Below are 121,362 nucleotides of genomic sequence, written 5' to 3' on the forward strand. Positions count from 1 at the left end.
AAGAGTGAATAGTAACAAATTATACTTTTAAGAAATGACAAGTCATTCATTACCACTTACCAGCAAATAATTGTTAACTAAACCTGTAATTAATACAGTAAAATTTTTCTCTTAAATCATCACACTTTCTCAATTTCATCTAATAGACTGTTGGTAGGGCTTGAAAGAGCTGGGCTGATAGTTTCCCCTGTTCTTTAACGGATGGTACAGCAAACCCAAGAGCATGTTTATGTCTTGTTTTTTTGCCCCGGACTGAAGTCGGGTAAATCACTATAGCTGTGTTTTTTGATTCTTCCACAAAAGTATAATAAAATCAAAGAAACATGGTTTTGCCTGTGATATACTTTAATGTGCATATTATAAGTACAGAGTGAGCAGTAGGCTTATGTACGTTTCAGCTTAGTAATGAGTAAGTATTAAGTTGTCATATTTGATCTTCAGTGATGGCCTCCATTCTTCTTTGGCGGAAACAGTGTATATTCAATACCAAGAGCTATGACAAAAGCTGCAAATCCCCACTTGAGTCCCCTAGTAAAGACTTCTGTTAAGGTGACAGGTTTTGCAAAGCCACCCATGTATCTCCAGGCTTCATTACTAGAAGAAAAATGAAACCGAAAGAATAAAACAAGATCAGTGGAGCCACTGTGATAAACTTTAACAGGAATATCTTTGTTTGGAAAAAAAGATTAAGGTATTTCAACTAGATATATATTGAAACTGTAATATTTTTATCATTTAATTATCATTTAAGTAACAGGAGTTGCCACAAGTAAAGTTCATGATATTAACTCTAAGCCTTTATGCATATAATTTGAGATACAAGTAACACCATCAAACAACATAATTCTAATAACAGAATCACCTCCCCAGATTTGTTATTTATTTGTTGTCTTCTGTTTTCACTCTGGAACAAAATCAGAACCCACCAGCACATGCATGGATGGAGTAACTACAAAGGCTAGTCACTGTGCTGGATGGTATCTAGCATAGTTAAATCTTTCCAGCCGTAGAAAACTCATCCTAGTGTGGAGGCACGTTCTGTTTTACAATATGACACTGAACTATATTAGGGTCAGAAAAGCCTACTAAAACTGATTAAAAAAAAAAAAAAGCTGAAAAGATTGTGTTTTGCTAAAAAGCTACAGAATATTTACAAACCTCACACTGTCTTGCCTTACTGTTTTAAACCTACATTGTTACCGAAACGTTAGTCACTACTGTAACTGACTACAAGTATTTATGTGTAGCACAACCAGTGTAATCTATAGAAGAGACAAACTGTGCCCATCTCTAAGGTCTCAAAGGCCTTAAGAAAGGGAAAAACACATTTGCACAGAAACAAGCAATAAAATCAGAACCATCATTTCAGGAGAAGAGACAGGTTTTTTTAAACAAGGGGGTCAAGTATCTATGTTCATAGATAATCTGCTTGTGCACATGGTTTCTGTGAGTCGGGATGAAGGCACATTGGCATGGAAGAGTATCTTCTATAGTCTACGATACTAACTGATAAAGACTTAGGTTTCCAAATAGGACATTTTTCACACAGCTTATTCTGTATTGAATATGTACATTAATGTGCATTTGCTACAAAGGTGGAAAGCTGATCTCCTGTTAAAAGAAACTTAATCTACGAAAGAGGGAAGCCCTAGAGAGGGTTACTTCTTCAAGACATCTAGTGCAAGATAATAATGCAATCTTTCTCCAGATTACTGAAGCAAATAACTTGATACTTTAATTTCTCCTTTGTTAAGGAAGATTGGCATGATACTTGTACCTGTCCTATGGAGCTGAAATATTACCTTACATAAAATTTGAAAAGTTCAGGAGGAATCATCTCATACTTTAAGAGTTTGACTTTGTTCCCTATTTTGACTCCTCACATAATTGGCTCAATTCCCTTCTTTTATCATAGAAACTTTTTTTTTTTTTAATGTAGGAGGGGCAACAAATACTACACAAGCTCTTTTCCAGTTTGCTGTTTTGCGGCACTTCCTGAACAGTGTACTTTGAAGTGTATGCACTAAAAGTCAGGTTAATTTACACTAAATTTATGATATTAAACTGTGTCCATTTTTTAATGGGAATAAGCTTATTGCTTGCTGAAAACAATTTTGTCTGAAGCAAAGGAAAAAAAAGCTAACACTGCTTGCACTCCACAGAAAGGGGCAATGTAAATGTGACACAGACCTGGAAAGTTCATTAGTAACCGATAATCCTAAGGACTCAAATGATACTTATCATGACCAAAACTTTGTTTTACTCTATGCTTACAGCCTTAAGCTGTTTCAAAGGAAGGAAAAAAGTCCTGTCAATGCCAAACCCCTCCAGATGTTATAGCATGTAACAACTTTTTAACAGATGACCTGTTTGCTCTTACATTTTTTCTTGTAGTGATTTGAAGTAAAGCCTTTTCTATGAAGGCTCCTGGAATAGTTTGCTCAGGCAGCTTTTCCCTTACAGAAGAACTAGACTACACAGCACAAGACATTTAGCGTTTTTATTCCCCAAGATTAAAGAGTAAGTGAGCAAAGTAGTACGTAATTCATGATGTGGGAGAAATATGTTAAGCCCTGTTTTAACAGCTGCCTAAATGATCTACAATTGCTCTAGCTAAAAAAGAGGAGGTATTCATTGTAGAGTGGGACAACTTAAGAGGTAAAAATCTGATCTTCCATTACGTTATTCACTGCTTAGCAAAATGAAATGCACAGTTGAATCTAATTCCACATTGTATACTAGTATATTTCTTATTTTCAAATAAAGGCCTCCTGTTGTATATGGGGAATGCTATTCCTACTCAGAATGTCAATGTAAGTTCCATCAACTTCAGCAAGATCTGAGCACACAATATATTTGCTGAAAAGGAATAGACTTACTTATGTATGCAAGACCTAATATTACTTAAGTGTTTTGGTGGATGAGATATTGGCCATTGTGCCTGATCTGTATCATCATGAAACATCACGAAGTGCAAGGGTGCCTTGCAAAATGTGAAGACTAATCTGTGAAGACTGGTCAAGGTGATGCAAGGTGCAACCTCCACGCAAAAAAGTAAATAAAGACTTAACTGAAATTCTGACTAATACATTCTAGATGCATTTTCACTATTTTTACTGAAGAAGAATCTGCAATGACAAGGTCCAGTTGATGTTACAAGACAACATATCAAGACTATTTTTAAGGCTCTTGCACTTACCGAGCCCACGGATCCCTAAGACCCCGTTTAGCTAGCCTTTCCTGGACTTTCTCTAGTGGAGTACCCTCTATCTTCCATTGCCTGTAGTCAGGGAGTTCCATTTTGCCATGGCCATGACCATGTTCATTTCCGTGCCCCATACCTACAAAAAAAAAAAAAAAAAAAGTTTTTTATTTCTCAGAGAGTATCAGCTTATTTTCACACGCTTGCAAAGAACAATAGCCTGTACAGGAAAAACAGGGAGGTTACAAGAAGTATTCCAAAGCACAAAACACTGCACATGAAGCATCTTCTGCACTGTACACAGTACACTGTAGAACAAAGAGCTAAGAGACTTTATGTGGCATTTCAGAAGCTAGTGATTAAGCACAATAAGGCAAACTGTGCAGACTTAAGTGTTACTGCGTTGTAAGTCACCACCACCATTATATTCATGAAGCAGCTATGTAAATCTTCTGTGTCAGAAAAACAATTATTTCCAATGCCTAAAAATGCACTTTAGCAACACCAGGGCCCACCAACTTGCAGGCTTTCCAGAGTACGTCAAAAAGCTCAAAGTTCAGTTTGGAAATTTCTAATTTAGGTATGGCAGAGCTATGATCACCAAGCTCTGAAGAAAAACATGACTTGGTTCCTCAGCTCCTTTCAAGTTGCCTCCAATTCAGTCAAATGTAACTGTGGCGATAAACAGGTACAGGATAGATGAATGGACTAGGAGATACACCTTACTAGTAGTTTCATGAGGCTGGGAAATATATGCGTTATTTAGATACACCTTTGAGAGAACCATGAAAATATTAAGGTTCTCATTAAAAACAGTGACCAAGGCAGATGGGAAGGTGAACATTTTCAGTGAGATCATGAAGGACTGGAAGAAAATAACAATGGCTTTGAAGTCTCTATTTTCAGAAAACACCTTCTTTGAGCCATGATTTCCCATTTAACGCACATCTGGTAGCAAAGAACAGATTTAACATCCTTAATTTTTAGGAGAATTAACTGGAACGCAATGCTGCCACGAACACAGCTTTGAAGCCTGTAACTCTTGAAGAACCCAAGCCGTGGCAAGCAAAGAGGATTCTCTTGCAGAAGAAAACCTGAAGAAGAGCTCTAATGCTGTCATTACCCGAAAAGCTCCCCCCAAATTAAACCCCAGTCTACACCCTTGCCATAAAAACCCAAGACCTCTCTCCTACCAGTATTTACCTTTCTACAAGAAAGGGATTTATGCGCACGTGCAGACTAGCGCCCACACGCCGCGGCCAGCGGGCTGCACTGCAGCACCTGCCGGGCGCTCTCCGCCAGCAAAACCGGCAAAAGCAGGGCCCAAAGGGCTCCCCGAGACGAGGGAGGGAGGGCCCGCACAGCAGCAGTGCCGAGGCCCGCTAGCCCGGGCAGGGCGGGTGTCCGTCTAACGGCGCGCGGAGAAGGACCACAGCGGCTGCGCGAGGCCGCTCCAGCTCAGGGGCACAACCCGGAGCAGCAGACACTCCCTCCCCCCCCCAGCCCCACAGACAGACAGACGTTCCCGGGGTGGAGAGCGACACAGGCAGGTCCCAGAGAGCGGCCGGGCCCACCCCACCTACGCCTCCCGCCGACGGGCCGTCGGTACCTGCCCGCTCCGTGACCCTCCTTCAGGACGGAGCTGCTACCCGGAAGCGGAAATCGGCGCAAGGACCGGCCGCTACAGGAAGCGCAGCCAGCCACGAGGGTTCCGGGCAGCTTCCGTTCCGGTTGCTCCCACTGTCTTGGCGAAGGCAGCAAGGCCGCTGCCCAGGCCTCTGCTGCTCGCAGCACTCCCGTCGCGGTTTAACGAGGCAGGTCCCACACACGAAGCAGCGCCGCCGACTCTGGCGGAGGAGCGCGGGAGGGAAGGGGAGGGGAGAGGGGAGGGAGACACGGAGGAGAAAGCGGCCAATCAGTGCGGGGCTTGTTGGGGGCGGGAGTGGCCCAATGGGTGGGTGCGTTGTTGAGCTGCGGGGTTGGCAGTGGCTGGAGGTGGCAGTGGAGAAGAGGGTGAGAGGGCGGTGGCAATAGTAGTCGGTACCGGAGGCGTTGGGTGGTGGTGGTGGTGACGGCGACGGCCGTGACGACGACAACGACGGCGGCGGCGGCGGCGGGCGGGGCCTGGGCCGACACCAGGACCGGGCCGGCAGCAAGGATCCCTCCCCTCTCTTCGCTGGTTGGCCGTTGCCCGCCGGTCGTTGCCGGGTGCGCGAGCAGGGACGGAAGCCCGCAGGGTCTGTGCGTGCGGGGGCGCGAGCCGTTGTTCCCCCCCTCCTGCCATCGCTGCTCGCTGGGGTGCGGGGCGCCGCGCTCGGCCCCTCTTTTCCCGCTCCTTCTCCCCGCAGACGGCGACTCCCCAGGCACCGCAGAGGGCGGGCGGGGGGGGGGAGCATCCCCGTATCAGCGGTTATGTAAGCCCCGGGCCCGCGCACCTCCGGCCCTGACCGCGGAGAGCGGCGGAGCGGCTGCGGGGCCCGGGGCAGTGCCCTCTCGCTGCCTGCCCTCGGGGTTCACCTCGTCAGGGGAAGAAGTTGTGGGGGAAATCGGAGGTGTTCACAAGCCCGGCTGGCGCGAGGAGCAGACTTTTGGTTTTCAGTAGATATATCTTAAAAGAACATCGCTGTTTGTTTCCGTAGGAGAAGTGGGGAGACATCCTGAAATCCTGGAACTGCACTGAAAGGTAAGTGAAAGTTAAGAATTCCCTTGACAGCTGCTTCTTGAGTGAGATGGTTGCTTGGTTCCATTGAGTGCCTATCTCTGGGGAGCTCGGTGTTTTGCATGCCATGGCTATGTAATTATGAAGTGTCGATTGCATTAGTATCTGAAAAATTATTTTTTTATGTTCCTCAAGGTTGAGCACATAGTCCCCTTTATCCGAAAAGAAACTGGTAAAAGTTAATGGCTCAGTCAGTGAGTTATAAAGGCTTAAGTCATTCCTTAATTGTAGATGATACATTAATGCTGTTTTTTTGTAGCAGGATACAAACTCTGTTATATTAATTTCTGATGCTCTTATGACAATGAGAATAAACACTGGTTTATAGCATCATGCTGGTAGAATTTTAGGACAGACTAATGCCTTTTTTTTTTTTTTAATATCCTGATGTAAAGCTGCTTCTGGGTTTCAGGTTTTTTTAATAGGGAGATTGGGAGTGCATGAGAAGAGTTCCAGGAGGAATGCCATTATCATGTTATTAACAGCGAAACTGTTCTAAATAGAGTGCCATCTGTTTAATCCAGACTGCCTCTGTCTGGTTTCAGCATTGAATGTTTTTCACAGTGAGATAAAGTCTGGAGGATTCAGAGCAGTCTCTTCTGCTCTGTGGATGCAGTCTCAGGGTGAGAGGAGACACATTTGTTTTTCTGTAATGTATGTGGGGTGGAATAGCAGGAGGACTTTTTATTTATAAAGTACCTAAATCTCTGTCTTATAGAGAGTGAAGTTCTGTCAGATACCTGTGAAGTATTTCTTATTGTAGCTAAAAGTTAATAGGTATGTGTTCAAAGTCCGGCGTTGCTGAGGAATGTTGATATTTTCCTCAGAAAAAAATTTTCAATGACCCGTAGACGTGGTAGATACCAGACACCTTGGTTTTATTTTTTGAAGGAAAAATACAAAGTTCTGGTTTTTTTTTTGTTTGTTTGTTTATTTTGTTTTGTTTTCTCCATGGTGCTTGGAAGTATGACTTGATTATTTATGCATGAAACCATACTTTACTGGTATCGCTGAGTCTGTCAACATGAATGTTCAGTTTTGATCACAGAATATTGACTTTATGTGACCTATTGCGGTCAAACAGAATTGTAGCAGAGGACTGCACTCGGCAAGATTTGTCTTCAAATACACTGTTGCTTTACAAGGTTTTGGGTAACTGTTTCCCCCCCCACCCAAGTACATAAAAACTCTTGATGGAAAAAAATTGTGTGCAGTTAATAGATTCGCTCTACCATGAGGTTGCTTAATGTTTTGCTTCCTAAATTTCCTTTTCTTTCAGCATTGACCATACTTTTTCTTTTAAAAATAAGACTGCAAATATGAGGGATGTGATGTTTTGGGAATATAGGAAGCTTTTTGAAGCTATGTCTTCACCAAATAAATGAGTCTGCATAATTTCAAAGGGGGCTTACAGTCTTGCTACAACCTGCTTTTGAGAAGGAAACTTCACCACAATTACAGTGTCAGTCTGAAGAAATGAATAGTATGCACAAGGAACTAACAAAAAGAAAAGAAATTTTAATCTTGTGTAAAAAATGCTGGACGTCCTTTAGGAAGGGAAGGTCATTGGGACTCCATGTACAAATAATCAGTACTTCCTGTGGTTTATTCAGTTGCGCTTTTTTTGTACTATTCATGGTGGTGATAATTACTGAAAAGATTAAGTGTTCTAGGATACAGTTATGTTAGCATCTATCCAGCTATGCTAGTTATGATTTGCTGGGATTCCTGCTTATGTTGCTAGGTTAGAGGAAGGTGGCAGGGTTTTCTTGAATAGCTTTCAAAAGCCCAGGTTTCCAGAAATTTGTGTTGATATGTGTCCTGGATTAACAGATTGTGAGATGCATTAGGAGTACTGCTCTTCTCTGCCTGTGCATGTAATATTCTTTCTAGCACTGAGTTTAGTGGTATGCTCTTCACGGTGGTTTTCGGGAGTAGAGAGCTGTGTGACTGACAGTGACTTGAAGTATTTTCAGTTCTGAGATGACAAAAAAGGGTTGTGGGGTTGTTTTGGTTTCTGGGTGGTTCCCCCCCCCCCCCCCCCCCCAATATCTTAATACATATTTGAACTACTTAAAACTAAATACTGCATCTTTTTTTCCTGAAATTGCATGTTACTTTCTCTGGCTTTGTATTAGTAGTCATTTATAAGTCATTGGAAGCCTTTTGTCATTTGAATAAAGTGGTCAATCCTGCTTTAATTACAATAATGATAGAAAAGATCTTTCTTTAGTCCACCTTGGTTTCTTTGGATGTTTTTTAAAAAAGGCTATGAAATGTGGGGAAGCAAATTATCTTGTCAGGCAGCATTAGAAAGCTAAATATTTTATAGAAGGTATCACAATCTCAAACCACTGTTTCACTACTCTTTTGGAGAAGTGATGTGCTGGAGCAATAGTCTTAGTTTCTTTCTGGGTGGTTTTTTTGGTTGGTTTGGGTTTTTTCGGTTTTTTTTTTGTTTGGTTGGTTGGTTGGTTGGTTTGGTTTGGTTTTATTTGGCAACCCAAAGACCATTCTTCACAGGAACAGCCATACTGGCCTAATCTGCTATTCTGTCTTGAACCCTAAAACTCTGGGATCCTGGTATGTGACGGGACTATTGTTTCAAGTCCTGCTTGTTTCCCACAGCTAAGCAGTATTTGACAGTGGGTGTTTTATTCTTACACTCTTTTCTAGGCAAACATATAGGGTTACTCCTTAGGTCAGCTCTCCCAGTCTCTCGGGGGGGATGATGTTTTCTATGGATTTTTATTCCATGGATATACTCAATTTTTAAAAACTTTTGAGCCCATGTATGGTGTTTGCATCTACGATGTTTTCTGGTAATAAGCACCATACTTCATGTGTTCTGTGAATAAGTCATTCCTCTGTTCTGTTTTGAACCTGTTATCTGAGAATTTCATGTGATACTCTTGTCTTCTGTACGAGGAGGGGCAGAACTGCTTGATTCTTTCCCAAGCAGTTTGATATGAGTTTAGAATCTTTAAGGATCAGGGTAGTGTGTTCACTCAAACGCTTGTCTGGACAGGAAAATAATTTTATATTCCATTCATTTTCTTTATGCTTGTTCCCTTATATTAAGATATGAAGTGAAGCTGCAGGCTTTCCCAGCTGACTCCTGGTGAAGGACACCTCTGCCATAGGAATGATCATTTAAGAAGAAGTCCTGTGACACTTTTCAGGAGAAATTGATCTGAGTAGAGACAGTCATCAATAGTACAGTCTGACTTGCTACTTCGGTCAATTATTTTCATTTCCAAATAGAATAGTTATTAGAAGTAATTCTTGACTTATTAATGCTGTTTTCCACAGTGTTTCCTTTGCAATTATTTGCTTGTAGTAGGTAACGTTTCATGCAGAGTTGTGTTCAAGGAAACATTAACTTCTGAGTTGTGTAAATTGTTCAGACATTTCATGTAGGCTGTAAAAGTAACTGTAAAATAGAGATGATGACTTTTAAGAAAGATCTACCGGTGTCAGGTATTATCCGAATGATCTGGTGTTTCTTCCTGAACCGTTCTTTTGTTGTCGTCTTTGGCAGAAGTAGAGATTCTTAAAAAACAGAATTGCAGGATGGTTGAGGTTGAAAGTGACCTCTGGTGATGGTGTAGTTCAACCCCTTTGCTCAAAGCAGGGCCAACTAGGGCAGGTTGCTCAGGACCTTGTCTAGTTGGATTTTGAATATCTCCGAAGACAGAGACTCCACAACCTCTCTTGGTAACTTGTTCCAGTGTTTAAAAACCGTCATGCTAAAGAAGTTTTTTCTTATGTGTAAGTGGAATTTCTTATATTTCAATATGCGTCCAGATAGATGCAAAGTTTTTTTTGAGCGTAAGTAAGTATTCTGTTTGTGCTTGTATGACTAACTGTAGATAAAATAGCAAGTTGATTGAATTTTTCTCTCTGCACCTTTGTTTGGATAATTCATGCATCTAATAAGAAGACAATTTAAAATGTCTTTTTTTTTTTTTTTACTTCAATCACAGGACAGATTTATGGGAGTGACTCAGTTCTCCTTTTTCGTATAGAATTCTGACTTCGGTCTCTAAACTTGAAATATAAGGTCAAGAGGTAGAGGGGCACTTCTGATGAAATAAAATATAGTTAGTAAAACCCTACTGTAAAACAAAATTCTCTATTGCCAGCATACCACAAAGAAGAGAACATGTAAACCTTGATCAGGGGCTGGGTAAAATAATACACAGTTTGTAACTGTTCCAACACATGCTGCAGGTTATCAATAATAGTAAAAGTTTTGTATTGTAAGGAAAATTGCTGCATGGCCATTAGTCATTCTTCTGTTGGCATTACATTTTTCTGTCAAATATAATGAATTTGGGCACAGGCTTTTTTATATTCTGTTTTCCTTAGAGCCAAAGAAGATAGAAATGGTGTGGTACAGATGTTTCTTGTATGACATTTATGTTCATTTATAGTGTTTTAAGAACAATAAATTATGTGGTCATGGAACATATTTGTCTAACAAACCATGGAGATACTTTTAAATTAATCTGCATCTTTTTGATTTATTGCTGCTATAGAGAAATTTGGATCTCAGGTACCCTGATGAAGGATTAGGCTGAACTCCTCAGGAGCGTTACTCTGTCACCATGAGATATGCTTTTCTTCTGAAATCCCGTGTTTCTCATACTATGGATTCTGTTTGAAAATGTTCATGGGAATAAAAGTCACTTACGGTTATCTACTTCAATAGATACTTTATTAGTAATCACAATTCAGGCGATTTGTAAAAGACAGAACTATCATTGGCAAGTCACCTTTTCGGTCTTTCCTTGATTGTTTTTTGTTCTTCTGCAGGCAGTTCAGCTTGCCCCTGCTGCCCACTGCCTATGTCAGATCTGCCTCCTTGACCTCCTCCTGGTGTGATTCTGTAGAGCAATATGGATTTTATGGTTCAAATTTATTAACTTCCTTTTGTATGCCAGAGACATTTGGAAGGAGATCCCACTAGGGTAGTGAAAGAAAATGTCAGGTGAATAACTAGTGCAAAGTGGTAAACTATTTATCTGTCTGTCTGTCTCTCAGTACTGAATATCATTACTTGGAAAATGCGAAGTTCCCTGGCTGCGTAATACTGTTCAGCACAGGACCTGATGGAGATGGTTGGAACAGTTCAAACCTGTTAAAATACTCTTCCAGGAATTTGGTCTTTCTGCATATTCTGGGGTTTTTTTCTACAGGACAGACTACTTAATGACATCTCATTTTATATTGTCTAAGTTATATGTGTGTTTGATTAACAGTGAATTTTGCAGTCCAGAAATACAAAGTCTATGTTCTTGTGTATAATCTCCATAGTTCAGCTAATCTTACTATGTTTTTGTTTTACTTACTGTGATTCTTCAGAAAACTGAACTGGTTAGGTCTTCTGTATTGGTGTCTGCATTATGTATGGTTCATGAGTTCTTTAAATAGTTATACATTACTGTTCCTCTGAATTATATTTAAGTGAAATGTATGACATGGACATTTGTGCAGGCTGCATGACTGTAGTTTGCTGATTCATACAGGGCAATGTTGATACTTCTGGGATTTTTTTCTATTTCCATTCCTTATGTTTAATAGTTTATGAACTTTAAAATATAATTGTATTTTGGGTCTTCCTCCCCTCTTCTGCCCTGCGTTGACCCATATTTGGGCTGGGGGAATTAGTCTACATCTATCTGGAAAGACAGTAAGAAAGTTCAAAAGAATGATCTTGGGTTTTATGGCCATTCAGCTGAGAAGATACTGGGTTGGAAGATAATGAGGTGAAATATGTGTAAAATTTGCTTCTTTTTTTTTCCTTCCTGGCTTCATTTATTTCCTTTTTATTCAAATGTTGGTTATTTCTGAGAGTTCTGGTGGCTGTTTCTTCTTTCCAGCTCTTCAACTTACCTTCTGTTTTGTCCTTTCTGTCTCCTTTAGGTTTGAGAATATCTTGAGCTTTAGGAGAGGGTGGAGAGCAGCCCCCCTGCATGCCTGTCTCTGTTCTGATTTGAAATAGGGCCACAAGGTAGAAAACTTGATTTAGAAAAAATTCTGAAGAAGCTCATAGTCATTCAAGCAACTTTCCTAAATATTCTAAGCACAAGATTTTGGAGACACATGGGCATGAGTGTAGCAGATTTTGTTTTAGAAATAGCTTAAGTTAGCTTGTCTCTGTAAATTTAAATATTTTCTGCATGTGAAAACAAATTAGCTAGAAATTACTATTTTTTTAGAATTTTTTTTGAACATGAACTTTGTGAAGATCTGACATCTTATGACCAGTGTGCCCCATTACCAGTGTGAGCTACATTGGTAATTCCACCATCTGCTTTAGACAATGTGGTAGCAACATCATGATTGCTAAGGGTCAATAACCTTCTAGCCAAGACATGTTTTATAAAGTAGGAGGCTTTTATGTAAATGTAGTTATGGAGGGGGTGGAGCGAGCAATTTATCAAGCATCCTAGTGCATGCCATCAGAGTAGGGCAATGAAGAAAACTTTAAATGTTCAACTTCGAGTTTTGGTATCTCTTTATTACTCCAGGTTAGGGGTATAGCTTTTTGAAAAAATACTTGATGCTTCTGCGTATGACTGCTGTCCGTCATGCTTTATGGTTGGAAACACACATGTAGTTAAAAACAGTAATTAAAAAAAGCTCCTTACTTAAAGCAGGTGTACTGGTCTTTAGTATCTGCACATAACGAAAGATGTCAAATCACTTGATAAGTGTGGATGCCCGCTATCCAAATTTTGCAGATGAAAATTATTCATGCTTCTGGCACAGCTAAGATTTATATTTACTTTGCAAAATTAAGGTTGGAGCCTGGATTTCCAGGCTTCTGTTGTAACCGTGTTGCTGTGCTAAAACATGTAAAACTGAACTTCAGTAAACAAAACTAATGCATATGTTAGTAGTTAGAACACAGTTTTGATAGTACAAGTCTCTCTCTGCGCAACAGTGATAGTATAAGAGTAAGAGGGGGTGTTAATATATTTTCAAACTCTTAGTATTTTAATAACAGCAGTAGGACAGACAGATGATTGGTTAAAGTCCATTTAGCTTAGTGAAATTACACAAGAAGTGATTGAGGAGTTTTAAATAATAATAATGTGTCCTTTCACATAGGAATGTAAGGCATGCTAATGAAGGATTTATCCTAGCAAAACCTCATATTTCTCTGTGTGTAACAGTGGAGAACTTTCCATTGCTTTTATTTTTTTTTAAGATGTTCAGTTGAGCCGGAACAGCATAGATATGTGAGCTAAATATGGACACAGAGCAGAGTGAGGTGGGGTTAAATGTGGAATGGAAAAAAGACTAGTTCCTTATGTGCATGTGTTTGTTTTTTTTTTTTAACCTGCTTGTTTCTTGTTCTTAGCATAGAACAGGCCTTAGACAAAATTGCTGAGCTTCCAAAGCTGCTTCTAGATTGTTAATTTTGTGTCCATTCTATTTGATAATTATGTAACTGACAAACCATGATACCTGATGGTTTCTCTTCAATGTTGCATCTGTGCAATAGTTTCAAATAGTAACATCCTTAAGTTTCTGGAAGTTATTAAACCATATTTGTGGTATTTTCTTAGGAAGATCGCAGAATGAGGTGCTGTTTTTGTCAGACTTCATGTGAGCCACCCTAATAGCTTAATTCATGTTAATGAACTGCAGCAGATTGCAGGGCAAATCTTGCCATGTCGGAGTAGCAAGAGCTTAATGAAAATCTCTTAAACAGTTAAATGTTACCTATGGAAATACAAGTAGAGATGGGGATCCTGGGCTGGAGGCTAAATTGAATGAAAGTAGAAAAGAAAAACCTAAAATAGTGAACTAACTTAAGCTAAGCATTCATAAGCTGCATTCCTGTGCCTTTTATTTTCATAGATGTTCTGTGACAGCAACCCTTCCTTTAAATCATAACTGTTGCATGCATTTCACGATTCTCCAGTGAACAGGATGGCTAGTAGCAGGCTACTACCTTTTCTGTTTGCTTAGGTCTGTGTGCCTGCCAAGGCTTGTTTCATGTGCTGTGATTCTTCCAGTTTGTCTTCACCTAGGTTACTGTAAACACCAGGTGAGTTTGAGAAGTCTCTGTTTATCCGTGGAATAAGAGAACTTTCTAGCTTTCTTTTTGTTTGTTTGGGGGAGAAGGAGAGAAAAAGATTTTCTTTCTCCTCACCATAATCAGTGTTAGAACTTGAGACAGCAAATAAAAATTTTAAAATAATTTGCCCTGGGTATTTGCCCAATCTGTCCAGCTGATTGCTGGAATGTGAACAGTTTAGGCATGGCTTGCCATGGGTCTCCAAAGGACCAACTGCAAAAATAACTGAGATGCCCTTTTGCTTGTGCAGGTGTTGAGTGGACTTGGAATATGCATTGTGGTCCTTTAAAAGGTATAGTAGTAGTCCTTTAAGATGTGTAGTGAGAATCAACAGTGAAAATACGTATGCAGTCATTCTTTGTACATACAGAAATGAAACTTTGATGGATTGTTACAGTTACTTCAGCCATAGAAAAGAGAAAATGTTTTTGAGGCATCTGGGTGTTTAAATCATTCAAATGGCAGCTGCATTATACACACATACCTTGTGTTCCAGGAATCACTGCACTAAACTCTTTGAAAGGGTGCATGCTTTGCTTTTTTCCTCTCTATATAGGTTAAATCCTTTAACTTAGCTACAGGTATGCTGTGGTTTTTAGCAGTTAATTTTTACAGTTTACCTGGCAAAAGTAAAACTAGTGCACTATTTTTAGTTTTCAATTGAAAGAAAAATGTTAACATTTTATGTCTAGTTTTTAACTTGCCAAGTTATCTCAAACTTAAACTCTGGAATTCTTAGGAAAATAGTTGGAGATACTTCAATAAATTCCTTAATAATGTATAAACAATTAACTTTGTAATTTTACGCTTTTTTCTTTCTAGCTACTTCAATATTTAAATTGAGTAAAAATCATGATGTTAAGGCAGAAAAATAAATGCACAACTGTGGGATTTCTCATTTGTTGTGCACAAAGTCCTAATCAGGTTAAGGTCTGTGGATGGATTCCAGACTGAATTAGGGGGTCAGTGGCCAATACTAATTGGCACTGATGCTGCTGAAATTGTGTAACAAATTATTGTGCTGATTGTCACAGGGTGTTTTGTGTGTGTGTTCCCTCTTACTTTATTTGGTGATGTATAGTTAACCAAATGTTCAAAGGCTGTTTTTTATTTCCTCTGTGCCCTTTTTCTCAGACTTGCAGGTATTAGTCTGTGCTAGAGGCAGAACACTGGGCTCGATGTAAAAAAAAAAAAAAAAAAGTAGAAGGAAGATACTTACATAAAGAGGAGGGTGCCTCTAAATGTTAATTTAATCCAATAAGTTAAGATTTGATGTATGCTGCAGAAAGCTTTAAAATGATCTCTTGGTCAGTGGTGGAGTGGGGGTGCTATGCGTTTTTGTGGGGGTTTTTTGCCAGCTGCTAGGAGAGAGCTTCTTCAGCACAGCTGCTTGTCATTTTGCTGATATGTTTTGTTAGGAACTTACCACATTTGGCTGGTGGAGATGTGCATGGGTGTGACAGTCAACTGCTCTTCTCTGCTGATGATGCTCCCATGATTGTAACCTACCAGAGACTGTATTTGATAGCTTATTTTGATAATAAATTTTTAGTCTTGTGAGAAAGAGGAGGGAACAGATCTTAAATGGACATTATCATGCTAATTAGGAAACCTTAATCACCATTTAAAGAGTTTTCAGCTCTATTAAGTTTTGAGGTATTTCAAATTCATATTCCAGTGGGTAGATTTTGATAAACAAAATATTTTTCCTGCATGTACTGGCTTTATGCAAAATCCCAGTAATAGTTATTTTATTGCTATTTCTATGAACTATTGGAGCATTCTGCTTTAGTAATATGTGTTGACTTTGAATAGATTGTGATTATTATCTTTGTGTCTCTATGAATGCAGACTTTATAGCTTTCTGAAATGCGTAACGTTGCTATAAGTAAATTCTGCGTGTTTATGCGTATGTGTTGCACCTATGGAAAATAAAAAAGGTTTTTATTAACATTTATTTTTTTATTGCAGGAGAATGTTTGAAGTTACAATCTTATTTCTTGGTTTTAATTATTCAAATGCAACAGATAGAACCAACTAGGAAACAAAATTGTTAAAATACAGTTACAAAAGTCTTTCCAATATGCCAATTAGATAACTGGCAGATAAGGCAAAAAGCAGAAGGATTCACGCTCCACCCCCCCCCCCCCAGTATGAAACTCCTGCTGCTCACTAATAAGAAATAATTATTGCATAATCATCTTAACTTGCAAATCTGCACATAATTGCAAGTACCAGAGTGTTAGGTCTGGATTGGGATTTTGTTCACAACAGTTTTCTCGCATACTGAAGTAGTCACGTGTGAACTGTGTGGTTTTGGTTGGTTTGTTTTTTTTGTTGTGGTGGTGGTTTTGGGTTTTATTCGGGTTTGGTTTTATACCTGATCAACCCTACTTTTCAAGAAGTTACTCAATGCTCTGCAGGTCTGCTGTCTTCATGCCAATGACCTCAGTATTCCTAAACCTTTTGTCTTAAGTTGCCCTTGAAAGACTGCATGTGCCTTATGAAGCATGCTGTATGAAGGGTGTTAGGTGAGTACATTCCTTACACCAAAAACATATAATCTAACAATTTCAGGTGGCTAGTGCTTGAACTTTGGTAAATGCTGCTCATTCCTATCAGCAAAATTGCATAGGGAAACAGAAGAGTCACAGTTTTAACAGGCTGTTTAATTAAACTCGTGCTTTGATTAAAAATTTTTGATGAAATGTTTGAAGAGAATGAACTGAATTTGCTGCATTGCCAATATAATTAATAAAAAAAGTATAAGATCATAAACATTACCCAGATGGGCGGTGTGATTTACCTGTAAAAGAACAAAGAAACTATTTATGTTTAGTGTCGTTCATGTGGATGTGTTTCGATTTCAAGTAGATGTAATATATAAAATTTACTGAAGAAGATTAATGTTGCAAAAAGTGGTAGTATAACTCTTTGACATGTTTGTGTGTAAGGCCATCTCTGGTCTTTTTCCAAAGGTAAATTTACTCAGGAGACTTGAGGGGAGGAAAAACACTGTTCTACCAACTGCTTTTGAAGTTTGTTTTTAACAGGAGAACTATTTAGTATTGCAAACAAACCCCTGGAGTTTCTCTGTGTATGGGTGAGGTTATGTAAAAATGGTTGAAGTTTAGAACATTGAGTCCTCAGTGAGAATTTCTGCTGTTGTTTTTTTGAGTGCAAGAAAATATCTTGGAAAACCTAGAACACTGTAAAATTGACCATGTATAAATAAATTCCATTCCTCCCGCCACACCAAACAAACTGGAGGAAGGGTACCTGTGAAGATAGCTGCATGGATTTTCAATGCTGCCTGTTAAATCTGTAATTTTTCGTAATCTTGAAAGACTTTACTTTCTCAATGTACATTAGGGCAGTATTTGACAAAAAACTTTTTGATTTTCTTCAGGCTGTGAGTAGAAAACATGCGTGAAAATTGTGGTATGCGTTTAATATCTTGTGCTTGCTCATGTTTGCGCAATGTCTGATTGGGGGGAATAGGGCTGTGCATTTCAACTGCAAGTCATCAAGGCTATACCTGTGGAAGGCTGGGGTGGGGTTTTTTGGTGTTTTTTTTGTTTGGTTGGTTGATTCTGTGGTTTTTTTTTTTTTTTCTTTTTTCTTTCTATACTGATCTGTAGCTTAGATAAATGAAAAGCATTGTGGAAAGACTTGCCTAACAGGGTGCATAAAAGATCTGGCTGATTTAAATTATTTGTGTTGGGTTTACATTATGTTCCTAAAGAGATTGTATGCAAAGCTTTGTCCCAGAAAAAAATACTTTAAATTTCAAATTAAAAAAAACCCAAAACACAAAAAAACAACCAAACACCTTCCCCCTCAATAAACACCCCCACGTTAGTAACAGTGCTCCTCACTATTTTTAAAATATATAACAAATCAACCACTTCACACTAAAATATTAAGTAGTCCTTCCTTACAACTGGTCAGTCTCTAATTATGTTCTAATATTAGTTTAATAGTAGAATAGTAACAACTGTGTAAACAGTATGCATTGTGTTTAACTATTCAACAGTGAAGATTAATAATTAAACTCATACCAAGACAAAAGGGGAAACTGGTGTAGTTGTTGCACTAGTTTATATTTACTGATATTTTAATTCTCATACAGTTATTTCACCAAGAAATAGTGTATACTTCCATGTGATAGGCCACAGAATGCCAATTATAGTAAGCTGAGTTTCAGAATTTCACGAGAGCTTCTAATAAGGTGATTAAAAAGCATTGTGCTTTCTTTAGAGGCACTGTTCTTTGCTTGTTTTTTGTGAAGGAGAGAGTCCAACAAAGGCCACATAATTTCTTGCTCTGGAGAAATCCTAGAGAAATTAGTAGGGTTGGTGATGAGCATCAATTTTTATAGCACAGTCGCACAGTCACCTTTATCAGTTGCATCAAGTACGTGGATAGTTGATGTTAAGGTAGCTCTTAATGGATTGTGTTGTGCAGAATTAAGATGGTCAGGAACTTCTGTTCCTGTGTATTACTTCCTATGTGTGGAAATTCTGACTTGTATGGTCTGTTTAATCTCAATATAAAATAACAGTGTTTTTCTTCTTATTTTGTGAGATTGTTCTTTGCAGTTCTTAAAATCCCTTTCTAACTTTAAGAAAACAAGTGTGAGATTGAAAATTATTGACACTGAAATAATGCTGTGACGTATGACATGGAAGAAGACAATTTGTTTCCTGTAGAGAAACAATTGGAAGTAGTAAAGGCAGCTATGGTCTGAGCAGTTTTGACTCTGAAAGCTGAAGCAGATCTTACGTTTCTGGATTCTTGATGCTGCTCTGCTTTACCTGTGAACAGCAAGCAGCCTCTGTGTGTGCCTTAAGTCCTCTTCATGTTTAATGTGCAGAGCCCTATTGCCTCGTATATTATCAGGTCAAGCGGAAGAGATCTGTGCTGTTCTGAAGTTGTGTCGTCTTGATGAGTAGTGGTGAGACCAGCGATGTTTCATGTAACTATATTTGTTGTTCAGTTTGCTTTTTAAAGTCTGGGAACTTGTATTGGAAAAGCAAGACCAGAATATCAATCAGAATTAATTTTACTCTTGAAAACCAAACATCTTAAATGTGAATAATGCATCTGAGTCACACGTATGAAATTTATGGCATCATGCAATAAAGGAATACATCCTAATGTTCACGGACCTTTAGCTCTGGCATTTTGAAAGTTTAGGTTGGAACTTTTTTTAAAATTATACAGTAAGACTACAATCAGTAATATGACATAATTTTAGCTATAATTGAAGTAAATTCAAATAAATGTGAAGATTCCATTAATTTAAGAGTTTGTGGATGTGTAAGTGTATGGGGGGGGGCGGGGGGGGAATCCGTCACCTCAGCTTCATTTACTTACACTCTACTTCCCAGAGCTGAAGGCTTTACCATCTGGAAGTTGGAAAGAGGGATTTCATTACTTTCAGCAGAGGATTCTTTAGGTTAGATCTCTTTGGGAATACTTAGGGTAGAAGAAAGGAGGTTAGATAAATTAATTAATGAATATGTAACCTGAATTCCAGTTCGTGTGAATTACAGTTGGTAGCAGATACTACAGTGAGAAATATATATTGATATTTTGGCTGGAATTAATAGAGGACTTCTTTTTTATGGCTGTTTTCTTATTATAGCAGATATTTATTTCTATCAATTGAGGATGTTAGAGCTCAAAAATGGGAAGCTGCTTAGAATCTGCAGTTCATATTTATAGAACTGTTTCTGCATGCATTTCTTTCCTTTGCAGGCAAGATAGGGATCTTTCTCAGCATAAGGTCTGCAGTCCTATTCCAATGTGTGTGTTGAGGGTTTTTTGGTGGTGTGGTTTTTTTGTTGATTTTTTGTTTGTTTGTTTGTGTTGGTTTTGTTCCCACAGAAATTCTGTTTCAAGATTTCTCCTAGCTCATTCCTGTTCATTTTTAGTACTTAGCAGTGAGTGTCCTTTAACTGTGGTTTTGCAAGTGTTAGTTTGCTGTTAGGGTTTTTGTTTTTCTTTTTTTTGGCTTCATTTTTACTATGCATTTGCTATCTTTAGTAAAGTCTTTCTAGATTTAATTTACTTCATAAACCAAAATTGTGAACCAAGAAGGTGTTTGGGAGAGGTAGGGTTACATGGAAAGTAATTTGCATGGAAATGTTTTTGTAAGTAAAGAAATTAATGAGTTGCAGACAAACTAGCATAGGAAGAGTTATTGCATATGAACTGATGCAAAGAGAGGATGAGGATGTATTGCTTAGCGTAGGATAGGTTGTCACACACGATTCTGAGAGGAGAATGTTTTAGGTTTAGTGTAGGATGACTACATGAAGTTGTTTCTAAGGAAACTGGTGCTGAGAGAATAAGGTAACATTTCTATGGCTAACCTGTGTGTGTGTGTATATATATTTTTAAATGCATCGATTCTTTATAGTAGAATAATTAACATGTGTTCTGCTGTATTTAAGGCTGCAGGATAATTTCATTATTATATTATTGCTTCCCAAATCCTGTAAGTAAAGTAGAGAAGTACTTTCTTCATGTACAGAAGAAAAATGTCTCCTTCCACTTTCTCAATCATCTTAACTCTTTTCTGCTTCATTCATTGCATGAACTCCTAAGAGAGGGATTTATCTGCAAGTGTACAATAGTGTTTTACGCAGGTTCTTAGATTCTGTGAGGCAAACAGGACTTAAATTTTTCTGTAGAGTCACCTGACTTCCGTAGCTTTCAATAACTACTCTGTGCATTGCAACGAAAACATCAGCTTTAAAATAATTTTTTAAACTCTGTTATAAAGTGTCTATTTTCAATGTTGTATTTTCATTCACACTGCCCTAATTGTTAGTCTTCAGCAATTTTGTATATGCAAAGCACAGTTTCACTGTAGTAATTGTAGAAAGATAGAAGGTTTGGCAGCTGAGCTTTCTGGTGCTTGAAAAGGTGCAGAAGATAATTCAGGGCTTAAAGTTACTTAGAGGAGGCTTTTTGGAACAGATGGGCTGTGTCTTTTCTTTACCCCTTTTTTGGCAGCAGCTGAAATTGATGTGACCTTTTTGATAAGAAACGGAGCTCACTGTGCAAGTAGGATACCGTGAAAATTTACAGGAGTATTGTCAATTGTCTTTGACTTCACTGTGGTAAGGCTTTCTCCCATCATTTTCCCATAACTTTCTTTGTTGCTGGTATCCAAAAAGAAAGTTTTTTAGCCTGGTTATTACTCCTGAGTCAGAGTGGGCAGGGAAGAAATGTCTTATCCAAGTTGTTTTGCATGACTAAGGCTTGTCTAATAAGGCTGGCAACCTAAATCCCACATATAGAATATGTCTGCATTTATATTTTAAAATTGGAATGCATGTCTGTCTGCTTAAGCCTGCAATTAAATTACCTGAGAACTGGAGTTGGAAGAGGGCTCTCTTTCTATTAAAGAGAATGCTTGAGCTGATGATTTAAATTAATAACTGTCCAGAGAATGTTTTGTTTCTTTCTGCCTTTGTCAGTTTTGTACCTTGTAGAAGTTTCTGGTGTTCTGTGCTGTGGAGCTGTATGGCTGAGAGAGTTCTGGCAGAATGCTTGTACCTGTTTCTAAAGCCAAGTTACAGTTGTAGTTCTGATTTGTTGAGGACAACAGTTTTTAAAATTATTTTTTATGTCTTTACCAAAATAGCAGCTTATATATGTGTGTTTATTAAATATGATTGTGATAGAGTAATATATTTATGTAGATGGATAGAAGGGAATCACAATGGTATTTGTGCTATGTTTATTATAAGAAACATATATTATAATACATGTACTTTTAAATAAGTATAACAAGTAATCTACCAAAATCGAACATTCCCAAGGCTGGTCTTATTTTCTCTTGGGATCAGATTAGCCTAAGAGTCAATCCTTTTTCCAGTGTGGAAATCAGACCATACTGTGGCTGTTTAATATGGTCTAGCATATAACTTGACAGTAGCTGGATGAAGCTGTATACTGAGCAATTAAGGAAGGAGATGCTCCTAGGAGAAATTTTTTTGTAAAGCATACAAATTAAGTGCTAGCTTACACCATTAAGTTTTCTGCTTTACTCTTCTTGTTCTACAAAAGAAGTAATTATGTAAAACAGGTATTAGAGTATTTATCTAAAACCTCTTCTTATTGCCCTCATGATCTTTTATGATAATGAGTCCTACTCTTACAGTATGAGAAATGGTATATTGTTAGCAGTCTAACATTTCTACCTTGTTACATTTTAATGTTTTATTTTCTATTACTCTGCTACAAAAAATCCATTCTACCTTCTCTACCACTTAATTCCATGTGCTTCTAAGACACGGAGTTCTTTTTTCTTTGAATTTTTAAAATTATTCCCATATCCAGGTTAGAAGTTATTTTTCACAATCTTTGTCATTAACTGCCTCTTAATGATTTTTCTGCCATATACATACTTCTTTTTAGGTTGCTTGAATCAAATGTAGGACAGCATTTCAAATAAGAACATATCAATTTTGTATGCTCTACTTGCATGTTTTCAGGTTTACTTTGTACCATTTCTGTGTGGTCAAACATCTTGATTTCTTTTGTGGTTGCTGATACATTCCTGAGCAGATGTTTTCATTAAGTTGTTGAATGTATTACTCAGTCTTTTTCCATTTGGTCTTTTAAACCTCTGCATTCAGGAATAACTCATCATGAGAAGTTCAAATTGTTTTTTTGTTATCTGCGTTTGTCAGCATGTTGCACAGTTTCCTTTCTCCAGAGTTCACCATTCTTGTTAAAGTGTGTGGTGGTGCTGTGCATGTTTCCTATGTAGTTCTGACTACCTTGTCTCATGTTGTCTTTTATCTATTCTGCTTACCAGAGTGTTAATTATATTAAATGAAGGTGCTCTTGTTACAGAGCTATGAACATTCTGGAGCAAAGGAATTGAATGTAGATTTAGTTCAGAGTAAGGATGCATTCTTGATGCTTTCCATGTTACTTTTTTACAGAAGTAGCATGGAGAAATGTTTGTTTAAATACACTTCTTTCCATGTTCAGTAATGAATTACAGATATGAGAGGAGGGTATATGTAGCTTGGAAGAACAAGCTGTATTGATAATTTAGTTTTCTGTTCTTTTAGACCTACTGTCAGCTAATAATGTTCTCTTGGATGAGTGGCACTGGAAAGAGATCATGCAGCTCGAAGCTTTGTTCTTTTTGTTGAGACAGTCCAGGTTTTAATTGCAAAATATTCTTGCCATAGCCTTTGAGGTAAAAATACATAATATTATTGTTCATCACTCAGCTAGGATTCAATTACATTATATACATTGTGACATCTAGTATATAATGGCAAAAAAAAAAAAAGGACTCATTCTTGAAGTGCATGCCCCATTTAGGTAACCTCCCCCATGTATTTTGAAGCCAGTATAAAATCCTGGCTTCTTTAAAACAAACAAAACCCCCAAATAAAATACAAACCAACAACAAAAAACCTTTGTATACTTGAATAGTCCTGTCTTCTTAAATGCCAACAATTATTAATATCTAATTGGTAGCGTTTCTTTTTCTTTTTAATCCTCAGTGTAATAGTTGGTATATCTGTATAGTGAGTGCTGTTGGCTCTGATTATTTGGGTAATCATTTTGCAGTTGTAAATTGATCCTGGTTTGTGGTTTAGATGCAGACTGGTTAATAATAATGTATTTAGTCAGTATGTTTTTACTCTAAGTGAAAAATGTGCTCTCTGATGAGAGAAGTTGGTTAATCCTTTTTTCATGTCTATTACTGTAGAAGTTAAAAGTCCTTGGGCAGTTATCCGAGTTTTATGTTTCTTTGTTTTGATAGCATATTACTGTAATAAGTTTTATTTCAGACTTTAATATTTTCAAAGACAATAATATAGAGAATGGGGAATTATATGAAAGGTGTCTTTAAAATGGGAATATATTTCTAGGTTAGCAAATAAAAGGATTGTAATTTAAACATAATCTTATGGTATTTCAGTCTGTTGGTAACTTCATTTTCATTGTCTCTTGGTTTATACATATTTTATAACTAGTCTAATCCTCCCCAACCTGTCATCACAAGTATACCTAGAAAGTCAAAGATGTGAAGTGCTATCTCATATATCCCAATGAAAGTTAAGTTCTTAAAAGTTTAGGCAGCTCATGTGTTAACATCAAGAATTAACCCATGGTTTCATACTTTTTTATTTGTGTGCATAGCATGAGCTAGGAGAGTGCTTTTGCTTGGTAAAATTCTGTTTAGATCTCAACTGTAATTTGCAGATGTACAATGCAAGACTGTGACTTCCTTTGAGAACAGAATATTGTAGCTTTAATGTTCAAGTGTAAAGGTTCCAGGTGTAATGATTTAACAGCCTTATGTCTCATATTCTGCCACTTTATGCCAAATGAGTAAGTTTAAGAGAAAACTTTTTTTTTATTTTGGGGAAGCTTTTCAGTAGTTAATTTTTATATTTGGTTTTAACATTGAGTCACTGTGTTCCCAACTATAAGTTTTCTGTTCCATGCTTTAGTGTGAATTTAAACTTGCTTGCTTGTTCTTTATTTAAGGAATCTTAACAATCAGTCAATATGTAAAAATATTTTAGTATATCTAATTATTACTGTTACTAATAACTTAATTTCTGCTTAGTTATTATCCTTCCTGCATATTATAAGAGCCTTTGAGCCATAGTGGGAAAAAAAATCTAGTCTTTTTAAAATAAACATGAGAAATCTCTTATATTGCCTGTATTTTGTTTGCTTTGGGAGAGACGTGAACACTCTGGAAATGAAATTCAGTACTCTTAGTTCAGGTTGCTTCAACTCCGAATAAAAATGCACAGGATTTAATGCAGTTGAACCAGTTTATTTTAGAGATGCATCCACGTGGTGCTTGATATATCGCCCCCCCAGCCCCAAGATACAGCAAACTGGGGAGTGAATGTAAGCACCAGTTGTGCTTTGCAGATGCTCTTGTGAAAATCCCAAACAACAGTGTGCATGTCAGGCTGAGACAGCCACACAGCTGTTGTGCTTGTGTTCCTCTCTAGCAAAAGTGGCAAAGTGAGTCAGGCGCAGCCTGGCTGGTGTGCTCCCTGCTCTGATGGGGCAGCTTGGAGGGTGGGCACAGTGGGAGGCACAGCCACTAGGCACTGAGCTAAGATGCTTACTGTGCTCTTGTTAAGTTTTCTTGCAGGGAGTCAGTGCAGAGTTACTGTACTGTAAATCCATGACCTGATTATCTTGCCTGTTTGTACAAGTCCTTAAAAATGTTTTTAATATCCAGGCAGATAATTTGAAAGGGAGAGATGATTTGTCCTAAAACCAAACTAGCAGAGTAATCCTAGCTGGAATAGGTGTGGGCTACTTTTGTATTGATACAGCAGAGCTATATGTGTATATCCTTTTTAAGTTACGTGAGCAAAGCAAGCTTTAACACCTGAAAAAGTCTTCCAGGAAGGATGCAAATGTAGCATTGCAGAAATGAATAGTTTGTGTTTATATTTTTCTATAAACGTGGTGCAAGACTGACACATAGATAAGGTGCTTTTCCTCCTAGGATATAGTTCATATTATTGGTCTTTAATGTACACCCTGTCAAAAATGTACTGAAACTGGAAGGACAACCAGCTGTATTTACATAAGCAACTACACAAAGCTGCATGTGGAATTTTCATTGAGTGAAAATGGATAGATCATACAGTAGAGGTGGCCCAAAATGATCTATTTTGTAAAGCTTTCTTTCCCCCCATTCTCCTAACAAATACACAAAAAGCGCTATACAGTGTCCTTTTCTTTAGGGATGAATAAGCAAAAGATTCCTGTGGTAGATGCCCCATATTCTAATCTTTTGCGTACTTGGGAGATCATCACATACAACCTTAGCAAAAATTATTCTGCTTTTTCAAAGTAGAACTGTTAAAATCTTACTGTACCACATGTAGGAAAACACTGTGCCCTGGATTCTGTTTCTAGCATTGTTCTTAAACGGCATAGCATAAGCTCCGTGCTTCAGCAGTTGTTCTCAAGATGGCTGCTTTCCTATGCAGCAGGTATGGCTTTGGTTCTGAAGCTGACTTACACTGAAACAAGTCCCCAAAGAGGGCTTGCTTGAAGGTCGATGCACACCACAAACATTGGGAGAGAAGTATGTTAGATTCTGGAGGGGAAGGTCAACTTTCCCTTTTTCATGGTAGCTAGCCACTAAATGGGCTTAACTATAATATCAAACTGCACCCAAATTTTGACAGTAGCACAGGTTCAGTTTTTAACTTTACATGAGTTGACTTGTTTGACAAACAGCTATATGTGTACTTTCTGTAAGGCTTAATACCCTTCTGTAAGAGGAGTTAATTTCTTAGGTAGGTTAGGTGTTAAGCCATTATGATACTTGACATTTTTGACTTACTGTAGTAGGAACATTGGAATTGCTATAGCGTTCGCAGTAAGGCATTTGAATCATTCTTGTGGCTCTTGGTGGTTTTGTAATTCCTTTAGATATGCCAGGCTAAATCTTGACTCGGGAGAATTGCTAATTCTTCAATTAATTGATCTCACTTATTTTGTAGTAGTCTTCTCTTAACTCCACACTACTACATTTTTACTGGCCTGATGTGTTTCTTGATAGCCTTGTACCGTTTCCTTACTTGTGCAACAGTTAGCTTGCTTAGTGTTCTCCTTGCTCTGAATTGTAGTGCTATAGGACAAAGAACACTTGTGGGTACTTAAAATATACAGTAGTATTTGGTGCTCAGTGTAGCTTTATCAAATACAAGTTTTGCTTTTCTGTTGGAGCTGTGCTGTAGTTTCATACGTATTACTGTTCACTGGAGTGTAAAGAGAAGGGGGATTTGTGTTTTGGCATGGGTTTGTTTTTTGGTTTTTGTTTTTTTTTGTTGTTGTTGTTGTTTTTGTTTTGTTTTGGGTTTTTTTGTTTTTAAGCATAATCTTAATTCCCCCTTGCAAGGTTTCTCCAAGGAAATAGTCAACTTCATACAGAGTCAATGTAGTCTCTTGGAGTTGATGCAGTGCTGGAGGAGAGCAGCTACTTGCCTCCAGATTTTAAGAGATTTTAACTTCAAAGCTGAAGTAATCATTTGGGGAGAGGGGAATTTTTGGCCATGAGTTAGAGCTGATGTTTGCCTCTGATTTAAGAACAGTTATTTATTGTTTTCTATGTGTAAAACAGTTTGAACCCCCACATCCCATTTGCGACGCTATTTTTTAATTATCTTCTACTTAAATTTAATTCTAGAAAACCTGCAGATTTTGTTTGTAAGCAAACTGAAAAGTGAATGAAAAATTTTGAATTGTTACAGCCTGATTCTCCCACCAGGTCTGTGCACATCTGCTTGTGCTTAGTCCTTTTGTGGGGAAAACTGTACATAAATAGAAGTTCCCTTGCTGGTATATTTGCTGGTATATAACTGTGGTTCTTGCTTTGGGGCTAAAATAACTCAAGTTCCTATCCAGAAAAAAATTATGTCTAACTTTAATGCAGCTCTGGAAAGGCCCGCCTCGTGAACTTCCAGGATCTGTGTCTTTGGTTTTGACGCTAGAGATAGCTGGTTAGGTACAATTGAACCTCTAGGTAGCAAGCGTAATAATTTAGAGCTATTTGGGACCCCATGGCATTTCTAGAGAGTAGTGTATATCAGATATGTCTGGATGTAAAGGTTGTTTCTAGGATGATGTAAAACGGGAAACTTCTAGAAGTCCTCAATCAACTCTTGCAGACCTGATACGCTGTCTTGAAGATGCGTGCCTGATAATTAAAAGAAGCAACTGATAATAAGTTAAATGCATACATATATTTGTCTTTCAAGTCTCCTGTACATGTTTGAAAATCTGTATGTAGTCAGCCATAGTGTGCCTATAGGGTAGAATTTTTTTTTTCCAAACCCCTCATAAATATTGTCAGGGAAAGAAGAAGAACATTTGAATTTCATTCATTCAGAAGTGTATTAATTAAGATTTCTGCAAGGAATTGCATTTAAAAAAAAAAAAACCAGTTGATTTTAGAAAATTCATAGAGGACATTGGTTTGTGTATACCATCTTGTGATAAAAGCTTTCACTTGCAGTGTAGCCTGGAGAGGGTGGTACCTCCTTTCAGCCTATCTCTAATTAGCACGCAGGAGGGGAAAAAAAAGACCTTTTAATAATTCAGTAATTTGGAAAAGTAATTAATTGAATAAGCAGTATGGAATGGAATACCCCCATTGTTCATATACTTCAATTTCCTATTAGAGGTCTCTAGATACTGAAATCCTCCAGTTTACTTTGAGTGGGCTCATTTGCGCGTTGTTTACCTCATGCTCAGCATGAAGGGATCCTGCCGTGAAAGGTGAACTTTAGTGTAATGCATGATTTTTGCAATGACATTGAAATTTTGGCTCTGTAAGGAATATATACTAAGAACAATGATACTAAGGAATAGTTTTTAATATATTCCATTTAAAAGTATATGTTCCTCAAAGTCAGGGTATTGATTCAGCTTACATTTTATAAAAGTATTACTCTTTTCTTTCCTCTTGCATCTTTCTTGCACTGTTCTTTGTAAGAAATAGTGCTTCAGTTTTCCTTTTTAGTGTGCTTGTAGTACTGTCCACCACTAATACGTAAGGGTTTTCCACATAGGTGACAAAGCCTTTTTGGATGAAGGCAATCCCTCCCTTCTTCCTCCTGCTAAAATGCTGAGCCTTTTTTTTTTTTTTCTTTTAATGGCAAATTGCATTGTTACAGAAGGACCCAGATAGGCGTTAGTGGATTGATAAACTTTAATTTGTAAGGTCAAAAAATATATACATTACTGTTTACTTTACTGTATTTCTCCTTGTTTTGTGATCATCAGAGTTTCTTTTCACCTTTCAGAAAACGGGGCAGTACTTGAAGGCTTGACAAATGCATCCCAGGTTGAAAAACTGCTGCATTCCTCTTCCTCTTCCTCCTTTAGAAAATTGACTTCTTTAAAGAGGTAAAGTTGAATGTTGCATTTCCTGTAGAAAATGGGGTTTTTTCCAGGCAAAGGCAATTAAATCTCAACTTCTGTAGCGTGTCCTGTGGTGTTTTAAATGAACTTATATCCATGTCTCATTCTGAGGACTGATATCTGGTGCCCTATCTATTGAAAAGGATGTCTTTGGAAATCTTTGTTTGCAGAGATCTATTTAGTTTGTTGTGTTATTTTATAGAATTATTTGTCAGCGCCTCTGCTGAAGTCAGTCACCCAAGTGTTACTTGAATTTAAATTACTCTAATGTTATTTCTGAATAGGATATTTAAACATGCTTTAGAAATCTGAGGCAGTTCCTTATCCAGAGGAGCTTGTATTCTCTCAATGACTTGATGCAAAGGGCCATGCTAAATGCTGTATGTAGTCCTGTTCATACAAAGTTGCTAACATTGAACTTATAGCTTCCCAACACGATTTTTATGTCTTATTTCACTTCATTTTCCATTTAACAAATACTGATCTGTTCTTAAATACAAATCTTCTTTCAGAGATCAAAACATGTATGTTCTGAGACCAGAATAGGTGATTCCAGTCATCTAGTCTGGCTGTTTAAAGGCCATTTATCATAAGACTTCCATGATGTAAATTGTATGTCAAACCCATAACTTTTGGTTGAGACTAAATAATTTTCAAAACACATCTGAAAGAAAATTATAAAAAGTAAATAATTCACTTCATGATTACCTGCCTTTTTCTTATAAATTTTACAATAAGTTTTGCAAATAGTAGCACTTAATATATTCTTGACACTACTTGTATGAAGTTGATGAGCATAAGTGTTTATGGGATTAAATATGATTGTAGCAGTCTTCATCTTGTTACCGTCTGGTTGTGGAAGTGGTCCCCCCCCATCCCAGGCTGAAAGAACTTCAGAAGAAGTTGCAAAAATACTAATTTAAAAAAAAAAAAAAAGGCTTTGAAGCTGGTGGGTATTTGTAGTTTTTAGGAAAAATGTGGTAAAGATATATGAGAGTGTGTGACAGCTTTGTTGCATATAATTGTTACATAGCAATATCAACTTTAAAAAAAAAAAAAGGACTGACCAAAGTATCTCTTAAAATACAGTGTCCCTTTACAGATTTTTCTGTTCTTGTTTCTGTTCAAGCAGCTGTTAACCTGCAGGTGCTGTCAAAAATAAACTTTTGATGAAACCTTAACTAAGAATCACTGTCTTCCTATGTCTAGTATGACTTCAAACAGCTCTTATATTTTACTGTCTCCTCAATTTATGCCTTTTCAGGTCACTATTCTTATGCTTTAGCCTCTAGTATTAGGCTACAGCTTCATTTCACTTCATCAGATTAAAATTTTCTGCGACCTAAATGACTTCCAGGTATTGTCAACCTGTACTGAGATCACGCAGAAAGACAAAATGACCCTTGTTGCTTAGACCTATTTAAACATCAAGCAAAGGTGTCTAATGATGCATTGTGTTTTAAACATTCTTGCTATTGCCTTGAGAATTAAACTTATGAGAATTCAAAAGATGTTAGAATATGACTGTTGTACATAAAATGGAAAATAATAACAACAGTTGTCCTTGCAAGTTTTCTTTTCTTTTGTTTCTAAAAATGCCAACATACTTTTAGAAGAGCTAAATCTTGCAGTTTGAATAAGAAGCCTCAAAATTCTTTAAAAACAAGCTTTAAGGAGTGAAGTTCTGCTATTTGGATTTCTAATAACTGTTTTTATGAAACTGCTTTACTTCGAGCTGTATCCAGAACTGTCATTACAATGTCTCACATGATTTGTTCCATGATGCTCTTTACTTTGCTCCACTTGTCTTTTCTTTGTACTATATTTGGTAAGGGAGCAAGAATGGGATGATGTGTTTGTCTTAAATAATGTACATTTTGGCCTGAGGCACTGAATCCTTCATTTTCCTCCTCCTCCCCCATTAATGTGAAGGACTTTTAGTCCTAGTCCTTTTAGTCTAAAAGTCTGAAGAGAATAGTTTAATCATTGTTAGAAAATGGGACCAGTTGCCCAAAATGCAACTTTTCCTATTGTTTGATATTGTATAATTCTATTGGAAATATGTTAACAGCTTTTCATTGGGGTAGGATTTTACAAAACTAAGTTTTGCTGTTGGAACTCTTATTTAATTTCTTTTTTCCTTTCTCTTCTAAAGGTAAGAGAGAAGCAAAAGTAGTAAGAAAATGCTGGGATCAGAACGAGGTGTCGTGGAAGAATGGCTGTCAGAATTCAAGGTGAGCTGAGAAGATGAATTATAGCTATACCATTGGCTTTATGCCACAGAACATTGTTGTTCGGGGGTTTTTTTATATGCAATAATTAACACTTTAAATATCTATTACTTGATCTTTCAACTTATAATGCATAAAGCATGCAAAGGTCTATGTAAATGAGTCAGGTAGTACATAATATGCAATGCGTTGTTCTAATAGTAGTTTATTTTTATTGTTTATTATTGTAGAGCAGAACACTGCTATAGCAATGTGGGTTTTTTTAAAGCATATATCGCTGTGTAGATCAAGCTGATAGAATTTAACTACCAGCTGGAAAACACTGTCCAAATTTCTAATTAAGCAACTCTCCTACTAATTTTTTAAAAATGTTTGGAGTTACATAAAATAGTAAAGAAAAATATTTGGCTGTTTTTTTTCCCTATGGTATGCATAAAATGAATTGTTTTGTCATGAAGAATCTGAAGTATTTTTAAGTTATTTTGCATGCTGATAATTATGCTGAGTGAAATACAAGATAATGCATAAACAAGAAAACTGGACTTCATGACTGATATGAAATTAATCTGTTCTTAAGATTAAGAATTAGTAATTCCTCGCATCATTGGTGGTACACAATAAGTCATTACGTACTGTTGTTGGAAATTTGTTGAGGAGCCAAGAACGCAAAATCCACAGACCTGGTTGCTTGGTGGAACTTGAGGCTGTCCGTGCTCATTCTAGATTATCTATGCCTCTTAAATAATTCAAGTTGATTTGATAAAGACTTTGAAAAGTGCTTTTTAAATACAGAATATCAAGAAAGACAGTCCTCATATCAAGCTGGAGCAAATGATTTTTATGAAAGATAAATCTGAAACTGCTTTTGGATTTAACCCTGAAAGTTGGTATGTGCCCCTAAATGCTATTCATATGGAGAAGAACTGATGCTGAATGAACTAGGTTACAAGTCTGAAAATTTACTGAACTTCAGGAGTTTTTCTTGATGTTGGGATGAGACTGAATCGTTTTGTGGAGATCTTTAATACCTGGAAGCATTGATCTGTCAGGGTAACACTTTTTTTTTTTTTCTTTAGGCATTACCTGAAACACAAATTTCTAGCTATGCAGCTACATTGCACCGAAAAAAACCACTGGTACCAGCTCTTTATAAGGTCATTCAAGACCCAAATAATGAGGTAGGAGACTTCAAAAAAAGATTTTTGTTCATATTAGATCTACCACGTCTACAACTAAAGCTAGTGTAATTAAGAAGTGAAAATGGAGAGGAAGATTCTACAATTCTTCTTTCTAATGTAGTCTAACATGGGTTTGGCATGAAGTTTGTTCTTTTTCCCCAGAAACCACCTTTCAGTCATAATAGATAAAGTAGGCCCTACAGTGAAGCTTAGTAAGACCAATGTGCTTCTCACCTGGTGGCTTATTACAGTGGAAGATGGAATCAGTTTATTAAATCCTATTAAAATAACCAGATCTTCTTTTGCTTATAGTAGTATCATGTTTGTGTAATTTGGTTTACACTGCTGTAAACAAGAGCAGAACCAGGGCCCCAAAATATAAATATACAGAATGAAAAGTTAGCTTACCCTTGTATGTAATTCATTTTGCAAATGACGTTAAACTGAGCTTCCTATTCCATTGGCTTCTGCTATGAGCATTTCTGGGAAAGCGTGTGAAATATAACTTCTGAATAAATTGTGCAAGCATACCATTCTCTGCTGTGTAAACTACTTCAGATAAAATGCTTCAAAATATTTGATTTATCATCTGTGATCTCTTGTATATTTAAAAATTAAATGGCAAGCATACACAGCAAGGAAGTTCTTTATTTTCCTAAGTACAGCTCAGCTGCTTTTGGAAGCTGAATGCTTGATTGAGCTTAAGGAGATTGTGTAATGCTCATGCAATAAAAAAAATGCTTCATAGCTGTCGACTTAATTTCAGTGTTACAAATAACTTGCATTGTGACCTTTTTCTTTGTACTGAAGCTACTGTTACTCTCTCTCCAACCTCAAGCCACCATTGCTGCTGTTGTCTTTTAGTATATATGTATTTATGTGTGTGTATACTTCTGAAAATGTAAAAGCTTTCCTTTGCTTCGAGAAAAAGAATTTGATATATTTTTTTTTTTAATGATGCAAAGAACCAGATTTGCAAAAGGAGTATCTTCTTAAGGGTGTGACAGTAATCTTATGTTGTTGCACACTGATGTTTGTCAAATATTACTCTCTGGAACTGCTGTTGCTGTTTGGGCCTGATTCTGATATCAGGTATAAGATAAGCAATCAAACTCAAAGATGATTAACTTCAGGTTCAGCTTGTTAAGGCAGTATGTATTTTCTGGTTGCATTTCTTGCAAACTTATTTGTGCCTGAGGAGTATAACCATAGTAAATTCATTAGTTCGCATAATTCTGTGGTAATTTTTAGCTCTAAGTGAGGTGGTTTTTAAAATATGTTTTATAGGGCATTATTTGGTAGAAGGATAACTGATTGCTTATGAAGATAAAGCTTATGTGGTAGACTATTATAAAAATGTACTTGCTGGATTCTTAAACTTGATGGACAAGTAATATTTTTAGTACAACTTAATCATAGAGTTGACCTATTTTTAAAACTTCCTGAAAGGGGCAAATTGTTAGGGCAAATATACATTTTTCTAGAATCACATAATTCTATTTTGATAAGACTAGGATTATTAATTTAATATGGAATCAGCATGTTTAGGAACCAAAACAAACAACCAAGGTGTTTTTTGCCAGCCATCTACCAATTTGAGAGCTATCAAATGAAGGCAAGCGTACTGTCAAATTAAACACAACTGTTACTGTTTACCTTTTAGGAAATTCCCTTACTTTTTTTAATACGGAGAAGATAATGACTAGAACAGAAAGTTACATAAAGAGTAGAGAGTGATCGTGCTCATAAACAGCTTATTTAACTGAGTAATATAGTGATTTTTGCATACTATTTGAATTCTAAAGTAAAGTGCTTTTGAAGTACTGGGTTTTTTTGGATAGTTTTATAATTTTTGGAGTTGGTTTATAGTTGTAGACATAAATGCTCTGTGGATTTTAAGCTAATGCTGTAATGAAATCTAAACATTGAATATTCATGTGGGGCTGTTTAGGTTTAACTTGGAAAGCTCAGCCTTGAAACAAAACGAGATCACCTTTGCAATGCGACGCAATTCCCAGATCCAGTACTCGTCAAATAATAACTGATTTCACCCATTATGTTATAGTTAAGCCTAAAAGCAGCACATTGTTTTCTACCACAATTGAATTCTTCGAAAGGCAAGCACTTTGAATCTTTGTCATGCATTTTATAATACATTATATTTAACGTCAAGATATGGCCCTTAAGATTTCGCAAGCTTGTAAAATAAGCCAAACTAAAGCTATTCCTCAGCTTCCTTAAAACATGACTAGTCTGCATCTCTGTGATGTGTAAGAATGAAGTCTGCAAATTATATCATTGTCACTTCCTATATTGAAGCCAGTAAAAATTTAATTTGTAATTGTTTGTTATGCTAATTGCTGTTCATGCTAATAGGAAAGCTCTTTTAATATAAATTTTTAGTTTGACAGAAAAGAGATACGGTTATAAGATACTTTTTACTTTGGATCTTTTGGCTGGCTGCTGTGCTACTCAGTTTCCTTTGACTTTGGACTTTGGAAGATCTTTGGAATTAAAAAAGTGTGTGCCAGTTCATGTATACTGCCACTACTGGTGACAAAAGCTCCATTTCCTCTGTTTATCCAGTGTCTTCTCAATATTTCTATTCAGAGAGTTAACTGGAAGAGGCTGGTTCTCTGAAAAGCCAGATAACTAGGATGCAAGGAAAACATTTGTTCTTTCTTACAGTGTCAAGTTTTGTGTTTCCAGGTGAGAGACAATCATACTGTACTTTGATAGTAAAAGCTTGGGTGTTCATATTTTGTAGCATCTTTGTGATGGCAACTTTTTCTTGTGGACGTGAAGCTCTGAACGCAGCAGAAGTGCTATAGTAGTTGCTACGAACAACTTTCAGGTTTTCACCCAAGTAATTTGCAGTTGTTAAACCTTCTGCACAATTAATATGACAACTAGTAGAAATCAGGAGTATTTACATGCTTGCAGCACCAGTGACTGGGTACTACTTGTATCTTTCTAGGGGGTATGGTTTCACTTAAAAGAATAATTTTTAAAATTTTCATTTGAAAGAAAGTAGAATAAACTCAATAACTGCTCTGGTTGTGTTTCATCTGACTTTAGCTAAAGTAAATGATTCTTTTCCACAGTTTTTAATAGGACTTGAATTAGACTGGCTAATTTCAAATAGGAAACAGCTTTGGGCTGTCGTCATCTCTAATATAACAGAAGTGCTATTTATGGCAATCCTGCTGTATATATCTGTTTTCTGATAATACTTGTTCAGCTTTTCTTGCACCTGTTATCTCCTTGCAGATATGCTTGTATTTATTGTTTCTACAGATTTCTTCTTTTTCTTTACGCTAGCTTCTAACTCATACTTTCTTGTAAAGAAAACGTACAAATTTATTCAGTGATGTCTGAATTATTTATTAACCACTTTTTTTATTTGAACATCTGAAATGTGCTAGGCCTTTCATAAAACAAGGATCTCGTTCTCTCTGGGGATTTGAACATTTACCGTAACAGATGGCTTTAGTAATTAGTGTAACTTTTAGATAGGAGTTTCTACTAAGTAAATATTAATTAAGAAAGGATATATTTATGAATCTTTTGAACATAAAGTGCTATATATGTATGAAATACTGGAATAAATATACTAGATGAAATAATATATGCTCAACTTGATAGAGAAAGCCCTGGCATTGTTTTATTAAAATGATTGCAGTAAAAGCTTTACGGGCTTCTAATTTCATTTAGATCCCAAAACAAAAATCAAGTGTTGAGGTATTTTATGTATATGGCTTGTAAAAACCTGTGTGCTCAAAATTACTGGACTTCTCTCATTCTGTATCAATGTTGTCAGTATCAGCTTTCGTCCCTCCCTCTCTTGTGGAGTGTCTCTTTGCTTCTGTTGTAAAAACAGGCTTTAGCTTAGAGTAACTAGGCTGTCCATCAGAAGCCTTGTTACACAAAGTACTTATACCAGAGCCTTGTGTAAGAAGAGATTTGTCTGATAGAAAAGTTTTATTTTACATAGGTACAATTTTATGGCTTATGTAAACAGTGGTTTAAAAATGGTATGCTTCATTGACCAGAATACTGTGTGTTAGAAATGACACTAATGTGTTCACCCTTTCTTGGGTGATGCTCTCTTAAGGCAGCTATCTTGATAGAAAATTCTGTCAAATCTATGTTTAGTGTTTGTGATACACTATAGTAAAATAGCTAAGTCCTAAATATGTGGATGTGAAGTTGTACAGATTGATGGCATTGCACATTTATAAAACATTCAAACTTATCACTTGTAGAAATGTCTGTCCCTCTGCTGATAGCAAGGGACTTCTTCAAAGTTTTTTAAGAGGATGGATGGTTCACAACAAACCACAGAAGTATATCTTCGTACAGCATAGCAAAAGAGTGACAGTGAATTCTACAAGAAATTCTGGGTACTAAGATTGTGATAAATACACAAATTAATAAAAGAAGAATGCATCAAAGTCTATGAAACATACTGCTAATGCTCTGAAAGTCCTAAGGTGTATATACCTGGGAGTGAGAGTGTGTACTAGAAGAGGAGTCATACATGCCTTCTCTGATATTCTGCTCTGCACTGGGTATTTCCTATTCATGCATTTTTGTCTCACCAGTACAGCTGCTATTGTGTTGGTCAAATGTTAGGGTTTTATTGCTCTAAAAAAGGTTATGTATAATTTAATGTTTAATATTATCATGTATGTATATGAGAGCTGTATAAAGCATGTATGTTTAGAAAGCATGTACTGTTTTCTGACTCTGTAATTCTTATGAATATAGATGCTTGACATTACGTGAATGCCTCTGTCTTTCTGGGCGTTGAATCCTATGAGTGTTTTCCTTAGGTCGAATCATCCCATTTCTTAGAATGTAGTACTATATACTGGTCACAGACCTTATAAAAATTCCTCTCTGAATTATTTTTTTTGGTAGTTTTTGACTTTGTTATTAAAAATTTGATTAGTCATGGGAAAGGGGGAGACAATTTGACATGGTTCTTTTTCTCTTTTTTTTTTTTTTTTCTCCTGCTCATTAACAGTTCTGTGGATGCAACTTAACTATTGGTTTGGCATTGTAGACTCTTAAAATGGCAGGGTTTTTCTCATGCTTATATCACACTGACTTGATAAAGGCCTTTTGTGATTCTTGTATGAAATGCAAAGGGCAGCTCAAGATGGAAAAATCAGTTTGCATTGTAATGAACAAATGTACACTTGTTGGGTTTGAGACTAAAAAGCTGTAGGTAAGAAATTAATTCATATTTCTGTCAATAGACTTGTCATTAGCAGCTGTAATTAGCAGCTAATCTTTAACCTTTGTACTTTTATAAAGCTTACAACTGCGCAATTAAAGTTTTGTGGTGCACATAGTTCAAGCCACGTGTCTGTCACATGCCTTGAGTTAGTACCTGTATGCAAAATAAACCTTATACTGACAGCCCTCGAGAATAATGTTCTCAAAACACAAGATGGTGATGGCTGTAGTAAGGCCACATTTCCTAATACTGTATACCAGTGCCCCTCAGGTCTGTCCTTATAGATCTCCTTAAAAGGAATGTAGATACCATTTTGGTTCAGTCACTTACTTGCCACCAAGGAATGTAATTTTTACTGGCTGCAGTTGGCTATATGATATAGCTCCTATATTTGCTATTTCATTCTCCCTTATTAGAGAAGCCTAACTGTAATTCATTAGCCTTTTTGCCTTTCCACAGCTCCTGGAGCCTGTTTGCCACCAGCTGTTTGAACTTTATCGTAGTTCTGAAGTTCGGCTCAAGAGATTCACACTGCAATTTTTGCCAGAGTTGATCTGGGTATATCTGCGTCTTACTGCCAGCAGGGATAGGCAGAGTAATGGTTGCATTGAAGCATTGCTGCTTGGCATTTACAACTTGGTAAGTGAGATGAGTGGGAATGACTGAGGAAAGCTTTGATCTGAGGTTTTGCATCACTGACCACTAGGAATAAAGTAAATTATTGGAACAACGTATTTAAAATTATAATATACTTACATGAAAGCGTATTTAATCTGGAGCAAAGCATAATGTAATAAAGGTTTAGTAAGAAAGTGTTTGCCAAAATATTTTTTTATAGTAATCTTTTTGGGACAAACATTTTAACTAAAAAGGATCATGTCAGGGGCTTTCTTGAACTGTTATATACTTGTATTTGTAAGAAAATTAAGAAGCCCTCCTTAATGTTGAAAAATACAACTTTCTATGGAGATGACTGTCAGGCCAATATGCTTGGTCAATCTTCATGAGTCACTTCCCCCCACCCCCCCACTTACTCTGAAAATGTCTTTTTAAGGGTAATTTGAAGTTGAAACCACTCTGCATGCTAGCACTTAGATACATGCATGTGTACTTTTGAGGCAGACAGTTGTCTTGAGTGGAATTGTGATTTTAAGCATAAGTAAAAGTAACTGTAGATGATTAAGTTTAGTTTTAATATCCTTACCTTAGCCTCGAAATGTTTACTCTTGTAATGTTATGAGGCAGTTTGATAAATTTAGCAATACTGCCACGATAGGCAGTCTCTAATGGGAATTTCTGTGTTATAGGACTTTAAAACATATTATACTGAAACATTGCCCTTTTCTCTACTATCATAGTAAACCCCTCCTTTAAAGTGTATATTATGTTTCGACAATGATGAGACACAGAACAGTCAAATTGGGATTCTTAAAAAATAAAAAATTCTTGTTATGTGTCTGTAGATCAGTTCTAACAACTGGAAGATACAGTTATTTTAGATTTATTCTGATAGAAAAAACATTGGAAACTGCTTGCTAATTTTTGGTACTGTTCTCTGGGTTGCAGTAGCATGTTTATCTTTGTCAACTGTTCTCTCATAAAGGTCCTTTTGCAGTTCCTTCGAAAGTCATGTTGGTAATTCATATTTTTTAAGGACAATGATTTCTTCATTCTGTCCAGGTTCAGGAAGAAAGAGGCCTCAAAATGGACAGTGGCTCCCACTTTTTTTTTTCCTTTGGTTAAGTTGTTGATATTTTTCTGCACATATACTGAGACTGAAGGAGTTTCTTAGGAAGTGAAAGACAAGGATAAATCTTTCGCGTTCTGCTAAATTCTATCAACTGTCCTCCCACTGTGATCCTTAAAGCCTACTACAAGTATTGTGCTCCCTTGGACTAAGTTTTCACATAAACTGGAATGACCAGAGCTCGTTGTCTGGAAATTTGCTGTACAAAGTGAAAACACAGGATTTTAGACTCCTTTTTGACTCCTTTTTGGTATAGTCTTGTGTAATAGCTCTTAGTATATTTGCTTTAAAAACTGCTGGATTTGCTTATTTAGTAGCCTAGCAACTATAAAATCGGACCAGTTTGAAAGCCTTTTGAGAAAACATTCTGTGTATTTCTTGCTGATAGCATGCCTGAAGAAACTTTGCCCGTCTCCTTGATTTCACTTGTTATCTGTGGTGCATTTATTATGGAGTACTGCCCATTGTCAGCAAGTGACTCATCAGCCCTCATATGTCTACATCTTTTGGGCTTAAAGTTTAGCCTTGCTCCACTATGCAATTCTATTATTAATAAATGTTATAATGTAAAGGTGGGCTAGAAAAGCTTTTTGTTCTTTTTTATTCTTGATGAAGTCACAGTGATCAAGGAGCCAATGCTGTGTTTTTTAAGTGTTGCAGACTGATTCTGCAAAACAGTCTGTGATAGAGGTCTTTCCCAGTTTTTAAATATGTATGTAAATTTGATGATATTCTGCAAACCCACAGAGACCTTAGGGTGTTAATAGTTTTATCAGATCAGGACATCGAACTTCTTATTTGTTAAATGCCTTCTAAGATTTGAAAATTATTCTCAAGTTCTATCTCTTTACTTCAGTTTTGGTTTTGGTTTTTAATGCAGGAAATTGCTGACAAAGATGGAAACAACAAAGTTTTATCTTTCACCATCCCTTCGTTGTCTAAACCCTCAATATATCATGAGGTAAGAGAGCTGCTGTGGTAAATTAGAATTGGATCTATTAGAGGAATGAAAACTGGATCCATTTGATGCAACAGGCCATTTTAGATGCATCTTGTTGCAGTAAGTTTTCAATGTCAGTAGTTTGCAATTAGCGTAATCGAATTCAATAGCATTAGTAGATAGAAAGGGATGTAAATGTTGAAAAATCTTTGCTGACAGTGCTCATTTTGAACAGAGATTAGTTGTGTTGTAGTTGCAACTGTGGTTTTTTGGCTCTTACGTGTTAGTATAAAAGTAGTCTTCCTTCTTCTAACTCCTCTTTAATACAGTTTGAACTTGGAATCATGTTTTTCTTTCTCTGCTGTTACTGTACAAAAGGTCTATGGAATTAGGATAAACTTACTGTAAATGGATATGTAAGAATCAAAGTTGGAAATTGCTCACACCTGCTCTACTGCGTGTAAGTGTGGAAACTTTATAATAATGAAATTAGGTAATTCTTTTAGATTTACTGTATTCTGGAATAATCTCCATTTATACAGATCACAAGACAAGCATGTCTTTTGGCTTGGGTGGATAAGAGTTTTAATGCTTTTGGAGACCTTTTACTTAGGGCTTGATTTCTCCCCCCTTTCCTTCCTCCTCCCACCACCTACTTCTAGCCCTCTACTATTGGATCCATGGCTTTAACTGAAGGAGCTCTATGTCAGCATGATCTCATCAGGGTTGTTTACAGTGATCTTCATCCTCAAAGAGAAACCTTCACAGCGCAGAACCGGTAGGTGGATGTATTCTAACATTAGAGGTGGTGCTTCTCTAGGCAGACAAGTCCTTAAACATTAAGACCAAATATATCATGTGTTCAGTCCTTTCTCATCATTAAGTGCTTGGAAATAAATCTAGAGAACAGTCTTGGTAATCTTGAGGTATAGTATTTTTGTTGTTTGTTCCAACTTTTTATGTTCTACTAGTCAATTTAAAAGAGAGTAACTTCTCTGTCATTTCTGTGTCTATCAGGAATATCTCTGGGTTTATGTCTGTCAGCTCAAATTTTCCTGGAAGTGTAACAAAATTCAGCTTTGGCTGTGAGGCTGTGACTGCTTTTTCCACAGGAAAAGATGAATGGAGCTGAGTGGATAGACAGAACTAGGGATGAGAGAAATGGCCCTGCTGGTATAGTGACTGCCAGCTTTACCTGTGTCTAAAGCCAGCTCTGGGAAAACTGATAAAATAATTTTGAATGCATTGCAGAATTGTCCAGTTCTATAACTTTGTCCAAATATTATGCCATATGCCATTTCCTCCATAGTTCCTGCATATGCTAATGGTTTTCAGTAATAATAATTTTCAGAGTTTAATACTGAACCTTTAATAGCCTGTTTCAAGTTAGTGAATTATAATGAAAGAGGATTTCAGGATTTGTATGTTTACTTCTGACGCTTTTTTCTGTGGGGTATTTTTTGAGACCGAGTTGTAGAATTCTTGTGTTAAATTCTGATGGAATGTTAAGAATTTAAACCATACAAGGTTTTGCTCTTGTCTCTTCAGGTTTGAGGTGCTGAGCTTTCTTATGCTGTGCTACAATTCTGCTATTGTCTATATGCCTGCCTCTTCTTACCAATCACTTTGTAGGATGGGTTCCAGGTGAGACACTTGCCTTTAAAATAGTCTTGCAGGGTGCATCTAGACTTATAAATATTCATCCAGCAAAGAAAGAATGAATTTACCTGTTGTGTTTAATAACTTAAAATATGTAACTCTTGGTCAGTCCTGCAACTTAATTGGAAATTTGAAGCTGTGCTTGCATACAGATAAAACACATTGATTATCTTACTACTGCATGTGCTTTTGTTCTAGTTATGTAACTTTCTGTTATTTGGAAAGAAAAAAAAGCAATTTTGGGGAAAACTAGTTGAAGCTACTCAGACTGATTTGCATTTTTTGGATTTATGTATCTTTCAGACATTTTTCAGTATGGTCAGCTTAAAAATCCTCTGAGGAATACCACCAGTTTCCTCTACTTACAAATATTAATGTCTTGCTTCTGAGGATGGTTTATATGAAGTGCTTGCACAGTGTTCTGGGTTTTAGTGGTTTCTTTGGGTTTTTCTTTGTTTTGGTGTTTTTTTTTCTTTTTTCCTTCCTTTCTTTTTTTTTCCCCTGATAATAACATCCCACTTTCTGGAGAATTCACTACTGTGATTTCTCAAACTCTTATACATGCCCTTTATATAACCTTCTACTTGAATAGTCTTATAAGCATCTGGTTGGCAAAGATCCCTGCTTTTTGTTCTGAAAAATCTGAAGTATATCTGATATTCCCATATGCCTGTTTTTACCAGCATTTTTGTCTTAAATGAGATAAATTCTCTCTCCTGCTACCCCCAAACAGAGGAACCTCTTTAAATGTTTTTTGATTTAGCTTGTTTGCTTCAGCATAATACTGCCATGAAAGAAAAGCATTACATGCAATTCAGTTATGTAGCACGGAAGGATCAGACTAGCTTCCAACAACACGTATTCTGTAGTAACACACATACAGTTAAGATTATAGCCTATTTTCTTTCCCGTGATTTCTGATGGGAATGGGTTTGTATGCTTCCATCATCTTCACTTGAGTTGTGGCTATGCTAAATTTGCCAAATATGTTGAATTTTTATGCATTTAAAAATTAGATCCATTCTTTGGGTAGAGAAGAGAGACACCATTTTATAGGTTAGGGTTTTTTTTTTTTTTTTTTTTTTATTTTAAAAAACCAGGGCAGCAGTTATTCTGTATTAGAGGCCATGTGTTGCTTCCATGATGAAGATTCAGATATTTAAGTTATGAATAAATTAGTCTTTTTTTTTTTTACAGAGACTCATTGCTATGCAGTATATGGGAAGGCAGACCCTTTTTCAAGGGTCAGAAATTTTTTTTTAGAAGGCAGCTGAGAGAAATTCTCAAGAATACAGTATCTGTGTTATCCAACTTTAGGTAAAAGATGATTGCATGCTGTCATCATACATTAGATGGGAGATGACATACTTATCTTCTATACCACTGAAATGTTTCCTTTAAAGAAAGTTGGTTTTGGTTACTGAATTTTGGGGAAAGTCTCCTACTTGGTGGCTGGCAGTAAAGAACATCTTGCCACCCTTAGAAGCTGGTTATGATTTGAAGAAAACCGATGGAGTTAATGGCTGTATGGGAATAACACTGGATTATCAGCAAGCTGCATCTCAAGGCACTGTTATAAAACTGCTTTAATGGTTGGGAGAGCAACATAAGAATGTTCTATGTTGTGTACTTATATTTTGAAAAACAAATTTTGAAAAGAAACTAAAATCTCTGTGATGTAAAGACATTTGTAGTCTTTGTGGGGTTAGCATTTGGTTACAATGGTGGGTTTTTTTTCAGGCTGTGTGTGAGTGGATTTCCACGGCAGCATGAGAAACGCTGGAAAGAACACTGTGGTAGAGTGGTGTTAGACCCTGACTTCATGGTGCAGCTGCTCACAGGTGTCTATTACGCCATGTACGTGGATGGATTTTTTTTTTATCAAGAGAAATGTCTGGTTTTACATGAATTAAAATATAAAATGCTAGTTGATTTATGATTGAAAAAAATAGTTACATTCATAACACAAGTTTATAACTCGATTATCATATTTCCCATTACTTGCTCACTCAGTCGTAATAATTTGAAAATACTTTTGTCAGCATTGAATTAGGTGATGAAGGGCCAGCAGTAGGTGCGGAAGAGAGTTAGGCTTCTGGCTTCATCTTTTCCCAAGTTTCCACTACCACCAGATACCTTCTGTTCACAAGCATAATGATCTTGGATGCCAAGATAACCTGATGAAATGCAGACCTCTTGAATGTCAGTAGCTTCTGAGGTAGCAAAAATCCATTCAGTTCTGCTAAATAGTGTTAACCTTTACATCTTGACTCTGTTTTTTTAATTGTTTAAGTTTTGTTGATTATGGCGTCAACTTTGTCTTGCTTGGAGGTGACAAGGAGCAGCTTTTTTTATACCAAGATTAATAATAAAATGCTTTGTCTATATTTTTAAAAGAAGTGAAGGGGCTGGGGTGTACATACAGTTGATGAACTTGATACATAAGCAAAGAAGTGAAGAGAGCTGCATTTGGGCAGAAAAAAGACAAGATTGAGTTCGTAAGATATGAGAGATAAATATCTTTCTTTACTTTTTAGATATAATGGTCAGTGGGATCTTGGCCAGGAGGTATTGGAGGACATAATTTACAGAGCACAGCTTGAACTCTACTCACAGCCTCTGCTGGTAAGAAACAATCCATTGCAATTTATGGATTTACTTAAAAGGAGTATGGATGTGTTTCTGAAGTGGACTGGTAATGAAAGCATTTGTGGACATTTACAGCACTCCCCACAGCAAGTGGTTGTTAACAGCTGGTGTTTTCAACCTAGCTGTTTATACCATGCTTTTTCTGCTTGAGTATTAAGCTAGGGTGTTGGGATCTCCTAGGACTCATTGATGCTGAAAGCTAGGATTTTCTAATGTATTCGAGTTGGATCAAAATGTTTATGTTGTTTTGGCATAAGCTACCAGTGAGTGATTCAAAGAAGCTTAACCAAATGGTTATATGTCATAAGACATTGGTTGCAAACAAGGAGTTTTCTTTGCTTCTAGACCTTCCGCAGGGCTTAGAGTACGCTGTGTAGTTTAACTGATAACACACTAGAAAAAGCAACAACAGGATAGAGGTGAAAGTGAAAAGGAGCTTCATCTCCAGAGTCAATGTCAGATTTTGATTGATCAAAGTCATAGAGGTCTTAATCTTTACCTTCTTTAGAGGAGCAGCAATAGAATGGAGTTTTTCTGATTGTTTGTCTTTTTCAATTTCCACTATACTTGCTGTTCTGATCATAAAAAGAGAGAAATGAAATGGGGAAAGTGGTGAAACTAGGCTGGATGCAGGTGGATGTGATTGGGAAGGATGAGGAGGTTGACAGAGAGAAAGGAGCAATGGAGGATTTTATTTGTTGTCAGATGTAGGAATGAGAATACACATTAAGAGGGAAGATGAAGGAGAATAAAGTAAATAGACTGTTGTCTCAGTTTCCGCATAAGAATTATGGCTGGAGGCCTTTAGTGTTCCTCTGAACTAACAGCAGTAAAATTTCACTGCTTTTTACATAACTGAGAAAGGAGTGGACTGGGAAAAATGTTTTTATGTGGCAATCTGAGATCCCTCACTTCTGCAATAAATTATGTAAAATTATTCTCTTGATGAATTAATATTGGCTGTAAAATTTATCTACATGCTTTCTGACACTGGAGCATTTTAAATGCTTGGTATCCATTGAATTATTATAATAGTTGGTTCCTTTTGGAAATGACTCATTGCTCCATCAGATTGAAAGCTTTAAATTAAATATTGAACCTGCTGAATTGGGCCACCCTATCAAACTACTACATTTAAAATGTGTGTAGGAGGATCTGGAACTTAGTTCAATTGATGATATGGCAATTTTCAGTCCTGATTGTTCATTTTTAATCAGTTTGGCCTTAGAGATTACTTCTAATTGTAGGAATCTTCTAGAATGTTTTGGTTTTTTTCCAAACCTACCAAGCCTCTCCATCCCATTGTCTGGGGTTGGTGATGTCATAACATCACCAATTTTTCCCCCTTCCCCACTTGTCAGGTTTTGCATGCATATGCGTGCAGGCACATCTGTGGGGTTTTCTTCTTAATACTCTGATCATGGCCTTGCTTCCTGTCTTGTTTTACTGCAATTTTTAAAAAGCAGCTTTAAGAAATTTCCAGTTTTATAAAAAGATGACCTGCTTGTCTTTGGCCTCATGCTATATATTCAAGCAATTTGGCTTTTTCAAAGGTTGGAGTCCTTTTACCTCATTGCATTGTCCAGGAGATGTGTATAATTTAGCAGCATTATAAAATTTTGTATTCTAAACTTAAAACTACTAACACCAAGTAAAACGTTGTCTGTGCAGCATCCCAGACAAGTTTCAAGTTCAGCCTCTGCCTAGGATTTCCTAAGAGCAGCAAATTCTTTGAAGTCCATTTAATATTCAGGCAAACCCCCACGTTAGGATTATTTTTAGATATCTGTACTCAAGCTATTTGTATAATTATGGGAATACCATCAGTCATCATTACAATGAGAAACATCATGGTCCCTGTGTTTGTGTATGTCTCCTGGAGAAATATTTTTGACAATATAGTAGATCCATGCTCTTAATTAAATAGGTTTATATTGCCTGTAGACTTAAGAGGAAAAAAAAAAAAAAGAAATAGCAGCATCTGAAAGCTATGAAATATCTGTAATGTAGAATTGGTCTTCTTTCACTGTTACCCAGAGACTGCACTAGAAAGGGCAGGAGGTAATGCAAGGGAAAGGCTTTTTCTAGGGAAGGAAAAATACCTCTGTTAACAAACACTGGGTATTGGTTTCCTAGTCATGAAAACTGGGAGTTTTTACAGAGGGAAACTAATCGCCAAGACTCAATATTGCTACCAAGCTAGCCTGGACCTGGGGAGTAGCTCAGTTCTAGTCAAATCAGTCTCTTCCACTGAACACCAGAGTTCTGTGCTTGTTTCAGATGAAAATCCCTGTCTTCAGTGCAGAGACACACAGGCTTTCTTAGCCTGGTACACAAGAAGCATGGATCAGCAAAGTCCCTATTGTGACAGCACCTTTATGAGGTGTATTTTATTGATGTACTTACTGCTTTTGTTGGATATTCTTTTCGTTTGAGCTCCTTTCTGGTAGGCAAGAGTGAATGTCTGGCTTGAAACCAGCCCTTCTTTGTCATTGATAGTTGCAGACTTGGCTTGCCAAGTCTGAATTCTGCTGTTTGTTTTCCTGCCTTTCAGTGCTGGATTAGACATAGTGAGCAAGTTTTTTTTGCATCCTGAAGGATCGCAGTTTTGTTTTTTTTCTGTCAGAGAAGGGCTGTGACTCATTCAAACTGTTTGTTTAGATTGTTTCAAAGTTTTACTGTTGCACTGATTCTTATCTCCATATGGTTCTCCTCAGTCCCCAGAAATACAATTTATGCTGTTAGAAAAGCCCAGCTGTTAAAAGGTTCAACAAGCAGAAGTGCTGTCACTTTTCTGGTCCCGTTGCAGAAGATTTCTGCTACTAATTTTTAGATTTTAATCCTGTATACTTGAGAAGGGTACCTATTCAAAAGAGGGCACAACTCTAGTGAGTAGAAGATGGAAAGGCAAACCATTGTGTACTGTTGAACTTGATCTGCTTTGGTTCAGTACAGCGGAAATGAGTTTCTGAAGCCTTTAATGTGATCAAGGTTAGGGTGAATGCAGTTTGTACCATTTCGAGAGGATGGCATGGAAAAAGGCCTATGGGTGAATAGGAGAGCAGTTCACAAACAAGAGTTGAGGCTGTGAGAATTGGCTAGCAAAGGGCAAATCCATGTTGGACAAGTGGAAGGCAGAATGATAAGGAGCATTTCTGTGATGGTGCCAATAATCTTTTGAGTTGGTTAGAAGTCAGACAGGAAGGCAGTGGAGACGATGTATAATGAGAAGTTACAGGATCACAACAGCAGCTGGAAATTGGGATCAGCTATATGGCAGCCATTCCAGCCCCCCAGGAAGTGAAAAGTCTTTGATTTAATTAATATCCTGTGATCTGTGACTTTACTGTTTGAAACAGTTTTATTTCTTCTCATGGTTGCTGGATGGTTTGCCTGTTATAACCTGCAGGAAAGTCACTTTTACTTTATTATAATGTGAATAAACATTACTATAAATAAATAAATATGACTTTATTAAGCAGGTTTGGTATATGTGGGCTTTGGGAGTTCAAGGAATTTGCTGGATGTCCCTTACATTTCCAAGGCCTCTGGCAACCTCAGAATATCAAGACAACATTGATGAGGTTTAAAAATGCATTAATTCTGTCACTAGGTTGAGGGGAACATATGAAAGTGTTGCTTACAGCATAAAACTAGGAAATTCTTGATTGTAGTAATGTGCTAAACAGTTGATACTACTCCATCAGCTAGCCACGAGTCTTCATACAATAAACAAAATGCCTTTTCTTTGGAAAAGAACATGGTCTAACAGGAAGAAAAATTCACGTATGCATTGTCAGAAGAGTGGAGTATCTTGCAAAGATCCATATTCTAAAGCAGATCCTGTATTTCATTTTAGTGGACACAACAGTCAACCTTATAGTTTTATCTGTGTCTTAAAATGGGGTTTACATGCATTTGCCTTGAGCTGACGAGTAGACTTCAATGTATTTAAACATGCAGACCACATTTATTTTTAAATAAATGTGTTTCTCTTGCCATATAGTGAAGTCTGTTCTCCCAAGTTGCAAAATCAAATTTTTTTTGTGATACAAGAGAAAATCCATTAGGAGGCAACATAAAGTTGCTTTTCATAATGCTTCTTGTGAACTGTAGTGGAGAGAGTAGCCTGCCTAAATTACGAGGGGAACTGTTGCTAGGCAGGATTTTATAGAGATGAGCAAGTTACATTTTCCATAGTTGTTTTACTTTAAGTCTAGATATCTCTAACCCTCTTATTTTATCTACTGTCTTCATTAGAGGTGGAGTAAAGATCATGTAGGAAGTCAGATGTCTGTGAAACACAGGAGATCTATGAATGAAGTTGTGAGGTTTAGACTGGATATTAGGAAAAATTTCTTTACTTAGAGAGTGGTGAGACACTGGAATAAGCTGCCCAGGGAAGTGGTGGAGTCACCATCCCTGGAGGTGTTCAAGGAATGTGTGGACGAGGCATTGTGGGACATGGTTTAATGGGCATGGTGGTGTTAGTTGATGGTTGGGCTTGATGATCTTACAGGTCTTTTCCAACCTTAGTGATTCTGTTGAGTTTAAAATGCGTCTAATTTTTATTGCTGGTTGGTTGTATAAAGTCAAGAAGATTTTGGAAAAATCAAGGTGTGTTCACTTCAAATTTTTTTTTAAGTTTTAAATCACATTTTGTGTGCAGCAGCTTTATTATTGTTGAATACTGCACATGCCATAGAGACCCAGCTTGCTTTTCAAGAGCTGGTACACAAGTTCACTTTTTGAACAATTTACTTGTAAACTAGGAAACATGGACTGAAAGTTGCTTTTTAAAATATTTTAAAGTAAACCTCTAAGGCATTTTATGGGAAATTTAAAGAAGCAGTTAAAACATCAAAGCCAAAAGAGGTCACTTGTTCTCCTCAAAGCTGCAAAACAAAACTTCTGACTTTATAATAGGCTATTACAATAAAAAAATAGATCTAATAAAAATGAATGCATTTTAATGATTTGATGCTCATTGCTTAGGCTGCTTTTTTTTTTTAAATTCTTGCAAATGCTTGCAGTCTAATCCCCTTGGTTAGTGTTCTTTCTTTTTTTGGAGGGGCGGGGGGGGAGGAGGGCGGCGCGTATGGGGTGGGGAATCTGGCCCTGTCTCCCCTATGCACAAAGCCATATGCTGTTTGCATTGGCTTGGCCTGTGGCTTAGTTTTATGACATTCTTGTCGTAAAACATAAATGGTATTTTCCTTATAATTTTGCAGTCTCTTTTGGATGGAGACCTTCCTGTGTAGGCTGTTACCTCTGTCAGTACAGGTGGCAAACATGGAACGAAATAAATTACCTCAAAAAAATGGAGAAAGTTCAGCTATATTTTTGGGAATAGGCTTGTGATGAGCTTTTCAATGTAATTATCAACTGTGAATCTTGGGGATGGGGCCATCCATCTGGATGGAATCTGGCATAATTAACAATTCTGGGTTGTTTCCCTCTCTGTATCCAGCAAGAGATCTAATATTGCCATTAGTGCAATCAAGGACAGTAGTAGTACAGCATTTTACTTTTATCTTAGGTTGCAAATGCCATGAAGAACTCACTGCCCTTTGATGCTCCTGATGCATCGCAAGAAGGCCAGAAGGTACTGAAAGTAGAAGTTACTCCGACAGTGCCGAGGATTTCTCGGACTGCTATTACAACAGCTTCTATCCGTCGTCATCGCTGGAGGAGAGAAGGTGAACTTTCTGTGCCAAGAGCAAATACTGTAGTGTACTGTATTCATCATCATCACTGTAATCTGGCTTCTGAGTTTGAATGTTTGCGGAACAGTTGGTTGGGGGTTTTTTTTGTTTGTTTGTTTTTGAAAAGTGATACTCCATAACAATGTGTAGTATTTTACATCTTCAGAGCACTGCATGAACATGAACATTTGGGGTGTTTGTTTTGGTTTTGATTTGGTGATAACCCATGAGCTAGGTGGGAAAATGGAGAAGCTGGAAAAAGTTCAATAAGACTTCTTTCTTCCTCCATGTAACACAGCATAAAATTGTAAGGGTAGAGTTTGGCTTAGAATTAGAGTTCTTTCTTTAATCCACACTAAAACTCAACCGTGTCCCATCATAAATAGCTCAGGGAGTGAGTGGTATTATCCAGACCTTGATAGGGTTCCAGCTACCTAAAGCTACTGAAGGCAAAGGGAGAGGGAAAAGCTGAACATCACACTCCTACCATCATATGGCCCGATTTAGAGAGGGGTCATGTCATAAAATAGCTTTGGATAGCTTAAGATCAGTCCTTATTTTTTCCTCAGTTGGTACTACGTTGTATGGAAGTGTGCTTGACCATATGAAGAAAAAAAACCTATGTAGTAATATTTACCTTGATATGATGACATCTTCAGTGTAGGTGTAGCAAAAAGCTTGCTTTGAAATCACTTTGTCATACTTATAAAGCTTTGTTGCTGCATGTATAAACCATTGATTAAAAAAAGCTGCATAAATGGCTGAAGGTAAAAAGTAGAATTACCTAAAAATAAACTGAGGGTAAAAGAATCTGAAAACAAGGATTACATATTTTCCTGTGGTACTCTTTTTTTTTTTTTTTCTTCTGTATCATGTGCAAAAAGATTTCATGACCTCTGGTCTTCAACTGAATCAGGATGTCCAGGACAACAAGTAGCTGTCTTTTTTTTCCACCCCCCCACCCCCCCAAAAAAAAACCAACCCAAACCTCTGGGTCACGTTTGTCTTCACTGTAGTTTCCATTATATTCATTTGCTAGTCTCTGGTCTACAGCATAGCCCACCTGTCCCTTTCTGTGGATGTTCTCACAACTTTTAACTAAGCATGGGTAGTGTTTTGTGTTTGTTCCATGTCCGCATAAATCTTCTATTTTCCCTGCCTGGGTTGGAATGCCAAGAAAGGAATAGAAAAAGCACTAAAATGTTATATGTTGAATCCCAGATGGCTTTGACTTCTCAAACGAGGCTGACTCAAGCATACCTGGCTCACCGATCCAACACGGCTCCACAGACCTAGGGATCAAACGTGAGCAAGAGGGGGAGGTGCTGATGCGCAAGACCCCTGAGCATGGCTTCCCGGAGCCCACCTTGGCAGCAGCCACAACAGAGGGTAGGACAGAGATGAGGAGGCAGAAGTCAGTGAGGCAGTTGCTGGAGGAGGATCCTGGCTCCCTATCCCCAAGCAGAACTTCTTTCCATTCTAGTGTGTGTTTCCGCTATCCCAGGGTGTATTAGCTTCTCTTTGCAATACACGCATCCCCTATATACCTAACATCAGGTCAGGAACTACCTTTTGTTATCACGTGGGCTGGCCTGGGGCTTGCATCTGTGTGGTGAAAGACTGCTTGGCATGGCAAAAAAAAAAAAAAAAAAAAAAGGGTAATAGTCAAGAGCTTTGGGATTGCTTGGAAACTTTCTATTACTGAGCATGTTTAATCTAATGTTCAGAAGGAAAAAATGCACCAGATGAACATGAATCTAGTCCTGAAAAGTAGACAGTATAGAGTATAAATGGATTTGGCTACAGCTTAGTTAAAATATTGTCTTGTTAGTCTGCAAGTTTTTAAATTTCCGAGAACGAAGTTTCCTGTTCCCATTAAAAGTCAAGCCTATCGAAGACAGATACAACTGCTGATGTTTTTATTTGCCAGTCATCCTTTAACTGAAAATTCATACATGTCCAACTCGTTTACATGAATGAGCTGGCTGCTCTAAAGACAAGTACCAAAAAAAGTGCTTGTGTTTTCAAGAAGAAATCAGGTTGTCATGTTTCTAAAAACTTTAGAAACAATTATTGCTTTCTTTCTCAGTCATGCTGTCCACACAAATGCTGTAGGACTTTGTATGTCTGCTCTGCATCCAAGAATAGCAGATAAAGTAGCTGGTAGAAATTTATTTTGCTGAAGTTCATCTATTAATTTTCTCATCTTTACTTCATAAAAGACATGGTTTTGAGTACTGAATTTGAATCATCATTTCTCCTCTGAGATGAGAATTAATTTCTTCTAAATTTAGCTAAACATATTTTCAAGTGTTCTCCTATCTTAAGTCCTCTTTTCTATCTGAACATTCCTTTGATATTTCCAGCCTCTATAAGCATATCAGTTGGTCATAAATGAGATCTATTTGCACATTTGGATATGAGCTACATAGGTTTCAGATTTGTTCTTCTGGAAACGATAATCTGGAGAATTTGGAGATTTAATGTAGTGTTATCACAGAATCCTTACCCTTAATCAGAGTTCCTATCAAACAATAATTAAGACAACATGCCTCTGCAGAAGACAGTTGCATAAAAATGTTTAGTGCAGGTTTATAATCTACTCTTTGGTGCACAGTGAATTTGAGCATGCTCAGTAAACGAGTCCTGTCTTCTCCTAAATTCACTTGTTCGGTTGGTCTTACTCCATTTTACTAAACTTTGCATGTGCATGACCTGAAGGATATGGAGAAGTCTTCAGCTGCAGAGAACCTTCTGAGAGAGACAGGAAGTGGGAAAGAAGTTGATAAAGATGTGGCCTTTTCATCTTAATTTGTTTTAAGACATGTATATTGTTTGGCATGTTCTTGGATAAGGCATCATTCCACATGCTTGACTTCCATAGAAGTGGGTTGAATACCCTTTACTTCTGTAACATAAGCAATGCGTAATTACATGCTTGGGCAAACTGAATTCTGCCAGTTGATAGCATCTGGGAGAAGGCCAAGGAATGGAGTTTGGCTTGATTATCAGTATAGAATTGTGTGTGTATATAGAGTGGTCTATTAATAATTTTACTGATGCTGATTTCACAGAAAGCTTCAGCTAGCAGATTCCCTCTCATAAGTATCATTTTGATATCAAACAATATAATGAGAGACAGATAGTTTCTAGTGACTTTTCAACCTTCAGGTATGGGAAGGATAAACAGAATTAAAGTCACTTTAAAAAGCTCTATAAAACCCCTTCTTCAGATCAGTGTTTTGACCCAATAAGTAGAAAAAGGCAGAAGACTTCAAGAATGACTCAGTAATGCCTTACAAGGTATTCTGCTTCCGGGTGGTAGCAGCTGTAGTTATGTGCACTATTGTGGGTTAGTGGAGAATGCTGTATCTACATGATTAATTATGTACAGGCATAAATAATTCATTATTTGGGGACAGACCTACTCTGATAAGGAACAGTGAGAGTCCTGAATACACACTGTAGTGCAACTGATACGATTTTTGTCAGGTTGCACTGTCTTTTTCTCTTCTGGCCTTACAGTAGAAGAGTGCTTGGGAGGAATAGGTTTTTAGTTTTTGTTTTCTTTTTCAATTGTCTTACTGGTCTGTTGGGGGGAAAACAAAAGAAAACTTTATGACTTCAACCTGTCGTTCCCCCCCCCCCCCCCCCCCCCCAACAGAGTATGTAAGCACTCAAACATTTTTGATTGTTTCTGTGGGCAGTTTTTTGAGGAAAAATAACATGTATTGGGAAAAGAATGTGTGTTTGCTGAATTACTTCAATCCCACTGAGAACTTCTTTAGGTATATGGATCTGACTAGACAGAAATTCTCTTGCATGTTGTCTTCTCTATCTTCTTCATTTTTGAGCACTGCTGAGCTGCTTGGGCCTCTGTATAGTTGCAGCATCCAAAAGCTTGCAACAACCCCTCTCAGTCTTTTCTTTAAATTCTGTGGATAAAAGGCTACTTTCTCAGTGTGACTCTTCTGCTTCACTGTCCCTGAATAGGAATGTCTGTTTTAGCATCCTGTTACTCACCAATGTTTTAATGTAAACTTTGAAGACAACTGATGTTCTTGTAATAATAAAAAGCTTAGCAGTATTATCTGGAGATACCTTCTTGCAAGTTACACATCTTTCATTTGAGTAAGAAGGGCTTGAGAGGGGACTTCAGCTGGTGCTATTGCTGCTTGTAACCAAACACGCTTTCATCCAGCTTTGCATGATAATATAAAGAAACATAAATGTTGGTTTATTGAAAAAGTGCTTTTGCTTTCACTATGTTCCAGTTACGTCATATTTTTATTAGCATCTTTGATTATGTGTGGGAAGGTTGAGGGGGAGGGAGGAGGGAATGGAGATGTGGTGGATTGTGAATAAAATACATCACTGTCTAATCTAAGAAAATACACTTAGGTCTCAATGAGAAGATGAAGGCCTAGTTTGACCAAATGGGGTGGGCAGGAGGTGGGGAAAGTGTATGTATTTTAAATATGGTTACAGGAAGTTAAAACAAGTAATGCACCCTTCATTTTAATAATAGCCCTTGAAACCTAAGAAGCTTCTTTTTCTAAGGCTAAAGGCTTTACCAAGGAAGGAAGACTGCAGTAACATGAACTATATTACCTTTCTGCTTCTGGGAGGCTAATGAGTCACAGAAAAATAGAGAATAATCTCACACTGCATTGTTCTGAGAGAGGCCTGAGAATGGTCTGTTTTGGAGATGGCTAAACATCTTTTGTAAGCTGCTACACAGTAATGGTAATTCCAAGGCAAAGTTTCCTGAAAAGAAGTAGTAATTTAAAATGGAATAATAAAACCTCCCTGTAAAGTTTTCTTTTTGCTGTACAATTCAGAAATGTGAAGTTGGATCAGGCTATATTCCTGCTACACGGAGGTGGCAACAATATTGAAAGCTTTGTGTCTGTTCTGCTTGCCATAATGTAAAATGTTCCTTAGTGCTCTGCTAACAATCAGCATGGAAGGATGAGCTTCAACTCAAATGTTAGAATCTCTTAGGTCCTTGCCACCACTTTTTCTCCATTCCACAAAGGAGATCTAAACATGTTTGCTTGGTGGCAAACCAGCTTGAACAAAATGCCAGTAGAGCAGTACAGTGGCTTTAGCTGGGACAGATCCATAGGCTTTGCAGAGTTCTCGCAAATAATCAAGCTCCGCAGCTTTTATAAAGAAAAGCAAAACTCTTATAGCCTGAATGACTCCTTTTTTGCTAACAGGGTTAAACTTTATGGCTTTTCCCCATTGTAACGAGATATATGGACCAAAACCTTAAGCTCCATTTTCAGTTTTGAAATTTGAATGCTGTTCAGTTTTCTACTGAAACAATAACTCTTCTTTTGAGTACTTGGAGCTTAGAAAAAGGACTGGAATAAGATTAAAAAAAAAAACCAAAACACCCACAAAAAACCAAAACAAAACCCAAACCTTTGTGTGGAGCCCTAATCATATGATAGGCCTGAAAACAAGTATTTAAGAAAGAAGTTTGTCAGGCTTTTTTTTCTCTTTGAGATTCCAGTTAAAAGTACAGTGCCTCTTCTACAATATGCAGTGTTTCAGAAGTTAAATTTCTCTTAATACAAGGGTGAGGTTTTTATCTCTGAAAAAATCTAGATGCTGAGATAAGAGCAAATATGGTGGAAGCACCTAGATAGGATTGCTGGAAACGCAGGGAGAATTGAGCTCTGGAGGAGAGAGAACTAGGAATTAGGCTAATCTCCAGCAGGAAGTATAGTCACATTGTTTGAAGTGCCAGCTGCCCACAACAGAAGCCTTCTGCCTCTGTTGGAGCGTTGTGATTGCTGGCCAAGGAAGTAGCCTAATTCTGAAATTTACCGACCACTTCCCAGAACTTATTCTGACTGGAAGAGATCCTGAACATGCTTAGATCTTGCCTCAAAATAGGATAAAAATAGTCTGAAAAGCTTTTTTTAATTTATTTTTTAACTACATGTAGGAAGAGAATGGGCAGCAGTATCTGCAGACAGAACTAAACCAAATTAACCAAATGGGGCCTGATTCTTGCTTATAGACAAAGTTTGGGAGATATTCTGACTGATAAAAGTGATGTAGAAGAAAGGCAAATCAAGCTCAGGGAGTACTTATTGTTAGATTCCATTACTCTGCTAAATATGACAGAAAGATTATTGGCTGAGAATCAGAAATTTTTAAGCAAGTGGAAACCAGGTGGATTAGCAAATGAGGTTTGTTTTGACATTCTGTGTGCATCTTTGTTTTCATGTAACTTGAATGCTTACTGTGTTCTGATTGGTTTGTGGTTTTTTTGGTTGTTTCTTTTTTCTTAATAGATGCTGAAGGTGTAAATGGAAGAGAGGACTCTGTGAACCTTAATGATGCTGATGAAGGATTTTCATCAGGAGCTTCCCTCAGCAGCCAGCCAGTTGGGACCAAACCTCTATCATCCCAGAAGGGCAGCTTAAGGAAAACAGCAAGTGGGCGTTCTGCTAAGGATAAAGAAACCTCTTCTGCAGCAAAATCCAATGAGAGCCCTCGAGATTCAGTAGCTTGGAAGCAGTACATGCACCAATCTACTGACCTTGGTGCAGATATAATTGAGATGACACCTACTAAGAAACACCTCAGCCTGCCTGCTGGGCAGGTGGTGCCAAAAGCCAACAGTTTGAGCCTGATCAGGACCGCCAGTGCTTCCTCCAGTAAATCATTTGACTATGTGAATGGCAGTCAAGCAGGCTGCAGTGTTGGAGCTGGTACAGAGGGTGTTACCAATCTAGCAGCTGGCAACACCAATCGGTTTTCAACTATCAGCCTACAGGAGGATCGACTAGGCCAAGCTGGGGAAGGTAAAGACCTCCTTCCCCCAGGAGCTCCCCTAACCAAGCAGTCTCGATCTCCAAGTTTCAATATGCAGCTGATATCCCAGGTGTAACTTTGACTCCCTTCCTTAGGACTCCCTCTTTCCCCTTAATCCTTAGGCAAGTTCATCCTTAGACAAAACATGAACCATCATCCTGCAGTGTGAAGATACTGACTGTTGTGATCTTGTTTGATTTGGTTTAGCTATCATACTGTATTACTGAAACAGCAATAATTCTTCCCTCGACACCCACCCCCCCCACCCCCCCCCCCCGTAAACATGGTTGTGAAGCAGTATATAACGTACTGTATACCTTTTTCCATGCCTTCCTTTCTCCTTGGGTGATGTGCAATCCATCGTAGGCTGATCAGTCCCATTTCAACACTGTGAGACTGGAGACACCGGCGGAAATGGTGAATGTGATCCCTATGAGATGATGCTTTGGCTTTGTTAAGAAATAGAAACGGGTTTGTTTTCTCGGTCTACAGTACTGCAAAGTCTACTGGATCATGACTTTTCTTTCTCAGAACCAGGAGTGCCTCAGAGATTCTAGTGTGACTTTGGACCTCTCTGAGTCTGTGCAATCAATTCTGGGGAGGGGATTGTCATTGCTGCTCCTGGCTGCCTACAGCACTTTTTTCATTAAAATGAGGGTAGTTTTTTCTTGCCTGCCCCCAGTCTCTCATCCCAGAAGCTTCTGATGTTCAGCAACTGAGACATGCATATTAACAAGTTGTTTTCCCTCAGAGAGAGGATTCTAAGTAGATAATGTGGGTTACAATGCACCTCTAATGGCGTTGTAGCCATATGTAATGTTACATGTCTTCCCCGCCAGGACACAGGGTCATTTTGCATATAGACTTAAAATTTAGACAACACCATGCTGTTAGAGCAATTTGGTTTGTAGGTGGGAGGGAAACGCTACTTTCCCAGAACTAATGGCTAGCTCTGCTCCATTTCTGTTGTTGTTGTTGTTGTTCTTGTGAGGTGATGATCACTGAATTGAAAGGTGTATTCAGGTAAAGAGTATTTCTCAGGCTGCTTTCTATGGTATCATGGCTGTTGGACACCCCTGCCCCTCTCAGCTGCTTTCTCAGTGTCCCTGAATTCAATCATGGAGTCATTTGAAGAATCCTGCAGTCCAAGCAGACCATACTCTTAAAGAGCTGTCTCAGGGACAGAGATAATAGTTTGCTAGAAACACTGAAGCTTCAACCGTTTGTGTTAAGGGGTACTGACAGTCCTTTTTTCCCAGAAGGATCACACTTCATTGCCTTGGTCTTTATAATTCGTTTATTTATTTTTTTTTAATTCTTATTTTAGTGGATTGGCCCTACTCTAGAAAATTCAGAACTCATGCCATTGAGCCGAGCCTTGAATGTATATGACTGGTGTATGGGCACTGGCTGGTACTTATGCTAGAGAATACTGCTTAGAAGCACATTTCTGGTTACACAGGAGAATGTTTGTCATTCATTCATTTTCTCTCTCTCTCTCTCTCTCTCTCTCTCTCTCTTTGGATTGCTAGAGAGAAAAGGAGAAAGTTCATCCTCTATGCTGAAGTCATGTATGACACCCTGGAAGTTTACAAATTGTAGACCCACAGGAAAGAGTTATGATCTTTATGTGGGCACTTTCATTTCACTGCCACTGTGAAGGATAAACATAAGCAGTTATAAATAGCAGGCTATCTTTGAATGATGGTCTTTAAGAAATTCAGGACAATGACATGGTGTTGTATTGCTCGTAATTGTTTTTTGTTTTTTTTTTCTTTTGAATATCTTTATTTCAAATATAACTCTTTTTCAAATTTACATTAAAATTCATTTGAATATTTGAAGGGGTTTATTGTGGTTTGACAAGTCACTTTGGTAGTCTAGTCTTCATATCTAACATTCATAAAGTGAATTAAATGGCATCTGGACTGATGCAGAAGTTCAGTTAAAGAGGAAATAGAATCATCAGAAAGAAAGAAAACCTTACAGTTTCTAAATTGAAGTTAATCTTTAAGGATCACCAGTCACACACAGATTGAATTAAGGCAAAGTTGAGATTAAGCTACGAGGCATTTTCTGTAGAAATGTCAAAAGCTGCATATGGTTAGACTCTATTTTATACAGTTTTGCTAGTGGAGACAATTGGTCAGTCATGGCTGAAAGTACAAAGTTTATATTTTGTAGAGATCATCACAAAGGAAATTCTATTAAAGAGCCATCACTGTAGATTGAAAAGAACCAAATAATTTGTTTAAATCTTTGGGAAAGAAAAGGTTAGGAGTGTCAGCTAATTTTTTAACAATTACTTTATTTTAATATTTTAAAAAGTGGAGTTGTTCATTAGCAAGGTTCTCTACTTTCTACATTTGCTATTATAAACATGCCTCCCAAAGTTTTATGACACTTAAATTGGCATCAGGCCAAATCTTACAACTTTTTTTTTTAATATATTCTTATGTGTGGGGTCCCACACTATTAAACTATTTCAGGAAAGTGAGCCAGCTCAGTGACTTCAGATGGGGAAGTCAAATGTACATGCACAAATTCAAATTGCTTAAAACCTTAGTCAAATTACCTTTTAAGATATTTTTACAGTTCTCATTCTGATGATGTGCCTTTTGTTACTGTTTCATCCATTGTATTTTTTTTTCTTGTGTATATATACCTACCGCATATAAGGCTTTTCAAAGAGTTCAAAGTTATCCATATATTTTGCTATGTGCTGATGTGGTACATCTATGTCTCAAAATTACCCATTTAGTGCAATGTTTCAGTTGTGGGAGCTTGTTTTGTTGTTTTTCAGACAAGTACTGTTCAACATCTATCTTACAAAACGAGTCATCACTAATATCTACAAACCAGCTGTAATAACAGGCTTTGCCAGTGCTTTGTATCATGTTTATCATTAGTGCTTCTAGATGTGTCTCAAACTATGCTAAGGTGTGTTAAGATCGTAGTGAAACTTTGTACACTGGGGTTCAGTACCCTTCAAAGTACTGTGGTAGAAATAAAATTGGAAGTGTCTGGGATATGGGTTGAGGGAATAATCTGCTGGCTTTATGAGTATATATGCTAAGTACTAAACAAAGGACAAAACATACTTAAATATTCTGACACCTGTGACTAAATATTTAGACTTAAATCTCTTTATCCTGAATTCACTCTGCTGTGTCCTGTTCTAGAACATTTGGTACTTGACATGAGGAACTAGATTCAGATTTCTGCAGTATTTCAGTGCAACTGCAGCATTATAAGAGAAGGTCAAAAAGCAGAAAACTACAATTTTTCCCTGTGTATGTGCACATGCATGCACATACGTGTAATTCTTAGGTGAGGAAGTGTGGGTACTATATTTTGATGTATATATACATGTAGGTAGGGATAAATGAATTATTCCTTGATACATTTTTTACCACATCACAATATGCTGCCATTTTGCAACTCATTTTTGTTGGGCTTTATAATTTTAAGAAAATATAAAATGTTGGGATTGCTAACTCCAGCTTGATTATCCTTTTCAGGGGTTTATTGTGAGCAGCTTTTTGGTTGAATGATGAGCCACTTTTTTCATCCTGCAGGCAGCAAAGTGATGAAGTAAAAATGCCTATTAAAATGAATGTTGCAAGATGACAGTTTAAATTGCTGTATTATCCTTTTAGTTTTCATTTGGAGACTTTGTATGTCACTGTCCGTTTTAAATGCAGATTTCTTTGAACACCCTTTCTGATGTGAATTTGGAAAAGCGTTTTTTAACAGCATACTTCATTCTGTAATGCTGAACATCATGTTGCAGCCAGTAAGCATTAGATCTAGTATTTGTAGTTTGCAAGTGTGTTGGTCTTAAATACAACATTTCCAACGTTCTCCTGCTAGCTTTAACATAATTGAAATTATGTGTTTTAACATCAAAATAGTGAGAAAAAAAATTGTTTTCTGACAAAGTATTTATTTGCACTACTTATGAATACTGGAGTTTACTGGGACAGGGTTTTTTCTCACCATGTGAGGTTTACTTGTGTGTGGGTAGGTACATACGTTTGTCACGTGTTGACAATCAATTGCCTCAACTGTGTGTATACTGTATGTAAATATGAACATATTTTTCAAGTTTAAGGGGGAAACCTGCATCTTAATGGTGGTAAAGCTACTCTGTAGTAAGGGGACCCCAACTCTAACCCCTTTTTGTCTCCAGATACTATGTGGTCTGTTTTACTTCTTTAATGAAGATTATTAGTGTTCTGAGAAAATTTTAGCTCCAGGGAAATTTTCCTCAATATTTAATGTATCACATGTTCAGAGAATTATATTTTGAAAAATTAATTTTGGAATAGATAATTCTATGCTGTGGCAGTATTTTAACCTAAGAGTTTAAATTTGTCCTATTTTATCATGAACCAATGGCTATCTCTTTTAAGTGTTCAGCATTTTAACTTCGGTCACAAACCAGAATTTTTTTGTTTATAGTGGCTTACAAATTTAAATTAATTTGAAGACTAAATGAGAACCAAGAATAACTTTTTGAGTAAAATCATAAAAATCACAGAATCACTAAGGTTGGAAAAGACCTGTAAGATCATCAAGTCCAACCATCAACTAACACCACCATGCCCATTAAACCATGTCCCACAATGCCTCAAGCAGTACAGATTAGGTACTGTACTCATAATCCTGGAGGAGGTGTGGAAAATACAATGGAACATGTTTGAATGAAATGTATGTACTGTACACAAAACAAAATATGTTTCTGATGTTAGTAAATCTAATAATCTCATCCTTAAATTCTGCAATTCTCTCATTGCTGAAGATATTGCTACCTTGGCATGTTTAATATAGCATTAAAGCCATTAGCTAGGTCTCATTTGTAACAACCGTTTACATCATAGGAATGGTTTGCATCAGAAGAGTAAACGTGCCCCTTTTTAAAATTTACTTAAATTTCTTGTTTAGGATAATTGCAGGATTAAAGTTGCAAAATACCACTCCTTTCCAAACACGGTAAGCAAAGAAGCCAGATCCTCTGTACTTGCATTGCATTCTTGGTTTATATCAAATTGTTCAATATTTTCTATTTTCTTCAATATTTTAAATGCTGTTTATTTCTAGCATATGGACCGTAATCGCTCTTGATTTTTTTTTTTTTTTTTTTAAGTTTGTTTTCCCACTGGCACTCAGATAAACTTTTCTGTGGAAAGCTTTTCTGTAGGTGATCCAGGGTAACACATCATGACGTGGGTGTTGTGTTAGTGATTACATGTATCAGTCTGTCAAAATTTGCATGTCGTGACCAGCTGACAAGCCAAAATACTCACCTGCCTCTTACACAGTGGTGGAAGATGATGGAGAGCTGTGAGCAGCTTGGTTTGTCAGTAGTTCCTGCAAACAAGCAGTAAATGGATTTTGCAAGACTGATCTATATGAGGATTTCCACATAGTAATTATGAAATTTTATTTAAAATAAATCTTGGAACGAGATTTCAAAACATAACAGCTAACCATTTCAGATAAACTTGCCTAGTAAGTTTGGCAAGTGGCAAGGCCTGTGACATGAAAAGTTCAGAAGCAAGCTGTAGAAGTCTAAAGGTATCTTACAGCTTCCAGAAATGGATTTAGTAAAAATCTGTCCCATGTTATTTGTCTGTATTCAAAATTTAATGAAAAAATTACAATTTTTGCTTCCATTCTTTTATTTATTTTTCTCTAGGCTACCTCCGTCCCCTAATTTTTTTTTATTTTTTTTAATACTGTGTTCATCAGATTTTACTGAAGGTAGTATCTGAGGGACCAAATGAATTTAAAATGGGACCATAAATGATCCCTCCTATCATAAAGGATTACTAAGCTATTCCTGTGAGGAGCTGTTGATGGGAACAGATGTATAGTAAAACTTTGTGTCTGTACAGTAAAATCTTGCCCTACGTATTAGCTTGTGCATGATGAGCAAAGTGGTGAGATCAAGTTTTATTAACCAATTACTTGGTTGTACAGTTGGTGAGATATAAGCAATTTAGAGTGGAGTATCTTTGCATTCTGATAGAACTCTTTAAACAATTTAAATTTTTACTCTTGATGATTAATCACTCATTAAAATATGGTATAGAATTCACACAGGTTTTTGGTTTTAGAGGGTAAAATGGTCAGGGGAGATTGCTTTTTCGGAGTATCTCCTAGTAAAGTGACTCTATGGTGCTTTATCATGGAAACTTCCTTACAAATCTGCAGTGGATCCTGTGTGGTTGAGTCCTCATCCCGCCCTGAACTGATCACAAAACAGAAAAAAATAGCGTGAATGAAGCAACCTTTTACCTTTTGTTCTAAAATAAAGAGGACTTGGGAGTGACAGAAATACTGGCTATTGACACTGTTTTTTCTGTTCAGGCAGTTATTACTGTTGCGCTAGACTTCCATGTTATTAGTTTATGAAAAATGCAAGTAGTAAAAACTTTGTGGCTTCAAGTAGATGTGAGTTAACAATCACTCAGGATAAACCAACTCGTCAAGGTATTAATAGATTCCTAGTAGTGGGGTGTATCTGTGTGTTTTTGTGTGCCAGTGTTCAATGATTGCTTTGAAACAAGACTTCTTACCGTTTTCTTGCAGATAGTGAATACCTTTGGGAGGGATATTACTAGCTGGTTATTTATGGAAAAATACCATATGATTAAATAGAGTCATTTAACATTTTTTCCGTATCAAAGATTCCAGGAAAAAGCTGATAAAGATTTTTAATAATTAAATCAGATACTCTTAATACATTTTAGATTTACTATGGTAGCTTTTATTTGCTATTAAAAGAAACCCAACATCTAAATTGAGGTACCCCATGCTGCATTTTTTAAATTTGTAATTCCTGTACTTTACAACGAATCTTTTGATCTGTTTTCATCCTTGTAAGAATACAGGATATGCCGTCAATTTTACTAGCAAAAAGAAACATTCTGCAAGGGTTAAGAGATTATTTTCTTACTTTTTTCTGTCATGACAGGTTTGTTTCTCTGAACTACTGTTTCTGAGGATTTTTACTACTTTAGCGTTATGTAATCTTATCTCTGTCATAGAAGGAGCGTAAGCAGCAAGTAGCCCACTTCTCGTGGACTAACAGGCTAGGCGAAAGGACATGGATTGGTGGCGTGAGCCCCGCCTCACCGGGAGAGCCCTGCGTGCTGGTACGAACCCCAGATGTTCAGGATTGGGTACTGGTGAAAAGACTAAACCAAACGGGTTTTTAATAACCGCAGCCTCTGCTGTATGACGTCCTTTAACCTGGGACCAGGGAAAATCTTCATTCTTAGACCTGAAGATGGCACGTATACAAGATCATGTTATTGGTGCATGTAAGCCATTATCTTAACTGTCTTACTGAGCTGGTTAATGCTGTTGACTGTTGTTGAAATGTGAAATGTAGTTACTATTGACTTTGTAAATACCTGCCAGAGATGAAATATAATTATTTTAAATCATTGTAAATAGAGATGTATAAAACTCGACACAATCTGCAATGCAGAAATAAATTATATATATAAATATATAAAGATGTTAAATAAATATCGTGCTGTTTCTGAACAGAAATGTATACTTTGTGAACTTTTTTTAACTTCGATTTACGTTGATGGCGGTGCGTAATGGTATGTCTGCAGGGTTTCATCGCTGCCACCCACAACCGTGCCCCTGCCTGGGGTGGGAGGCGGGAAGCAGCCACCAGGGCCCGCGTCAGTTAGCTCTGCCTCCGACCGTTCACCGTAGTTGTCGTCGCCTGAGCGTTTCTCTGAAGAGGCGCAGGCAGAGCGGGGCCGGGCCGTCAGGAGGACTCTGCCCCGGCAGGAGGGCGGGGGCGAGGACGGGCCCTTCCGCTCACGGCGGCTTAGCGCCGTCGCGGAAGCCCGGGCGCCCGCCCGGGGGATGCGCCCTTCGCTGGCAGCGGAAGTCCCGCCCTCTCATGGTTCCCGCCGGTGGGAGGCGGGACAGAAAAGCGGGTCACGGGTTGGCGGAGGCATAGGTCGCTTAGGGCGCGGTGGCGGCGTTGTTCAGCGCCCGCCCCGCTCGCCCTCAGGGAGGACGGCGGCGTTGCCCGTTGTCTGGTACATGAACCCGCTTCTGTCTCCTGCTGCCGCCGCAGGGAGCCCGCGGCGGCGGAGCGAAGCGGGAGGGGAGGGGGCGGGAGCCCGAGGCCCGAGGGTCGGGCCCTCGCGAGGGCGGTGCGGTGAGGCGGAGGAGAGTTCCGACGGGGCTGAGCGGGACCCACGTGGATGACCCGGGGGGTGCTTGCAGGCTGCCCGCCATGAGCCGGCCGGAGGGGAAGGGCAGCGGCGCCCTGGAGGTGAAGTTCGTGCCCGACGAGGAGGTCCTGAAGCACATCGCTGACGACGCAGGTACAGCCGGCCCGGGGCAGCGCCCAGACCAGTGCCGCCCGCGGCTCCCAAGGCGCTGGGAGAGGGATCCGAGCAGCCGCGGCGCCGCCCGGGAAGAGAGCCCTTCTCTCTCCAACACCCGGGGCGGCTGAGCGCCGTGGCCGGGCTGCAGGCAGGACGAGGCCTTCAGCATCGTTCTGCTCCGACTGCCTCTTCCGCAGTTTGTTTCTGTGCCCGCGCCGGCACCTGGAAAGGGGCAGCTGCGGCACGGTGGCAGCTGGTCCCAGCTGAAGGTGGTGTGGATAGTAGCTCTCCATACTAGCTTCCCTGACGGCATCGTGTGTGTAGCGGCCTGGGAGAGGGGGCATAAATAGCCTGGCTAACTTCCCAGCCCCTGACGTGGTGTGGTTAAGCACACAGAATCAAATTGGAATGAGGTTCGAGGTGGTTGCTACGTGAGTCTTTTGCTGCGGTTTTGACTGCTTTTAAGGTTTGGAACCTCTGTGGAGGTGCTTAAAACTTGCCTGTACAAGGCATCCCGATCTGATTTCGCTGTTGGTTCTGCTTTGAGCAGATCGGACAGAGGGTCTCCAGAGGTCTCTCAGCCTAAATTCTCCCACGAGCCTACAGGCCTCGTCTCTTCCACTTGCTCCCCTTTGCTAGGCAAGATAGGGGATGCTAAATACCATCCCCTTTGCATGCAGTTTGCTACTTTTATGTGTGAGTCACTGTCATTTCTCCCAAACTGTGGAAGCTGATGTGTGCTGAAATGGGGATCTGGTCCTCATGGACTGCAGAGGCCAGCTTTTGTGGTAAAGGAGGGACTAATGGCTATAGGGTCAGCTGACCACCAGGGCACAGACCAGCTATTCTTTTAGCCGGACATCTTTTCAGGATTGTATTTGTTTAGTGATTTGCACAACAGGAACCTGGTCTCTAAATGGGGTAGCTGCATACTACTGTACTAGAAAAAATGAAATAGCAGGAGGTTAAAGCTTTTATTGCAATCCTAGGTATTAATGTAAGGAAGGACAAGACTCAGCTGACAATCAGTGTGAAGAGATTTGTGAAGAAGCTTCAGAATATTTCAGACGATGAAGCTCAGGAGATCCTGGAAGAGAAGAACTATGTTGCTACTCTTGGAGTAGGTGCCCAAGGTATTAGCGGGGGGAAGGTCTGTGACTTCAGGAGATTCTTGCAGTGTCAGGGTTGTACAATGTTGATGAAATTGCTTTTGAGGGCTGACTAGCTCTAGCTGTGTTGGAGGTAATGGGTAGAGGAGAGGATAATGATTCTAGGATTTTATTATGATATTTATTTCATAACACCTGCAATATAAAGTGTCCTTTGAGCCAAATAGTAAACTGTTGCATTCCATCTTCCTTGGGTTGGGAATATACCCGTGCTTTTTAAATAGTTACAAGTAAGGTTTCTTTTCACAGATCCAATGGGAAATGGCTCAAGTGTAAGTGGTGGTGAAGTTTTCTCATTCCAGACTCCCAAACGCTCCAGCAAAATGGCAGAGCTGGGTATGTTTTCCTCCTCTTTCATTCTTGCTCTGGCTATGGTCTTTTTTCAAGTACTCTGTTAATGTGATTTGTCGCTTCTGCTTATTCAAAAGATATGTTTGCAGTATTTCAATAGCTTTTATCTGGCTCTGAATCAGACTTTCTCAGAAACAAAAGCACAGTGCTAGGACAAAGCAAAGGCATGGTGGGGATAAGAAATACAGATAACAAACAAACACATAAGAAAAAGTATACGTTTCTTAAGGCTGGGAGAAAGTCTGCATGTAAATGCCAAAGGATGGCATGGGTTTTATTTGTGTAACTTAGAGAAGGATATGAGAATAACTCATTATGTAGCAAAGAGTCAAAAAAAGGCAGTATTAGATTTCTCCTACTCAACATGTTTAAGCGTGCTTACTAGGCTAACTGTGGACTTAGGAGAAGCAAACAGAAAGTGGCAGTTCTGGAGAGGGTGGGCTGTTGTGGTTCAAATAAGATGCTTGAGCCCTGCTGCCACTATGTTTCTTCTCACTTAAAGAGCCTTTGTGTGCCCAGCACCATCTGAACTTCATTAGTGTTTAGCTATCACAGCTACTGATAACATCCTACAAAGGATGATCCAAGGGAGAGGGGTCGTCCTTCTGTATCACTATACAGAAACTGGTTTCCATACCTCTTTACTTCTCCTCTGGGCTTCTGCTATGTCTTGGGAAGTTGTGTGTTTCTTACACCTCCTTCTGCAGCAGGGTGGGTTTCACTGGTGCTCCATCCTGGAGCCATGACTCAGTTTGAAAATTGAGGCAAGTCATACAATGGAAGGCTGTTTTTTTTGAGGGACTGTTAGCAGGATATGGGGGCCTTCCATATTCAGGTCAGTGATTCAACTTCAGCTTGTGCTGGTAAGTAGTAGAAAGAGGTAAATAGAATATAAGAACCCATTTCCTGGGGAACTGATGTGATTGCTATACCTGATACTCTACTATGTCCAGCTGAGCCATTTTAAAGGACTAAGTGAGCATGACCAAACGTTGCTCTGATTTGAATGGTCTCCCAGGGAGCAAAGCGTGCTCTGCCATTGCCTCAGCTATACTTACAAAATTAATTAACTGAGGAGTTCAATCGTTGAAAGTCTTTGTTAAGAATTACATTCACCATTAGGTTTAGAAAAAAATTGAAGTATCTGGTGCACTTCCTGCAATAGCTGGGAAATTAATACTTAGAGACTGTTTCAGGTGTATGGCTCCATGGCTGACTGGCCATAGCTGGGAGTTTTGTACCTGACGTGAAACTTCTTCCCTTCCTGCTGTTTCCTACAGCCTCTGAATTAGCCCAGACACCAGGACAGAGTGTTGCATCTGATCACTCCGAGTGCCCTGAGAAGACAGCCAAAACCCCTCAAAACAGCAGTAAGCCCTGTGATGCTTTGGGGAACTGAAGCTGAGTGAATGGGGGTTGTGTTTCTATTTGGGTGGTGGAGTGGATGCTTGAGTGCCAGCTTCTGTCATGCTTGAGTATTCTAGTCAGCTTAACATTGTAGACTGAACTCCTTGGTATGCATGGCCTCTGGTTCATCTGTGTGTCAGATCTTTTATTCTGCCCTGCTGGTGTGGAGAAAATGGGAACTGCTCTCTCATCTGTTGCTGTGACACTTCATGATTTCCTCTGTGTTCAACAGAAATGCTTGCACTTGAGAGAGGTATGAGCTGGGCTGATGTGTTGGGCACCAAATGGGTAGGATTGCGTGGGTGTTCATGTGTAAATTCACAATTTATTATATAATATTCAAGCACCCAATGCTGTAGGGAGAAATCCAGATGGGAGAAGTCAGTGCAGGTCAACACTGGCAAGAGCATGTTACTTCGTGCTCAGAAAAGAAGTCTGATGTGCTCAGGGAGAGGCCATTAGCTCATTTTTCAGCCTCTTCCCTGCTGCTGATGGCACCCCAAAGCTGTGACCAGAATTAAAAGCTGCCTTTTGTGGTAATAACATTGACTGTCTTTGTTCTCTCCTTGCCTACCTGTGAGGAACTAGAGGCTTCCCTCATAGGGTTAACCACCCAGGGAGAGGGAGCTGATACTTTGGTGCAGTGTACCTTTGAATAGTGAATGCCTGTTTTTTTTAATGGACCGTCTTGTGCCACTGTTGAAAATACGCAGTACTCTGAACAATGCTGTTTCTTGCTTTGCAGAACGTTCAAATTCAAACAAAGTGCAGCAGAGGGTGAGTGATGACTCTACCTTGCTTGGAGTTTTTTTTGTTTTCTTTTCACTTTTAAAACTTGAATTGGCCAATTACTACAGTTCTGGAAAGGAAAGACCTTGAAAAGCCTCATCCACAGTACAGATGTCTCTCCTAATCCAACTGGACAGGAGTAACTCAAGTGAGAACCAGAGCTACCATTAATCAGGACTATGGGATTTAGAGTCAGTGGGCAAATAGTGGGTTTGTCAGCTTAATTAGCATGGGTGGAGACTGTTTCCTTGCATCACACAAATGAGGGTGTTAGACAATCCCTTAATATGCAGTTAAACTCATAGCTTTCCAGTTTCTCATCAAAGGAAGAAACAGCCTTAACTCTAAGGAGTGCTGTTAGAACAGGAATTCAAGAACTGTGGTGCTGTTCAGTTTCTTACTTTGGCATTGGTTTATAAAAAATAAATTGTAATAACGGGGGAGATGTAAGTTGTTGTCTTCTGTGATGCTATAGAGAAACACAGTCCAGAACTGCCACTTGTGGTGGTTATAAAGGGTGCTGTGAAACAGTTGGCTTTCTAAAATGGTATAGCATCATATTAGAAATCTGTGCACAGCTTTTCTGGTATAAGGTTCCAGGATGAGGTACGCCTGTAAGAGATGCTGTTTTGGGGATGCCATGTGACTCCTTGATGATTTCACATCCACTTTGACAGGAATTAACAAAAGCGTTTCCTGAGTATTGCAGACTTGATCTGCTGTCCGAGTCAGGCATGTGCTTTACACATATGTAAGGAAGACGTGCCACTACACTTGATGCCACTCATCACTTGATGAGCCCAGGCAGCTTGGGTTCCCTTTGCTGTATTTCTTCTGGGCTTAGTATTCTGAGTGGTCTTCTGTCATTCTGGTAGTTGTTTTCATAGTGGACTTCCAAATGACTTTGAGTAGATAGTGTGATGTGGAAGATGGCTGCTCTGGGGAGCCAAAGCATTTCCAGTTTGTCATTGCTTCGGTTTGACTCTGAGGGGCCAAGATTGGCATCTTGGCTGGAGATTTCATAGTTTTCTGCCCTCCATCTTGGGACATTAGTTGAAAGAATTAAGCGCCTTTTGGAAGCTGATCCTGCCCCCCTCTAGCTCTGAATGGCAAAACAGGAACTCTCTATACCTATTGCCTCTGCTTTCCCAGTTTCTTGTGGGCTGAAATGGCTTGGAAATGTAATCTCATTCTACTCTTTGCTTGGTAGAGGGCTGTTTTGAGGAGGTATATGTTTCTTCTTCTAATGCATGTTTTTTCTTTGCTGTTACAGAGTAAAAGGAAAGAAATTGTGTCTACCACACCTTACAGACTCAGAAAGAGGCTAGCAGGTAAAGATCAACTTTTGTTCCCATGGTCAGTGAGGCATTCTGTTCAGAGGGGAGTGTTTCTCCTGGTGGGCTTCTGCCTGTAGTAGCAGTCTGACTGAAGCAATCTGATTCATTCTGCAGAGAGTGTAGAAATGTCCTTAAGGAAGTCTACGTAAACCTTTTCCCTAAAATAGATTGCTACTTAGGTAAGGGGTGGAAGGGTTAGAAGCACCAAGTTGCTGAACTTCAGTAAAGTGATCAAAAGAGACAAAACTCTCAGTAGTCTAATCTATGCTGACACTTAAGTCTGTCACAATTGCTTGAACCAAGTCATAAAACTTTTTGATGATGGTTGGGACGTTGATGGTAAAGTATTTCCAATAACTGGTTGGCTATATGTGCTCAGAATGAATGCAGAGGAGAGTTCAATGTATGGCATTTCATGTTCTATTTCTTTTTTTGTGTTGGGAGACCAAGACTGAGCCAGACTCCATCTGTGCTCTTCAATCAACATTGCAAACAGAGGTCTTTTACAAAACCTTTTTTGCAGAGTGTGACCCAGAAGATAATCAGCTTGCATGATTGGCATTTGGGAAAACTGACGTAGAGATGCTAAGAGAAATAGGGAATTCTATTGTCCCTTTTTAGTCACTTTTTATAGTAGGATTATGTTTCTTGGTTGGTATCAAGGAGCAAGCTTTACTAAATAATTTGTGAGCCTAGAACTGGGAAGGAAACGGCTATGTGTATTTGCAGTCCTCTTAAGCATTGATTTTACTTTTCTGTGAAATATATTTAGGAATCGTATGCTTGAAAAACATCTAGAGAATGTATGTGAGAGAGCAAGATGGTGCAAAATGTGTTCTGTGTAAGAAGTCGTTGCTAGCTTTTAACCTTAAATTTATGCTTTAGCTCCAGATCCTTATTTAGAAAGTGAGAGTGAATATTCTGCTTCCTGCTCAGAGGAGGAGGATGAGGAAGACCAGAAAGAAGTCAACACTGTTTTATCAGGTCAAAAGACCCCAGCAAAAACTAAGGCTGCGTCTACGCCTCCTCCCAGAAACACCCTAGCCAAAAAAATTAAGGAGGACAAGATGGTGAGTGTGCAGAAAATACAGCCCTGAGCTAGCAAGTGTGAAGGGATGTTTAGTGACAATAAGCTGTCAGTGACCACACCTAACTATGAGGAAGAACTGCTAGACTCATTTCAAATCAAACTAGCTGGGTTGGCTTTTGCTGTACTTCTGAGCAATCCCTGTTGGACAGGCATCATGTGAGTCTGTGGGCTAATCCAGTCTGTATGCTCAGCAGCTCCAGGAGGAGAAGTTCTAAGATGCCCATGAAGCAGGAGACCTTGTAGTGAGAAAGGATGAAGAAGTTGACTCCTATAGCGCCAAAAGAAGCACACGTTATTTTCTGGCTTGGTGTTCAGCTTCGTTGTCTTGATTTCCTTTCAGCACGAGGGATCCTCACGCCCCCTTAGAATTATTGCTATGTTCTGCTCTCTGAGGATCTCTTTTATGTGTCTGTCTTCAGGAAAGAAGCATCTGACTAGGTTAGCTTTGGCAAAATGCTACTGTATAAGCCGTTTGTGCAAATAACTTCTGGCTTTCTAGTCATCCTTGCTCTATGTCTCATATTGGCAATCTTCAGACATGTTTGTGGGTGCAAAGGGAGAGGGGTAACTTGATAGCAGGAGAAGTGTGACTGATCTTGCTGTCCCTTTTTAGAGCAACCTGGTGGAGGAATACTTTGAAGCTCACAGTAGTTCCAAAGTGCTCACTTCGGACCGAACGCTGCAGAAGTTGCGGAAAAGAAGATTGAATCAGGTACGCTTCGCAGTGAATCACGCAACTCTCAGACCTTTTGATTTCTTTGATAACGATTTCGCTCACCAAAATGTCCTGATGTTGCTATTTTCACTTTATTTCTGCTGATTACATTCTTGGTGGTAATGCTGATTTAGGTAGCATTTTAAGTTTTATGTCTCCTAATGCTGCTCTGAGCAGGGACAGTGCCCAGTTGTTTGAACCTGAGACAGTAGGGAAAATGCAGGGAGAAGGCACTATCAGGTGAGCAGATAGTTGAAAGCTGTAGTTGCCAGAACAAGTTAAAGTTTGCTTTTGGGGGAGGAGAAGAGGGAGAAGCAGAGTTGTGGAGACCTGCCTTAAAAATTACCACCAAAACAGCATTTTTGTCAATGAAATGCTTGGGGGGATTACAAGCTGTCTTGACTATTCATCTGTAGAGGAAATGGAGAGAGCCCTTTTCATCTGAGCATTACTGGGTCAAGCCACATGCAGGACTGGGACAGCTCTAAATGTTGTCATCTAGTCTGCGAAATGCGCTTTGTCCCCTTCCAGTTCCTAAAGACAGGAATGGTCTAATTGTGGTGATTGAATTACTGTATTTTTTTTCCGTATGCCACTTCTACAAGACAGTTCAAAGCAAGCAGTTGCACCCTACAGAGACAGGTATGCAAGGACAGGTGCCAGGGAAGCGTGTAAAATACTTGGCGCTCTCGTGTTTATGACTGCTTTTTGCACTCATCTGTGTTTTAAAAGATGGCATGTATGCAGATTGCCTGATACCTGCTGTTGTCTGGAATTGCTACCCAGAGAAACATCTGGATTCTTAACAAGTTCTTTCATAACAGCTCTGGAAGGAAATCAAGGCTTTCAGTATTAAATCTGCTGCTAGCTCCAAAGAAATTGAAGGCTTAGCAGTTCTGTCTCTCAATGCTTTATGTTTGTCTGATACATTGCAGCTGGTTTTGTGTTCTTCCCAGAGTAAACTGTCTTCTACTGCAAGGGCGTGGAAAGCAAAGCTGTTAAATTGAAGAGAAAGGGAGGCCACTGAAGATTTAATGTCATTTGTCATGCTACTGTGCTGTTTAAACATCAACATCCCAGCATATCTTTAAAGCTGAATTAATCCTTTGGTTCTTGATGCGTTTGAAATAATACTTTTCCGACATCTAGCTGTTAGCTGCAAATTATTTCCGTTCTGCTGTATTTCTTTTTTAAGATTATGTTCGTGAGCATTCTCTTGTAGTCACAAATACCTGAACCATTGCTAAGCATGTTGATTGGGCCCTTGCTCCTGTGAGTAGGGTAGTGATGTTGGTATCTTCCTGGTACTTTGCTTGGTGCTGTGCAAGCTCTGAGTGTGTCCATTATTTCAGTAGCGGTTTTCCCATACTCAGCAGGAAGAGATAAAACACAGTGCAGTATCAGTTCTAGTCCTAGTCTGGCTGCCATTTTCCATAATAAGGTTACTTAACCTCTGCTTTATTTCTCCAGTAGCAAAACTGTGCTTAGAGGGTCTTCATGGAAAAAACCCATGAATTGAGTGCACCATCAGTGAAAGCTCTTCTGCTCCCTAGCTAGATATCACACTAGAGGGTTTATTTGTAAGGACTCCAGATCTACGTCTTGTTTTTTCTCGGCTTTGAGTGACTGTCATCTTGCCTCTTTCTCAACACAGCAAACACTGCACGAGCTTTTGAAAAAAGCTCCCCTTGCCTATGCTGCTGAAATTGAAGAGCTAAACCGGCAACACGAATCCCTGTTTTCCAAGTGGATGCTGCAATTACAGTAAGTATCCAATGAGAATCACTGAAGAAGCCTAGTAAACAGGCACTGCCAATAAACTTAACCTCATGTCAACAAGATCCTGTGGACGAGTTAAGAGTGACTTTTTTTCTTTGATCGATTGCTTAAATTTACAATTAGGTGACGTTAATTTAGTACAGTGTTTCCTGTAGACCAAATCATATCTGACTAATTCCTTGAACTGAATGCCTGAAGTGAAATGAGGTTGCATTCTGCCTGGCTAGTTTGTCTGTGCTTCTGTAAATTAAGCTAGAGGGCATTCACAAACAGGGAACATGAATAATGAGAAAACAGGGAACATGAATGATGAGAAAAGTGTCCTTTGTGAACAATCAGTTTTGCTTACAGCAGCTTAGTTGGTAGTGAGTAGCCCACCACCAATTTCTTGAGTATGTGGCTATCCCCAGTGGTGTAGCAGTTAACTTTTAATGCCTGTGATACCTAATGATCTAGGCAGGAAGAAACCTTAATGCTGTTGGAAACATTAGGAGTATAAATTTTACCTGGGCTTGTGGGTATTTTCATGGGAAGGAGAAAAGAGTATGTATCCCTGAAAGCAAATGGGGAACTATAGAGAGCTGTGAGATTCTGAAGCGCCTTAGAGAAGGCAGGCCACCAGCTCTGTAGTTAAGTGCTGAAGCAGGAGCAGATGCTGGTGAGGAGAAAGCCCCTTAGAAGCTTTGCAAGGGAGTGGATTATAGAGAAATTTGCAGTCCATGGGGAGTGACAGAGCATTATGAAAAAGACATTAGCTTTGAAAGTTGGAGAGTTGCAAGAGGAGGAGTTCTCTGTGACTCAGGGATCTGGGCAAATGGTTAGAGATGTATGTGGCGGGGTATAAGTAACAAATCTGTAGATAATACTGAAGTCAATGACCATTACTGAACACCTTACCTTTGCCCAGTGCTATTTGAGTGACCTGATATTCTCTTTCTGGTCAAGATGATGCTTTTCCTGCTTCTCAAAAATAAACAAAGCTTTGTGATTCCCTACCACGTTGTCTTTATGCTTTCCTGCCTCTTTCTTTGTGGAACAATTAGGATAAGAAAGAGATATGAGAATAGGTAAATTTTGCTTTGAAACTGTGCCTGTGGATCAGAGTAGAAAACCACTATGAAGGCTTACTTTTTTTCTTGTAATTGCTGTGACCCATGGTAAACATTTAATATAGTCACTGGTGAGGGGCTGAATATGAATGCTGGTTACTCTTCGTTATCTGAAGTTGCAGATCTAGTCTCATATTCTTGGACAACACCATTTTCTTCCATAGATGTTTTGCTAAATTTGTGGGCCTCCAGAATGCTAAAACATTTCTTTTACTAGGATGCACTTGCCACGTTTCAGATTCCTTGCAGCTAACGTTATTTGTCAGCTGTGAGCTGAAGGTAAGCCTGGAGTTGATGAAACATGAAATTTTTAGAGGCAAGATTGTAATGAATCATTTTGCTTAATGAATTTATGAACCTAAGAAGGGACTGGTACTTTTTTGATTCAATGTATATGCTCACTTTTCTGCAGCTTGGGTTTCAATATCGTGCTTTATGGACTGGGCTCAAAGCATGATTTGTTAGAGAAGTTTCGTACCTCTCTGCTCCAGGATTCTGTTCACCTTGTGGTTAATGGATACTTCCCCAGCATCACTGTGAGATCTGTAAGTGTGGGAAAAGCTTACGAGTTTATCTAATCGTCCTGTGTTACAGATACCTCTAAAGTCTTTCAGTGTAAAATGTTAAGGAAGCCTCCTGCATCTTATAGCAGCAGACTCTTGAACGAAGAGCAGTTCTTATTTCTCTTTTTAAGAATTTAAAGAAATTAGCCCATGCGTTTTACAAGGAATTACAGTAATTCCTGTCATTAATAGATATTCATCAGTCTAAAGTCTTATGTCACTGTTTTGAAAAGGGGTAGACATTTCTGCTACATGTTGACTGTTTTGGGGATTTGATGGTGAAAATCAGATTACCTCCTTCATGACAGTCAACGGCTCAGTTTCACATTTTCTGCACTAGGTCGTTCAGTGCCAGAGCCCTTCAGAAGGGACTGCTATTTTCTTTTTCAGATTCTCAGCTCCATCACAGAGGAGGTACTGGACCATATAGGGACCTTCCGCAGCCCCCTTGACCACCTTGAATTTATCATTAAAAGGTTTAAAGAAGGTAAAAAGACTAACTTTATACATAACAATGTTAGAGTCAACTTACTGTTAGGAGAGCCTGGACATTTTCTTCCCTCATAGTTTTCATGTGTGCAGTTACAATTTCTTACTTTATTGTAGTTAGTATACTTTCTTGCTTGTGATTTATCCCACATACATGAAAACGTATGCACCAGGCATATATGTGTACATGATCCCCAGCTGTTACCTCAGTCAGTGTTTCACACACTTAAGCTCTGTAGAAAGGGAAGGAGGAAGGCACGAGTGTTCTAACAAGACAGAGGCTCCTCAACCCTTTGGCAAGCTGAAATGCTCATTTCTCTTACATTTAGCACAGTGCCTTTGTGCTTTATTTACACGGTGTTTCTGTAGCCACGTGTTTCCTGCTGGAAGACAGGATAGGTAAACTCCAACTACATGAAAGAAGATGGTTCTTTAGTGGCTGCTTGAGGACCTGATCTAAACCTCCCTGAAATGAACAGAACAAAGAGCTCGTAAACAATTTGGAATGACAGTTGCTGACAGATACCAAGTCCTTTGAGCTCCTCTGGAAAATCACGGCCTGAGGATCTTTCCATAAATTTCATTATAGGCTGGATGAAGGCTTAAATGTACATGGTTTAGTGGAATGGTCATTTAAATTTAATATATGCAAATACTGACATTAGGATGAAATAAAGGACAGCAGTGTCAAAGGACAAGCAGGTTAGAATTGGGTTCAAAAGCAAAATTAAACAGGTATTGCCACACAGAACGCTTGTTGAATTATTTTTTTAATGTCTGTTTTACTGCTTGTGTATACGTACACAAATTGCCATGGAATCTTAATCGTGCATGGCGTTGGTGTTTTAAGTGTTTACATTCTGTTTTCCATCATTACCTTATGAGTATTTCTGGTGGGACTAAGTGAAAAAGACTGATTAACGGTGGTACCCACCTGAATCTACATAAATCAGTCTTGTGTAGTACACTATAGCTGATCTGACTGGGGGTCTGAGGAACCTTTGGTTTCCACTGGCAGCCAAGTATGAATTCATTTGCACAAAAACTGGCTACTGTTCCAAAATTGTTTCTGGACTCAGGAAATAGTTGTTCCCAGGGGTAAGTACAACAGCAACAAGCTAGCGGGAAGTTTTAACATCTACCATTTGCATTATCCATCTAAGTCTTTGTAACTTCCTTTGAGGACTCAGTGGGAAAGATTTCCAATCAAGTTAGTATGGTTTGGATCAAACTCTGAATAGAAAATGCATTTTCATTGTGTGAGGAGGAGCTTAAGTGTCCTAGTCATGTAATTCAAAAGCAGCTGAACAAATTGTGCGTAGACTTCCATCCTAAAATACATTTGAATGACCTTGAATTGCAGGACTAAAAGTCATAGCTAAAAGGGCAATTCCTGGTAAAGCCATGAGCAAGTGGATTATAAGAGAAAAAAACTGCAAAAAGAACTGTAGCTGTGATGAGAACTGCGATACAGTGAATTGAGAAAAAGCCTTTTAGGTGCTCAGAAACACTGAGTGTGGGATAGAGATCGAAGTAAGCTGTACAAGGAAAGTGATTTGATATTGGAGTGATGAATATGGAGCCTGATGGAATAGACTTGTCCTAGGCTGCACTGGGAATGGGAAACCATTTTGTGTGCAGTTTCTTTGATTGGTTCTCTGCTGTTTTTTCTGACCTTGCAGATTCAACTTTAGAGCTCTATGTCCTCATTCATAACCTGGACAGCCAGATGTTGAGAGGAGAAAGAAGTCAGCAGATCCTTGCACAGTTATCCTCTGTGCCTAGCATTTACCTCATTGCCTCTGTCGATCACATCAATGCTCCTCTCAGTGAGTCCCCTTGGGCCTGATGTAGCAAAGAGAGAAGAATCTGCATTCTACTTTGGGGCTGCTGAGCATGGTTCATAAGCTCATGTTGATGTGCGAAATAGATCTGGTGATGTATGTATGGTGGTAGCATCTAGAAGCCCTGACTGGAACTGTGGCTGTGTTGAGCCAAAACTGTATGAAGATACTGAGAACTACCAGTCACTGGTCATAGCATACAAATAGACTCCAAGCTTCTGGCACCCTTTGATTTAGGGACTTACTGAAATGGAGATTGGATGTTATGTCTGTCATTGCATCTAAACAATTTTGTTCATCAGCCAGAAATTCTTTCCACACTGCTGACTCTGGAAGGATTTACAGTATATCTATGAAGCTGGTATGAAAAAGGGATGTGTGCAGATGTTTTGTTGCAGAGAATTTGTCTTGCTTGAACTGCAAATATCTGGGTGTATGTACTGTGAATTTCACAAGCATACATTGTTTCCTCAAATCCTACAGTAGAACTAAGTACATCTTAATATTGCTTATTTAACACCTTAGAAAAGCTAAATCTCCCAATTCTGTCTATTCTTTCTTTTCTCTGTCTAGTGTGGGATCAGGCAAAGCTAAGCCTCTACAACTGGCTTTGGTATGAAACAACCACATTTAGTCCTTACGTGGAAGAAACATCTTATGAGAACTCGCTTTTAGTACAACAGTCTGGATCTTTGGCTTTGAGTTCCCTAATGCATGTCCTGCGCAGTCTCACTCTCAATGCCAGGTAAGACATGGTTATAGTTCACAGTACCAATTGCTGAGGATCCAGTCCTTACTAGGTTACTCTGGTCTACACCTGGCAGGAGGCAATCCCTGTTTTCTGACAACAACGTTCAAGATGAAGACGGAAGGACCTGGCTTCCAATTGATTGGTTACTTTAAATGAATAGCATTTGGATAGCAAGCCTTGTCCAGTGATGAGATTCATGCACAAAGTCCTGGTCATGAGGGAAAAATCAGTTAATATTTTCTAGTGGTGTTTTTTGGGGGGTTTTGGGTTGTTCCCCCTCCTTTGATTTTCCCCTCTCCTCCTTTCACTTAGGGGGATATTCAGACTGCTTGCTCAGTACCAGCTGGAGAACAAGGACAACCCATCTTACCCAGGTATGTACCCACCTTTTCTCATCTGTTTGGGGTGTTACCATCGCCAGCTCAATCACAGTGGCACTGGATTTTGGTATGCAGGTTACATCACCAGCAAGAAATGCTGTAACTGTTGGCTCAGTGAGACACAGTGGCGTAGACTGTCCTTCTAGCCATACTGTGTCTGACTCTGACAGGAAATCAATAGACTGGCTGGTTCTGAAGGACCTCCTCTTACTGTTGTCTGCTTTGATGTTTAGACATGACTGAGACCATTCATGGGAGACTGTGGAGTTAAAAAATTGAAATAAAGGAAGAACGTTAATTTGCATAACTAGCACTTAAAGGACATGGGAAAGATAGGAGATTCTGTTCCCATGCTGCTCCTATCTAAGTGACTTCTGATGTGTCCCTGCTTTCTAGGATGCACATGGAATATTCTGTCACTGTCTCTTAACAGGTCCTGCAGGCGATACGAGTAACATGTTAATGGTAAAGAAAGCTGAAAGTAAGATAGAGGAGTTGGAAATTAAGAGAGATTAATCATGTTGGGAAGTGCATTTAAAGTCCTATTAAAATTCCATTAGGCAAACAAGGTGACTGGAACGTTAATTCAGCTGTTTTGCATTAATTACTGAAATACTAGCTTAGCTGTATGCCTGAAAAAAGTGATGATGTTACTGTAGCCACTGTGGTCTAAGCCAAAGCAAGATTTGTAGGTGGAGATAATACGTGATGGTAGACCTGGAAAAATCTGACAATCTTACCACTTCAATTTCTTGTTCTTGCCTTTTTCTGTCTCCAGGATTGTCTTTCCAAGACTTCTACCAGCAGTGTCGGGAGGCTTTCCTTGTGAACAGTGACCTCACGCTCAGGGCACAGCTGACAGAATTCAGGGACCACAAGCTCATCCGGACCAAGAGGGTGAGTTGGGGGAAGAAGATAATTCTGTGTATTCAGCCACCTTAAACAAAAAAGATGCTTACTTGCTGCTAAGTATCCCTAAGACACCACTCTGCAGCTCACAGTGAGGCTATACTGTTTGAAGCACCTAGGAACTAGCAAAGGGCTGAAATTCTGCAGTTGCAGCTCTTTCCATGCCTCCAATTTGTCAACACCCTTTACATGGATAGGGGGCTGTAAAAATGCAGTGTGCTTTGGTTACTCAGCAACCTACAGGTCTCTTCAGGAAGAAGACCTTGAGAAGTAACGGACTCTGGAGCCTGCCAGTCTGCTTCCAGTAGTTGCCTGTGTTTTCACGAGGGAAGAATGCAGGCTGGTCCTAATGATGAGGCAGTATAGCAGTACTAGATATGGGAACACAGTTTTGAGGAGCTGTGTCGTGTCAGACTGGCATAGCTCACCAGAAGATTTCTCATATACTGACTTTTCTCAGTATTTGTGCATGTCCAGTGTTGCTCCAGTGAAATACTCCTGGTTTTTAGCAATGTAGTCATTCTGATTGCTGGCCAGCTCTCACCCAGACTGCAAATAAATGTTAGCGTTGCAGTGCTGTCTAGTGGCTTGCATTGCACTGTGCACTGCTGTTAATGGAATGTGTATGCATGTCTGTTCTCAGGGAGCTGATGGTGTGGAATACTTATTAATTCCTGTAGATGACAGTACCTTGACCGACTTCTTAGAGAAAGAGGATGAAGATGTATAACGTCTCTCTTCTCAAAGCATCTACGGCAGTTGCTGTCAAGGGCTGCTGGAGAGGGGCCTATACTTAAATCTCTCTCCCTCCAACCCCAAGGCTGCTGGACTACTTACTGGAATGTAATAATTGTAATGAATGATGCTCATTGTTCAACTGCTTCAGGTAGTTTGGAATGATGACTTCTCTTAGCAAGGCATCTCTTGCTCTGTAGTTAAATTTGTCTGCTCTGTCTCTTAGCTCAGATGATGCCTTCTTCATATATATGCAGCCAACCTTACAGCCAGAAGAACAAACTTGGTAAGATTGTGCCTTCTGCTCTCTACCTCACCAGACATGAGGGTTTGATTGGAGCAGTTTACTTGGGAAGTGCGAACCACTAGATGGTCAGAGCTTTAGTTCGTACTAGTGGTGCAACTTTTCTCAACTGACGGCTTTCCAGTACTCCTTTATCAGTTAGACAAGACTAGCTTCCCATGTATGAAGAAGCCAAGATTTATTACGCTAAGAGACCTGCCTTGACTGCATGAGGAAGGGAGAATACTAGTGGGTTTGGGACACTGTGGGTAACTTATTAAATTCTGGCAATAGAACTGAAGGACTTGCCCCAAACCCAAATCCTTTTATAAGAAGATTTAGATAATCAAAATTGTGATGTACTCAAGCCATTACCTGTTGGTGAGGGTGAGAGGATCCAGCTTCCTTCATCTATTTTCCAAGTTGCAATCCAGGAATCTGAAGAGGCTGTGATGTTTTTCTGTTTATTTTTTAAAAGTTTGATTGTATATATGTATTTTTTACATCAGGAGTGTCCACTGATCCTGGAGGAGGCCTTAAATGCCACTTTAAGCTCTCTCTTTTTTTAAGCCCTTAGAGGTTGGGACACTGCTGAAGTTTGACAGCTTTTCTTCACTTGTTTTCTCAGGTATGTGGGAGTAAGCCCTATAGTTCCGTCAACTGTAGTCTGCCAGCCAGACTTCAGGGACTCTGTATGTCTAATATTTGGTAGCTGTGTTACAGCTCGATGTTGTAATAGTTCAAATCAATCAAATAAAGTACTTAATTAATTTTCCTTAGCTTGTCTTGTCTTCCACAATCTTTTTATGTTATAAGATGATAGCGATCCTTCTGGCAGTTGTGTGAAAGCCTCATTTTCATTATTGTGTCAAATATCTGTGCAAATCCTCATGCAGTATGCAGAAGATTTCAAACTAACTCGTAAAAATATTTTATATTATAAGGTATCAAAATTAAAAATAGTTTGCCTGCCTTTTAATACCAGTATATACCTTTTGAAGAGAACCAAGACATCACATGGAATAATACTGTTACCAGGTCTGCCCCTCACTGACAGAAGCAACAGAGGTTTACAGTCTGACTTTTGTTTGTATTGAAAACATGGGGTATCTACTTATCCCACTGACAATTTGGTTCTTCAAATATAGGACCTAATTAGCTCTGCTGGAAAGTCTGATGGAGAAAACTGGTACATGCCAGGAGTACTCTCCAGCTTCCCCAGAACATTTTCCAACTAACACTCTCTTGGGGTGGCACTTGCATCTCCATTTTACAGGCTGCAATTCCAAAAATTTACAAAATGCCATCAGATCCTACCTATCACAACTTAGGCTACCATTAAAATCACTAAAACTGGGATCAAGGCATTGTGTCTTACCCAAGTTCTGTAAGTTAGGTGTAGAGTTCAAGAATAAGAACTCTGCCACTTGAAGAGATGTGTTAGTGGAAAAACTTAGAAAGTATTGTAGCTAAGCAGCAACCACATCCTGTTTTGCAGTCCTTTGACTCTCTCCACAGTTCCTATGAACCCAAGATATAATTTATACTGAGTACATATGGAAGACACTACCTAATGTGTTTACATACAGTGATAGTGATACATTTTCAGTGCAATTATATCTGGTTTTCTAGATGTGAAATTCACTTTAATGAAGTGCTGTAATCATCCTGAGTTCACAGTTATCTACTAACAGTTTTGGCAGACTACCAGATGCCCATACAGGCCAAGCGGAGGGCTGCAGGAGGTACCACACACCTGCTAAGAGAAGGTTAATTTTATATCAGTTTTTGGCTGCTGCTAATTCTGTGATGCAAGCATATAAGCTAAAGACAATTACTGTGAATTAATTCCTGTGGGGTTTGTGTTAAAAGTAATTTATCCTCATTTCATGCTGTTTCTGGACAGTTACCCCATCTATGCATTAATTTTCTGTCTCTTGAATTCTGTGTCTCTACTAAGGTAATAGCATTTTAATGTCCTCTATAGCAATACAGAACTGTTGGATTTGGAGGAATCACTTCTACAGTCCTTTCCTTCACTTGGGAAAGAAGAAATTTCCCACTTCCTGTTCCTCAGCTTACTGAGAGGTCTTCATGGTATTGATAAGAATGATGGTCTTTATATAGCTGCAGCAGCTTCAGGTAATACTGGAGTAAATCTCTTTCCACTTACATTTAAGTGGAACAAGACATACGCAATTACGCAGTACAGACATTGCTTGATGAGCCAGTTTTATTAAAAGGATTGTGCCAAGATCTTTACAAATTTGCAATGGAAATAATTTTAAATATTCCTCTAGTGTACACATAATCCAGAGATGGTAACATATGCAACTAGGAGATTTTTTTTCTTAAAAAAAACCCACAACAAAAAACCTAACTTAAAAAATAAAAACCAAGCATTATCAGTAGTGAAAATGCTCCAGTAATAAAGCAGAACAGCCTTTTGTAGCCCGAACCAAGCATTTATTTATCTGACAGATGACAAAACATATCCCAAACTGAGGGAACATAAAATACAATCGTTCTGTACTGAACCAATTCAGAGCATCTTCATTGAGCTTACAGTTGGATAGGTCTGTGCTAGATACCATGAGACTTAACCAAATTTTCTCACCCCCATTTGTTTTTTCCTATGCTACCTGGAGGGGATCTCTATCTTTCTCAGATACAATTATGTTGATTTTGTTCTGTAGGTGGATAGCTAGCATGTCACGCAGCTCTGACAAGAAGCCTCGCTCAGTGTTGCTGTGCTCACACAGAATAACAGTTATCCCATTGGCAACTGCATCCAGAACGTCATGGTGGGACATCTCTCCTGCCATTTTGAGAAAGAAATGCCATGTAGATCACTAACAGTACAGTTTAGGTAACCAGTTCTTTGCAGTGTTTGCAGAATCTTAGCTAGAAGCTGGGAAGATGTAACAGGGGATATAGCCCATAAGGGGGAATGCAGCACCATCTGCTCAGTATAAGAACATGGAACACTCCTATTCTAGTGTCCCTTGAAGGACTTTCAGCTGATATCCCCTGTATACAACTGAGACAAAACCACAGAAATTCCTTGCCCTCTTTGAATAGTGGTGGATTCTGCCACTTTGGGCAGGAAATAAGAGTGCGCAGACTGGTTTGGAAATGGACTGTCTGGATGTCATGTGGGTTGCTGTGATGGAGGACAGCAAGTGGGAAGCCTTGCAAAGAAGTTTTCTGAGGGTCAGCTCTGCAGGGCTGTTTATAAGGGGGAGATGGGACATGCCTGGCCAAAGAACTAGTTTGAATTAAGTACTACAGAATTCAAGGCAGCCTTCACATTGTTGAGGAAACTGTAGGGAGTAGCTGTCCCACTGTCAGAAAACAGCATAATGGACTAAGTGTCCCTTTGGCCAGATACACTGTGGGGTTCCTTTGGAAGATTCTGTAGACTGCATTATGTTCCATTTTCCCTTAGGGAATTCTGTAGGGAACTGAGGAAATACCTTGTATTTTGCCAAAGGAGAAACACACTGAAGGTTGCCGCAGACTGCTGTCAACACTGATTTTGTGTTGAAATAATGCGTGTATAGCAATGTTTTACTCCAAATAACCTTCACTGTGCCACACAGCCATCTCATCCACGATATCTCTACTTTAATGTTATTCTTCTATCATTCCAATAAGCAACTGATTATTTCTCAGTTATAACAGGTAATTCTTTCTGGCTAAAGCTTTCAACAGCCAGTCAACCCTTCTCTTTTCTCCTTTTTTCTTTTTTCTAGTGACTATTTTTATAAAGATAACAAAACAGCAACATAATCTTTTACCTGTGAGATAGAGGTCAGCTTCCATTCCCTTCAGGATGCTGCTCCCAGAACCAGCACACAGAGCAACTTTCTTCACTGGTGATTCTGCAGGATACAAGGTGCCACAGTTAAACTCCTTTCCCTCCATTCAGCCCTCATGTCAGTATTGCTATTAATTCACAGTAACTACCACCTTGATTTTAGGGTCAGTGTAAATTTGTTGGAGGAAGAGACATCTGTTTGAAAGAGTCATGGGCCTATAACATTGCAGATAATACAGCAAAATCCTCTGTGTGCCAAAGAGATACGTAGATTTTTTTTCTTCGAGGGGTAAGAAAGTTTGTAGAAAACTACAGCACAGAGGCTGGCTGATGGCTAGTTCTCTCCTAGTGAGGTGTTATTTAGTTAGGTTTCTGAACCCTTTAACAGGCTGCTACTCTTTCCAGGACTTTCATGTTCCACCACCACTAGTTTTCCAACTAATGATGCCACTACAGCAGCATTTTGCTTCCAAGATATACTGGTTCCTAACTTTTAGCTCTCAGAAGACCAACCTCAATGCAAACTGAAAGCTGCTCCATGCCTTTAAAAATCTGCCTGTTCGCTATGATTGCTGATTCCAAACTATTACATATGTGATCATGACAGGAAATTTAATTCTCCATATATATAGCATTCACTAGGGACAGGAGACACACGACACAAAGAGTTTTCAAATTCTATTAAGGTTTTACAGTATGTTGCCATGTAATTACTGTTGATTTAAGTGCAATCACACCACTGCAATCCCACACCATAATGAGAGGCTTCAAAATAGTTTGGGGTTTTTTTAGTGCAATTGATAGTATAAGAGGCTTCTAATAAGACTTCTGTCTCTTAAGTTACAAAGAGTTCTCAACAAATTTGCTCTCACAAATTCTAATAGCTGTGCTCACTGGAGATTAGCATAGGTAACTGGGATAAGAGGATACTTGCTCGACATTTTACTAGTGACCCACTGTCCGAGCTAGGATAGTTTACCTTCTTTGCCTCTATTTCTCTTTCATCAAAACATGGATGGTTACATGTTCATAAGGATACCACACAGTGTCTTACTATTTTAAGGTGCTTTGAAATTTAACTTTCAGTCACAAAAGGGAGTGTACAATGAAACGGTACACATTTGTGTCTGACATCGTGGGGGAAAAAATCTTAGCCATTATACAACTTATGAAAAAGGATGTCTTGTATTCAACTTGTGCTGTCCCTTTTTCACAGCGACAACCAGCATAATACAGAACTTCCAATTAAAAATACAGATGAGATTCTTTTTGTGTGATTTTATCATGTAAATTATAATATGCTGTTTCTTGTCTTTAACAGTGCTTTATACTACTTAGAAGTAAAACTGTCCAAGGCAGCAGTATTTCACACACTCACACTCCTTGTCTTCCTTGAATACTAGTTCTAAAGGACAGTCCTACTTGCAGGCCTGTTTACCTAGTGTCTTGCCCGTTCCCATGGCTAAGCGGATGTGGGGTAATTTTAGGTGGCTTTTGATACGCTCAATTATGTCTGACAAGGAGACTGGCTCGCTCAATGTGCACAGACGTCCCATTCCAGTATGGGGAAGAAGAGGCTGAAAAGAAATTAAAATTACTGTGAGAAAGCTGACTCCAGAAGTTTGCATTGCTTTCTGTACTCTACAAAGATGATTATATTGGGCATTCAGGAATGCCTCTGAACTTTACGAAAAAATACGTAATGTGATGTTCTCGAACGTAACATGCTAACTACACTAGCTGTTGGAACTGATTTAAGAATTAGTATAGGCCACACAGCTATTTTCACTGTTTTGGAAAATGTGCATGGCTTCAAATCACCACAGGCCAGTATTTCAGAGCACTGACAGGGTAGCATAGGAAACCTGAGATGCTACTGACTACTGTATTTCAGTGTTGAGGGCACTCGGCTCACACAAGTAATACAGTCACTGGAAGTAATACATGATTTTGTTACCTTTTGTAATAAAAGAATCTCAGTCTTGTGATAAAGAAGGCTGTTCTGGGACAATAATGCCACCACCTCCAACAGTGCTTTCTGAGAGCAGTTCAAACTGACTCGTGTTTGCTCCTCACCTTCAACCCTGAGGAAAGATATGCTCGGTGCTTGCTAAGAAAATTTAGATAGATAATAGATAAAATTTCAGCATCACATTAATATAAAACAAAGCTATGCTATCCCAGTGGCTATTCTACCACAGAGAAAGGAAAAAAGAAGGAATTGTAATAGCCTAGCCTAGTCTAGTCTATTCTCTTGGAAGAAACAGATATGGGGATTTAACTCAACTGTCTTCAACAAATTTCCTGTTAATACTCTTCTTTACCACCTCTAATCTATGCAACGTTGCATGAGTTGCTGTTACCATTTAGTATAACATAGATTGATCAGAAAGGGATGATTATTCTTCACGTTTCTAGATCTATTGTTGAAAAAAATAGCACCAATGCACAGAGGAACAAAGTGATTACAACAGTAAAATACAATTCTAGCAACTTATTGTTTCAAACAACAGAAAGAATACAACATTAGAGGGTGAAGCAGATACCTGGCAGGGAGAGTTGTGAGACAGGAGATCTCTTGGATGTCTTTGAGTTTGGACAGTACCATGTCCAGATGCTCAGTGTTGTCTGTGCAGAATTCTACCCGATGAGTGCCCTCAGCTGGATAGTTTGGTGCAGTTGATGGATGCAGTGGGATGGAAGTACACGCACCTGAGAAAACAGTACAAGGTTGCTGTTTTATAAAGCTGGGTAAGTATCCTAATACTGATTTACCACATACCCTAAAGAGATGCAACAAAAAGATGCAAATTTCGGACTTGAATCCATTTTCCCTGACCACAACTGAGGACTTCTCGCCCTGTTGTCTCCATTAGGCACAATCTATTTTAAGTGCAAAGAAGTTGATGGATATGTATTATTTGTCATTCTTAATGCCATCCGTTTTATCCTAACAATTGTACAAAACCAAAATAGTTTCTGGTTTGTAAATCAGACTGGAAAAGACATACCTGTTTTCATTTATGAGCCACAATATAGAATAAAAATCTAAAAGAACTTCAGATATCTTAAGTCCCTTGGAAACAATGAGATCTTGCACTTTATAAATTAAAAGCGGTGATTTAAAGTCTAAACTTTACAACCAAGATGGACAATAAACATGCTGCACCAGTTCCAACTACATCCAATAGTACAGTCCTCTAGTATTTGTATCTGGTATTCCTCACCAAGATAAATTCCCTAAAATATGTTTAGGGTACTTAAAAGTACTAGAAGAATATTCGTTAAAAAAAAAAAGAAAAAAAGTCCTCAAATCATGCCTGTAAAAGCTGAAAGAAAGGGAAATAGGGGAAACTCCCAACATAAAATAGCATATACTGATGAATAATTTTAACCTTGTTTGTTTGTTTGTTTTTAGCAGAATCTCACCGAGTCCCTTTGTTAGCCAGTTATTGACTCCATGAGGTATGGCATCGTATGCCGTATGCGGAGAGTAAATCCCGATTCTATGCTCCAGGGCTCGGACCACCAGCCGTTCCTTCCAGGTCTTCCACGTTACTCGCTTGAGTGGGGTGAATATAGGAGGGTGGTAAGAAAGAATCAGGTCTGCCTTCTTCTGCACTGCCTCTTCCATCACCTCCTCAGTGAGATCGTTAGTGAGGAAAAGGGTGTTCACAGTGTGGGGAGGACTTGGTTCCACCAGCAACCCCACATTGTCCCAGCTTTCAGCCAGAGAGAGGGATGCAAAGTCATTCAGGGCAAAAACGAGCTCCCTGAGATTCATGAGGGAGCGTGAGGGCAGGCGGTCCAAAGCACGGATCCAGCGGAGAGGCCGGCGAACCAGCTGTGTGCCAGTCAGCAGCATGCAGATACCTGCAGAGCGGGTAAAAAAAGGCAGGAATAAGCCTAGGTAATTCACGGGCTGAAAGAGCAGAGTTAAGAGCGTTCAGGCTGCGAACGCCGCCCCACGGAGGGGGCAGCGCGGCCCGGCCCCCCCCCGGCACACCCCCCTGCCTCCGGGGCTCTCTCGGCGAAACACCGCAAACGGCCCAGTGGAGCCCTGCAAGAAACGCACGAACTTAAACTCCATCCATCTCCCCGCACTAAAACCGACCCGCGGGATCCCACCGGAGAAGCGTTTGCCTCTCGCGGGGCGGGGGGGACCAAGCGAGACCGGGACAGGCGGCCCTGGGGCCCCGCCGCAGCGGCCTCCGCCTAGGCCGCTGCCGCAGAGCCCCGCACTCACCTCACGCCGGAGCAGGGCCGGGGCCGCGGGGCGGAGCCTGCGCCCGGCCACGCCGCTTCCGCCGCGCTAGCGGGGCTGGGGGCGGCTTCTCCGCGCCGTGCCGGGGCTGAGCTGCGGCGAGGGCGGGCCGGCCCCTTCCTGCCCGCGTGAGGGGAGCCGGGGAGGCGCTTGCCGGCGGCGGGAGCTGGGTTTGGGTCCAGCCTGGCCAGGTGCGTGCGAGGCCTCCGTGTGGCCGGGCGAGGGCGAAGGCGCCGGGGAGGCCGAGCTGGCGGGAGCGCGGGGCAGTGGGGACGGCGGCCGCCCCGGGCGGGGTGGAGCCGCCTGAGAGAGTCGCTCGCCGGTGGAGGAGCCGGGCCGCGGCCTGCAGCGATGGGGGCGGCGGGCGAGCGGAGTCCCCGCGGCCTGCGCGTGGATTTTCGGTGGAAGTGCCTCGAACCGGCAGAAGAGGAGCAGTAGCTCCCGGCTGTCCTTGCCCAGATAGGAGCCGAGGGCAGGGGGGCTGCAGCGAGCGCGGCCGGCCCTTGGGATGCTTAACCGGGGCGCGCGCGGTGCCGGTTGCTCGCCCCGCCGCCCGAGGCAGGCTGGAGCCCGGGCTGGGGGGGGCCGGGTCGGAGCTGGCTGCTAGCGGGTCCCCCGCCTTCTGTGAGAGGCCTTGGCCAGCCCGGGGGCTAACCAGGGAGGGTGGTACCTAGGGAAGACATTAGCGCCTAAAAAAATAGCGTCTTGATTTCGACCAACTGCCGTTTTCTTATCGTCATTCTAAACGCTCTGCTTGAAAATATTACTAAGATAAAAAAAGTTTGATCCTGTGCTTGGATGCAGGTACCTGTCTGTTGCAAGCACTGACAGCTCTCAGGAGGTGGCTCTAAATCACACTTCTGTTTAGGTACTGGCATGCGGTTTTTATCTGTTAATTTCTGTCATTTATAAAACTATAATCTTTGGAAGAGCTGCGATTGCTTAGTATAAACTTTCATCTTAGGAAAGGGTGGGGTTTTGCCCCCACCCCCTTTCTCTAAGCTATTTTGTTCTACTCCTTTCTAGTTCTTTATATGCTGCGTAGTTGCATAATGCGAGTAACACATTTATCCACAGAGTCACTTGAATGGCACTGTGTGGTGTAAAAGCATATAAGCACGCAAATATTTTAGAATAAAAAATAATCGGGGATTGGTGGAAAAAACCCAACAAATTTAATATGTTGTCTTTGCAGGAAATTGCTGTATACAAATCTACCTCAGCTTTTTGATAAGCAGATATGGTGAGAACAATATCACTTTTTATATATTTTCATTCTTTCTGAAATGGTCGTCTCTTGGAAAGTGAATAGCTGCTCTGCATCTCAAAGGATTACACATTTTACTCTGCTGTGAAGAATTTGCAATGAGAAGTTTAGGTTTTCATTTCAGACTTCTAACAAGATATTTGTGAAAAGGAAAATAGGTCAGTTTACATCAGTCTAAAATATAATTAGACTTTCACTTCTAAGATCCTGAATTTTAATCCTACTTTGACTAATACTTAGTAATCTAGTTTGGTTTCTTTTACCACAGAAGCATTATTCAAGTTGCAAGCACATAGCCCTGCTTGAGTGTACGTAACCTTCTACACTTGCAGACTTTTAAAAGTTTAGCAAGTCAGGAAATAGAGATAAGACTGTGTGTCTTAAACCGTACGTACACCTTTTATAGCATCTTCATGGACATTGCAGGCAACTATCTTCTCTTCTTTACTTGTATAGTTCTGGAACAGTATGCTGGTATCAACATGATGCTGATTTTTATTAGTTTTCTTGTATGCTTATCCCCAGTATAGCCCCACAGTAATTCTTTTTGCATAGTTTAGCACTTTCCATGGGAGCACTGTGATATATTGGGCCTGTAGAGATACATTTGCTTAGGTGGCTGGGTAACTGTATGAAGGTTACTTATAAATTCTTAAGAAAAGTGTGTAATTTTGTAGATTTGCTTGTATGTGAAGGCAGATTACATATGGTGCCATTCAGAACTAGTCTTATCACTCAAAAAGCTGCAGGCAAGTAATGCACATCAGTTGCGTTCCTCTGGTTGTAAACTGGTGAGGTATGTGCACCATGCTGTCATCTGAAATAGATAGAACCTTGATTCTTCAACTTTGCAATTAAGTGACTGAGTAGGTCCGGTTCGCAAATGAATAATGTATCTCTGGAGTGTAACAGCATGAAACAGCGCTTGTGCATTACCATGGTGAACTTGATTCGTCCTGAAACTAAATGAAACCAAGTGCTTTCTGGTGATTTCACTGGAGATGTGGAAGCTTTGTGACAGTAGTCTTGCCTATGGCCAAATATTGAAACAATGGTTATATACAGTGGGAACTTGCTTATATTCTTGGTGGGTCCAGGAAATAAAACTGAGTCTGTTAGTATTTCATTGCTGATTTAATTATTATTTTCTGCCTCTTGCTCAGGCTGTCACGCTGCATACTGATGTAGGAGATATTAAAATTGAACTATTCTGTGAGCGTACACCAAAGACTTGCGAAGTAAGTCAAGTAACAGGGGTGGGATTGCCTAGTGTTGAAACAAAGCAGTAGAAATAGTGAATACTGTAGAGGAGGTGAAACGACTTTTGCAATTCCTCTTTTCACATAAGGGAATATTAACATTTTAAGGTGGTACAGTGCCTATTCCACTCATGGAATTTGTGTACTGTATACTTGTGCACTGTTTCATACTGCTTAGAGCTTTGCTGCCTGTTTTTCACCAGCTAAGGTTTAGCTAAGGGTTGCTTCTCTCCAAGTTCTAGCGTCTCCCAAAGTGTCCTTTGCCCTTAAGGGGAAATATGGCACATGGCCTGGGATTCCCAAATTTCCCTGGCTTTGCTCACACTCACACAGATTTGATTTTAATTTGGAAGAGTGAGAATCGCTCCCAGTTTGTCAGAGGCCCCAGGTTTTCCTTTCTGCAATAAACTTAAGCTTAAATTGAAATAATTTACTTTTTAACTAACAAAGCTGAGGCATGAAGTTATTGATTACAAAATTACATTTACAAAATAAAAATGTTGAATGGAAGTGATACTTCTGAGCGTATCTCAGGCTTCTTGTTTGTTCCTCAAGTCAGACAACCTTGTGCTGTAAGCTTTATTTAAAATCCTTTGTATCTGTGATAGTGTTAAAGGAGCATATTAACTACAATTTGTTTATGACTATTCTGTGGCAATTCACATGGTCACAATGCAAAGCAGAGGCGAAAGGGTTAGTCTTGGTCCTGCCAATGCTGTCATTTTAGTAAGAGGATATTATTTATGGGTTGTTTGTTAATATGATTTGTTTCATTTCCTTAGAATTTCCTGGCTCTTTGTGCTAGTAACTACTACAATGGCTGCGTATTTCACCGGAACATAAAGGGCTTCATGGTTCAGACAGGGGATCCATTAGGTAAATTCTTCTGTCAGGGTCTTTCTGTAGAAAAATATACATACAAATAAATATAAATAAATATTTAAAAATTATAAGTATGAATATTAAAACAAAACCATAAATAAAGTAAAAATAAAATGTAAGAACTATTGTACTGTTGATCGAGGTTTTTATGATGAGATTAGTTTTCCATGGTTACAGAAGAGCAGCCCTTGCTCTATTTCTAAATAATCATGCAGTGGTAAAGCATTCTACAAACTTTAGTTTTTCCAGCTGTTTCCACTAAACATGATGGTTCTGCTGACTTACCAGCTGTTGAACAGGTAGCAGTTGCTACTGTAGTTTCTCTGGTTTCTGCCTGAAAGGCTACACTGCCTCTAAAGAATTTGGGGAAAATGTCCCAGACAGCGTCAACTATTTGGGAGAAAATCTGATTCAACTGTGTGTCTGTCTGTACTCATACTGAATTTAATTGGAGGGTATGTCAGTGCTTTGTTCTGCTATTTAATGTGTTCCTTATATGGAGTTGTGTCTGTGCTCCATATCAAGGCATGAGAACCCGATCCCTGCCTCAAACGAATTACAGTCTATCTAGGGTCTTTGTTGTAAAATGTTATAACAGTACATCCTTTCTGGATTTTTCAGTCTGAAAATTCAGTACTGTATTGTGGTGCTTCTTTGTCAGGCACTGGGAAAGGAGGTAACAGCATCTGGGGCAAGAAGTTTGAAGATGAATTCAGTGAATACCTAAAGGTATTTCTGTGCTCTCAGTATGCAGTTATGTTTTCAGATGAATTTTCTTCACAGGTTGGAGAATGATCAGCATTGTGTTGTACTGTATTAAATACCTATTTTGTAATTGTGAAGCAAAGTATAATCCTGCAATAAAGGGATAGAAAGCTTATTATTAAAATAGTACAGGCATTTCTGTACTTGGCAAGTTACGTTTGAGGGTTTTCATCACTGAGCACAGAAGTAGAAAGAATTTGTAATGAAGTATTTTTCATGCACTGAAGGCAAAGAAGTAATTTTTCATTGTAAGAGCAATTTTGAGGAGCTAATTATGGACTGTGATGGAATATATTAGCAACCAAGATTTGTTCTTAATGGTATTGAGGCAGAGTACTAAGTCACAGAGCACTTTGTACAGGTTAAAGTCCTGCTTTCACAGATGTATATTCATGTTGAGGTTTTTCCCCTCTTTCAGCACAGTGTCCGTGGGGTAGTTTCAATGGCAAACAACGGTCCGAATACCAATGGATCTCAGTTCTTCATCACTTACGGCAAGCAACCGCACCTGGACATGAAGTACACTGTCTTTGGGAAGTGAGTGATCCAACTGCATGCCTCCTTATCATAGTGTGTGAAGGATCTGAGTATTTCAGGGCACATGCCATGCAAATTTAGAAGCTTCTGGTTCTAAAACTCTTTAAAATATTGAATGTGTATAATCAAATGTGTGCTTTTGCGCTGTCACTGGAATTAGTTGCTCCAAAATGCTGCTCCATTTTTCTTAATAGTAGGGAATTCAATGGAAATAGGCATATTAAAAATCACCTCAAGAATGGAGCTTCCCCCCCCCCCCCCCCCCCAGTTACTCCAGCTTGCCTTTTCATCCATACCCAAATGGATGCAGCCTGATTTTAAGCAACCTCCAGAACAACTGGGTACACAGTTGTAGGGTTTACTGAGAAGCAAGACTCTGATTTGGGACTGGAGCTGGGGATGGATGTGGGACTGACATGGTCATGCTTCTGTTCAGGTGGAACTTCCTGTTGGTCAGATAAAACTCATGGAACTGAGAGTTTATAGAATCAGATGAGGTTGTTTAAGATGCATCATTATTTAAAAACATTCTTATGCTGATAGACACCACTCATAATATATCATCCTTAAAGCAAATGTTTAATTTTTGAGTCTTTCAGGTACTGCTTTTTCTATCTCAAAATCATGGTCACGTCTTTTCTTTTGCTTGTTGTTAAGAAGTTTCTAGTGTACAAGTGAATCTGCTGAGAAAAAATTGCCTTTATTAAATGGAGATAAATATTCAAAGGAAACTATTGAAACGTGAAAATGCTATTTTCTACCACTTGGATTGTTTGTAGGTGTCTAAGCATAGGTATTCCTTTCATTTCTGAGTTTGTTTAGAAGTGTGATTGAAAGTTTTTTTTTTTTTTTTTTTAGACATCTTTCTTAGAAGTGTAGAGGCTCTGACAGATGAACTTTGCCAGATTTTCTGTGGCAGTTTAAGATACTCCTGCCCTAGTTGCAGAATCAGCAGAACAGCATATGCAGTCCCCGCTGGCCCACAATTCAGCATCCTAGATTCAAAGAGTTGATGAGTGTGACTGAATTGAACTGTGAACAGCACAACATGTTTTCTGCCAAGTCTATTACTGGGGAATAAATTGCCAAGATTTACCAGAGCTAGTTATTTAAATAAAGTAAGAGGTTTATTAGAAGAATCTCTCTTGCCACTTCTTCAGCTCGAACAGGAAATCTGAAAGCCTAAACATATTTGTGCCATTAGATTTACATGATTATTAATGATTCTATCCAATCTTGTCTTTGAGTCAGAAGGTTAGAAATTATAATCTCACATTTGGAAGTTGATTTTCCAGCCATAGGATTTCAGTAATTCACAGTCAAGTTCGGTGTGGCCAGTGTCTTGCTGCTAGTTAAACCTATACTGTGATCGGTCAGGCCTGCCTTCCAGGATGTGCAGCCTGGTTGGTATAAAATATGATACTGTCAGGTCAGTGGGAATTATTAGTATTTTTTATCAGAATCTGTCATGGCTGCTTAATATTTCCTTTCAAAATACATTATATGCCATATATAATGTTTTGAATGTCTTATTTGTATCATTTGCTTGCAAAGTCCTTGCCCTATAATACTTAACTGTAAAGTGCTTTGAGATTTCACCTCAAATGTGAAATTTAAATCATTATTAGAAGGAGATTCCTAGCACTTCTGCTTTTCTTCCAGGGTTATTGATGGCTTGGAGACCCTGGATGAGTTGGAGAAGCTGCCTGTGAATGAGAAAACCTACCGACCTCTTAATGATGTTCGCATTAAAGATATTACAATTCATGCCAATCCTTTTGCTCTGTAGCCGCAGAGTGCCTCGACACATTCTTTAGAGACTGGTCAGATTGATTGTTGGATTATGGTGTTTAAAGTGTTATTAAAAAAAGTTACTTGAGCTGGATCATACCTTTGCCCAGGGAATGCAGGATTTTCAGGAGTTGTGACATTGTTTGGGAGTTGTTAAAGGGGAGTCTTGTGCTTTAGAAGCCAGTTTTTCCAGAGTATGTTCCAGGATTTTGAATTTTAAACATTGCTTTTTATACTTGTAAAATAAGAAAAGACTTTTAAAAGTGGTTGGGTTTTTTTGCAAATCTTTGTTTTCTGCCTTGTCTTTCTTAGTGATGCTATGTTAGAACAATGTCCTTTGCTACAATTTCATACTACCAGTTTTCTGAAACTTTCCCATGTAAATTCTAACCTTCCTTACTTTACTGTTTTTTAGAAAAATTGAGTAAAATATGCAATTTTTTCCCCTAGGTGAGAGCAGTGTCATAAATAGATGAAACCTTTCGCTCCTAGAGGATTAAAGACCATGTTTAGAGGAGTGCTTGCTCTTGTACTGCTGTGTTGGAATTACAACCTCCTCAGCCTCCCCAAAATGTAGACTGGAAACAATTGCTTCTGCCTCTGGTGCAACGCTTTTGGTATGAAAGAGTAAGTGTTTGTGTCTTTACATAGCTGTTGATCGAAACTAGGTAACCATGGATTTACTGTAACTTGTTTTTTATCACTTTATTGCACAAACAGTAGGGGGTAAACACAACAAAGAGTAGTGACAAAAAGACTGTGGTCAGACTTCTAACGAAGAATGTCTTGATACACCCAAAATAATAAAAGATACTGTGGCCAAGATGATGTTGAACAAATAAGAGAGAGCTGTTTCTTGGTCTTATTTGAGACCAAATGTTGTTGGACTCAAATAAAGCCTGCAAGAGGGTACAGAGATACCTGAATATTGACTGGTCAAGAGGAAAAATAAAATACAGGCATATGTATGCGTGTATATATATTGCTGATTCTATGCTCAAGTCACTTAGTATAGTAAGCATAAAATCAAGTGACTTAAGCAGGGAAAAGAGTGATTTGTACACATCAAAAAAGTAGTTCACCTTGGGCATACTGGGAAAAGCAGAATGTTCTACTCTTCCTTGAAACCTCCTTGTAGAGTTAAAACATGCATTTTGGCATCAGTCTGTTTTCCTGAAGCAGGAAAAAAATCGACTCATTTCCACAGAGTTTCATTTTCTGACTCTACAGTGCGTAGATGTGAGAGGGTGTATTTCTAGTTCCAGCTGTGCATGAGAGACCTGGACAGGAGAGAGTACCCGCAGTTCCTGCATCCAACTCCTACCATTCTGGACTTCTGCCGCCAATCCTCTTTGGACTCGGTCAACATCACTTAGCAAAGTCCGTTCTCGTATATATGCCTTGTAAACCTTGGGAGGTCCAGGTCCAGCTGACTTACAGTATGTTTCAGACCAGTATTTCTTGCTTTGACACTTTGCCTCTTAAAGAGGAGAAATTATTTGCAAGAGAAAGGCAAAGGTATGCCAGGTACAGAAAACGGAGGTGTTAATGAGCTGAGTTAATCAGTACCCTCTCTCTGGGACAAAGTTTCTATATTCTGTATGGGATGTTGCTTAAAGCTTCTAGCCCTTGCTCCAGACTTAATACATTTTACCCTAATACTTCAGGCAGTCAGGTAAAGGGTTTAATTATTTTAGCTCCGTGCTCTTTCTGTCTCTTCCATATAACCAGTGGTAATAGCAAGTAGACAGAAGCATGCAGCTGCATGCTCGACTGCCACACTGACACTACTGCTATGCAGAAGGAAGAACATACTGGAAACTTTCCTACAGTACAAAGGAACCAATAATTTAAAATGGTGACATCTGGCACTGAACTGGAAACAATTTCAGGTCTGTTTTTTTTTCCCCCACAAAAAGGAAGCTCTTATATAGAATGTGTGAAATAATATAGGGACATCAAGCAATTTGCTCTCTGGAGCAAATTTAGATCCTTTCTTTTTTTTTATCTAAAGCTGTGTATTGAAAGGAGAGTGATCTTATGGGACTGGATTACATCCTAACTTTTTAAAACTGTATTATGCCTGTTTTCCTGTTTGTGGCTCGGAACCTCTCCCAGGTTCTCCCTGAGAACCTGGAATACAACAGGAACAATAATGGTGGGGTTGGTCCCATTCACTTGTTGAAGAGAATGCAAGACAGAGAGTAGGAAGTAGCCCAGCTGCAGAAGTATGTGATTTTGTGGGTGTTTGCTGAGTACAGTATAGGTGCAGTTTAGTTCCTGCACACAGTCAGCTGTTGTGTCACCAGCTGTTTGGACTTTTGTGACATGTGTAATCCTTTAAATAGCAAAAACGTTGCTATTTAACTGTTCTTATTGTTCTCGACTTGTGCTTTATAAGCTCCTATGTTTACTTTCATCAGTCTGGTCCTTTAGATGGCTGACAGGCTTGAAAGCTCCTTCTGAGGGAGGTGGTGGCTGAAGGGCTGCGGCAAGGTACGGTGTGGCCAAAGGGGAGGCTGTGACTTAAACTGCCATGTGTGCCGTAGTAGTGAGCAGCAGAGGAAGCAAGGGTTGGTTTTGTGGAAGGGTTTGGTTTTATTTTTTTAAATTCTATACAGACTGATCTGTACACTTACTTGAAGAGTTGCATTTAGTTTGTTTTACAGTGTTCTGTCTAGACTCAAAAACATACCTAAAAGCTAGTAAAAGATACCACGAGACATAAAAAAGGAAAAAAGGCATTCAACTATTTGGAAAAGTTTTTAATGCGAATCATTTACGAAGTCATCTTTGTTAGTCATATGCGGTGCTTTAAACTTCTGTTGATTTAAAGCTGACTGGGTACTTGCTTTGAGAGCCTCTAACAATTTTCTAGGGAAGTAGACAAATACCAGGCTTTACCACCACGGGTGAAAAATGACTTAGCAATTCAGAGTCTCACAAAGAAAAAAAAGCAATCTTCTGGCTGTTGTTCTTAAATGAGGGGTAGAATTTTTTCGTTTTGTTTTTTTTTTTTTTTAGTATAATGTTCCTTGTCTTCCAAAGTCCTTGGCAGGAAAACGGTTGAAGGTTGTGCATGGGTGGTTTACTTAAGCGGAACTACTTTAACGGAATGACCTGATGAGGGATCCGGGGTTACCGTCAGATCTCGTGAGCAGGTGAAATGCACCTGTATCGGCCCGAGTAGCAGAACGGGGAGAGTGAAGGGTGTTCTCCTCCTGCAGCGCGATGCGGAGACAGCCGCGCTCTCGGGAGCGGTACCCGCAGCGCGGGCGCTGAGGGGCGGCGGTGCCCGCGCAGGGCCCAGCCCCGCGGAGGGCTGACGGCGGGACCCGGGGTGGCCGGAGGAGAGGGTCCGGCATCCTGGAACGCTCTCGCAAAGGCCGACCGGCTTACAGGGCCGCCTCGCCGCGGGCAGGCTGCGCCGGTGGCCCGCTGCTGCACAGAACAGGCACGGGGAGACCGCGCAGACCGCGGCGGCACCGCGACCCCTGAGCGTCCGGGGGCTCCCGGCCTGGGGGGAGCGGGGTATGGCGGGGCGGCCCCGCCCCGCCCGCCGTGTGACGCCGCGGGTGTGCCTCTGTGACGCGCCGCTGCAATCCAGAAAGATCCTGGCAACGCCATTTTGTAGCGGGCTGCGGGTTGAGGGTCGGCAGTTGCGGCGTTGAGCCCGGCCGTGGCGGGGGAGAGCGGCGGCTCCCGGAGAGCGCGGCGGCACTCCCGAGCCGCGGAGGTGGGGGCGATGGGAGGCGCGCTGCCTGCTCGTTGCGGCCCCGTGCCGCCGGGCGGCGGGGGAGAGCCGAGGGACGGCGTTGGGCGCTGGGCCGGGCTGGGCCGGGCCGCCGCCGCGGGGAAGGCGGGGCGGAGGGGAGGGGAGGGCGCCGCTGTGGAGCGGGGGAAGGAGGTTGTCTGCTGCCGTGGGGGAGGGCGGCCGGTGGCTGGGTGCGTCCCCGCGGGCGCGGGCGGGTCGGGTGGCCGGGGCGCCCCTGTGCCCCCGCCTCCCTGCGGCCGCCATGTTCTCTGCCCGCGCCTTGTTCCGTGCGGAGAGAAAATGGCTTCGGCCGCCTTAGCGGGGGAGGCTGGAGCCCTCTCCCGTGCCTCTGCTTGGGGTGGAGGACGGAGCCCCTTGCCGGAGCAGGGACTTGGTGGGACGCGGAGCCCGGGCCGCGCGGGGTGGGGGTGGGCCGCACCCCGCCTCTTCGCGTCAGCGCACCGGGGGTGCGGGGGGGGCGCGGGGCGCCTCGTCCCCTGCCCCGGGGAGGGACACGGCCCCGCACCGCCCGAGGGCCGCGTCCCGCTTCGTAGCATCGCCGTTGCTGCGAAGCGCGGAGGTGTGGGCCTGAGCGGCAGCTTGTGCGCTGGAATCGATTTACGGTTGGAAAGTGCAATAAAAAGAGGTGTAGCGAGTTACCTTCTCGTCGAGCAAAACAACTAGGAGATAAGATAAGTTTTACTGTCACTGTGACTTAGCATTAGGAGCTCTCGGGGAATCAATAGAAGGTAAAGGTTTATGACATGTTCCTTGAAGTCTTTGGAAGCGCGCTGGGTGATACTCGTGTGCCCTTCTTAAGTACAGGGAAAGCCTGCCTTTTTCCTAGCATATGCACCATTGGGTGCCTGAGCAGCTTGGCAGAAATAACATGCACAGTATGTGTCTAGTGTCTGAGCCACGATTCTTCTTTTTAAACTCTTTTGTAAGAAGTAGGTTATTGGTTTATGCTCCCCTATCAAAAATTGTTAATTTGAAAAAGCTCTTGAACTAAAAAATAACGTGGAAGAAAGAGCAGAGAAAAAAAAGAAAATGGGGTAATTGACAAAAAATACAATCTTCATTATAGTGTTAATTTGATCATTCATGGCTTTGAAAATGAATTGTTTGTCTATGGGATGTAATTCAAAGAGCAAAATATCTTTGTTACAGATGCGACATTCCAGGCAAACTAATTATCTTGACTGGGATAAAAAAGAAAGTCCGGATCACAGAAGATGTGACAGTGCCAATAAGAGAAAGAAGAGACCAGTAAGTGGTGCACAGGAGAAGAAGGACTGCAAACACAATCTTTCTAAACTTCCTGACAGGTAAATAACTTTTTGACTTCTGATACCAGCAAGCATTTATTTTAATGATTTTATTATTCTTATCAGGTCATCTGATAACGTATTAATTTTTGAGTTGGAGATATTTCAAGAGAGATGTCTTACAGCTTAAAAAGCTGACGGATAGGGGTGCTAGAATTACTTTAATTAAGTTTATTTGATCCTTTGTTTATAGTACCTGTTCAGAAGCCAAATCTGTACATGAAAGAGACCATCATGAACGACACTATGTTGAAGAATACAGAAACGAGTACAATCAAGGATGTGATACTGGGCATCACAGTAGCAAATCATCGGGTCATAGTGGGACGAGTAGTTACAAAAGGAAATACAAGACACATCACACTACCTGTCAGCATCATCTTTCACAGGTGGTGTGACCAATTTTAAGTTAGGATTTTTTTATTTAAGAAGATAAGATTCTCATCTGGGCATTAGTAATGGAGTGGGGGGGTGGGGTGGGGAATTCTGTCTGTATTATTGTTTATTCCTTTAGCTAATACTAGTAGATTAGTCTTTTTGCTAGGATTTTATTTCCTTCAGTGAAAATGTATAGTTTGTAGGTATGCTTGTGATACCACAGAACGTAGTCTTGCTATTTGTTCATTGGATATAGTTGAGCAGGTTAATGGTAGTAACCCATCAATTGGAGTACTTGAAATACAGGCATCACTTTCATGCCTTCGAAATTTTTATCAATCGTCACAAGCATTTATTTCAGCCCTACTCGAAAATTCAAGCACAAGCTTTAAACTTGCTTTCGACTAAGTGTCACTGAAATAGCAAGGAGATAATGTCAGATTTTTACTTTTTTAAAAAACTACTTAGTAAGGTGTTTTAAGTATCGCTGAAAAATCTGTAGAATCAGATATGTGTGATGTCTGCCCCCTAGCAGGGCAGTTTTTCTGATCTTTGTTATATATTTAACTCTTAAAAAAGCTGAAGATAGGATTCATAATTTAAGATCTTCAGCTGAGACAGCCTAAAGTAAATGTATATGCTATTTATGATTTAAAAAAAAAAATTCTTACCAAATATTCAGACCAGTGATTTAAACTCGATTACTTAAGATGGGTATTTGAATTTGGCCGCAAGGCTATTTTTTTTTTTATATATATATATATAGTTATATATCTTATACATATAAGATAGTTATTAAATCCTTTTGCTTTGAAAAAAAAAAATAGGGGCACTGAAATCCTAAAGTAAAATTCAGTGACCCAACCTTTGAAAAGAAAAACAATTGTGTTGTAATTTTTTGTTGCCTTGCTACTTTTGAGTATCATCTTATCTGAAAATCTGTTCCTTGCCATGTTTTTCTCCTGTAACATAAACTATGTGCCCTGTGAATTTCCGGGGACTGAATTTGAAATTGCTCCTGCCAACCGTTTGTGGCCTGGCGTGTATCTGAATGCCTGAATATCTCCCTGCTGAATGAATTTCGTATTCTGACCTGAATTCACTCGGGTTTATTGATTGGCTGGACGATCTTGGTGCCGTTCCAGAAGAGTCATCGAAGGAAAAGATCCAGGAGTGTAGAGGATGATGAGGAGGGTCACCTGATCTGTCAGAGTGGAGACGTACTAAGTGCAAGATGTATAGAATACTTTTCAAAATTTATTAACTTTTCAGATGGAATAAGTTCTTTTAGCATACGATATGAGGGGGCTTTGGAAGTCTTTTCTTTCTGTCTTGACTTTTTTTGTTTGGGGGTGGGGATTGTTATTCTTTTTCTGTAGAACTTACTTAAATATATTTCTTTTTCCCTTTTTTTTTCCCCCCCAAAAATAGTAAATGAAGTTAATGAACCTAGTAGAATGAGATCCCTGTTAATGTGCCTTGATGAGAGTTGTCCAACAACATCTCTCAAACTAGATATTTACAATTTAAAGAAGCACAGCCTAGAATAATCTTCAGTGATAGTACTTAGTCTGTTTGTTTGTTTGTTCTAGTTTTTTGTTTGTTTGATTTTTAATAGCTGAGTAACTTCACAACTTCTGTGACTTCTTTCTAGATGAGATTGTTGCTACTTTGGGTGAAGGTGCTTTTGGAAAAGTGGTGGAATGCATTGATCACAAAGAGTAAGTCTTTTTAATTAAATAAATGTAATTTTTCTTGCTGATACCAAACATAAATTGATACTGATCCCAAACATAAATTTATGTTAGCTGGGTGCTGTTTTTAGCATGATGTACTATGAGGGTTGTGCAGGACTGGTGGATGAGGCGACAAGTGCATCTGCAGGCGCGCCCCAGCCTGGTAGAGGTCAAGGGCTGATGGGGGGAGGTGGCCTAGAGAATGTGGGGTGAAGCTGCACCCCCCACACTGGGCAATCCTGCGCCTGTACCACCTCAGGTCTGTATAGTGAGCAAGGTCTCTGACATCATGTAGCTTACCTTAAAAGTATCATCTGTGATGATGCAATGCCACTTGGGTTCTAGCAGTGAATATATTATAAATCAAGAATGTATTTTGTGTTTGATAGCAGTTTTGCTGTGTGCTAAATAGTACGAAACTAAACTAGATTGTCTTTCTTGCTAGGCACTGTAGAAGGCATTTGACACCTCAGTTAGTTAGTTAGTTTTACTACTTAAACGACTGAAGGCGGCTTGTAATTTTTGATTGACTGTCATCTTAGGCTGCAAGATGTGGAAATTTTCTCCAGTATTAGCCCAGCATACATAAGTACAAAGGGGTAAGGTAAATAAGGCTTTAAACCTTTAAGAATAATGCTGATATAGAAGGTATTGAGTAGGTTTTCAAAAATTCAAAGATTAAATTTTAGTTGTGCTTGTGCATAGATGAACCTTGGTTATATTAAAGGAAGGCCTTTTTTCTGGTAAGGTTCCCATTGTTATAAACAATGTATATGGTGATAATTACTGACTATTCTTAGTTAAAACTACTCATTGTTCTAATCACTGTTCAAACCTGTCTTTTCAGGGAAGACAGACACGTAGCTGTGAAAATAGTAAAAAATGTTGATAGGTACTCCGAAGCAGCTCATGCAGAAATACAAGTACTGGAACATTTAAATGCATCAGATCCCAGCAATACATAGTAAGTATACAAAGCTAACTGCACTTTGTTTGGGCTTTCAGATTTCTGTGACGTCGCTTTCTATAATATATGAAATATGTACCTGAGCGTTATACAACTTCCTGTTGCAATTCATTTTTGCAGTCGCTGTGTCCAGATGTTAGAATGGTTCGAGTACCATGGCCATGTCTGCATTGTTTTTGAGCTACTGGGGCTCAGCACCTTTGACTTTATTAAGGAGAATGGCTTTCTGCCATTTAGGCTGGACCACATTAGAAAGATGGCGTATCAGATCTGCAAATCTGTGAACTGTAAGTATGTTTCTTTTTTTGCTTTGTTTGTTAAATTTTCTGTGCAGAATTTCCTAACTGTATTTGTTATCTTGCAGTTTTACATTCGAACAAGTTGACACATACTGATCTGAAACCAGAAAATATTTTATTTGTGACGTCTGACTACGTAGAAGAATATAACCCCAAACTGGTAAGTTGCTGTCTTCTTCCCCACCTCTCCCTCAGCCATTGTCTGGGTTTATTTGGTCACTTGCATCCCATTGCGTTTCATTTCAGAAATGCGATGAACGCAGGCTAAAAAATCCAGACATCAAAGTTGTGGACTTTGGGAGTGCAACATATGATTATGAGTATCATAGCACTTTGGTGTCTACAAGACATTACAGAGCACCTGAAGTTATCCTAGGTCAGTGTAAGTCTGTTAAGCTCATCTTTCACGTAAGCTTTTTTGTATGCTATTGAACGGTGCTACAGAGGTGTTGCTTGAGCTGTTGAACTGTTTGCAGCCTGGTGTAAACATGAACCTTCTGAATCTTTTCACAGCACTGGGATGGTCACACCCATGTGATGTTTGGAGCATCGGATGTATTCTCATAGAATATTACCTTGGATTCACAGTATTTCCGGTAGGTAACTATGAACCTCAAAATGATGCAGTGTGTATAATGCTCCCCAACTTGGTGAAAATGTGCTACAGAGGTGGGGGCTAAGGGCAGTGGTCTGTGCAAGAAATTCAGGTGCGTTTCTCTGTAATGCCAAGTTGAAGCGAACAGAAGATGTAGGCACAAAGGAACCTTCTCAGCAGAAGATTTCTAAAAGTTGCTTTCAGTAAACATTTTGGCAGCAGCTTGGTATGAAGGATCATCCTGTTAATATTTGTAACTTACCAGCCACCCTAGTAACAGATGTAGCTTCATTTATTGCCCTCAGCAAATACTCTCAAATCTTGACAGTATTGCTGAAACTTGGAATTTATGAACAACAACAACAAAAAATAATAAGGCAGGGTCAAGGGAAAAAACCTCCAGTAGAGCATAACTTATTTCAGGAAACAGATGACTGCGGCCTCTCTTTTCTTCCTTAATCTGAAATTCATTATTGGTTGCAGTGTACAGTCAAAAATAAAGTAAGGTTAGTGTGTGGTTCTTAATAACCAACTTCCTCTTAACAGTGAACAAAAATGTCTTACCTTGATTTCCCTCCAGACCCATGACAGCAAAGAACACCTGGCGATGATGGAACGAGTACTGGGGCCTTTGCCAAATCACATGATAAAGAAAAGCAGGTAATTAAATTTTTCCATACCTGGATTGCTATAGTTTAATTTTTTCACATTTGATTTAATATTAAATTTAAAAAAAAAGTTAATAAACTCAGATTCATGCTTTTGCTCTATTTAAGAAGCTGGCCACTCCTGTGGAATAGTCCCACATCAGTTCCCAAGTTGTGAACAAACACGCTGGTAAAATTCTAGTGATGGGACAAACCAGAATCTTTGAATAACAAACTGTGTTCTGTTTGTTTAAGGAAACGCAAATATTTCTGTCATGACCAGCTGGATTGGGATGAACACAGTTCTGCTGGTAGATACGTCTCAAGGCGCTGCAAGCCACTGAAGGTAAGATCGATAGCAGGGAAGATGCTTTTGGGGAGAGGAGCTGTAAGTGCAAGTATGAGACTAAAAAACCCTGTCTTGTTGCTTTCTTCATGAAGGAGTTCATGACCTGCCACGATTCTGACCATGAGAACCTCTTTGACCTCATTCAAAAGATGCTGGAGTATGACCCAGCCAAGCGGATTACTCTTGAAGAAGCACTGAAACATCCTTTCTTCTTCCCACTGAAACAGCGAAAAAGGGCGCTGTCTCCCATACCTGAGCAGGCTGACACAGATGTCAGACCACCAAAGAAACACAAAAAACCTTAAAAAAAAAATTCTTAATCTTAACTATTTATTGTGTACAGTTATTTTGTAAATGTCCTATTTTGTATTACGACTTTTTAGATACTGACCTTTAATCCAGCTGTTGGCATAAAACATTTAAGAAAAAGATAGTGATGAACCTGGTTGTGTTTCCTCAGTAAATAAAAAAAAAAATCTCAGGACAGTTGCACTCTTAACATATGGAAAAAAGCACCCTCTATGATATAGAGGCTTCCTAACAGCAAGAAAGTATTACTTGAATTATGTTTTATGCAACTGTCATTGGAACAGCAAAAGACGCTTTAGGGTGACTGATGCTTCCTTTCTGGGTAAGAGAACAGAGACAGCCCTTGACATTAAGTGTAAGGATGGCCTTTATTGGTTTAAAAAAGTTACAAAGATCACTGTAGTAGTGAACAGATTGCATTGTGATCACTTATTTTTTCTTTTTTTAATTTTAGTATGTGTACTCTGGTTACCAGTATTTCAGTTAATGCTCATTATTAGCTTACAACATGGAGACATCACTCTTCTACCAACTCTTTCTTGAATTATGAGCTGTCCTGAGCATTTCCATTAAGAATTCAAAGTTTTGGGGAGCAGATAAGCTGTTTGGTCTAACATGTCAACTGCCAGCATAAAATAATCTCTAAACTTCAGGGGGAGGGGGTAGAGTTTTGTCCACCTTGCCTTCCAGCAGTCATGCATTTACAGAGCAGCACCCACAGGCTGCTCCCTGGCCTCGCCCTGCTAGCAGCAAGGACCAGGGCTCTGGAAAGCTGTCAGGCAGCTGTCTGTAGAACATTCTCTCTTCCCTGAGAGACAAAGTGGCAAGACTCCCCCAGAAGTGATGCTTAGCTATGAGGCAGCCCCTCAGGCTGTGCTGCCCCTGGGAAATGCAGGCCACCAGCTGTGACAGCCAGCAGGCTCCAGGATGCCACTCTTCATACCCCACCATAGTTACTGTTCACCAGAACTGCTGCTCTCCAGTAGGATGCTGAGCTCCCAGGAGTGGGGCAGCCACCTCACCCAACAGCTGGAATAGCAGATTGCTTTATGCTGGAAGTGGAGTAAGGAGAGGACAGAGTCCCTGGGGAGATGGACAACCACCTACAAGTGGGGTTATTGGGAGCAAGTGGTACAGACTGATGGGTCACACCGAGTTACCACACAAGCCATGGCCTCTTCACTTTGGAGGCTTTTTACAGTTTAATTTGCAAACAGAACTGCCATAAATCTCATTCACCATATCATGTCTACTCAAATATAGATAGAAAACCCAAGGGGTAAAATGGATTTCATTGTGGAAGGCCTTAAATTACATTTTACAGTATAAAATACAGGAGGTAGAATATAACTGAAAGGACAAATGCAGGTTAGAGTCAAATCTATAATAGCTCCTGTAAGCTACTTACTTAAAACATGGTTTTAAAAACTAAACCCAGTATTTCAGTAACTATAGAAAACAGTTAAAATAAATTGCCATGAGAGCCCTTATATCATGCTTGATATAGGGAGGTAGGATGTAAGAATTGGAAAGACACATGAGACATGACACTTATCTACAGCTCCTGTTTGCTTTACTGAGGACAGAGTTTCACAGGTCAGTCACCCTCTTCAGCTTCAGACTCCGACTCTGGAACAGAGAGACCTGTCAACAGGCTGCCTGCAGGTCAGCCCCCCCCAGCCCCACGTTCAGCCACTGCCTTGCATCCCATGTAACAGCTGCTATTGGAGCCACATGGATTTCACTGGCCAGCTTTTCTAGCCCGTATGGGGGGTACACCTAGTCTCAGAGGGACAATTAACACCCCCGCCCCCCCCCCCAAACAAAGCATTATTGCACTAAGGTTCCCAAAATGAACAAGCTGAACTTGCGAGGTAAGCTGCTGGTTACCTTCTTCAGCATTCTTGAGCCATTCAACAAACTTTTTCATCTGCTCCAGAAAAACACTCTTTCCTTTTGCAAGATGTGCATCTTTATACCACTTCAGGATGGGTTCTTCACTCAGAACTTCAGCTGCAAGATGTGCAACAGCAGTGTTAACACAACAAACCACTGAATCCCAACTTTGAGAAGCCCTGACTGGCAGCCTTTGCTCCCTCCCCAAGAAGCATCATAATACATACTCCTTCCCTGGGTATGGCTGCATATATATATATATATATATATATATATGTATTATAGTATATATATTAACATATACCTGCACTAGGAGTGCCTCCTATGTTAAAATTCTGAGAACCATGCATTTCAGACTGGCTGCTGGGTTTCCCGAGCACTGCATCTAGGAGCTGCCCTTTCAGCCCACTAACAGTCTTGAGTGTCTCATAGCTATCTGAGATGACACACTCTAAGGAAAGCTTCAGTCAACTGATAAGAACAGATGCAATTTCTTTAAGTCCCCAAGTACACCCCAGGAAGTGTTTAGTTGTTTTTTAAATTTTACAAGCGCGACACAATCTTCAGTTTAACAACAAGTTTATGTTCCTGTGGCATTTCCACAGATGCACAGCATGTTTTTCAGTTATACCTTTTAACAGCCATGTAACAAGAGAGCCTACAGCACCCCGGAACACCTTTGTGGTCTCAATCTCTGGCTGTTCACAGTGAGTGTTTAGACAAGAGGACTAAGAAGAATACACTAGCATGTATCTTTCCCTAACTTAAAAGGGCCAAAGAGCCTTAAAACCTAAATTTAGCTTGGATCTACCACAACTCTTAAAACCTAGTACAGGCAGCATCCTTGTCTAGAGGAAGACTTCCCCATGTGCCAACGACAGCCGCATTCACCTTCGCATTTCACTGCTCCACCTTTGCGAACAGAAGGTAGAAAATTCTTCAGCTCATGAATTGCAATGTTGTAACACTGATCTTCCTAAAGGTCTTATCAGGACTGAAGCATTTTGCAAATACAAGCTTTAAAAAACCCCAACCAAACAAAAAACAACCCCCAAACCCACAACCCCACGGAAGTTACCTTTATAGAAGAGCACCACTATTTTCTGGAAGGCCTTCATGAAGTGAATGTTGTCATAACAATACTCCTGAATCTTCAACAGAAGAGTCAGCTCTGACTGACCTTGGGTAGTAAAGGCAGCAAGTAGAGGGCTGTATTGCTGTAACAGAAATGACAAATTGGCACACATGGAGCACTTCACATCTATCGCCTGACTGCACTGGTTTCACACAGTTTCCATCAGCCACTGATTAGAAATTTGCAACCCCCGCCCCACCCCAGGGTAATTCTGCAGAAGTTATACTGCTTTTGCCTCAGTAACCCGGACTGTAATACCACAGTTACAAGGGGACAAATTCCCTGTCTAATGCTGTCTCTGCATTAGGGGGTTTGTCAGTTTTAACTCATTTAAAAGGGAGCTGGAGACAGAGGGAAGCCCAAGCCCTACCCAACGGGTGCAGAAGTCCGTACTTAAGTTACAATACCTTCAAGTGCTTAATGGCTTGCTCTGCTACCAGCTCCTCCTTTTTGTTCCATTCCACCGTGCTCATTACACTTGACCAGATGATGGCTACCACAGTCTGTTCCGAGATGTTGTTTTTCTTCATCTCCTCCTTCACATACAAGATTATCTGCCAGTCAGAATAAAAGAGTCAGCACACAGGCCACATATGACACTAAGCTCAATTAAAACTTCTGTTCTAAAGGCAATCTGGAAGCTTTCAGAACCACAAACAATCCCCTTGATCATACAGCAGGATTCAGGACATTAAGGAGAGACTACAAATCTAATACCAGAACACCCTGGTCCTAATTTTAATTAGTGAGAGCTAGGTGTTCAGTTCAGTATTTCATTAGGCATATATCTTCAGATCAGTATTAAATGCTATTGTATTTCAGCTAATTTGAGCTAACTTCCTACAGAAAAAAGAAAGGGGGGGGGGGGGGGGAAGCACCTACACCTTGTCTACAGACAAATACTTACATCCTTGAATGGATCTCCCCGTGACATCTGCTCCTGAAGTTCTTTCTGCAGCTCCTTCCGAGCTCCTATGGTTTGCTGGTTCCGAACATACTCGGAAAGTTCTTTTAGTCCTGCTTCAGTGAAGTACTTGGAGAAGTGTTCAACACTTTGTTTGTTGGCTGGGAAGAGTTCCTGAAAACAAAGTTTACAACAGCTCTTTCACAAAAGAAATCCGTGTTGAGTACTTTGCTGGTAAATGCTATTTACTGAACTGGCTTAAGTAGTAAATCAGTAATTTCAGTGGTACTCACCATCAGCCTGTTATCCATATTTACTTTACGAAGACTGACAGCCACTGCATTAATATCTTTCTCATTTATCCATGATTTGAACAGCTTGACTGCAAAAGCTGCAGAAACACCTGTACAACAGGAATAGTAACACTATTACTGAAATTCAAAACAAAAGGTAATCATAAGGCCTGAGAGTACAGGGCACCTAGTTTGTCAGACCCCTACTCAAAGCAGCAGCAGCTGTGCCCAGAGGCAGCTCTAGTACAGTCTGCAGTACCTCTGCCTGAGGATACCGCAGCCTCTGGCATGTTGGCCTTTTCTCACCACTCAGCATCAGGAAGGCTTCCCTGTACTAAACTCAACTCTCCTTGCTGCAATTCAGGAAAAAGCCTAAAGATATGACACACCTTCTGCATTCTGCAAGGTCCCTCTCCAAAATACAGTACTGCCTTGCTGGGCAACACTAGTGACAGCAGCTCCCAGTGTCATGCAGGGAAGTCCTACACACAAGCTGAGCAAGACCTTCCAGGTTGCGAGGCAGCATGTTTACCTTTGCTAATCCTGTAGTAAATCTATCCCCAGATGAAACTAGTGAGCTGCCAGGGTCTACTGTCATCACAATTTCTACCTACTTGTCATGGTTCTGTCCCCCACCATCCTTCCCTAAAGGAAGAGTTGGGCAACACTTACCTTCTTTAACCAAGTTCTCATTGTAAAGACTGTTGAGAATTGATGCATTAAGTGTCCCGTTGGCTAGCAGAATACCCGTCAACATGGCCAGTTTGTTCCGCTCAGACTCTGAGAACCCTTTCAGGAACAGCAGCAACTGCAAGAGGAAGTAAGAAGTAAGAGTTGCCATAAAACTACCATCTCTCACTAAAGTTTGGCTACTGCCTCCATGTTAGACACTTTTGTTTCAATCAAGCTATTCAACTAGCAGAAGCACTAGTTCACTGGTAGTCTTCTCCACTAGTCATACAAGCCAGCTGTTCTTCTATTAACAACTTAAGTGTTCTATTTTAATAATCCATCGTATGATACAACTCTTCTGTATAGAGTGATTAACTGGCAGAATTTGAAGGTTTTTTTGTCTGCTGATAAGGACCTACTCCATACCTTTTTGACTTCATCTTCAAAGCCTTTCTCCAGGTACTTGTAACGCCTGATAAGCTTGTTAAACACCTAAAAAGATACAGTGTATTACTTTTTGCTCTGAACTATCATTTAATTAGAATTAAAAAAATCAAGTTCAGTAAAGTTGGTCTGAACTCTTTAGAGCACTTTTAGCTTAGAACAGTGCTGCTCTACCTCTTCTAGCAAGCTTCTTAAAGCCATGCATTATTTTTTACCCAAACTTTCAAGTACACAAACATTTCAACTACTGAACAGTTTAAGTTATATTGCACTCATTTCAGAACTAACCTGAGCAAATGCTTGCATGGTTTCTAGGTCTTCCTGTGCAGCAAATACACAGACGTTTGTGCGCGTCATGTCATCTGCCAGGGTACCACCTGGGGCTAAAGAAGGGTTTCAGCATTAGCGGTATTACTTCCCAGTACTGAGTCGTCTCCACAGTAAGAATTCCAGTACACATAACGCGAAACGCGTTATCCTTTCGTGATGAACTGAATGACTGGATCACTGAAGACACCCCTACATTTTCATCTGCTCCACTGCTGTGGTGGAACTTAAATGTTCATATCTAAGCTACCAATTTTAAAATATTCTGACCCCCTACTGCTAACTGGATTGGCAACACATCTTGTTTACATACATATAAGTTAACATGATCATATGAGCTCCTCTTCCCTTAAACGAAGCCACTAAAGCTGCTTAATCCTAGCAAGTGTCTTTTTAGTGTCTGCTGCAATAGTGCTGCTTTGTAAGTAAGTGTCTTTTAAATAACAGAGTAAGTCACAACAGGAGGTGAAACATGCAGAGATGCGTGTTCAAAATTCAGTGCCCCAGAGATGAGCTTGAAACTTCAGTCTTGAAAGGCACTTCAGCTTTTTAGCTGCTAATTAGAAGATGCTTCTTCACCATTCCTCTTCAGTTTAATACAGGCATTTGACTGCTAGCCAGGCTGCTTCACTAACTTGGGTGAATTCAAGTCACCAACTCAACAGTGCCAGAATACTTCATCACCGATTTCTATGCCATACTACATATAAGGAAGATCCTTTTGCATGTATTAGTCAGGAACATGACTTGAGGAATGGAGATAAGCATTAGTGGAAAGCGTATTAAAAGGTGGTAAGGCAACAGTCTTTATTTTGGCCTTGTCTGACTGAAGATCAAAGCTAGTCTACTTAGTTACTTGTTACAGAGAGGGAGTTGGGTAAGGGACCCCTATTTCACCATTAATGCAGCAATGCATTTTTCCCTTCCCTCTCAGCCTCATTCCTAGAAGGAACATTTCCTAATACAGTATGCAGTAGTAAAGACTCTTGAATGTAAACCCACAGACTGTAACAATTTGTACATTAACAATTTAAAGCAGCGATGCTCCATGTGGCAGACAAGTTTACTTAGTCATGCTACCAGCTCTTTTAACATCAGCAAAAGAGCCTCTTGCCAAAAGGAACATCACAATAACTTCAATCTACATAACGCTGTGCCAGTACACAGCTCTGAAATAAGCAGTCATGCTCAATGAAGATAAACCATCTTGAAAGCCTTGCTTTTCAGCATTTGTTTGAGCAAGTCACCTGACATTTCTACCGTATCAGTGTGAAGACCATCTGAACACACAACAGATGATGCATCCTCCCAAACCAGCCACCCCACTGCAGAACTGCCATCTACAGCCTGACTGTGGCCCAGAATCAGGTATTTCCTCTCCTCCCCTTACACATTTAGGTCATTTGAATTCTATTTCTGTTACATTACAGAAAATCTTCTGCAACTGCCAAATTTCTCATTTAAGTCCTTTCCCCCCAACTACTGCATAACAAATGCTAAAATCTGAGACAGACCTTTTCCAGTCTAGGCAGAAAACATAAAGGGTCCTCTTCACAGCCTGTATTTTAAATGGGTCCCTGCTATCTGAACCCCTTCTCACTAAACAGTATTTGGTCAAGTAGGAAACGTAAAGTCTAAATCTAGAAGTACCACTTTTTTTTTCTCCCCACTACTTTTCAACCTTATTTAGCTTCATCTACTTCTTACTGATTGGTGCGCATCTGTTCTGCTCTTTGCTCTTTACACACAGTGTGCACATGAGTTTACAAGATCTTTCATCATCACATTTCACTTCCTCAGCTCCCTGTGTTTTCTGCTGACTCCACCACCCTCTCATTTCTCAGTCCCTGACATCTGCTAGAGCCCATAATCTCACTATTGCCAGCAACAAACTACTTGTAATAGCATTTCCAAGACTAAGCACATCACATTCTTCTGTAAACAATATTACTTTCCAAAATAACAGGGCGGGGTGCACAAAGAACAGGAGCAGAATCTTTCAGGGCAACTCCGTTGCGACCTGAAAAATCTTGCGACCACAGACCACACACCTGAAACAAGCATTCATCCCTCTCACATCAGCGGAGGGAACTTGACTACAGAGTCAAGATCCACTCCTGGGATAAGAAAAGTCCAATATATTTTCCTTTAAGCCAAGTTTGTACAGTCTATGCTTTGAAGAATGCAAATTGACTCAAGCAAAAGTGTGGGGGGGTATATATACAGAGTATTTCTATAGTAACCTGATTGCTCAGTTAGTCACCAAGATGGTCAGATAGTTTACCACAGATAACTTAAACCCTGTTCTACACACTCAATGGGCTCTTTAGCAGAGTTTTATACTGAAAGAAAACTGAGCTTTTGTAGAGTCAAGTGAACAAAGGCTGACAGCAACCTCTTCAAAGGGACTTACCCAGCATTCCACCAGCCACCAGGATGTCAAAAAGCGTTTCTGCATAGCGGCGATAGTCAAGTTTTGCACCAGAAGCATCAAGAAACTTTGCTACTGCCTCCAAGTCAGTTCCAGTTTCGGTTAAACCTTGAATAATACAGTCCTGGAACTGAGTAGGGTCAAATCTCTCTTTTTCATCTGTAAAGACAAAGCATTGAAATGAAGTTGCCACACACAACTGTTTGGTTTTTAATGTTTGTCATTTTAATCTTATTAAAAAAACCAAAACAAAACATGCACAGGCAAGCCTGAAGTTAAACAGAACTGAGATCATTCCAGGCTTCCAAGACAACTGTTGTTAACTAGCACAAATAGTGACTTAACAGTGTAGCCTAAAATGAATTTCAATAGCCAATATAGCAGTAAGAAGTTTTACTGCTTTCACTCCCCTATTCAGTCAAGACTGGGGGAAAGGCTATCAAAAGCTAAAACATTCCTTAGTTACCTCTAACTGAATTCTTACAGTACTTTCACTAAGAGGAACAGTTGTGATGATCATTAGTTGGCTCTAATAAAGCTTATCTGACTTCTCAGTTTGGTCGTTCTACCCCCACATGTTAGATCACTCTTTCCCTCCAAAAAGAGGGGCTTAGCTACATGCTTCAAGGCAATTGTTAATATGCGCCCCTACAATTTTGTATATTTGACTCCATTATTTATGTTCCATTTCAACCCTCTGGGACTCTGGTTGTTTTGGACAAAATATTCTGACTGAAAAGCTGCACACCATTATCATGTTAGAGCTAACTGACAATACTTGCTTTTTGGCTATGAAGACCATCCCCTCCTCTTAATATGGAGTTAAGTTAAGTCTGAAGCAATTGTTTTTCCTCAAGTGCCTGGGGGAAATGTAGAAATCTGAGCTAATTTCTTAAATAAACATGAAACAATGGACTATAATTCAGATCTATTTAGCATCCTTTGTTGTTGTTGTTGAAGCAGAACACATGATTCTTCACATCTGAGATACATCAGTTGATCATAGCCTTGTTTTCGCTATGAGTAGGGCATAGTCAATACGCAACAAATCCACCCATGTAACTAACAGAAAGCTTTAAATGGAAGAGGCTTTACTCATCTCAGTTTGTCCTTAGATTATGCAAACCATGAGAGGAAAAGCTTCCAAAGAAGCAGAACTTGGCTGCGAATCCTACTTCGAATGTTGTCCGTAACAGCTCAGCCAGTTTTGTTACACCTGTTAGCAACCTTTCTGTAAGGGGGGTACTAGTGTCCTTACATTCAATACAAGTATCAACACATTGGCAACAGTTGGGTGGAAGTCTGCAAATACTGGATCAGTTATTTTCCAGGACAGATCCGCAAAGCTCATTGTTACCACGCAGTTGCTTGGAAGCCAAACTACGGTTAAATGCTTAAAAAGAGACAAAACCCCGGAGTGCTAGCATTGCATCTGCCAGACAGACTAAATCCAACTCTCTCACTTCAACAGTTTCTCAAGGTACTTTTACTTTAATATTAAAATAGGTTCTGTAAGTCAAAATGTAATCCTGTACAACTTAATTACTATTTCAGTACGTACAGCATCCTTAGTGTTGTCAGTTTGAGCTGGAACACTGCTAGTATATTAATAAAAGAGAAACTCTAAGAGCTGTCCACACTTCTGCTTTAAAAAAACCACTAAAATACTAAATTACTCATCACACCTCTTCAGTCATCAGCTCTTCTTATGGGAGTAACTGTGCACATACAGAGATAGGCACTTGTGCATCCCACACTTTGGGATTTTTTTTGTTTGTTTGAGGTGGCGGTGTTGGTCTTTTTTTTTTTTTAATTTAAATGGGGTATTCTTACAGCATTAATGGGACAGCGCAGCTTTTATCCAGCGGCTAACACTGAAATTCTGTTAGGTTAGATGCTCCTCAGATGTATGTATTAACCTGCAATAAGCCTCTGCTGGAGTTCCCCTGAAAGCACGGGTACTAGATACTTCTGCTTTCAGGGTAAACACACTCCGTACGGTTCTAGAATGACCGCCTCTTAAGCCAAGGTTATCATACTGAATTCACCGCCAATTCTTACCGCCAAATATTTTTAATTAGCGCAGAGAACATTCCAGCACCCTGAGTTAGCCTCAGGACTTTGTACTTAGCGTGGTCTCCTTCAAAAGATTTATGAGAAGCGCGTAAAGGCATCACTCTGCTTACTGACAGAAACCGACGTGCGTGGCCCAGAGCAGGCCGCGCAGACAGCACCGGCAGCAGGCACTGCCGGCCCGCGCTGCCGCTAGCTCACCTCTTTTTCTCGTTTTAAAACGCTGGCCTGATAGCGTCGGCTTCTGCGGCTTTTGATTATTCATAAAAGACACCCTGCAAGGAAGCAGAAACGCACCTCAGCACACCGACGACGGGGCCTGCCCGCACCGCTCCCGGCCCGGCCCCCCGCTCCCGGCCCGCCCTGCGCGGAGCTGCGGCACGCGACGGCGCCGCTCCTCCTTCCCTTCCCCGGCCTCCATCTTCCCCGCGGCACGGGGCCGCTAGCGCGGAGGCGCCGGCCCCCGCCCCGGCTACCCGGCACGCACCGGGCCTGCTCAGGCGGAGGCGGCGGCGGCGGGGCGTTGGCGAGACCTGCGCGGAGCCCCGCTGCGGCGGCGGCGCCCCTCACCCGCGCCGCACAGCGCGGAGGTGGCGGCTTTGTTCCCGCCGCGCTCCCGTGCGCGGGCGGCGGAAGACGGAGAGCAAGCCCCCCCGCCTCCAGCCGAGTGCGGCGCGGCCGGTACGGCCTGGCCCGGCCTGGCGGCAGCCGGCCCCATCCGGCCGCGTCGCCCACCGCCTCCCCCCGGCAGCGCACGGCGGCCGCCCCCCCCGCCCAGGCCCGTCTCCTCACCGACTTTAAGGCAGAGAGAAAACGCCCGAGCGGCCCGGGGCGGAGACGGGCGCGAGCAGCAGAGGGCAGCGAGGCTGGCGGCAGCGAACGCTCTCGGAGCGGAACCAACGCGAGAGGAAGAGGGGAGGGCCGCGCTGCGCTCCGCCCCGCCCGGGACGGACCATCCCGCTCTACCAGAGAGGACAGAGGGAAAAGACCCCGGGCTTCCCCGGGGCCGCCTGCTCCCAGCCGCCGGCCCTGCGCTGCGGACCTAACGGTCCTCTGCACCGGGGCGCTCCCCCTTCCCCGCGGCCGGGGGTGCCCGTCTGATCCCCCTCCCCGGGAGTGAGCGCGTCCGCCCTCCCACGCCCTCGTGATTTACCGTCACACGCAAGTAGCCCTCTGGTGTGTCGTCGTCCGCCCCCCCCCCCATGCCGGCAGTCCGCGTGGATCACTCCATCGAGGGGAGCGCGGCGCCCCCTGGCGGCACGAGGCGCCGCCCCGAGGGAGCGGCCCCGCCGCATCCTCCGGGGTTGGGGAGGGGCCCGCCGGGCACCGCGCTTACCTGTCCCGTGTGGGGCCGCGGGCCGGGCCGCCCGCCGGTGGTGCCGGTGAATTTTTCTTATGAGGGGAAGTTTTAAAAGCTCATGAGGCTTTACAGTTGTAGTGTCGCGCCTTTGTCAATTCCACTACCGCTGCACTGTTAGGTCCTAGATGTGCTATTGCAGTTGTAATCTTTTCTTCTTTCCTCAGATCCTGATGGAAAGATCCATCAGCTTATAAAGGCTTCACGTATTCTACTCTACACAGACAGAATTATCAGTTCAAAGCTACTCACATCTGACATGGAACAAGGTTCCTTCCTTCCAGAAGCCTTCCCTACTGTGGTTAAACCAGAGGTTCTTTCATTAGTTATTGTAATAACAGGTCCCACCCTACCTTCAGGCTGCAGAGCAGTCTGTCCATTAGCAGTCAGCACAAACAAAACCAGTATGTTAGCGTAGGTCCGTTAAGCGCTGTCTCAAAAAACACATGCTGCCAAACACACACCAGCACATAACTGGAGATGTCTACAAGACCGAATAAACAACTTACAACATACTCTCCATGCTGATACAGGACAAGAGCTGCAATTGCAACTCAGTTCTTTGCTCCCAAAAAGAGCAAACGGTCGAACTCACCTAGAGATCGCAAGCCGCCCTCTAGACCTTACACAGCTGCCAAATTTCCACCAGCTGTAAACTATAATGGTCCTTTGGCCAAGGCTCTTGAAATGACAGAGCAAGTCACTGTGCTTCAGGGGGGGAAAGTGGGGTCACCTGCGCAACCATGACTTTTTAACTGGGGTCACCTGCGCAACCATGACTTTTTAACTAAGGTCATCCCCAGCCCTATTTCTTTTTTATCCCAACAAACCATTTCCTTGGCTGTGAATCTTTTCTTTTGTCCTGGCTGGCCTAGCAGAGAGGTCACCACATCTGTCAGCTGAATTGAAATTTTTCAGAAGAAAGCAAGAAGTGTTGTCCCTTGGTGTTCTTATACAGTGTTCTAAGCCGTCTGCATCAGCCACTCACCATCTGGGGAACACACCAATTTTGGTAATTTTTTTTCAGTAGACATTCTTTGAAAACCTTATCCCTGAATATACCTATGTTTAGGAAAGCAAATAAGCATTCCTTATCTATCCATACAAGAGGTTGAAGAGATCACATTTAAAGCCTGGAAAAAAAGAATCTTAGCTTTTAGCTGTGAAATTCTTTCATCCAAGCAGAACTGATTAGCTTGCATTTGATCCTGCTGTCTTATTCAATCGATTAGCTTAAAGTCTGGCCATATCTCCAGTGAGGCTGCTTACCTTCCCCTGTCTGTTCTTGCCTGGACTACAGGCGTTGCTCAATCACCTAACCCAGCATTCATTTAGTTACGCTATCCTTACAGGTTAAAACTAGAGTAAAACTTGGAAGTAGTAAAATCAATATTTTGTTCATTCTACAAGATGGATATACACTGGGTATATAAAAAATGGAAGGCTTTAAAAATAAGGAAGAGTAAGCCTATGCTTGCCATGTATGGACATATGAATGTGGAAATGAAACCACCATCCTTTCTGGAGCTAGAGTGCTTGTACTTGCATCCGGAAATACAATACAATTTATCTCAGTTGTACAAGATGTCTCTTCCACACTTATGAGAGCCTCAGCTGTAATAAATACAATTTCTTCAGATGCATACGTTAGGGGCTGCATCAGCCCAATTGAGGTGAGGCTGATGCAGCTCCGTTCCCCAAGGTCCAACAAGCAGCAAGGCTGAGCATGTATTCTCAACAAGCAAACACATGTAAAACATAGACACACATAAACACAGCTGGCCACACAGATCAACACAGACAGAAACGCTCTTGCACTCAGGCAGACACAAACAGCACCAACGGGCTCATCCTGTCCCCCTCTCTGACTGATTAGCATGAAGGTCTCTTAGTGGGAAATGTATGTATTTATATACATATACACACACACACTAAGGACCCCTCCGGTAACTGGCCTGAGACACTCAGTCTGTCCAGGCACAGATCTCCCTGCTTGCTGTCACCTGTACATAAGACCCCCCCAAGGCCCACAGCCCCACTCCAGCATGTCTGTTGCTAGAAAATTCATTACTGCAGCAGATTAATGGGAAAGCACCAGACTTGCCAAGTCACATGTTCTGAACTTTAAGCTCAAACACTGGTCATTCTTATTGTCAGTAGGAGCCAGATTTCATCTCACACCATTTTCATTGCTATTTTTTCCTTGAAACAATACTGGTTATAGATCACAGTGTCACGAAATAGCAGGACATTGCCTTACAAGTTTGATTTTATTGAAGACATATTTAAGCAAATTCCAGTCAACAGCCCAATGAAATCCCTGAAATACCACATTCAAAAATACTCTAAGGGAGATCACATTCAGAGGGAGGATTTTCACCTTAATATTTGCAAATATTGGTTCATCCATTCTAAACGCAAGGCACTGATTGCTTTGGTACTCATTCAAAAATCAGAGCATTTGTCTGAATCACAATTAAATAAAAAGCCAAGAAAATAAATCACAGTACACGAAAATGGGATTTTAAGGAAAGGAACACAAAGACATGATAGTTCCTGCTGCAGCTCCTTGAAGTCTTTGATATTACAAAATTGCAAAGCATATTGCCAGTTGAACTTTTCCCATTAGCTGTAGTCTCTCACAATTTACGAAGAGAAATGTACAGGAAAACTTTACCAACATAAACTAGCAATTTCCTCATTACTTGTAATATTAATTTGTTTGTAAAGGAATAAAATCGTGTTGTACTTCTACAGATTTAGATTAAATATGACTTGTTTGAGGGTGTGTGCAAGTTACACTCTCTTCTATACTATGCTAATTTAAGCCTGCACTCTCACCCTTAAAATAAATGAAAATAGTCTAGATTCACATTTATGTAAATGAGTACAGGACCTAAACTAATGAGATACTTGTTGAGTATCTCCAGAGTTATTTCTTATGCTAGTGTTTTGGGTACACGATGATGTTGTTAAATGTGTTCTTACTGTTAATTTTATTGCTTTGAACTATCAAATGCGAAAGTTGAACATTCATTTGCACATATACCTATATTGGCTCAGCCATTTCCTTTTCTCCCTCTCAAACACCTTTGCACTTGCTTTTCAATCTCCTCTCCTCATGGGGAAATGCTCCATCAAGATTCATACAGATGCCACTGCATCACTTTAAAACCTTTCTTCTAAAACAATGTCTGTCAGAGTGCCAGTAATGTTGTTTGGCACAGCTGAGTTAAACTGTGAGCTGACATGCCTATTTTTAATGATGAACTTCTATTCTTGTTTCCTCTCAGCCCTGCTCCCCTCCACCTTTTCATCTCAGTTGCCTGCTGCACACCTGTTACACAGACCTGATGGTTGCTGATGGTTGCAATGGGCAACCCCATTTCAAAATGAATGTCTTAGATAAGAAGACCATGAGGTTTTACAGATATCCCACTATATCTTTGCTCACTAATCTATGTTATCCCAGAAATCCTCACCTCTGTTATGAACTTCACTCAAAGCTGGTACTGGGAACCTGTCCTGCTATTTAACCCTTCCTACCTACAGCACATCTCCCTCACTTTGTGCCCTCTTCTTACCTACAGAAGAATGCATCAGCTGTGTCCTACCTACTTCACCATTTTGCTGGAAAGAAGGAGCAAAA

The 121,362-nt window shown here is 40.0% G+C and overlaps 7 protein-coding genes across 17 annotated transcripts; 4 read left to right on the forward strand and 3 right to left on the reverse strand.

The window, feature by feature from the left end:
- Positions 1-324: 324 nt before the first annotated feature.
- On the reverse strand, positions 325-4,885 carry NDUFB3 (NADH:ubiquinone oxidoreductase subunit B3). Of its 4 annotated transcripts, none has more exons than XM_059820644.1 (3): positions 4,816-4,885; positions 3,200-3,341; positions 325-594 (listed from the first exon to the last, which is right to left on the reverse strand). In XM_059820644.1, the coding sequence occupies exons 2-3, from the start codon at positions 3,337-3,339 to the stop codon at positions 438-440; spliced, it is 297 nt and encodes a 98-aa protein (XP_059676627.1). In that variant the 5' UTR covers positions 3,340-3,341; positions 4,816-4,885; the 3' UTR covers positions 325-437. The 4 variants fall into 4 exon arrangements, with proteins under 4 accessions (XP_059676627.1, XP_059676624.1, XP_059676625.1 ...); XM_059820641.1 differs by having other exon boundaries at positions 4,812-4,885; XM_059820642.1 differs by lacking the exon at positions 4,816-4,885 and adding an exon at positions 4,782-4,812.
- A 24,016-nt stretch (positions 4,886-28,901) lies between these two features.
- Positions 28,902-57,242, forward strand: HYCC2 (hyccin PI4KA lipid kinase complex subunit 2). The gene is made up of 12 exons (XM_059820041.1): positions 28,902-28,962; positions 31,133-31,211; positions 32,285-32,386; positions 38,091-38,270; positions 40,259-40,339; positions 40,981-41,096; positions 41,867-41,962; positions 43,718-43,834; positions 44,515-44,602; positions 50,166-50,325; positions 51,553-51,720; positions 56,643-57,242. The coding sequence occupies exons 2-12, from the start codon at positions 31,161-31,163 to the stop codon at positions 57,239-57,241; spliced, it is 1,758 nt and encodes a 585-aa protein (XP_059676024.1). The 5' UTR covers positions 28,902-28,962; positions 31,133-31,160; the 3' UTR covers position 57,242.
- An 8,198-nt stretch (positions 57,243-65,440) lies between these two features.
- On the forward strand, positions 65,441-81,936 carry ORC2 (origin recognition complex subunit 2). Its single transcript, XM_059820042.1, has 16 exons — positions 65,441-65,531; positions 66,524-66,667; positions 66,953-67,039; positions 68,335-68,424; positions 69,207-69,238; positions 70,524-70,581; positions 71,473-71,657; positions 72,291-72,389; positions 74,047-74,156; positions 75,693-75,825; positions 76,234-76,330; positions 78,015-78,161; positions 78,750-78,921; positions 79,240-79,301; positions 80,086-80,204; positions 80,860-81,936. Exons 1-16 carry the CDS (start codon positions 65,441-65,443, stop codon positions 80,944-80,946), a joined length of 1,713 nt encoding a protein of 570 aa, XP_059676025.1. The 3' UTR covers positions 80,947-81,936.
- Positions 81,937-83,629: 1,693 nt separating this feature from the next.
- NIF3L1 (NGG1 interacting factor 3 like 1) lies at positions 83,630-89,189 on the reverse strand. The gene is made up of 7 exons (XM_059820474.1): positions 89,169-89,189; positions 88,484-88,927; positions 87,601-87,766; positions 87,012-87,138; positions 86,493-86,631; positions 85,035-85,118; positions 83,630-84,052 (listed from the first exon to the last, which is right to left on the reverse strand). Exons 2-7 carry the CDS (start codon positions 88,917-88,919, stop codon positions 83,868-83,870), a joined length of 1,137 nt encoding a protein of 378 aa, XP_059676457.1. The 5' UTR covers positions 88,920-88,927; positions 89,169-89,189; the 3' UTR covers positions 83,630-83,867.
- A 287-nt stretch (positions 89,190-89,476) lies between these two features.
- On the forward strand, positions 89,477-96,078 carry PPIL3 (peptidylprolyl isomerase like 3). 2 transcript variants are annotated; one of them, XM_059820554.1, is made up of 8 exons: positions 89,479-89,509; positions 90,123-90,186; positions 90,514-90,561; positions 91,749-91,823; positions 92,627-92,720; positions 93,388-93,455; positions 93,910-94,028; positions 95,691-96,078. In XM_059820554.1, exons 3-8 carry the CDS (start codon positions 90,559-90,561, stop codon positions 95,815-95,817), a joined length of 486 nt encoding a protein of 161 aa, XP_059676537.1. In that variant the 5' UTR covers positions 89,479-89,509; positions 90,123-90,186; positions 90,514-90,558; the 3' UTR covers positions 95,818-96,078. The 2 variants fall into 2 exon arrangements, with proteins under 2 accessions (XP_059676538.1, XP_059676537.1); XM_059820555.1 differs by lacking the exon at positions 90,123-90,186 and having other exon boundaries at positions 89,477-89,509.
- Positions 96,079-96,412: 334 nt separating this feature from the next.
- CLK1 (CDC like kinase 1) lies at positions 96,413-106,393 on the forward strand. Of its 5 annotated transcripts, none has more exons than XM_059820547.1 (13): positions 96,413-96,446; positions 100,744-100,901; positions 101,095-101,293; positions 102,425-102,515; positions 102,934-103,000; positions 103,863-103,979; positions 104,103-104,269; positions 104,347-104,441; positions 104,528-104,657; positions 104,795-104,877; positions 105,457-105,536; positions 105,779-105,869; positions 105,965-106,393. In XM_059820547.1, the coding sequence occupies exons 2-13, from the start codon at positions 100,744-100,746 to the stop codon at positions 106,175-106,177; spliced, it is 1,491 nt and encodes a 496-aa protein (XP_059676530.1). In that variant the 5' UTR covers positions 96,413-96,446; the 3' UTR covers positions 106,178-106,393. The 5 variants fall into 5 exon arrangements, with proteins under 5 accessions (XP_059676530.1, XP_059676528.1, XP_059676529.1 ...); XM_059820545.1 differs by having other exon boundaries at positions 101,095-101,290; XM_059820546.1 differs by lacking the exon at positions 96,413-96,446 and adding an exon at positions 99,493-99,555 and having other exon boundaries at positions 101,095-101,290.
- A 131-nt stretch (positions 106,394-106,524) lies between these two features.
- On the reverse strand, positions 106,525-117,231 carry BZW1 (basic leucine zipper and W2 domains 1). 3 transcript variants are annotated; one of them, XM_059820553.1, is made up of 12 exons: positions 117,153-117,231; positions 116,558-116,631; positions 114,266-114,442; positions 111,814-111,908; positions 111,508-111,573; positions 111,082-111,217; positions 110,410-110,519; positions 110,120-110,290; positions 109,620-109,766; positions 109,156-109,294; positions 108,072-108,194; positions 106,525-107,810 (listed from the first exon to the last, which is right to left on the reverse strand). In XM_059820553.1, the coding sequence occupies exons 2-12, from the start codon at positions 116,619-116,621 to the stop codon at positions 107,779-107,781; spliced, it is 1,260 nt and encodes a 419-aa protein (XP_059676536.1). In that variant the 5' UTR covers positions 116,622-116,631; positions 117,153-117,231; the 3' UTR covers positions 106,525-107,778. The 3 variants fall into 3 exon arrangements, with proteins under 3 accessions (XP_059676536.1, XP_059676534.1, XP_059676535.1); XM_059820551.1 differs by having other exon boundaries at positions 117,149-117,187; XM_059820552.1 differs by lacking the exons at positions 116,558-116,631; positions 117,153-117,231 and having other exon boundaries at positions 111,903-111,908; positions 114,266-114,377.
- Between the last annotated feature and the right edge of the window lie 4,131 nt (positions 117,232-121,362).

Source organism: Gavia stellata, chromosome 8 (genome assembly GCF_030936135.1).
Source record: "Gavia stellata isolate bGavSte3 chromosome 8, bGavSte3.hap2, whole genome shotgun sequence".
Taxonomy (NCBI): Eukaryota; Metazoa; Chordata; class Aves; order Gaviiformes; family Gaviidae; genus Gavia; species Gavia stellata.

Bases quoted from the DNA above. Each gene is read 5' to 3' on its own strand.
- HYCC2 (XM_059820041.1), top strand. From the start codon at position 31,161: ATGCTGGGATCAGAACGAGGTGTCGTGGAAGAATGGCTGTCAGAATTC. The intron at 41,097-41,866 runs GTAGGTGGATGT...TTGTCTCTTCAG, and splicing joins ACCTTCACAGCGCAGAACCG to GTTTGAGGTGCTGAGCTTTC. The intron at 41,963-43,717 runs GTGAGACACTTG...GTTTTTTTTCAG, and splicing joins CTTTGTAGGATGGGTTCCAG to GCTGTGTGTGAGTGGATTTC.
- NDUFB3 (XM_059820644.1), bottom strand. From the start codon at position 3,339: ATGGGGCACGGAAATGAACATGGTCATGGCCATGGCAAAATGGAACTC. The intron at 595-3,199 runs GTAAGTGCAAGA...TTTTTCTTCTAG, and splicing joins CTTAGGGATCCGTGGGCTCG to TAATGAAGCCTGGAGATACA.
- CLK1 (XM_059820547.1), top strand. From the start codon at position 100,744: ATGCGACATTCCAGGCAAACTAATTATCTTGACTGGGATAAAAAAGAA. The intron at 103,980-104,102 runs GTAAGTATACAA...TCATTTTTGCAG, and splicing joins TCAGATCCCAGCAATACATA to TCGCTGTGTCCAGATGTTAG. The intron at 105,537-105,778 runs GTAATTAAATTT...TGTTTGTTTAAG, and splicing joins CACATGATAAAGAAAAGCAG to GAAACGCAAATATTTCTGTC.
- ORC2 (XM_059820042.1), top strand. From the start codon at position 65,441: ATGAGCCGGCCGGAGGGGAAGGGCAGCGGCGCCCTGGAGGTGAAGTTC. The intron at 69,239-70,523 runs GTGAGTGATGAC...TTGCTGTTACAG, and splicing joins CAAACAAAGTGCAGCAGAGG to AGTAAAAGGAAAGAAATTGT. The intron at 76,331-78,014 runs GTAAAAAGACTA...CTGACCTTGCAG, and splicing joins CATTAAAAGGTTTAAAGAAG to ATTCAACTTTAGAGCTCTAT.
- NIF3L1 (XM_059820474.1), bottom strand. From the start codon at position 88,919: ATGCTGCTGACTGGCACACAGCTGGTTCGCCGGCCTCTCCGCTGGATC. The intron at 87,767-88,483 runs GTGAGATTCTGC...CTGTTTTCTCAG, and splicing joins CTGGCTAACAAAGGGACTCG to GTGCGTGTACTTCCATCCCA. The intron at 87,139-87,600 runs GTATCTGCTTCA...ATCTTTCCTCAG, and splicing joins CTCACAACTCTCCCTGCCAG to GGTTGAAGGTGAGGAGCAAA.
- PPIL3 (XM_059820555.1), top strand. The intron at 92,721-93,387 runs GTAAATTCTTCT...CTTCTTTGTCAG, and splicing joins TCAGACAGGGGATCCATTAG to GCACTGGGAAAGGAGGTAAC. The intron at 94,029-95,690 runs GTGAGTGATCCA...CTTTTCTTCCAG, and splicing joins AAGTACACTGTCTTTGGGAA to GGTTATTGATGGCTTGGAGA.
- BZW1 (XM_059820553.1), bottom strand. From the start codon at position 116,621: ATGAATAATCAAAAGCCGCAGAAGCCGACGCTATCAGGCCAGCGTTTT. The intron at 109,767-110,119 runs GTAAGTATTTGT...TCTGACTGGCAG, and splicing joins GGGGAGATCCATTCAAGGAT to ATAATCTTGTATGTGAAGGA. The intron at 109,295-109,619 runs GTATTGTAACTT...TTTCTGTTACAG, and splicing joins AAGCCATTAAGCACTTGAAG to CAATACAGCCCTCTACTTGC.